This window comes from Cygnus atratus, chromosome 4 (assembly GCF_013377495.2).
Source record: "Cygnus atratus isolate AKBS03 ecotype Queensland, Australia chromosome 4, CAtr_DNAZoo_HiC_assembly, whole genome shotgun sequence".
Taxonomy (NCBI): Eukaryota; Metazoa; Chordata; class Aves; order Anseriformes; family Anatidae; genus Cygnus; species Cygnus atratus.
The window spans coordinates 77,497,278-77,632,527 of record NC_066365.1 but is presented as its reverse complement, the minus strand read 5'-3'; the positions used below and the strand labels follow the sequence as shown (position 1 = coordinate 77,632,527).

The 135,250-nt window shown below is 55.9% G+C and overlaps 9 protein-coding genes across 37 annotated transcripts in view; 6 read left to right on the top strand and 3 right to left on the bottom strand.

Moving 5' to 3' along the window:
• Positions 1-16,978: 16,978 nt before the first annotated feature.
• On the top strand, positions 16,979-37,935 carry M1AP (meiosis 1 associated protein; the record flags this gene model as incomplete). The annotated part of the gene is made up of 9 exons (XM_035570962.1): positions 16,979-17,257; positions 22,070-22,252; positions 24,875-25,052; positions 32,357-32,530; positions 34,137-34,287; positions 35,464-35,605; positions 36,159-36,365; positions 37,331-37,486; positions 37,795-37,935. Coding segments are annotated over 9 exons (1,611 nt in total), but the record flags the coding sequence as incomplete, so codon positions are not given.
• A 4,745-nt stretch (positions 37,936-42,680) lies between these two features.
• Positions 42,681-49,080, bottom strand: DOK1 (docking protein 1). The gene is made up of 5 exons (XM_035570975.2): positions 48,961-49,080; positions 48,433-48,732; positions 45,978-46,089; positions 45,653-45,825; positions 42,681-44,224 (listed from the first exon to the last, which is right to left on the bottom strand). Exons 1-5 carry the CDS (start codon positions 49,021-49,023, stop codon positions 43,130-43,132), a joined length of 1,743 nt encoding a protein of 580 aa, XP_035426868.1. The 5' UTR covers positions 49,024-49,080; the 3' UTR covers positions 42,681-43,129.
• Positions 49,081-52,831: 3,751 nt separating this feature from the next.
• Positions 52,832-68,162, top strand: LOC118260602 (protein O-GlcNAcase-like). 8 transcript variants are annotated; one of them, XM_035570978.2, is made up of 18 exons: positions 52,832-53,023; positions 56,181-56,232; positions 57,809-57,906; positions 58,330-58,456; positions 59,063-59,234; positions 59,393-59,480; positions 59,569-59,667; positions 59,817-60,101; positions 60,371-60,499; positions 61,457-62,415; positions 62,487-62,661; positions 62,964-63,020; positions 64,643-64,728; positions 64,971-65,075; positions 66,217-66,308; positions 66,684-66,876; positions 66,968-67,139; positions 67,435-68,162. In XM_035570978.2, the coding sequence occupies exons 1-18, from the start codon at positions 52,984-52,986 to the stop codon at positions 67,569-67,571; spliced, it is 3,066 nt and encodes a 1,021-aa protein (XP_035426871.1). In that variant the 5' UTR covers positions 52,832-52,983; the 3' UTR covers positions 67,572-68,162. The 8 variants fall into 8 exon arrangements, with proteins under 8 accessions (XP_035426871.1, XP_035426870.1, XP_035426869.1 ...); XM_035570977.2 differs by having other exon boundaries at positions 52,850-53,023; positions 58,330-58,460; positions 59,797-60,101; XM_035570976.2 differs by having other exon boundaries at positions 52,850-53,023; positions 59,393-59,667; positions 59,797-60,101.
• An 804-nt stretch (positions 68,163-68,966) lies between these two features.
• LOXL3 (lysyl oxidase like 3) lies at positions 68,967-88,220 on the top strand. 16 transcript variants are annotated; one of them, XM_035570986.2, is made up of 17 exons: positions 69,009-69,099; positions 74,787-74,963; positions 77,151-77,472; positions 78,041-78,204; positions 78,987-79,198; positions 79,673-79,726; positions 82,302-82,361; positions 82,613-82,832; positions 83,182-83,362; positions 83,603-83,757; positions 84,885-85,040; positions 85,265-85,427; positions 85,641-85,884; positions 86,336-86,451; positions 86,549-86,685; positions 87,234-87,345; positions 87,564-88,220. In XM_035570986.2, exons 3-17 carry the CDS (start codon positions 77,163-77,165, stop codon positions 87,635-87,637), a joined length of 2,358 nt encoding a protein of 785 aa, XP_035426879.1. In that variant the 5' UTR covers positions 69,009-69,099; positions 74,787-74,963; positions 77,151-77,162; the 3' UTR covers positions 87,638-88,220. The 16 variants fall into 16 exon arrangements, with proteins under 16 accessions (XP_035426881.1, XP_035426884.1, XP_035426880.1 ...); XM_050710390.1 differs by lacking the exon at positions 84,885-85,040 and adding an exon at positions 84,573-84,746 and having other exon boundaries at positions 69,014-69,099; XM_035570984.2 differs by lacking the exons at positions 74,787-74,963; positions 84,885-85,040 and adding an exon at positions 84,573-84,746 and having other exon boundaries at positions 68,995-69,099.
• A 1,854-nt stretch (positions 88,221-90,074) lies between these two features.
• Positions 90,075-99,676, bottom strand: HTRA2 (HtrA serine peptidase 2). Its single transcript, XM_035571001.1, has 7 exons — positions 99,348-99,676; positions 96,308-96,773; positions 96,028-96,060; positions 95,488-95,596; positions 94,623-94,692; positions 90,758-90,853; positions 90,075-90,448 (listed from the first exon to the last, which is right to left on the bottom strand). Exons 1-7 carry the CDS (start codon positions 99,674-99,676, stop codon positions 90,283-90,285), a joined length of 1,269 nt encoding a protein of 422 aa, XP_035426894.1. The 3' UTR covers positions 90,075-90,282.
• On the top strand, positions 97,549-111,902 carry AUP1 (AUP1 lipid droplet regulating VLDL assembly factor). 6 transcript variants are annotated; one of them, XM_035570994.2, is made up of 12 exons: positions 97,568-98,733; positions 100,615-100,752; positions 101,245-101,395; positions 102,329-102,516; positions 102,603-102,675; positions 105,649-105,722; positions 106,638-106,704; positions 107,292-107,397; positions 107,717-107,872; positions 108,051-108,211; positions 108,417-108,505; positions 111,708-111,902. In XM_035570994.2, the coding sequence occupies exons 1-12, from the start codon at positions 98,678-98,680 to the stop codon at positions 111,754-111,756; spliced, it is 1,308 nt and encodes a 435-aa protein (XP_035426887.1). In that variant the 5' UTR covers positions 97,568-98,677; the 3' UTR covers positions 111,757-111,902. The 6 variants fall into 6 exon arrangements, with proteins under 6 accessions (XP_035426892.1, XP_035426890.1, XP_035426887.1 ...); XM_035570995.2 differs by lacking the exon at positions 97,568-98,733 and adding an exon at positions 100,203-100,356; XM_035570997.2 differs by lacking the exon at positions 106,638-106,704 and having other exon boundaries at positions 97,550-98,733; positions 105,649-105,717.
• A 307-nt stretch (positions 111,903-112,209) lies between these two features.
• LOC118260607 (BCL2/adenovirus E1B 19 kDa protein-interacting protein 3-like) lies at positions 112,210-113,791 on the top strand. The gene is made up of 5 exons (XM_035571002.2): positions 112,210-112,301; positions 112,460-112,583; positions 112,653-112,886; positions 112,968-113,117; positions 113,395-113,791. The coding sequence occupies exons 1-5, from the start codon at positions 112,289-112,291 to the stop codon at positions 113,441-113,443; spliced, it is 570 nt and encodes a 189-aa protein (XP_035426895.1). The 5' UTR covers positions 112,210-112,288; the 3' UTR covers positions 113,444-113,791.
• Positions 113,792-114,606: 815 nt separating this feature from the next.
• The window catches only part of LOC118260608 (dedicator of cytokinesis protein 2-like), a 58,970-nt gene continuing 38,326 nt past the window's right edge, over positions 114,607-135,250 (bottom strand). Inside the window, exons 12-36 of the mRNA XM_050710595.1 lie at positions 125,577-125,675; positions 125,228-125,322; positions 124,528-124,606; positions 124,293-124,393; positions 124,032-124,090; positions 123,237-123,385; positions 122,213-122,298; positions 121,556-121,712; positions 121,231-121,271; positions 120,915-121,005; positions 120,707-120,826; positions 120,164-120,253; positions 119,919-120,023; positions 118,346-118,487; positions 118,103-118,184; positions 117,915-117,999; positions 117,600-117,686; positions 116,874-117,050; positions 116,659-116,742; positions 116,439-116,576; positions 116,051-116,136; positions 115,438-115,588; positions 115,142-115,238; positions 114,765-114,898; positions 114,607-114,696 (exon numbers count right to left, since the gene is read on the bottom strand). Of these exons, the coding sequence (XP_050566552.1) occupies positions 114,607-114,696; positions 114,765-114,898; positions 115,142-115,238; positions 115,438-115,588; positions 116,051-116,136; positions 116,439-116,576; positions 116,659-116,742; positions 116,874-117,050; positions 117,600-117,686; positions 117,915-117,999; positions 118,103-118,184; positions 118,346-118,487; positions 119,919-120,023; positions 120,164-120,253; positions 120,707-120,826; positions 120,915-121,005; positions 121,231-121,271; positions 121,556-121,712; positions 122,213-122,298; positions 123,237-123,385; positions 124,032-124,090; positions 124,293-124,393; positions 124,528-124,606; positions 125,228-125,322; positions 125,577-125,675 (2,625 nt within the window). The remainder of the gene's footprint in view (positions 114,697-114,764; positions 114,899-115,141; positions 115,239-115,437; positions 115,589-116,050; positions 116,137-116,438; positions 116,577-116,658; positions 116,743-116,873; positions 117,051-117,599; positions 117,687-117,914; positions 118,000-118,102; positions 118,185-118,345; positions 118,488-119,918; positions 120,024-120,163; positions 120,254-120,706; positions 120,827-120,914; positions 121,006-121,230; positions 121,272-121,555; positions 121,713-122,212; positions 122,299-123,236; positions 123,386-124,031; positions 124,091-124,292; positions 124,394-124,527; positions 124,607-125,227; positions 125,323-125,576; positions 125,676-135,250) is intronic.
• INSYN2B (inhibitory synaptic factor family member 2B) overlaps positions 129,243-135,250 on the top strand; it is a 17,673-nt gene continuing 11,665 nt past the window's right edge. Inside the window, exons 1-2 of one of the 2 annotated variants that reach the window (XM_035571004.2) lie at positions 129,243-129,301; positions 130,381-130,494. The gene's annotated coding sequence lies outside the window, so the exon portion shown is untranslated. The remainder of the gene's footprint in view (positions 129,302-130,380; positions 130,495-135,250) is intronic. The other variant, XM_035571006.2, reaches the window with a different exon arrangement.

Below are 135,250 nucleotides of genomic sequence, written 5' to 3'. Positions count from 1 at the left end.
AGACAAAACTTTTTTACGGTGAGGGTGACAGAGCACTGGAACAGGCTGCCCAGGGGGTTGTGGAGTCTCCTTCTCTGGAGACTTTCAAAACCCACCTGGATGTGTGTGACCTGATCTAGGTGTTCCTGCTCCGGCAGGGGGTTGGACTAGATGATCTTTCAAGGTCCCTTTCAATCCCTGATATTCCTTGATTCTGTGATAACTACAGCTGCAGAAGTCTGGTCCCAAAGAGACTCCGGTTCTACAGACGTTTTTGGTATGATTAACACACAAAACCTAACTTAGCCACAAAGCTCAGCTGAAGCTAAAAGAATATAAAACTTTGAAAGGCAGAGCCTGGCAAAGGAATCAGTCATGACTGCAGTATGGTTGGTCTGTTGAGCTGCCCTGTTTAACTAGGAGCAGGTCATACAGTTCCAAGATACTTGCAAGAACCTCTCCTACTAAAGCTACATGCCCTACATGTTGCGGCGATGGACTTCCCCTGCACAAGCCAAGAAACTTCTCAACCAGGTGAACACACACACAACCACGAAAGCTGTCTATACCACACAGTTATCAGCCAGGTCCAGTGTGCAAGCTGCTCCAGAAGAGGCTTTAACAACCCCCCCAGAGCAGAGGTGCACAACCCTTCATGCAAGGAGAATGCTGAAGGTACTGCACTCTCCATTTACAGCTACTTCAATCCAAGACGGTTGGTGTAGGGCCGGCTTGGGGAAGATGCCTCCACCGAGAGCAATGTGCAGCTTTGGATTTTCAGACAAAGCAGGTAATTCTTCAGAGCTCAACTTCACTGTCATGCCTGACACAAGACCCCCACCAGAGACACTGTGGAGACACTCTCACTGCCAAACCACAGGTACTGAGAAAGACAAACTCTTTATGTTGCCTATCTACTAGGAGTCCAGAAACTTCAAGAAGCCAGTGGTAAACACAGCCTTTGAGGCCAAAATTGCATGTAGGCAGACCCACCCAAATTTCATGGTGTCACAAGGAAGTCAGCAGCAAGTCCCACGTAGGCACCCTATGCAGACTAACACAGATTTTTTTCAAGATCACAGGCTGGAAACTATAAACACTGTCCTCTCGCCTGATCTCAGAGCACTCCTAAAGTGCACCACAGAATGTCCCCACAACCCGTGAGAACTGGCAGTGAAAAGTTACAGCTTGTCTATGTGTGAAAAGCAGCTAGGACTACCACAAATAAACTTGTCTCTAATACTCTCAAACAGGTTCCCATGTTCAAACTTATCCTGGAACAGCAACAAGGCTTGAAATTCACTTACCAACTAGTTCAGTACAGCTTTCTTGTGAAAACAAGCGCTTTCACACTAACACTACTGCTTCCTTGTGGAAACAAGCACTTTCACACTAATGCTACTGCCTCAAAAAGTAATCAAAAGAGCAGGACCAGGCAGAGGGTTTCAGTCCCATCTGTGCTTTCAATGCAGTGCCTCAACGCACATTCAAGGACCCAGGTCCTTGAACGTACACATCCTGGAGAGACACCAAGGGACCCCTGCAGAGCTAAGTAATTGCATCCCTACTGCACTTCAGGAAGCACCCTGGGAGCCCTTTGTACACCAGTCCTCACTGACAGGGAGCTGTGACCAGCAAGCAGCTTCCTTGCCAGAACTTCATGTAAAAGGAAAAACCACATATGCTCACTTCCCCAGCCTGTGCCTCATGTAGTGGCTGGTGTAAGTACAGAGAAAGATGATGTGGCAGCATGCAGAAATGTATGAAAAACAGAGATGGGGTGGGAAGGGCTTCATCAAGCAGATGGTTTGCCCTGCCACCCCTTTGAGGCCTTGCCACCCTGCTACACACTTCAGTGAACTCCTAAGGGAGAGGCAGTTGGCCTTGTCTCACTGGCAAAGCTGCTTTTCCTGTGTAGTAAAACTGATGCTTGGATTCCATGTGTCATTCTATAGGGTAACAACATACTGGTTGCTGGTAGCAAGTCACAACAGCTGTCTTACAGGAGTTCCAAAGATGATCTGTGAAAAACCTGTATTTCAGTTACAACCCAGCCATCCTTTTGAAGAGCATGAGCTGGAAATCTTTTATCCTGAAAGCAAGCAGAGGAGCTGGGCTTTCCTCAACTAAATTCTTCCCTTCAGAGATGTTTACTATAGGTAGACAAACCTGAGTGAGTTCACAGCTAGCTAGGTTTTACACATGTATCCACCTCAGTCTCATTCAGTATTGAATTGAATAATTTATGAAGGAAATTATAAATCTCAGACTAACAAAAATCATGAAGTTATTTTAAGAAATAATATTTAATTTAAAATAATTAAGGTGTAAATAGAATTATGTTGTGGTTTAACCCAGCTGGGAGCTAAGCACCACACAGCTGTTCGCTCACCCTCCCCCCTCCCTCTCTTGGATGGGGCAGGGAATTAGAAAGAAATGAAAGTCTGTGGGTTGAGATAGAGACAGTTTATTAGGACAGAAAATGAAGGAAAATAATAATAATAATAATAATGACAATATTACTACTAATAATAATGTGTACAAAATAAGTGATGCATAATACAATTGCTTACCACCCACTGACAAATGCCCAGCCTATCCCCAAGCAGCCGGCCCACCCCACCCCAGCTAGCCAGCCCATATAATTGTTCAGCATGACCTCATATGGTACAGAATACCCCTTTGGCCAGTTTGGGTCAGCTGTCCTGGGTCTGTCCCCTCCCAGCTCCTGCTGCACCCCTAGCCTGCCCGCTGGCAGGGCAGTGTGAGAAGCTGAAAAGTCCTTGGCTTAGTGCAAGCATTGCTCTGCAACAATTAAAACATCAGCGTGATATCAACATTATTCTCATCCTAAATCCCAAACACAGCACCATACCAGCTACTAGAAGGAAAATTAACTCTATACTAGCCAAAACCAGGACAAATTACTAATCATTTTTCATGGGGGTGACAAATCTGAAACTGCTCAGGAAATATTATAATTTTGTACCACAAAATTTGGTCTCAGTTGCCTTTTCTAAACAAATGTCATCCCATACATGCTTTCACTCTCCAAGATATCTAAGCATGTATTAAATCATTTGTGAGCAAAGATACACCTTGTTTTTTAGATTGGAATCCTTTGTATGCAAATAGTTTGAGAATATAGAAAGATAAATTGATTTCTATTAAATGCTGAAAGTTCTAAACTGCAGCCCATAACCTGCAATGTATCTATATAATGAAAATCAGTCTCCAATACTTCTAAAATTCACAGAGAACTATGCGGGGAGAGTGTGGAGTTACAAAACATGCAAGAATCTCTCCATAGAGCCAGTGAACCCCACAGGCTGGTAGGCTAAGGAACAGAGAGAATTTTTGCAACAGAAGTACAGGAGAAGCAGTCTTGCATCTTAGGTAGATGAATAATGTATTAAACAGCTGGAGCTCCTCTACAGTGTGAGGATCTAGGTGAAAGATTGATAAAAGGGAGGGTGGATTATGGACAACAAGCAGTGGACCTTTACTTTTGTAAGACAGGCTAATATCTACAAGTAAATTACAAGGCAAGTAACTTTAAGATTACTGAAAGATGCCACAGAGACAGGCTAAATGTCATTTCAGAACATGATACATGCTAAACACCCCTTCTAGTTTTCAAAAACTAGAACTGATAATTAAAACTACTCGCAAATAGTTCGTAAAAAAACTCCTATCATGCAAGCACTGTCAAGCATGGTGCTTTTTCTTATACTTTCTTTGTAATTCTGCAGAAAAAAAAAAGAAAAAGTGAAAGCTCCATGATGAAGTAGACAGGACAGCTAAATACGCAGTACTGGGTATGTTTCTCATTTTAACAGAATCCCTTCTTAGGTATTTGAATACAAACTATGGCTTCTTTTTGTCACCTTAGAAAGAGAAGGGGAGAGGAGGGGAGGGAGAGAGAATGAGGGAGAAGAAAAGGCAAATGTATTCTGAGACATTCAGAGAGTGAAGGCGATTGTATAGACCCTGTCCAAGTAGGCAGAGCAGTATGCCTATAATTCTGGCAAGGACGAAATACATTGAATTTAGCAAATGTGGTTTTGACAGGAAACCCCAGGAAAACCTGTTACATCACCCGAGTATATGAAAGCTAGTACAACAAGAATGGCACTCAAAGCTGTGGAAAATAACACCTTTATGACAAGGCAAGTGGAGGAGTCAAAGAAAATGTTTCCCTGGGCCAGCAAGTTCCTGCACAGCCTTGAAGAGAGACGGAGTTGCTTCATAGTTCTGGAGACCTACGGCCATGATGGGCTGTTACCCTATGCTGCTCAGAAAAATTTTTATTCAAGCCTATTCTAATCTATTACTCCTGCCTTCAGCCCATGGAACTACCATGACCTATGCAATAATTTCTGCACTAGCTTTTTATATATGATGGATCTTTTCTTTTTACCTGTCACAGGCACTGAAGTTACTCACCTTTCTTCTCTTTAAACTTTACTTTTTGTACTGTCCTCATTCCATCATAGCCTTGAGATCTCTGCCTCATATTCTTCCATTCTCCTAACTCACCGTTGCTCACAACTGCCATGTGTTTTAAGAATGTATGCTTGAAAAGCACCTTCTCACCCAGAAAGCTCATTCATTGCTAGTGCAGAAGTCACTTACATATTATTTACCATATTATCAGGTTCTATTTTAAGGTACATATGATGCTTTCCCAGCTACAGCTGGTAGGAGGAAATTGGGCTGGATCTGACAGTGGCGAGGCTGCCACATCTCCATGCCTCCAGGCCCAAACAGTTGTGGAGCTGAGCACGTTCCCAGCAGGCAAATACATGCAGAGCATGTGTACAGAACATGTATATATACATATACACAGCTGGCCACACAAATCACAGACATCCAGAGTGTTCACACCAACACAGACTGCACCAATGTCTCATCTGGCTCCCTGCTCTTGCAGTATGGAAGTCCGCTGGCAGAAATATATAAATATATGCACACACAGATATATCTATCTCCACATTTCCAGTGTAGATGCCTCCAGCAGCTGGGCTCAATGTAGCATCTGGGCATCTGAGCCCCCCAAGGCAGCAGCCTTGCTCCAGTGGCTGCACAGATCATTGTGTACACACACACATTATGTGCACACCCATGTAACACATGCACGCAGCTGACCAGTACTCCCCTTGTCCCTACAACAACCGGCTCCTTCTGCAGTCTTGCCCATTGAGATCCACACACCCCTTGCTCCCAGGCCATTTCCCCTGTTCACTGGCTTATCGAGCTTGCTCTTTCCTAACCACCATATGCTCATTTGCACACCCACACACACTTCAGTTGCTGCCCCCTGGACACAGAAGCCTCCAAGCCATGGTCTGGCTCCAGCTGCTGGTACTTAGCCCTCCATGCACACATGTGCACACAGCGTAGAGCCCTCACCAGGAGAGAGTTAGGATCCAGAATAATTTATGACAGTAAGCTATGGGCTGAGTGTATCATTTTCAACCATTATCATGATTCTTAAGAACCCAGGATTAATCATAGAATCACTGAATGGTTTAGTTTGGAAGGGACCTCAAAGCCCACCCAGTTCCAAACCCTCTGACATGGGCAGGGACACCTCCTACCAGACCAGGTTGCTCAAAGCCCCATCTCATCCCATTATTTTGGGAGAGCTTGGTCAGACTAAGGCCCTGTATGCCCAGTATGCTATTTTTGGCAGTGGTCAGGAAGAGATGTTGATAGCAGGAATGTAAGAACTGAGCACATACAGATGATAATTTCACTGAATCATCTTTCCAGTAATCTTCAGTTTATGAACTCTTTCTAGGACAAAGGTTTTATCTCCATCTTTCCATTTAACAGGCACTGAAGGTGTCTCATATCATGAGTTAATTGGATTAGATTTGGAACTAATTCATGGTTTTGGCCTCTACACCATCCATCCCCTGCCTATGAATTCCAGAATTTAAGTATGCCCTGTATAAGAAATTATTTCTTTTTGCTTGTTTTAAACTTTGGTCAGATCATTTTACTCAATGTCTTCTACCTCTTTTTAAATATAAATATGAATAAACTTTTGTTTGCTTTCTCAATGCCATTCATAATCTTACATGCTTCTATCATGTATGCCCTCAGCTGTTTCTTTCAGAAGCTGAGGAATCAGTCTATTTAATCAGTTCTTATGCAGAAACTGTGACACGTATTTCATAACCCTTGGTTTTCCCCAACTTTTTCCAGTCTTGCTTTACCTCTTGAAAGATGCAAGGACCAGAAAGGCATGAATTCTCTAAAAGTAGCTTTACAGTGGATTTATGCAATGCAAAATTGTTTTCTGCAATGCTGATCACTTGTATTCTCCTGTCTACAATCTCCTTTTTGTTCCATGTTTGAACAATGTTCAGTGTCATTAAGCCCTGCTAGACGACTGTAACATTGGTGATGTGATACAAATAAATAATATAAATATAAATAATAAGAATACACTATTATTACTAATAATAATCCAGGTTCAGAGACTCCGGCCAAATATTCCCTGAAAGAAAAAGAAAGAAACAGACAAAAAACATTCTAATGGTTATATAAATTTCTGGCTTCAGCTTCCAGTCATTGAATTTGTTCTTCTGATAAAAACTCTTCTGCAGTAGGATACAGAGACGATGCACTTCTGTACTTCTAATTTCAAAGTTCCTTATCTAGATAATCAAGGATAGCACTGCCTCTCTTAACGATTGTGTCAGTCTGAGATGTTCTATAATTTTCATACTGATCCCAAATTCTCTTCTGGCTTCCCACAGATATGCTACAACCTGCAAATAGGATTTACATGTTTCTATTCCAGCTGATCTGTATTTATCATTATGTACTGCTGTGGTCATTGTATTATCTATAATCTCCACCCACAATGACGATGAACATCTATACAAATGAATGATAAAGACATGGGAGGTAACAGATTCTTGTAGCATCTGATAAAAAATACAGCTGATGAGGTATCGGAATGTAATAGACATTTGAGACATTTATTCATTGAGGACATATGCATTTTAGTTTATTTTATAATTTTAAGATCGTTATAATTTTAAGATCTTTATTTAATAGGCATATTTAGTTTATAAATTCTAGTTTTCTGAAAGGATCATCACTGATCGTCCAGCAGGGCTAGGTCCTTTGTGGTCCATTGTGGCCAGCAGGGCTAGGGAAGTGATTGTCCCCCTTTACTCAGCTCTGGTGAGGCCGCACCTCGAGTACTGTGTTCAGTTTTGGGCCCCTTGCTACAAGAAGGACATCAAGGTGCTCGAGCGAGTCCAGAGAAGGGCAACGAAGCCGGTGAGGGGTCTGGAGAACAAGTCTTACAAGGAGCAGCTGAGGGAGCTGGGATTGTTCAGTCTGGAAAAGAGGAGGCTCAGGAGCGACCTTATCGCACTCTACAGGTACCTTAAAGGAGGCTGTAGCGAGGTGGGGGTTGGTCTATTCTCCCATGTGCCTGGTGACAGGACAAGAGGGAATGGGCTAAAGTTGCGCCAGGGGAGGTTTAGGTTGGATATTAGGAAGAACTTCTTTACTGAAAGGGTTGTTAGGCATTGGAATGGACTGCCCAGGGAAGTGGTTGAGTCGCCATCCCTGGAAGTCTTTAAAAGACGTTTAGAAGTTGAGCTTAGTGATATGGTTTAGTGGAGGACTTGTTAGTGTTAGGTCAGAGGTTGGACTAGGTGATCTTGGAGGTCTCTTCCAACCTAGATGATTCTGTGATTCTGTCGTTCTGTGATTTTAGCTTGAGATCTCTCATGTATTCTTAGACTAAAATACCTTCTGAAAATTTATATTTTCCTTTACACGTTCATTTCCTAATGGATGAAAGAAAAAGGGAACAGACAAAAAGCAGCTACTTGGATGCAGAAACGACTGTCAGTCCTTTCCTCTTCAGCCTTATAGGTCTACCTACATGGGTCTACATGGTCCTATGTTTGCCTGTGAATGCCCATGTGTGCACAAGCGTGCCTGTACCTGCCAATGCGTGCCTATGACCTTGTGTGCATGTCCAGGAGTGCCTTGAGCATGTGTGTGGTGCCTGCTGCGAGCAGTGGCATGTGTGCCGGTGGGCGTGTGCGGCATGGTCCTGGCCTGTGGGAGGAGAGCTCTGGCCCAGCATGGCTGCTCTGCTGAAGCCTACCTGAGCAGTGAGGGCCGGACAGCTCTGCCCGACTGGACTGCTGTGCAGGTAACCTCAGCGCCAGCTCTGCTGTGCTGGGCTCTGCTGTGCTGTGCTGTGCTAGGCTCTCCTCTTGCCCCAGGCGCAGCATGACTGCCCACGGAGGCCCCTCACAAGCCTAGGCTGGATGCTGCCCTGGGCATGTCCCGCAGTGCATGGCCCAGCCAGGCCCAGTGTCGCTCGATGGGCATGTCCCCCAGGGTAGGGTCCCCACAGTGGGGGGAAGCTCCCTCCTGGCCCTCCTCACAGTGTTTCTGGAGGATGAACAGCCCAGGCACTGTTTCATTTAATGCAATGTACCCATTTTCTATGAACCCTGCCATGTTAGATGCATGCCCTTGTTCTGTGGCCCCCACCACAGGGAAAACCACAGAGGATATACCATTACACCAGCACTGCAGCCTTACAGACGCAACTTGCAGTGGGGGATCTTGCCCAGTTTAGAGACCTGCAAATCTCTTTAGAGAGAACAACTGCCACAGCCTTTTCAGCACTTCCCTGTTTGCAATGTGGGACATGCAGTTAACGTGCAGATTTTATAATGTCTGTCTTGTGGACCAGAGGACAAGTGCAGCAGGCAGCTGGGGGTTGTATTCCCTCATTCCGAGTATCCAGTCACAGGACTTGTGAATGGGGTAGCATTGCTTTCTAAAGCTGTCCGCAAAATAGTACAGGAAATATAAACCTATGAGAAAAAAGTTATGGTGAGACTGCAGATTGAGTGACTCTGGGGTCACATCCAGCATACAAGGGGGTTGTGTTATAGCATGTGGTCTAAACACACAGCACTGCCTTTGTAAGCAGTAGGCATACATTAATATTGTAGGGATTTTATTCTTGATATTTAACACATGAATAGTGCTTTTTGCCACTTATATTCGGTAAAAAAATCCTAAAAAAATCCTAAGCTATATGTTATTGATAGTCATAGTGAAAAATGCATACACTAATGCATATTGAATACATATTGAGTACTACTTATACTTATGAGCTTTGGTTTATCATTTGAGCTTAGAGTATTCTGTACTCCCAACTGTCATATATGACAAATTCCATTCAATAGTAATAAGGAAGTATGAGTTCCATTAGAAATATGTGAGATGCCATCTGAAATGTTTTATATAGTGTGAATGAAATATGAACAGAAATGAAATAAATATGCACAGAAATGTTCAAAATGGAGTGGCTGCAGAAAAGAGTTACTAGGATAAGCAGGGGAAATACAGAAACTGTTTTATGAGCTATAACTAGAAAAGTTGAGCAGGGATATGGTTTTTGTCTATAAATATGTAAATTGTGCAAAAAGTGAGACAGGAGAAAAGAAAGAGAAAGATAATGCTGGCACAAGAACAACAGGGTAAAATGACCAGACACCACACATTTAGGATGGAAATTACTGGAAAGCTTCTTGTCACTCAAGCACTCAGGCTTAGGAAAAGTCTGTCTGTCAATAGTAACAGTGGGACAGGAAGCCCTACACTACTACGAGCTTGACCTTGGTTCCAGGGAAAGTTATGCAGCAGATCATCTTGGGTGAGATCACACGGCACTTGCGTGGCATCCAGGGGATCAGGCCGAGCCAGCACAGGTTCACGAAAGGCAGGTCGTGCTAGTCCAACCTCATCTCCTTCTATGACCGTGTGACCAGAATGGTAGATGAGGGAAGGGCTCTTGATGTAGTCTACTTAGACTTCAGCAAAGCTTTTGACACAGTCTCCCACAGTATTCTCCTGGGGAAACTGGCTGATTGTGGCCTGGACAGGTATACTCTTCTCTGGGTAAAGAACTGGCTGGAGGGCCATGTCCAGTGGGTTGTGGTTAATGAAGTTAAGTCCAGCTGGCATCCCATTACAAGTGGTGTCCCCCAGGGGTCAGTACTGGGGCCTATCTTGTTTAATATCTTCGTTGACAGCCTAGATGAGGGGATAGAGTGTACCCTCAGTAAGTTTGCAGATGACACCAAGTTGGGAGATGGTGTCGATCTGCCTGAGGGTAGAGTGGCCCTTCAGAGGGATCTGGATAGACTGGACTGCTGGGCTGAGGCGAATGGGATGAGGTTCAGCAAGGCCAAGTGCCGGGTCCTGCACTTTGGTCACAATAACCCCATGCAACGCTATAGGCTTGGGGCAGAGTGGCTGGAAGACTGTGAAGAGGAAAAGGATCTGGGAATGTTGATCAATGCTTGGCTGAACATGAGCCGGCAGTGTGCCCAGGTGGCCAAGAAGGCCAATGGCACCCTGGCCTGTATTAGAAATAGAGTAGCCAGCAGGAGCAGGGAGGTGATCGTCCCCCTGTACTCAGCCCTGGTGAGGCTGCACCTCGAGTACTGTGTTCAGTTCCAGGCCCCCCACTACAACAAAGACATCAAGGCCAAGTAGTGTGTCCGGTGAAGGGTCTGGAACACAAGTCCTGTGAGGAGTGGCTGAGGGAACTGGTGTTGTTTAGTCTGGAGAAGAGGAGGCTCAGGGGAGGCCTCATCGCACTCTACAACTTCCTGAAGGGAGGTTGTGATGAGGAGGGGGTCAGTTTCTTCTCTCAGGTAACTAATGATAGAACTTGAGGAAATGGCCACAAGTTGTACCAGGGGAGATTAAGATTAGATATCAGGAAAAACTTTTTCTCTCAAAGAGTGGTCAGGCACTGGAACAGCCTGCCCAGGGAGGTGCTGGAGTTACCGTCCCTGGTGGTATTCAGGAAGCGCCTGGACGAGGTGCTACGAGATATGATTTAATAGCTTAATGGGTAGTATTGGTGATAGGAGGACAGTTGGACTAGATGATCTTGTAGGTCCTTTCCAACCTTGTGTTTCTATGATTCTATGATACTTTGAGTTTTGATGAATTAATAATGGAACTGCATGACATACTAACTGTGGTAATAAGGAACGATTCACTGAGGAATCCTATATTGCTAATACAGTGTGAGGTTAGTGTCTTATATCCTATCATGAAACTGCTTCTAGAATAACCTGAAGTTGTATCACTGGAGATATATTGCAACTGGCCATTAATGCAGAGTGCAACCTTCAAAAGACTGTCAAGTGCTTTGGAGGTAGGAAGGAGTATAGAAACACAGCCCCCTGCTCTATGATTCTGTCCTGGAGCTGACAGAAACCCTGGTATGTTTACTTTGTTTCTTGCACTGATTTTTATGTGGTAGCGGAAAGGGTTTTGAAGAAGGAGAAATTGGAGCAGGAGACTGGCTGCTCTCCACAGCGTAGTCCCCTGCAAACTGCAGACTTCCTTTGTAAATCTAGCATGAGTTTTTCTGTGTGAAGCAGCATTAACTCATGCTAGGCCATCTGCATTATTGTGTGGCTGTTGGGCAGCTGACAGCGGAAGGGAGGCCGTAGCACTTGGGAACCGGTCTGCAACACAGGCCCGGGAGCAAACTGCTCCTGCAGATGCCAGCCTGGGAAGCTGTGAGGGCGTCTTCTGGCTCTCCTCTACCAGCTGCTGCCTCTGCACAGGGGAGGCTTGAGAGAAGCTGCCATCTGCAGTTTTCCAGCCCTACTTCCCAAAACCCTTCCTGCAGCAGATTTGGTCTAATTCATCATCCCACTGCTCGCAGTCCACCAGAATTTGGTGTTGATGCAGAAAGAGAAGACTAAGTTTTTAGGACTGTCATTCATAATAGCAGTGTCACATGTGGTTGCTCAGATGCAGGCCCTGTCCGGTCATGGCTGGGAAGATCCTGCATGGACCAAAGCAGAACCCATGCCACAGTGTTAGATTTCTGGGTCTCGCCCAGACCAAGGAATTACTTTTCCTGGCCAGCTGGAAGTACAAAAAGAACAGTGTTACCTTAAATCCTACCCTCTTTATGGTGTCCGTCCTCTGATCTGGGTTACAATGCAGCAGCTGCTTCCACTGAAGGCACACAAACCAGCATTTGCTCCTGGTGCCATGTAACTAAGTTGCTGCTTTAAAAAACAGGAAGAGATCACTCCTCTGTTGAAGCTGCCGTGGTTATTGCCACTCATCCTTTCATACACCAGATTAATGACTAGGAAAGACATCTAGAATGTGGGAGGTATGCATTCAAGGATGAATAGTTCACGGAAGATAACCCACCTCTCAGGAAGGTGCCCTAACCATTCGGTTAGAGGGTATTTGAAGGTGTGATGTAAGGGAAATGACTGTTCCCTCATGTTCAATCCTGCTTCATTGTGTTGAAAAGGATTCAAGATGCCTTGTGGCAGCGAGTAGGAGAAAGGAAGAAATAAAAATGAGCCTGTCTGTAAGGCATTACCATGGAGCATAATTTCAGTCTGCTCTGATATGTGCATGTATCTCACAGTGATTTCATATACACTTACTAAAACACCCTCAGTGATGTTTGCCTGTCTACAGTTATGTTCTGAGGCTTATGAATTATTCAGGTTTAATTCATTTAATGTGTATGTTGACTTCATATCATTCTAGTTTCTTAATCAATTTGCCAGGCAAGATAAAGCATCTGCCTTATGAAGTTTTATTAATCGTACATATAATCTCATCAAAAAGATATTACAATACCTAAAAAGTTTTAATTCTGAGAGTTCAAGCACATCACTCAAGCAGAAGTCCCTTATGATAACACAGTGTTCCTCAGAGCATTCTTGATGGGTTTTATGAGTCGGCTGGTTGTTCTATAGCAGCAATTGGGCATATGCATTATACATCAGCTTGTCCTTATCTGTCAAGACAGTGGTTGATAAGCATCCACAATCATTTGCTGCATTATTTGTAGCGATTCAGAATTAGACAATGGCTTTTTTTCTAAACTCCTATAACATCATAATTCCTTTCTGTTTAAGAAAAAAATAAATCTGCAAGGGTGATAATGACTGATTTTAATGTTGTGATAAAGTACCTATTCTTACTAAGAGTTGGTGATTTTATCTCAATAAAAACACAACCCCAAAGCCTTGTATTGGCTATTAACATTGATGTACAGAAAAACATGCAATGTCTGTTGTTATATAGGATCCTGAATAATTTCAGTAGCTTGATTATATGCTAACTTTGTTAGTTTGATTTTATTCTTCTGTTCATCCTGACTTTTTTAAATAAATGTCTTCCCATCTGGGCTTGGTAGATAAAAAGGTACACCAGAGGCTCTCCACAGTACTTAGACACTTCAATGTGTGTGTCTTCTATAAATTCTATACGGTAAATCTTTATGTATCTTCTGATCTCTACTTAATTAGAACTCAAGTGGAAAATTTTTGACTGAATAATCCTCATTTATATATATTATCTGCAATTTCTCCATTTACTGTCTCTTAATCTATTTATTGAGGAGTTACATTGCTTTTTATAGTGATATGGTGACTAAAAGCAAGTGTGTTTAAATTAAATGCCTCTTAGAGATCAAATTATACTCTGTTGAAACCCCTATGCCTGTGTATAATCCCACTAAAATCCACTGATCAATGAGATCTATTTTCCATACTTACGCTAATATTTTTAGGTTTGCTATTGACTATGCATCATATCACTGTTTCTATTAATTTGCCCGGTACATACATTATGACAAATGGGCTATTGCTATTTGAATCATGTTGCATGCTCTTTGTTTAAACAAGAACGTTATGGTTACTGTGGAGCTTGCACAGCTCTGAAATGAGCTAAAGGTTCAGAATGGTTCAATGAGCTCCAGGGCACAAAGATCCTCTTCCTAAAGTGTAAAACATGCAGACCTAGCAGCTGAACTTAATATCCACTCTAGTCACAAATGGAAATCAAAATAATTAGTCATCAGTGCTTTCTTTTAAATGCAGATCAAAATATTTATTGAACACCATTTCTGCTTGGTTAAAGAAAAAAATATCCATATAAATTAATAGCAGGTTTATACCACTTCTGGGCTGTCTTTTGTTCTTGATGTGTTTAAAGAGTAGCTTTTATGCTTTAATAGTTTAAAGAATAAGTTTTTATTGTCCTTAAGCCTGTTAACTGATACTGTTTGTTGGTGCCTTTTGTTCACCATTTTAAAAGCTTTTCCTCACCAATAGTTTGTATTCCTTATTATTGCATCTTGAGGTTTTCTTAGTTTATTTGTGTACTTCTCTGTAAATAGGCCACTGTCAAAGTAGGTCTGTGGGGCTTAGCTACCCAATATGGTATTCTTAAGTTAAACTCATTATTCACATTTATTGGTTTCGTGTTTTGTGTTTTTCTTTCTTTCTTTTGTTTTTTTCTTTTCACTCCCACTTAAATTGAGGTTGAATCCAAGTTTGCTGACTTATTTATTAGAAAGAAAATGGAAACTGTCCTCAGTATTTGTCTTCCTGCATTGAGCAAAATGTACATTACCGTTAGCAACTAGCTTTGACAGCTAATAAGTTCTGTTTTATTGAGCAGTAAGCTAATGTTATATGAGATGCTAGAAGAGTTTTCACTCATGCACACTGAATTATGGTGTAATCCCTTAGGCTAGGCTCTCTGTCAGTTCACTTGCTACTTAAATGAAGATGTGATTTTACCATAGCAACCAATTAGACTATTATACAGAATTCTTTGGTTAGACAACCTTTTCTTTATCAGCTGAAGGAATTTCATTTCTTCATAACTGTGGTCTGTCAATTAATCTCTGCTTAGCAGTATTCATATGATTTATGTGCAGCTCTCTGCACAATATTTAACATACAGAGTAAACTGCCCACCTCTCTTACAGCCTACATCAGTTACCCTTAGTCTAAGAACATAGCTGATGAGGGATCCGTTTTACTAGGGCACCTTAAAACAGGCACAGTTCTGTGAAGTGTCAAGAGTGAAGACTTCATTCAAATTCAGAAAAAGTGTATTTTTCAGTATCAAAGCTCAGTTTTCCATCTGAAACCAAGACAAACCAGAGCCAACTTTTCTAGACTTCTGACTGTAGGATAGATTTTGTTTCTTTGTTTGAGAAAGCATTAGGTGCTTGCAGAGATGAGTAGTACAAAGCCTCATCACACAAAAAAAAGATACAGACAATTCTTTTTTTCCAGATTCAGTGAAGTAATTTAGTAAACTTTACTGTATGTTGTACAGTTTCAAAAGAGACACTGATTAAAGTGTTATCTGTTTTTCACTTTCCAATAAAATTGTATCAGGTTACTAGTCAAAACAAAGCAAGATACACACACATGTACATGATATTTATAAAATATTTTCACCAGTTCTGAACTGTTAGCCTCAGTTTTGAAATTCAGTCTGTGATCACTCTGTTTTGACATCATTGACAGACATCCTAGAAATACATTTTTTTGTTGTCGGTGGTGGGTTTTTGTGTTCATTTTTGTTTTCCTGATGATACTTAAATTACATGGAAACGCATTTCTTGTTCTTTTCAAGGCCAAGTGAAGAGCAGATTCTGGGCAGCATCTCTGTTCACAATGGAGGAAGGAAAAGAATTTTTAGTAGGAAAATGCTGGCTTTAGTGCTTAAGATGTATGTACTGAAGGGAAGGTGCCGGGGGGGATGACACACAGAAGTCACATTCAAGGTCTGTGGAAAAGCATAGGTGAATACTTTGCCTCCAAACCTTTGAACCAAACTATGAGGTGTTCACGCTGGACTCAGGGCCGAATGGTTTCTCTGCCTCATACTCTGTAAGGCATGGGAAAGACACAAGACCTCTTTTACAGCATGATCCTTCTCTTTCTTGCTTCTGCTTATCATTTCTCAAAAACAGTCAAATTTTCTTAAATATTGTGGGGAAGTCTCTCAAAACAGCACCAGCCTTAACAGCACCTTATGCATGCAAAAGTGCAGTTGTGCTTCCAGATGAAAGGGTGGATATTTGAAAGAAAGCATACAAAAAGAGGTCCATGTGCTTTGTTCTTGTACCAGGTGATCTGTGGTTTCTCAGGGCACTGGAACAAGCACCACCTCTCTTCCCACACACACGGGATCCAAGAAATCAGGAGCCTTCTGCTTTGCTTTGCTTCCTTGTGCAAGCTGTTGTCTGCAATGCTGACAGCTCCATCAAGCTGTTCTGACAAATCTCTGCATCGTTTGGCACAGCTCTGTGACGCACATTAAGCACATCCACCTCCATACATAGTATTCCCAGTGTCTCTAGCCAGTTCTGGGAATCAAAGCTGGTGCTTGGCTGGAACATACTTTCTGTTGGCGTTTCTGACATTTCAGATTTTTACAGTTTGCTGTACTCCATGTGCTTGAACAGTATGAGATACTGCAGGCAACCTTAGTGCTATATTTATTGAGGCTTTTGTTAATGCAGAGAGCTAACTTTGTGTGTTAGAAACTCCAAAGAAAGGTTGGCTCTGCATGGTTCACAATGTAAAACTGATGTATATGCATTATTTTATTTCTGCATCGTGATGGCCTTTTTTGGATATGACAGCTACTTGTCTCATCAAGGAGTGGGGGCTGTGCTCTAATCAGGATACTGGGTATGATCGCTTGGCCACTGCAGAAGCAGGAGTACTAGTTCAGAGTCTTTTTATCCACCAGCTGTTGGAAATCACTGCTGTGCTGGAGATCGTTGCCACACACCTGAGTCATACTGGAGGACTGTATCACATAGCTCATCCATGGGCTAGGCGTGGCTGTGCTAGCAACATTAACTGCTCCAGTTATAGCTGCACAAGTATATTTGCTATGCATCTTTTTTGGTTGATCCATTTTGTTTTCCGACCTTATGCATTTTCCCTTATATTTGCATGGGTTTATCCTAAAGTATGGACAAATACTTTGGTGAAAGCTATTGAGGTCTAATTCACTGCTGTTTGCTATGTCTCACATTGCTTTCAAGTGAATTGGAAAAGGAGAGCCTCACTCATTGATATTTGTTAATTTTTCCAGCTTAGATGCAGAAGGGTAACTGGACGTCTACTACCTATGTTCAGAAGCCATGAATTCCAGAAAATTACTCTCAGAAACACGGAGAACATTTCCTGATACTAAAGCACACTGCCAGCAACCAGCACGGATTCTCATTGTGGATGTCACATCAGCTTCCTGGGCCAACACTTGTTCTGTACTCTCTGAAGCTCTGGAAAACACACTCTGTTTGGCATGCAGACTGACAGGTCCCTGCCGTGTTCCCCTTCTTAGCCTCTATGTGGTGCAGAACCAGCAGGAATGTTTGCTTCCCTTTGTGGTAAGTGTGAAATTATGTCTCTTGGGATGTAGCAAACATGAATACAATATGTTGTTGCAGTTCAGTAAAGAAAGTTATGATTTACTACAAATTTATATTTAAAAAAATAATCATTCTCAAAAAGCAAAGCCTGTTAGACTTCATGGAAGAAGTGAGTTTTATGAGAGAATGGTGTTTAAAAGGAGAAGGTTCATGTTTTTGATCTGTGAAGTTGTTCATGTGCATAAATTAGGTTTTGTGCTGTTCCTTTCTGTACCATCTGTTGCACTCTCCCACATGCTACTTCCTGCACTGCCTGTGCTGCTTCAAACTTACCAATCACATCTCTACAACTGCAATAATATGGATGGTGAAATTGCCTGTATACCAGTTGATTATACAAATATTACCACTCTGGGAGGTGTTCCAGATCTTTAAGGGGAAAGGATCAGAATTCAAAGTATTTTTGCCAAATTTGAGAAATATCCTGAAATATCCTGATCTAAGTCAATAAGAACAAGTACTTCATTCACATAGGGCTATGCAACAGAATAAACACAGACAGAGAATTAGTAGCAGCTCTACAATAAAAGTTTGGGTTTGGAAAGCATCATAAAGTTCATGGGAATCTATGAAGTCATCCTGCTGCGGTCATACTGAGCACTCTCATTTATGTAAGGTAGTATGAACACCCAGTATGAACCCTTCCACTTTATTCAGCCATGGTAAAAACATTCTGAAATATTTTGTCAAGTTTTCACATCTCAAGAGAGGCAGAGGCCAACTGGAAAAAATCAAAGGCCAACACTAACGATGAATTTAGAAAATGGGATCTGCAAGGAGACTGTATTAAATGGCATTGTTCATTTTGCAGAATGGGTTATAGAGAACATGACAGGATAACTAAGACGACACCAGAAGAACATTTACTGGGGAGACTGTGAAATCACTTTGATTAGGGTCTTTAAGAACAGGCACTTCTTAGGATGAATTTAGATATAATCCATTCTGGCATGGAAATATGGGATGGACTAGGCATTCTGTATCACAACTTGTTCCAGGCCTGTTTTCTGTGATTTTGCATTTTGTCCAAGTTAATTTCTAAGTGTTTAGGGCCAAACACCTGCTTTTTTATTTATTAGGAAAGTCCTGACACTGTTCCAACCTGTGCTGGCTGAAAACAAACTCAGATCTCATTCAGTAATCATGGATCACTAGAGTATGACTGACACAATCCCCCTGCTTGCCCTCACATGAATCATATGAATCTTCTGCCGCTTATGATAGATTCTCTTTTTATGTAAAAAACAACTCCTCATTCTGATAATCATAGTGTTTTTTTGTTGGTTTTGTTTTTTAAGACAGAGAAACCCTGCCTATTATATATTATATTTCACTAAAATAGCCATACTCCGTTAAAGCATTTTCTCCAGAAAGACATGAAGTTTTGATCTGAAGATATTACAAGATAGACAATAATCTACTTCTGTTGATAATTTCTTTCACTGGTTAATCATTGTCATTGCAAAACTTGCACCCAGTTTCTAATTTGCATTTATTGGCTTTAGCTTCCAGGGATTTGTTCATATATTTCCTCTTTTGGCTAGATTGAAAAACCTGCATATATCTTATTCTTTCTTCCTCTAGAGATAATCACGTTCCCCTGTAATCTTCTAGCTGGTAAATGAAAGAGAACAAAATATGAGTCTAACTGCAAGGCATTTTTACAGTCACTTAATAACTTCCAAGCCCTTCTCTGTATTCACTCTTCTGTCTTTTTCAAAGTTGATTCAAAATATGGTCACTGAGATTGGATGCTACATTCCAATACCAGTCTCAGCAATGCTGTAAAGAGAGCTAAAAAGTATCCCCTCCTTCTGTTTTCTTGACTGGTAATCACATCAACTCTTTTGCCATAATGTTGTGTTTTTCTGGGACTTGTCCAAGCCAGCAAAGTGTGCACCCAAGCGCATGCAGTTCTTACCCAAAGACTTGAGCCAGTACCGCACGCCATGTTGATAGGCACAGCCCTCCAGTTTTGCCTGGGTGTTCTGCCTACTAAGCCATCTCTATTTAAACATCTGCTGATGTACTGAGGGCTGTTTTTCAGAACTGTTCTTTCCCTTTTGGGGACAGTAAAGTATAGCAGGATGGCTATCTTTGAGGGACCTAATTTTGTTATAAATGATTTCTGGTCCTCTGCAGCTTCTCAGAACTGGACCAGTTTTATATCTCTGTCTGCTAAACATCTATTCCATTTCACCCTTCTCCAGAAATACTAGTGCTCCTTCACTTTTTCTGTACTTCTGAATGTACCCATTTGTGTCAATAATGCATGTTTATCACTTGAATTTTTTGATCTAGCTAGAGAATAACTTGATAGTTCTCAGTGAGGAACCAAGATAGATATATATTGGAGGTTGCTTATTAGACAAATCATATGAAGTCAGGAACCCCCCAGAGCTGAAAACAGAGGCTGGGAGAGTACATGAGGAAGTGTCATATATGGTTGCCCTTTTTTCATTCTTCCCCAGGCACATGTTTAGAGTCTGCGTTCCTATTGATCTCCCCTAATGGCCTAACTCTGAGATCTCCAAAAAGCTTCCCTGGAAAGGGAGAGGTGATGCCAAAAAAAGGGAAACTAGGAATAAAGTAAATAACCATGGAGGACAACAGGTGGTGACACGAGGGGAAGTGAACATTGAAGGGTCAGAAACTTTAAATGTGTAAGTGGGTAAGGACTGAGAGCACCTCCAACTGATGGGCAATTTTCACAGAATCATCTAGGTTGGAAGAGACCTCAAAGATCACCCAGTCCAACCTCTGACCTAACACTAACAAGTCCTCCACTAAACCATATCTTCCTACTGTTTTTCCCTGGGGATGGGCAGCAGGGATTTCTCAAGTACATTCCAGAGTTGAAACTGCAGCTTGCATAGACCAGCGTAAGTTAATATTTAAAGCAGCTGTATGCATGGAAGAGAAAGTGCAACTCTGCTGGTGCCAGTTCCAAGACACCCAGGTAGTTGACTGGGCTTTTAGCTGCCCTGTAGCACATGCTGAGCCCTGTTCTGCCACTCAGGAGCAATACTTGACCTGAGACAGACGGTTTACATCTCTGTGAGCTGCAACTGCCTCTCTGGATTGAGAGCAGGCATCTGAACTGTAGGGAGTTTTGCTATAGCACTCTGAAGAGCATCATGGCTCTGTGCATGTACAAAAGGTTCCCAGCCTCACAGGAGAACTGAGATAATGGGCCAGACATTTCTCACACTGTAGAGTACAGCCAGTATAAAGTGTGGTGACTTTCCTTAAAACTGCTCATCACCATTCTGATGAGGTTTGGGCTGTCCCATCTTTCTGCCTCACCTTGTTTGCAGAGCCATCTGAGCTGCCCGTGACAAGCCTCAGCCTACCTGGTTCATAACTCAATCACCATAAAAGGCTATGCTGTAAACCATGGCTGCTCAGGAGCTGTTTAATGAATCAGTGCCAAGTTTCTAAAGCAAATGAAGCATACGTTCAGCTGTTGCCTATTCTGTGAGGAAAGTGACTTCTGGCAGTAGTGTCTTATATTGCTTCAAACAGATTTACCATAGTTCATTGGTAGTTTTCCCTGTGGCCACAATTTGCCAGGTTGCTTGCTGGTTATTTGTCAACTTTGAGTTCTTGTTGAAGGCCAGGTGAGCTGACATCTGTGTAAATGCTAGCTATGCTCCACACACCTTTGGATCCTGGGTGCACTCTTGCTTTGTCACATCTATGCTAAAGCAAGGACATGGCTTGGTAATACCTACTAGGTAGCTTTAACTAATATGGCTTGGGGAAACAGAGTGTAAGGGGCCTACCAGGATCGTGGCCAGCCTGGTTCATTTTCAGACTGCTTTCTATAGATTTAGGTGATCATTATAAAATGATACCAGCTTCAAGGAAGTGGTGAGCCACATATGTGATATATGGGTTTGGTAGCCCTGGACTATAGGTAATCTAAATCACAATAGCAGACGGTGAGAATATGGCCCAATATCCTCCAGTACATGAGACTGACACAAAGAAGCATAGTGGAACTCATCAGGTTAATAAACTGTGCATTTGTAATGTTCATCTTGCTATAATAAGTCAGACCAGCTGTCCTTGGGGCAGCCATTATATAGTGGTAGTTGTTCCATGAAAGAATAAAATGTTTTCAAATGACAACTATAGAATAAGTTTTCTTTTCTAATACTTGCTCTGGTATCTCATTTTTGAAGCAGGACAGTCCACAGACCTTCCATCAGCATTTGTTCTGAGAATGATTACTGTGGTGCATGTTCTAAAAGAGCATTATAAGAGCGTAAGAAGTGCCTTTATGGGTCAGACCAGCAGCCCACCAGCTCACTCTCAAAAGGAGAGGCTGTTTTGGGGGAGTACGCCAGCCCAAGCACTTTCTGCTGTTCTTTCTCCTTGTGCTCCCCCAGTTCCACAGCTGCTGTATTAAGAATGATGAAGGATATGTTTGAAGCTATTCTCCTTGCTGTCGGATTATGGACCCATTACCCATGAGTCTGTGGACCCCCTTTTTGACCTGACAATGCAGTCTGACTCCAAGCCCTCCAGCGTGCAGGTCCCAGAGGTCCACAGCCCAATGAGTGATGGAGTATGGGTATAACAATGGTGATATGGCCTGGGGTCAATTCATATCAGTGTTCATGGCTTTATGACTAGTAAAAAGCTCCTGGGCCCTGTCTTATTCACTGCTGTGAATTCAAAGGCCTCATTCCAAATTATGGAAAAATATTTCATATTATGTTTGACATTCTCTGCGTTTCAATTTCATTGAATATTGTTTTTCAGCAACTGAAGGAAAGCTTTGCACGAGTTCAAGCCTGCATTTCAGAGCTCCGTTCACTACCAAGAGAAGGCTGTTACCCACAGGGGGGAGATGGAGTGGTACAGGCTGTGCAAGACGGATTGCAGCAGTTCAAGCAATACAGCAGACACACAGTAGCAGGAGGCTCAACAAATAGTTCTGTTGAGGTAAGAAAACATTGGGAAGATGGTACGAGCCATCTATCAGACTTGTGACTTTGCCACTTGTTGATGCATTAAGATGATAGTCTGTGTGGTATCTAAAGACCATGGGAGGGAAAGAGTAATTAAGACAATAAGCCCACCAAAATACCCATGTTGCAATCTCTGAATGCTCATGGATAAGAAACAAACTTGGGTTTGAGATACTTATGGAGAATGACTTACTTTACAATATAGAAAAATGAATTTATTTTCCAAGCATGGAAAATGGCTCAAGCAGAGAGAGCTCTGTCCTCTTTGCACCCTCACTTCAGGTAGTTATATACATTGATAAGACAAGCTGATGATGACTTCTTGGTACAGGGACTAAGGGAGCCTACTAGGAAAGGCACCCTCCAAGATTTGTTGCTTGTAAACTGAGAGGGTCTAGTGGGTAAAATGGTGATTGGCAGTCAAATTGGTCATAGTGCCCATGAAGTAGTTGAGTTTAAAATTTTTGGTGATAGGAGGAAGGCTACCACCAAAACTTCAACCCTGGATATGGGGAGAGCAGACTTCAGGCTGCTCAGGGAACTAGTTAGTAAAATCCCCCAGGCATCTGCTTTTGAAGACTTTTGGGTACACCAGTGGTGGTCACTTTTTAAATATCACCTCTTAAGAGCACAGGAACAGGCAATTCCAAAATGTCGGAAGTCAAGCAGGAGGGGTAGAAGGCCAGCTTGGCTGAGCAGGGATCTTCTTCTAAATCTTAGGCATAAAAAGAAAGTGTATAGTTGCTGGAAGCAAGGTCAGGTGACATGGGAGGACTGCAGGGATGCTGTTCACCTCTGTAAGGAGAAAATCCAAAACTTGTGCATGATTTGCTGCTCCAGCTGGATGTATATAAGTCTGCAGGGTCCGATGGGATTCACCAGAGTGCAGCCGGGCCAGGCTGCCTGTTGTGCTACACCAACCCCCTGCTGCCCTGTGGCCTGCTGCCTGTGGGAGAGGACAGGGGTATGGATAGAGAGAGACTGGTGATGCTGTATGTTTGCACGTGAACTCCTAGCAGAAAGGTGAGGTGCTTAAGGAGATGTTATGGTTATGTTAGAAGTATAGTTTCTTTAGTGTGAGACCATGATGGCCAGCATTTGTAGCACAAGAGCACCACTAGCAACTTGCTTGTGCAAATCAGATGCAGTCTTCAGGCACTGTGCCTTTTCCTAACAGTAAAATCATAAAGAGGCAAGAATATTTCTAGCTGGCTAGTAGGCATAGGAGGCAGACTTTGTTACAAACCATAGTCATACAAAACCCAAACATTTGATAAAAACTATTGAAAATGCTTACTCTTTGGAGTAATCCTCGCTTCAGAGGGACAAAAACAGCAGCATCAGTGGGGCCAAGTCTCAGCAGCAGCTATGAAACAGGGAACACAGCGAGCATGCATTAAGATGAATAGTACTTTTCAAGTCTCCAGCAGACCATTCTCTGGTCACAGTATCATAGAATATCCGAGTTGGAAGGGACCCACCGGAATCATCGAGTCCAACTCCTGGGTCCCCAAAGGACCACCCCTCCCCCCCCCCCCAAAAAAAAAAATAATAAATCAGACCATGTGTCTGAGAGCGTTGTCCAAATGCTTCTTGAACTCCAGCAGGCTTGGTGCCATGACCAGTTCCCCGGGGAACCTGTTGCAGTACCCGACCACCCTCTTGGTGAAAAGCCTTTTCCCAATGTCCAGTCTGGTCAGATTGGGAAGTATAATGGTATTCAGAGATTATATTGAGGATCTGTAGTAATAGGAAGATAAGTTACAGTAGCTATCTCAGCTTTTGTATGTAGTAATATATTTCTCCTGGTCTCCGACTGGCATGTGTTAATGTGAATCAGGTTGCGAAAAGGGTAAATGGGAGGTGATAAGCTACAGATGAGACACATCCATGCTTTTGACTAAATAATGGTGCATCAGTATAGCAAATGCTCTGTCTATATCTCCACAGGTGATTATAGTTTCTTGTAGAAAGTCCAGCACCCCCCACTTCAAGAACAGTCCTTGTTAACCTTTTTCAGTAATTCCTAAAAGGAGATCGTAATCCTTACTTCACTCTTAATACCTCACAGCCAACACCAGAGATACATTTAGATGGAGAAGTTATACTTTACTGTGGAAACACCTTTAGGATAGACTATATTCACACACACACATATATATATACATATATGTATATATTAATAATTCACATCCAGCCTTCAAGTGAGACAGCCAGATTTAATCTTGAACTATAACTGATGCAGGAGTGGGAAGTGGTGCTTTCCTTCAGAAGAACTCAGGCAGAAGCACTCCTTTACATATCTTGACTCACTGCCCTTAAGTGCAAAGTATGTTCTACAAAGCAGCTGTTGGTTGTTCCATATTCTTCCAACAGCAGCACAAAAACTGTTGATGTTCCTACAGCAAACCTCTGAATACACTATACTGGCTTACAAAAATCTAAGGCTCAAAAATCAATGCTTTTAAGTCTGCTTTTGAATAGATTATATATTTCTCTCCTTTCTCTGTGCTATTCAGAGAGCAGCTCAGCATCATTGCTGCAACAGAGGATTAGGGTCAGAGGCAGCTCTTGCAGTCTGTAATTTGTGTTTCAGATCATAATTATGACAAGCCAATCAGGAAAAGAAATGGTAAAGCATCTGGAAAAGAAGTTAAAGGATGTAGACCTTGTGAGTCTGCGAAGAATACAAGTCACTGAGATTTTGAAGAAAGGCTGTTTGGAGCCTGAGGATGTGGAACAGTGTATGCTAGCAGAAGAGCCCAGCAGCAATGGTGAGTATAAGACAAACAAGGGACTTGGAAAAATCATGGCTTTGGACAGCAGGACAACCACTACTTCTTGCTTTTGTCCAATATCTACAATTCTTTCTATCATTTAGTTTCACTCACTTAAGTGGGAACTACTGAAACTGAAAACAGCAAGATGCTTGTACTACAACACTTCCCTGGCAGCATTATCACATTTGGGCAGACTTAGCACATGACTTCACACACTATTTCATCTCTTGGTATTACCAAAAATTGATTTCATGTGCAATACAGTTTTATTGAGGAATTAAAGAGAATAAATGACTCCCCAGAGTTTGTGGGGATAACACACACACAGGCAGTCATAGTGATAAACACTAACCTTTGGTTTTGCCCCTAGACTACATATTCCTCTGCACTAGGAAGAGTTACTCTTCCAGACCAAGTTGTGTACTTACTCTCCCACTCTACTCTGTGCTGGTGCAGCCTCACCTCGAGTACTGTGTTTTGGGCAGTTTTGGGCACCACAGTACAAAAAAGGATGTGAAACTATTGGAGGGTGTCCAGAGAAGGGCTACAAAGATGCTGAAAGGCCTAGAGGGGAAGATGTATGAGGAGTGGCTGAGGTCACTTGGCCTGTTCAGCCTGGAAAAGAGGAGGCTGAGGGGAGACCTCATCATGGCCTACAGCTTCCTCACGAGGGAGAGCAGAGGGGCAGGCGCCAATCTATTCTCTCTGGTGACCAGTGATAGGACCCGAGGGAATAGTGTCAAGCTGTTACAGGGGAGGTTCAGGCTGGATATAAGGAAAAGGTTCTTCACCGAGAGGGTGGTCGCGCACTGGAACAGGCTCCCCAGGGAACTGGTCATGGCACCAAGCCTGTTGGAGTTTAAGAAGCCTTTGGACTGTGCTCTTAGTCATGTGGTCTGAATTTTGGGGTAGATCTGTGTGGAGCCAGGAGTTGGACTCAATGATCCTTGTGGGTCCCTTCCAGCTTGGGATATTCTATGATTCTATGATTCTGGGATTCTATGATTAGCTGTTTTTGTTGCTATTATTCTTGCTTGGCTGCTGCTGCTTTTCTTCTGTGCTTAGGTCGTCTTTTCCTGATCTCTTAAGGTTATACATCCTCAGTAACCAGTAAAAGTGCCTATCAGTAAGTTCCTTAAAGCCCTACAGTCTCCATTTTTCAATTTTTTTCTAATTTTTTTCAATGTTTTTCTCCATTTTAAAAACCTTTGCTGTTATCTCACACTCAAACTCCCCGCTAACAAGACACACCTGATACCAAGCCTCAGTTCACATGACAGGTTCTCACAACAAGTTTATAACAAGCTCGATAAACCTGAGTCACGATTCCTTACAAAGTTAGGATAAGGCCTGTTACTAGCAATGCTAGTATTTTTTTTTACAGAGTGACAGACAATATTGGATGTTGTCACCTCACCTGTCTCTAGCTCCTCTTCCTTTTTTTCCTGGTTGCAGTAGCAAATTTCTGGTCACTTGGCAGAGTAGGGGTTGAGACTGGTTTAGGTAGATCACAGATTCCTTTTGGTCCTGAGTAAGTACACCCCAGACCCTGAATGCTATTTTTCCTGGCCTTACCTCTGAAAAAACTCCTGCACCAATCCGTGTGCTTTCAGCAGTGAGAATTTAAGCTATAGTAATGAGAAATTCAAAAACAGGAATTCCTACTAGCTTCTGTTTTGAGCCTTTTTGTTTCTTAGCAAATGATTCTGAACAGTCTCTACATAAATCAGCCAGGTGGTGAACAGAAGTCCTATACCACAACAGTTTAGTGGCAGAAGCCCGTACTAAAACGTACTGTACTAAAGTACAATACTAAAGAAGCCTGTACTAAAGAAGCCTGTACTAAAACTAAACTGCTCTAACGGCAGCTTTCATTTCTGTATTTCATTTTACCTGACTTTCAAATCTGCTCAGTTATTTCAGCTCTTTCTGAAGGCTGATAAAGTGACTGCTAAATAGCAGGAGCTTGCACTGGTTTCGTCTCATCTGCAGCACAACACATACTGGTTGCATTTTGCCACAGGTGACAGTTGCTCCCCCTGCCACCTCGCCTCCTAGTAAGCTGCTGGCTGGGCTTAATCCAACTCTGAACTCTATAATCAAGCACTGAGAAGTATAGCAACCCTTTTACTACCTGCTGAAAGCTTCCTGCCCAGAAGGGACTGTCTCCCTCAGTAAGGCATAACTGGTTATTCTGGACTCTGCCTATTTTAAAACAGAGGCCTCAGGGAGAGTGCTCCTCCCTGCTGCCCTGAGGAGAAGGCTGCTTTTTTTCCTGAGCAGCACCGCTGTCACTGAATCATAAGGAAGAGGATCAAGGTTCTGTCACACTGACATGATTTTAGAATTAATTCAGGATGTCAGAGCACCAAGAGCACCTAAACTGCAAATTACAAAATGATTTTGGAAAGAGCTGTTGCCTACAGCTCTGAGGCTGAGGTGTTCTTTACAAACACTGATCTAGTCCATATGGGAAGAGGGCAGCATTTTAGGTAGCTGCAAATGCTGACTTCTCGGATGAGGAGGGTTATTATCAGGACTTTGCATTGTTCTGGTGCTGCACAGAACCCTGCAGGGAGGCTTTGGAAAGCTAGACACTACAAAACAGAAGATGCTGTGTGCCTCTTAGTCACAAAACTGCTTTAGAACATGCAAAACCCCACTCTATTGTCTAAAGTAAAGTTGTGTAGCCCTTTTGCCCAATAAATGGAGTGAAAAAAATAAATGGAGATACAGTACATTGAATTTCAGACTATGAAATTCTAATTCTCTGAGTCTTCTACTTATAAGAAGATTCAGGTGATGTATTCACAAAGATGATTAAGGGATTGGAGCATCTGTCTTATGAGGAAAGACTATAAGCAAGCTGGGCCTGTTTAGCCTAGGGAATCATAGAATCATAGAATATCCCGAGTTGGAAGGGACCCATAAGGATCATTGAATCCAACTCCTGGCACCACACAGGTCTACCCCAAAATTCAGACCATATAACTAACAGCACAGTCCAAATGCTTCTTAAACTGACAGGCTTGGCGCCATGACTATATCCCTGGGGAGCCTGTTCCAGTGCCTGACAACCCTCTCAGTGAAGAACCTCTTCCTGATATCCATCTTGAACCTCCCCTGTCACAGCTTGACACCATTCCCTCGGGTCCTATCACTGGTCACTAAAGAGAATAGATTGCTGCTTGCCCCTCCGCTCCCCCTTGTGAGGAAGCTGTAGGCCGTGATGAGGTCTCCCCTCAGCCTCTTTTTCCAGGCTGAGCAGACCAAGTGATCTCAGTCGCTCCTCATACATCTTCCCCTCTAGGCCTTTCACCATCTTTGTAGCCCTCTCATCTTTTTTCTTTAAAGAAATCCTGTAAGTCTGCAGACCATTTATGTAGTAACAAACCTATCCTGATATAAAATTATTGGAATTAAATACTTAGCTCTTCTCACTTTTCCTGCCCCAACCCTCTCAGGAGTTTTGGAAGTGAAATTCAAGGGCAGAAGACAAATTCTAATTAGTGAACATGAGAAAGAAACAGGGTTTGGGGCATGTTTGTGCCATTGTTCCCTGTTGCTATGAAACAGTTGTCTTTGGTGAATGCCAGGTGCACAGAAGCAGCCTCATTGAGCTGGGCTTGTCAAATATCTGGTCTAGGCTGGATTTTTTTAATGTATGCAATAAATAAATACATATAGTGTTGAATATGCTGCTGACTATCGTCATCAAGACAGACAATTACACTGGCGAAGGTGCAGACAGAAACTGGAAGTTTAGTCATTAAGGACATAACAGCTGTGACACCTGGCTGGACACTAGTGTATTATCTTGGATTTGTATACCATGGTTTCAAGATGCTTTTATGAACAATCCAGTGGGAAACTAGTATTTCCATGCTAGAGTCCCATGGAATATATGGTATTACCCTGCTTTCTTCTTTTGGCTCTTCTGTAGGGCTGTAAACTCTTCAAGACACATATCATCCTGTTGCCTTGATTGTACTGTGTATACTACAGTGAGATTCTAATCCACTGCAAGGGTTCCTACTGGGCCATTAGTGAATGTGGTCTGTGTTATTTTACTCTCACAAATTGCTTCTTCCAAATCCTAGAAGATTTGGAGAGGCTAAATCTGCATTGTGAGAAAGCACCTGATTTTTGAGCTTTTACTCTCAGCTAGAAATTTTCCTCTCTCATTTGCCCTAACAGGGAAAAAAGTAAAGCAACATGCAGTTACAATTTCCTATAGCACTGAAAGAAGAAAGGCAGGATGAGGATACCCACTTTCATAGGCTCATTTCGAGGTTAACGCAGGTAGAAAAGACCTATATTTTGGGGCCCTGTGGTTAGCAAGTCTTAGAATAGCTTTGAAGATGAAGAACAGCCTGTCTTGGATGAAAAATGCTTGCTGTTTTTCCTTTCCTTACAAGAGCAACCTCTCTGGGAGTGTGAATTTCTAGACTGAGACCATGTGACAAGCAGTAAGGATTGGTTTTTCAAACTGCAAAGCCACTCCTCTGTGGAATAGACTAAACCTATGGTGTTTCTTTAATGGGGAAACATTAGGGCTTGGCAGACTGCAGAGTGGAGTAGAGACCACGATATAAGTCCGATAAAGAGACCAATACATAAAGCTTTTGTGGAGGGAATAGTGTGTATTTGTAATCAATAGGATGCAGTAGACTGGCCTCTAATGGATTTCACAGTAATTATCACTATGTCTGTCTTGTCCCTACCCATTATGAACACTTAGAGTGTCTGGGTATTGCTAAACCATTTGCAAATGACGGTTAATATTGATGTCATATCGATGCTGGCCCTATCTGTCTTTTGGAAAAAGAAAAAAACACACATTGGAGTTGAAGCACTGATACATTTTTAATGAACATAATCCATCTTCTACAAGCCCAAGGGAACCTTTTTCTATATGTTCTGCAGACTGACAACCAATAAATGGCTTTGCATACCTGGTGTTCAGGGATTCCTAGAGCCATCACACAGTAGGCATCAGCATCCCAACCCAATCTTCCTTTGGACACCAGTGAATCCAATGAATTTCTTTTTACAATTGTCATGTATTGTGCTAACTTAAGATGTGTAAGTGGCTACATATCTATTAGAGAAAATTTAAAAATAGGAAAATATTTACTGAGGAAAGAACTAAAACATTTACCAGCCCCAAAACACAGCTAATTCCCCTTGTCACTTATGTATACAGCATTCGTCAAAGTAAATTACATGCATTTCCTGGTGCTTTGTCTTTTGAACTACTAATGCCATCTGCAGTGCATATCCCAGAGAGACGCTTACATCTAAAAATCTAGGGAGTTCATCACAGCTGAACTACAGCTGGCAAGGTCTCCAGGTGCATGGTGCATATTAGTGCATGCTGCATATTAGTGCATTCTGCAGGGGAACAAGAACAAGGATCCTAGCATCAGGACAAGAGCCTGACAACAGTAATAGTTCTGTTCATGAGGAGCTGTCTCCAGAGAAAAACAGGGAATTCCCTTTCACCAGAGTATTCTCCACCATTGCTCCAAGGGGGAGGAACTCGAATTCCCATAAGCATCAGAGAAGACTGGGATAAGGCATGATAATAGTCTTAAGCTATATTTGAAAAGAACTGCAATAAATAAATAAAAAAATAATGAATTCAATGTGCCTGAAACCAAGGACAGTCAGACCAGACTTTAAGAAGGAAAGGCTTTCAGTAGCAAGGACAGTGTAAGGCACCTCCATGGTAGGTAGGAGTTGATTCTACCTTGATGAAGAAGTACAGCCTACCTGAGCTCAATGCCTCTCAAGGCTGCAAGGAGAAACAATTGGTAGGCCATCCTACTCTGATGGCCAAACTACAAGTAGCAAGTTGCAGACCATTTGAAGAATTACAGTCTCTTTTAGATTATTTGCCATGTAGAGGGAGATTAATGAATTTCTCTCTCCCTTTCTTTTTTTTTTCTTTAATTTATTTTAATGTAGGAGAGGATGCGTAGTGTCATGTTTGCAACCTATAAATACTAAGGCATAAAGAAAAGATTTCTCATTGCAGATGAGTATAGCACTGCATTTTAGTCTCCAGCTGAACTGGTAAACACATTTGGGAAACCAACCAACCAAACAAAAAGGCTATTTCTGCTATGCATTCATTGTCAGTTGTATGGTGACCTAGTTTGTAATGCAAACACTCTGTTCCTCCTGTGTTTATAAACACCTGTATTACACATCTTATGCATTTTGCAAATTGTTCATCAAATTCTATTTTTTCCCACTTTCACCTATTTTATTTTTATCATTTTTAAAATTTATTTACTCTGCTAGACTGTATGCCAGCTTCTCATTTGGGTTATTACTTAGGGTGTTAAGGGTTTTATTTATTTATTTATTTATTTATTTATGAAGTTCCTGACTCTGCTGTCCAGCCTACATTTGCCCATTTCTAAATGTCGTGGACAGATCATATATATTATTTGCTCTGCACCTTCATCATGGTGGCTTAAATACTTGCTAGGTATTTTTAAATTCTTTTAATTTATTTTGAACAAATCTCATAATTTTATGCATTTCTCTTCTTTGAAATGAAATGTAACCATGGTGGATAGCTTTGACTGTTGTTTTATCTACATGGATGTTCTGCTGTATGATTGTTGTTACCAAGCAGTACTTCAATAGTAATGTATTGAACCATGTCTTCTGTGTTGTGCAGGTCCAGGTCAAGTTTTGCTTCTGTTCTTGTCATGTCTGTGAATAGCTGCTTCTTTAAGTATGCATTGAGGGTGTTTAGCAATTTTGTCATGGGTCCATATTGCAAAGTAACATTCATCTTCTGTATGAGTAGTACTTTTCCATCACTACTACAAAGTGCTCCATTACAATAGCATTTCTATGTTGCAGTTTCTCTGATTTCTCATAACATCATGCATCCAGTGTCCCTTGCTTGTTGAAAAGGAGAAAATGGTTTAAACTTTAGAGAAAAGTCCCTAAGGTCAGTGCTAAGATAACCACTTACACCAGCAGATCACCAGCAGAGAATGTGTCACATCTACTCCTCTGAAGATGGTAGTAGCTACTGCATTTGCCTCAGTGATGAAGACAGTTGTTGATTTGACCTGTGGAGCAGCTCAGCTTATAGCAAAGTTCTTCTAAGAGGGCAGGTGTCACAGTTCTGTGTTGTGATTTGCATGGTAATGGCTTCTGAAGCACCTCCTATGTGAAAGCATTTGAGGAACTAATGGGGTATAGTGTAGTGGAAAATGCAGAAGAATGTTCTTTTCTATGGCTGAAAATATTTTCACCATTTTTCCCTGCAGACATTGCAATCCTTGGAATGGACATTGATCTGCAAACCATAGAGGACAATGTCATCAGCTTGGAGATGCTGTTTAAAACATGGCTTCATGACTGTGGCTCAGAGAGAGAACACCTCCATCTCCTCCTTCCATCAGGAGGCTCCAGCTATGACACCGCACCCAAGACCACCCTAAGTATTTAATTTTCTCTCCCTCTCTACAGGGGACTCCTGACTCCCACAGCCTTAATGATTACCCAGGCCTGTCCTGGGCATGTTCCCCTACATATTGAGATTCAAGTAAGGCCTCTGGGTGACACTGAAAGCTGTCTGAAGTTTCTGTTGTCTGAGTCTGAGGGGCCGTCTCCTTAGAATGTGTCTAGGTTGTTGTGTACTGTGGCTGCTGATGCTATAGTCCTTTTCCATTCTGCAGCTAAGATGTGCTTTGAAGAGCATGTGACTTTATAGTCACTGGATCAAAGTAAAGGGGCCTGACATACTGAGAACCAGAGACCTTCTGGCTGTTACATAGCTCTAAAATTGTGTTTCTTGTGCTTGATGCTAAAAGGTCATTTAAGTAAAGGCTGTCTTACAAAGTGACTTGGCATGTATTTTTATCTATTGACTTAGAACTGAAACACGTAACATAGCTAGACCTGCCAACACTGGAATACTTTTAAGGAATATGTTGTTGTGGTTTTTTTTATTTAGTTTTGTTTTGTTTTTCCTTTTAAGAGCCTAACACCAAATTCCTAACCCACACTTGGGTAAGCACTGATAACACCAAGAGCTACAGGAGACAGAGGTGCTTCCCCTAAGTGGCTGTTAGCTGTATTGTTATAATTATGCTGCCATGGAAATCTGCACATGCAGTACCAGCACCCCCCTTTCCATGCTGCTCCAATATGGCTCTAATGTGCTATTTCACATTGCCTTGGCAGTCAAAGCACACTTGTTTTCTGCTAGTGGTCCACAGGCTAGCTCTAGACTGGAAGCAGAGCTCATAGAGCGGTCCATGCTGGTGGCTGGTGGAGATAGGTGTCACAGCAAACAGATCAGAAAGCTTGGTGTGATGTTTTACTTACATAGTAGCTACCATAACAGCCTCCAGATCAGTGCAGACAATTATGTTTTTATTCTTAAAGGTTGATTTTTCTTCATCATAACATTGAATTTCATATTCAATGTATTTTATTACTGTAGCTAGCAAGACAAACCAGGTTTCTCAGCAGTCAGGTTTTTTCACCTTCCCACACTCAAGAAGTCTTTAGAAAGCCAGGGAATGTGTATCTTGCTATATAACTTACTATACCAGAGCTGCTATCCTCAGTCTAGCAGATTTCTCCACAAACACGGCTAGAGAAGCTGGCAGGAAATAGCATGGCCCTGAACACTGTGTGGCATTGGGAAAGATGCTTCTGCTCCCTCTTCAGCTGGCCACACATCTCCAAAAGTGGAACTTGCCTGGGTGGTTTACCAACCAGTCATTGTTTCATTAATGTGCCAAGCATGTGGTAGCTCCTCTTGGGAGAAAACTTGTTGCCTTCTTTTGCCACAGGCTTTAACATTGTTCTTCCAGAGAGAGAGACATATGGCTTAATTTTTAGGCAGTCCTGTGTGGAGCCAAGTGTTGGGACTCAGAGATCCTTGTTGTGACCTTACAACTCAGGATATTCCATGACTATATGATTCCCTTAACAGTTGCTGTTGCTAGAAAACATTAAGTGTATGTAAGTGCTTTGAGCATGTCATGTGCTACACGTTGCCATTTCCAGTAGTCTAAACCATTTTCCTTCTCCTAGTATGCCTGAAGTGTGATTTGCAGGAAAGACTGCTTGATCCAGCTCTACTTTTTGGGACTGTTGATGGCACCATGAAAACGGCTGATTCAAATTCATCCTGCCAGATGACAGCCTGGCCAGCTACAGTGCTGTATAAACTCCAGGTTGTAAAGTAAGTGTTATGTTCTTTGTGCTTGGTAACTGGAAGGCTCGTATAGTAGTAACCTTCATTCTTTCTGTGCAATTTCAACTAGGAATCAGTAATATCAACGTAAAGTACTGGGGACTCAAAGAGCTTGTGAGCAAAATTCTACAGTAAGACACCCACATCCCCTGTACCTCTTAACGTTATGGATTAGCACATCCCACACATGCTGACAGGTGTGCAAAGTCAAAAAATATTGTTACCATGACACTAGCACTTTTGAGTGTAAAAACATAGGTGTTATTTATGTAAGTTGTTTCCTTCCAGTGTGAAGTCCTGTAGGTTGTAGCCATTGCCCCATATATAATATTGCTGTTGTCTCACTACCTAAATGCAAAAAAAGCAATGAAAGCTTCACAGTGCTGCATGACTTCAGGTAAGAATTTATTTGCTTTCCCATCAGCAAGCTCTGCTGGTAGGCACAGAGAATAACAAGAAGAGTGATACTCTCTAGTACCTTTTTAATAAAAACAAAGCTCAGAAAAAGGTTGTGTAATTTCTGAACTTCTTTTTGTACAATTTTTCTTAAAATGATTCTCAGCCTGTCAGTAGTTGAAGAGCACTCCGTAATTGTGCATAAATGGCCCACATCCAAAGCACTTCAGCTACTTAATATCTATCAGCTCTGTCACGAAGCATAAGTGCGCTACGGACAATTTTAAGTATTGTAAACTACGTGGTAGTGTTTGAGGTGGGATCCTGGCTGTGTGCAGGAGCAGAGCACAACATCTCCATTTAAGTGAAGGATAACCACAATATAGTAAAATCGCTTAGGAAGGGATGTAACTGCCTAAGTAAGCTATTGCCCAAGAGGCCAGATTACTGTTTTGTATTCAAAATGCATGAGGGTTGGACATGGTCCATGGCATGCTCTTGACAACACAGATACAAGGGAATCTGGCAGCATGCTGCAGGATGCTGAATTCCATGCTGATGATCGAGAAAGCCTTGGACGGCAGCTCTTTCCACTGCAACTGGACTTTTTTCCAGGGTTTCATAGTGGCAGGCCACAGTATTACAGACATTTGTAGCAGTATTGCAGCTGATACTGCCATAGCCATTTGAGCTACTCATTCCCCTGCAGTCTCGTCTTGGCAGTTTCATGCTGGCTGTGCTTCATTAACATAAGCTGTACATTTACAGAGCTCTGAAGTCTGAAGGGGTCTGTGAGTCTGTACTGTATGGACTGCCTTTCATTATCAAGTCCACGAGATGCTGGCAGCTAGACTGGGATGAACTGGAGTTAAATCAGCATAGCTTCCATGCTCTATGTCATAGTCTTCTGGTGAGTGTAAAATTGCAGTCTCGTGGGGAGGGATTGACACAGAAAGGAATCATTAGTGCACATCTAGTAAGATCTATCTAGCCTTCACCAAAAAACATGTTTCAAAATTTGCAGCTTCATCTCATGGGCCAGGGTTGGGCTTGTAAGTCCTTCCAGCCAATGCAATCACTGGAAAGAAGATACAACACATCAAATCTTAGAGGTGCTCTAGCCTATCAGAAATCCAGTGTTTGGAGTTATAAAGTGCAAAGTCAGGAATGGAGTTAGGCAAGCATTTTTAACTGTGAAAATAGTTAACCAAGGCTTGGGATGTGGAAGACTTTCCATTACTAACAAGTCTTAAATCAAACTTGGATGTTTTCTTAAGAACTGTCATGCATTCAATTAAAAAAAAACCTCAGGTTGTCCTCAACCACAGTGCAGAATAGTGTTCTTATTCTGATACGTATCAATGACACTCTGCTCCTGAGCCCAGCAACCCGTACAGCAAAAATGCTGATGGAAGAGGCTATTGCACCTTTTTTTCATGTTGATTTTGGTGTTTGCTATTTAGAAAAGGAAGTGGATGCTTTTGGCCAAACTCGATCCAGAGAACACTTGTCCAAGCTGGAACATTGTGGTGCATTCCTACTACATCATTGTCCCTTCTGACTCTGCCACTCTGCTTGTCAAAGCAGTCGCTGTAAGAGAGCTCCTGATGCCATCAGTCTTCCCAGCCCTCCTTGCTGAGCATCCTGAGAGAGTGCAGGGCCCTATAGAGGTAAGTCATTGATGGCCCTACACAAAAATATGTGGAAAAGATCCCAGCTATACAAGCAGGAATCTGAGTAATGATGAACCTTCACGCACAGGGAACGCGAATGCTACTGAGGTATATTTACCTCCCTTGCTCCTGGGGAACATAGAGCTCTTCAGACTGCAGACAGGTGCTTTAGGCATAAGATACATCAACACAAAAGCTCTCTTGGTGTCTTCCAGTAGCTTCAGGCTTCTGCACTTCCTCTTGTGCATCCATACGTTCTTCTCCTGAGTTTTCTGTGTCTGCTTCAGGTGATGCCAGAAAGGGCAGGGCTCTCGCTACAGGTCTTAGAAGATGAACAGAGGAGGAAACAGCTGTGAAAACATCCAGTGGTGACTGGAATATGATGAACTTCTCCAAAATTTCTTCCCAGCAGCCAATATGTCCTACAGTTTTCCTCACAGACAGAAAAATGCCTGTCCTTTGGAACAATGCTGCTATGTGGGAAGGCAACTTCTATCAGCTTCTGAGGCTGGGAGGGCAGCAGAGAAACGGCATTGGTTGTGAAGGAAAGGTGCAGCACCACATGGTGGAGTTGGTAGGGCAAGTGGAGGTATATCTACTGAAGGGCAATCTACTGAAGAATTATTGAGGGTAACAGCGTGTGGACAGGGTGCTACAGCTTGTTGTCTGATTTCAGGCATGGGGGAGGATAGGACTGTATCCTGCAAGGGAATGCTTAAATCCACTGAGACCTGGTTGCAGATGCCTGCTGCTCTATACACAGCTAAGAGCAGTCCTTGTGGGCTGCAGCACAACCAAAGAGCCCGTCTTCCTTCAGCGTGCCAAGAAGTGTCATCCATCTCTCCAAAAAAAAAAATATTCCCCCCTCCCCCCCAAAAAAAATGATGATAATGATAATAAAAGCCTGCAGCCTTTACCTGGCACATCTCATTGCCACCAGGTTCTTTCTTCTATCTGAGCAGAGTGCCCTGAACAGCTTGGAAGTGGAAGTTACTTATAACCCCTTGCACCTGAAAAGCAACCTCTACAAACACCTGAAGAGCATGTTGTACAGACCACTGCACAGGCAGCAGGCCCAGCCCAGGGACCAGCGACCAGAGCGGCACCAATCCAAGCAGGTATGACTCTTGCCTTTGACTAGCCTAGGTAGACCCTGTCTTGTCCTCCTGGTCTGCTTCCTGCTGAGGGGAAACGGGTAACCCCCTGATACCCTGACGGTACAGGGAAAGCAGCATAGGGCAGCAGCAACATTCACTTGCAGCTGGTAGAGCTGAGAGTTGGGTATAGCATACCCTTGTGCTATGGGGGAGATAGGTGCTGACCAGCTGGCACACGCAGACACAGTAAGACAGCATGTTGAGAGCTGTTGGAGAAGCCAGCCCCTCCTTCCACAGTGTGCATTCATATTTTTCTCCCTGCATTGCAGCATCAGAGCAGAGCCAAAGCCACAGTAGCACCCCTTCTGATGGCTCCTTCTCCTGCCCAATTGTTCAGACCAGCAGTGGTGAGGAGAGATTCCTCTGAGTACTCCTTTCTCCCCAAAGAGGACGATGAGTTCCTGCAGTGAAGATACCCCCTGGCACTGCTTACGCCTGCTCACGTGCAGTTACGGCTTGGCTTCTGCTTGGCTGCTAAGGCTTACTCACTGAGCCGGAAGCGGTCAGGCAAGACACTAAGCCTGGCCGTGGTCAGACAGGCACTTCCCATTGTTTGTTCCTCCTTGTTTTATGGTTTTGTTAGTCACTAAGTCAGTCTGCAGGAAGCTTGCTACTCTGGGGCTCCTTGTCCCCTTGCTATTCAGCCATCCCCTGCAACACCCTGTATTTCCCATTCTCATCAGCACACATCACCAACATGCCTCAAATTATGGTTTCTTAGAATAGGCTAGTGCAGCCCACAAACCACAGATTACTGTCAGCAAGTGCAGTAAAGCTGCAGACAATGTGGTGAGGAAGTCAGGCAGATAAATAAAAGTACAAAGCAATGTCAAACTGCCCTCATCCTGCAGGAGCAGCTTCACCAGGGTGTTTGAATAAGCATAAAATAGGGCTTGTGAATTTACTCCTAAAGCCCAGAATGCTGTCCTCCAGAGCAGCATCATCAGTGACAATGATGACTTGCCTGCTTCCACAGCAGTCTCACTGTCCAACTCCCCAGCTTGTAGATGGGTTTGTAGCAAGTGCCAAGCCAGCAGCAATGCCCTGGCTGGCTCCTGCACGAGAGCTCACTGCAGCTGGACCCCAAGCACTCTTCTCTCAGACAGCTGTTGCTTGGATGCCCTCCTTCCTGTGGCCTGTCCACACCTAAGGGGCCATTCTGCAAGCCAGCATGGCCAGTACATTCTGGACTCATTAAATGGGAGATATAGCCTGGAGCTTTCCAGAGAGCTTCTGCCCACTGCTAGCACAAGTGTGAGCCCCAGTTTTTTCAGTGCATCTGAAAAACAGCTGCTACTGCCAGAGCCGGAGCTGAGTACAGTGTGACTGAGCCAAGGTGGGGCAGTCTCACTTGGCTTCCTGGATACTGTACACCACCAGGCATTTGCATTCTACTTACTTTGTTCTGACATGCTGTTTCAAAATAAAGTTCTCCCATATAACATTACCTTACTGCCTGTGGTCTATAATGCATATGGTGTGCAGCAATCCTAGCACTGACCTGTACTTCCTGAGAAACAGCTGCGGTTGACCAATAGCATGGTGCAGGCAGCACACTCCCCGAGGGACTGCAACAGCAGGAGAGCAGAGCGAGCTGTTTCCTCCAGGATCTCAGCTCAGTAACAGGGTCTGATTGCCACCTATTGTCTACCTGTTCATGAGGCATGCACTAAGGTGGCAAAGCACCCAGCAGAAGAAAAGGTAATGATAGCACCTGTTTGCCTCTGACACTGGTAGTCTCATCTTGATCTTGAATCTTAACAGTACACTACCGAGCTGCAGAGGCTCCGATGAGGGCAGCAGTACCCCTCCCAGTGTTGAGGGCAGGGGAAGGAATCACACAGATGTTAATAAGTCTGAGAAGTACCACCTGCTTCCTCTGCGCCCCTGTGGGAGCTGTGCCTTGAACAACTGCCTGACTACACATCTGTACAGTTGCATGCAAAGCCTGGGTCCACCTTGCCACTGATTTCTCCTGCATGGACCTGTTCTTCCCATGCCCCAGGAGCACTCCATGCTTGGCAGGAGGTTGCATTGCAGGCAGCTGCTCAGGGCAAGATGTTAAGGGCAGGTACCTCAAGGACAAGGCAGACATCCCTGACAGCATGGGGATATGCATTTCCTGGGGTGTGCAGGTAAGTAGCAAGTCCTTACCTTTCTCTTAACAAGCTCAGGGAGTGAGGAACTGGGGACTGTCCAGTAACAAATGGCAGTAAGGCACATGCAAATCGTCCTACCTGGGGCATGCAAACCAGACGACATAAAAGTGCCAAAATCAGGAAGATAAAATAATCCACTCCCCCTCCTTTACTGATCTATTGACCCAAATGGAAATTACTTCAGCAACCCTATCAGTGGGAAAAAGTAAACAAACAGACTAGTGGTTTATTGTGACTGGAAGGAGGCTGCTAAAGGGGAAAGTTGTGAAGAGGGAAAAGGGACTATAAAGGGAAGCAAGTCAAAAAATTGGGGCTGTTGGGGAATTCCTTTTGAATAGCCCTCCACCTGATCACCACAGTGATCAGCTCCGACAGCCAGAGGGACCTTGGGTGCTTCCCCAAATACCAACATAGGAACAAATAACCTGGCAGAACAGCTGTCTCACACCTGCACCATACTAGGGCCCCAAATGGGAAGAGGAAGTGGTTATAAAAGAATGCATTTTTCACAATGGGAAACAGAAAAAGGCAATACAAAGGGGAAGAGGATGGCTGGACGCTGGCAGCTCCCAAGTCATTTTCTCCTGGTAAAAACTGCCACCTGGCCTACAGAGACCAAGACTACTACTTCATCCCAGCCGTGGCTGCTAGACGTGCTGTACTTGGGGGCATTTCTCAGCTAATCTGGGGTCTGGGGCTTTTCACGGAGAACAGGAAGGCACACAGGCTGTCCTCACATGAGGAAGTCAAATGACCATATCCAAATGACATTTCATGCTACACTGAGTCTGGCTCGTAGCACCTGGACAGGGCAGAAGCAAACAAAACTGCTTGTCCAGAACCATTTCTGCAGTGCAAGAAAACAGTGAGCCACCAAGACTGAGCTGTGTATCCCCAAACATCTCACCAAAGCCTTGACTCAGGACTGGCTGCCAGGATGCTGTTTCCCCAAGTATGCAGACTGCATTCAGCCATGGCACACAATCACTGTGATGTGCCAGGGTTGTCTTCACTCTGCACCTGATCATTTCACTGTTCAACACATGGAATTTAGTTGTAAGAAGACGGTGGAAGCAGGGCAAAAGGAAGGAAAGGACAGAAGAAACCCTAATCCAGACAAAATCTAGGAAAATCATCTCCTGCTCCTAAAGTTCATTGCAGACATGCTTTGGCTACAGGATGGCTGTGACAAGCCAAAGGCTCATTCTGTATTTGCCTTGTTTCTAATGCTTTCCCAAAGCATCTATGGCACCCTGAACTGCTGCAGAAAGGAGATAAAGTGGAGCACAGAGCAGCAGTTTGAGAAAGATGACAAGTTTGGTCCACAAGACTGGGACAGAAAAAAATGGACTGCTCTCCAGATCAGCAAGAGTCCTCCGGGCTGCATGCACTGCTGACACGTGGCGGAGCCCATAAATAGAACAGGCCACATGTAGGAATGTTCCTCCTGCCTTGTGTGGTTACCTCTTAGTTTTAAACCAGCTGTTACGAGAGAGGACGTCATTGCTGAAGCGAGAAGAACAAGTATCTTTTCATCCCACCCAGGAGGAGTGCAGTGCTGTGGTGAGAACAATGGTCCTGGCACAGATGCTGGAGCATTTTCCTTTTTCACTGCCACTCTCTTTAGTGAAAGCTGGGTCAGCTGCTTTGGAGCCAACACACCATCCTGAGACACAGTGGCAGCAGTGATGGAGACGCACAAATATCCACCACAGTATGGAAAGTAGAGCCCCAGAGCTCAGCTCCCGGAAGGCTGCTCATCATCATTTAGGTCTTGGAGCTTGACACTGGAGCCACAAGCAAGGATTATGGGCATGCACAGTACTCTTCCCTGGTGAGGCTGGGCAGACAGCTCTCAGGACATGAAGCACCTGCATAGGGCCACCCAGCAGGTAGGCGTGAGAAGACACATGCCTGTACTGGGCAGGAACAGCCTCACCTCAGCCTCCCTCAGGCTCCCAAAGCCACTTAGGCCTCCTCCCATCTCCTGCAGCAAAATCCCAGCAGAGAAGAGGACTAGCACAGGATAACAGCGACAAATTGGTCCAGGCTACACACATGCTTTACTGTTACAGGACTGAGGAATCCCCCCCTGCAATGCGGGCACCAAACACCTGCTCAGAGCTCGCTGCCTTGTTTCCATCTCCCCAGTCTCGGGGCATGAACCTGGCCCTCCAGACTTCCCCGCTGGTTTATGGCTCCCTGGGTCTGAGCTGGGGCTGGAGAATTCATGCTTAGCTCTCTGCACGGGTATAACAGACTGCTAGCTTGTCAGATCGCTGCTCTGCTGCTGTCTCCGTCAACAGGCTGGCAAACCTGCAGAAACCATCATTAGCCCCAGACTCAGAGACAGCCAACCCCAGGGTGCCTGGCACAGCCCTACACAGAAGGAACAGAAATTCTCTCATAAGCATTACCAACACGAAAAGGGAAACCTGTTTTCCCTTGCACAAGTTTCTGTCCAAGGATAGCCACATAGCACTCACAGCCAAACCCCCCACCTCAGACTACAGCCAGATCACAGCATTTGCCATTAAAGTTAATGGAACCCAGACTGGGCCTTCTGAAGGTGGGTGCAGGGAGGAAGGGAATCAACAGAAGGATGAGGCTGGGGAAGGAGGGAACCTGTGACCAATCAACAGTCACTGAGCTCCAGCACAGACCTGGAGCCTGGTTCTGCCCAGCCTTAAGCTTGGAAGAGACCTGCACTTGCTCAAGTCATCCCAGCATTTCATGTCTGGACCAGCACTGGTGTCCGTGAGTCTGACACATGTGCCTTAATGCGCTGGCATCGTGGCATCCTAGCCACTGCTGGACCTGGCACCCACTTTCTTTGCAGTTTCCCCTTAGCTCAGTAGCTCTGGCACAGATAGGCTGGCATGAGTGTGAGCACTGCTCAGCAGGGGCACCAGGCACCACAATGATGCGGTGATGCACCAGCATTTCCCCAGTCACGTGCCTGACAGTCTAGACATGCCACATGCAAACACTTTGTTCCGAGACATACAGATTTTAATATCAAAATACTTTTGTATAAAAATACTTCTGGAGACTGATGGCAAGCAGTCCTCCAGGCATTGCAGTAGGCATCTCAGCCCTGTGGCCTACCCAGAGAAGCCAGAGCAGAACCAAAGCCTCTGGAGTCACAGCAGCAGGCACAGTGCGACAGAGCCAACCCTCCTGCCACATCAGGAGGTGTCAGCGGAGCTGGCTTGAGCCAGGAAGTGCACCTACAGCAGCTGCAGCAACCTGGCTCCCAGGTGCGGGAAGGGACCCAGGGAGATGCAGTCCCTGGGTGCTCGTGAGCAGGAGGGGCTCTGCCCAGTCCCACACAGTCCCCAAACCCAAGCCACCCACAGGACCCATGGAGGACGGCAGCCTGCACCGCTCACAAGTGGGTCCAGGCCCCGCAGTCTCCCCCAGACAGGTACAGAGCAGCGGCATGTTATATCTCTCCTAAGTCCTCATAGACAGGCGACAAGCTGCACTCATCCACAGACTGCTCCTTCTTCTGCCTGTGCTGGGGCTTCACCACCTGGCTGTACAGCACCTCCACTTTGTTGTTGTTGTTGTTGCTGCTGCTGTTGAGGCTGAGTTTGACGACTGCCTTCTCAGGAGCAGGGTTCCCTCGCCGCCTGCCAGGGTCCCCACTTCTTTCGACACCTTTGGGGATAAATGCTGCTGGGGGCTTGGGGGCAGGCACTGGCTTAGGGCCCTTGGCCTTGGCCTGGAAGGCAGGAACCGAGTAGTCATCAGTGCTGGGGTTATAGGGATACTCGTAGCCACCCTTGCCATCGTGGCCCTGGGTACGCCAGGCCTCGCCTGTGGGCCGTGCTTCATCATAGATGCAGGCAGCAGAGGGTACTGCACGGGGAGCGCGGCCCTCGGGCTCGTCATAGATGTGCTCCTTCCGCCCAGGTGCCTGGCTGCGAGCCTCGGCCCGGACCTGCTCATAGGCGCCCGTGTACAGCGGTGCTGGCACCCGGAGCTTTGCCTCATCTGGGGCCCCAGTCGCAGCCTTGCTGTCGACGGGGTCCGAGTACAACGGGTCCAGCCAGGGCCGGAAGCCCTTCACCGAGTCCAGGGGCTCTGAGTACAGGCTGGAGGGGTCCTCAGCCAGTAGCGCAGCTCGTGGTGCCTTGGGCAGAGGGGAGCGTGGGGGCGTGCTGGGGATGGTGGGCTTGGCCTGCGGCACAGGGGGCTCTGGCAGAGTCCGGTTCTTCAGCAGAGACACTGTGTCTCTCTCCTCCGCTGCAGCAATGGACCTGGGTGCCAGTCCTGCTTTGGGTGCTGCAGTGTCATCCCCCTCCACAGGCAGCTCTAGGCTCAGAGAGTCAGCCAGGGCCTGGCGGATCAGGACCACACTGGGGCTGTCTGAATCCAGTGAATCACAGCTCTGCCGGTTCTCCTCCACCTGTGCTTTCTGCTCCCGGATGGAGTCTTCCACCAGGCGGAAGATCTCATTGCCCTGCTTGGTCTCAAAGGTGAAGTTCCCTGGGCCAGAGTCACAGCGCCTGCCAGCTTCGAAGGAGAACATCACCTGCAAGGGAAGCCAAGTGTCACATCATGTTCAGTACCTACCCTTCCAGAGCCTCACACAGCCTGTACTCTCTGCTGACACGCACTGGCTATGGTGCTGGTCCTACACATCTTGCAAGAGAGACTTCAGTGAGCTCTGAGGGAGCAGGGTGAGCAATAGCTCAGCAGGGGAAATCACTGTTGGCATCTTGGGTCAATCAGCATCAGTCAGGCAGAAGGGAAGCAATCCAGAAACAAGATCGAAGAGAGGAGAGCACAGCTCTTCACGAGAAAAAGGCCAGAAGCAACAGCTTGCCTACCAACAGTAAGCAAAGCATTTGCCTTACAAGCACTACTGTTAATGGCATAAAGTACTTCAAAGGAAAGTCTTGCACCAAGGCTGTGTTCCTTAGGCCTGAACACACTCAGGCATAGGTTCCCACCAGCAGAAGTCCAGACTCTTCTTGGACCTCCATTCCTGAATCCAGGTGAGATTTTTCTGTCTTACTGGTGTTGATATGCAGCAGCAGTCTCCTGCGTTACTGCAAAAGCCTCTGGGGCCAGACTTCCTTTGTGGGTCTGTGCTGCCAAACATAAGCACAGCCAACCTGTCACCACTGGCGACCTGAGTGTGCAGTCGCCTGCTCCTCACACAACTTGGTTCTCATCCTGCCCCGACATAGATCCTGTGGATGAGCCAGCTGCCTCCCCAAGATCAGCTTGTTGTCTACTTCTGTTTTGGTAAAGTACTGCAGAAAGTGCCACTAGCAGGCTGCAGCTGACACCATTGCTTCTATAAACAGCCCTGGGGAGACCACTTCCTCCGCCTCCAGCACAGCAGGTACATTTTGTGCTCAGTGTAGCAGCAGGACAGGTGGGGGAACTCACTGCTGCAGGACACTGGGGAGGCCTGCACAGGTCAGCTAGGCTCACAGCAGTGTGCCCCATACGGTGAACAACTCTAGAATATAACAGGTGTCTCGAACAACCCCTTCTGCTCTGGCCACTGTCCTACAGGAAGGATGGACGGCATCCAGGGAGTACTTGGAGCCAGGCCTGCAGAGAGCTGAGCTCCCTGGCAGGCATGGCATGAACAGACACACAGCTGGCAGCACGGGCTGGGAGTGGAGAATGGGGGTGGGCAGGAGCTGCAGTGGCCTCAATGGGAGTGTTCAAGAACCGCACAGAGAAATGCACTGCAGAGCCGGGTCCCTGGCAGGGATGGGAGCCCCACAATCCACACTCCTACATGGTGACACATGTGGGGAGCTGGGAACAGACCAAGGATCACAGATATCCCAGGGACCCCACTGTGGTCACCATGGTCTGTAGCAGCTCTGGCATTTGACAGGGCCCACAACACGGCTGCCACAAGCAGGTCTGGCACAGCAGTAAGGGACAGCCTGTGGGGGCATGGGCAGGCCCATGGCATGTATGGCTATACACCCACCTTGTCCCGGCCATATCTCCGAAGCAGCCGGTAGGGCCAGACATAGAGGGCCTCGTTTGTCCGTGGGTCCTTCAGGACAAGGCTGTCACGCTCAGCCTTGAGCACATATGCACCACGTAGCTCACATCGCTCTGCAGCCTCGGTCCGCTGCACCGTCACCCAGAATGCATTCACTGCAGGAATGGAGGTGCTCAGGGGAGGCAGAGAAACCAAATCCACTGCTCCCTGCAAGCCCCAGCACTGCCCACCAGAGCCTCTGCAAGGGGACAGCAGCAGGACAGCCCCAGGGAAGGGAGGCCCAAGGCCAGTGCAGGGCAGATCCCACCTTCGTCTCTCGAGTAGTAGATGGAGTTCACAGCCATCTCCAGGGCCGGCGCCTCCCCGTTGCCCTCTCTGCCACGCTGGGCTGCCACGCCAGCATTGCCGGGGCCATTCCCCTGACAAGGGAGAACAGATCAGTCCCAGCCCCTCCACCCACATCAGCCCCCTTCCCCAACCCCCTTGCAGCCACTGACCCCACATCCCCTGGGTCCTGCCACCCTCACCCACCTGGTCCCGCACAGCTCAGCTGCACCAAGCTCAGTGCACGGGGCAGGGTGCAGATGAAGCAGTCCCTCCAGACCCTCCCTCTGGCACAGTGTAAGCTACCACCAACATGGCCCCCAGGACCACATGTGCCCGCTCCACCACTGCTCCTTTGCAAGCTCCAGCTTGGGCTTGTCCATGCAGGTGCCTGGTGTGGAGACAATAAACGGCTTCACTTTCACATGGATGCGCTCCAGCGTGGGCAACTTTGGCACCCTAAGCATGGTGTGGGTCCAGGCACTCCCCCAGCCACACAAACTAGGGGGGAGCAGATGAGATGACCCAGTAACACAAGGGACTGTGTTCTTCTGAGCAGGCAGGCAGGAAGATGGTGCCAGTATTGGTGCTCAGACCGCAGAGGGAAGCGAGCACTTCTACTTTTAGCATATGCAGAACTGAAAGTGCAACGCACACACTCTGCCAGAGGCCACGTCCCCACAGCAGGGTCCCCTAAGGGCCCGTGTGGGGATGCACCCCCGGTGCCACCAGGGAAAAACATGGACCCTCCTCCAGGACAGCGCCACGCACACCAAAGGCTCACAGATGCCCAGCAAGAGCCATTCCAGCAGATTTTGTGCTCCTGCATGAGGGTCTGGCCTCAGACTGAGCCAGAAGCTGTTTCTCAGGGTCACGTGGGAGGGATGGGGTTGCAGCAGAGTGCACATCTTGCAGAAGTTTAAACAGTTTCGGTTTAAAAATGGTCACATGAGCTCCTCAACAAGAGGTGAGGCCCAAACAAGGCCATCAGGCCCCTCTCTGTGTCTCCTAAACAGAATGGGGAGTGCTAAAACCCGATGTCTGAGAGATGAGACCAGCAGCTCTCCTGTTCAGCTACAGCATCCAAAGCAGTAGAACTTCAGCCTGGGGTCAGGCAGCGAAGAACCCCTGAGGGCTGCTTGACTGCGCCTTCCCTCATCTTCAAAAGAAAAAGAAAGTCTGTTCTGAACTCAAATCATCTCCCCCGCCCCAGTTCCCAAGCTATCAGACCCTGCTCGCCTTCTGGGTGGCAACAAACACCACCATACAAAGTCATGCTCTCTAAGCAGATGAGCAGAAATTACAACCGAGGACCTTTAGCTTCTTGCCGAGAGACCACACGTTGCTCCTATGCCTCTTGCTCCAGTGCCATCCTCACAGCCCTTTGCCAACCTCTTCCTAAACTGTTAACTTGCTTCTGGACCTCAAGTACACAATGAGCAACTACCAAGCAAATTACGGCACAAACACAGCCCTGCTCTGAGCAAATGCTCCTTGCGTTTTTGCTGCCCCCGCCACGCTGAAGGCCCATGATTGGTTCCCAGCTAAGCCCCAAGAGCCCTTTCCAGGACAAAGGCTGCCAACACCATCTGTGTGAAACAGTGCCATGGAGTGACTCCCAGTGCCTCTTGGCTGGGCCAACCGGCCACTGGTGGCTGCAGGGAGATGCTAACAGGGACAAAAACGGGTTCGAGGCAAGTCACTTGAGTAACACCTGGGTCCTTGTGGGAGGACCCTGGGGCTGCCAGCTGTGCAGCAGCCATCCTACAGGGCAGGGCAGCCCTGCACCCACAACCTGCAACCGGCAAGCACAACCCAGGGCTGCACAGCCCCTCTCTCTCGGGAGGGAGCGTGGAGCATCTGTGGGGCCAGGCAGGCAGGCACTGTCCTTGTGCAGCAGTGCGGATGACAGTACCTGCAGACCACTGCTGTCCTGCACACCGCCTTCACAAGGAGGTGGCAGACAGGCTGACCACCAGTGCTGGGGAAGGCTGGGGGAGCCCAAGGGCTGTGCCGTGGGCCCAGCACCGGCAGCGCATCCCCAACACCAGGGAGCGACCCCTGGGCTGGGCAAGGTGCTGCCCCAGGAGTCAGGCACCCCAAGACGTGCTCGGGGCTCCGCTTCCACAGCAGGAAAGGCAGCGGCAGCTGGGCCAAGAGGAACCGCCACCCAGCCGACCCTGCCAGGTGCCTGGAGGGGACAAGCAGGGCTCCACGCAGCAGCAGCACGGGGGGCAAGCAGGAACCCCCGGGGGCCGGCGGGCTGAGGAACTGCTGCGAGGGGCCCGGCGTCCTCAGACCGCCCGCAGGCGCCTCGGCGTCTCCCCCGCGCGCCGCCGACCCCCGGCCGCGGGCAGGGAGGGGCACGGAGGGGCACACCGGGGCACGCCGCCCCCCACCCCGCCAGGACCCAGAGGCACCACCCCCGCCCCGCTCACCGGGAAGGCGATCTCGCACAGCTTCGCCACCCACTCCTCGCTCTGCTGCTTGTCGGCCGCCAAGAGGTAGCTCCTGCCGCTGGTCTCCAGGCGGAAGGCAGCGGTGCCTGCGCGGGGGCCGCTCTCGGCGGGCGCGGGGGCCACGCTGGTGCAGTCGGCCAGCCGCACCACCGTCTTGTCCAGCCGCCGGGTGCCCAGCCGCCCGGGGGGCCCCGCCGGCTCCTTGCAGTCGAAGAACTCCAGGCGGGCGACGCCGTGCTGGCTGGCCGGGAACAGCGCGAACCAGCCCCGCTTCCACCTCTGCAAGGCACCAGGGTCACCGCGGGGCCGCCCCGGCCCAACCCGGCGGAGACCGGCCGCCGCCGCCGCCGCCCGCCCCGCCCTGCCCTGCCCCCCACCGCCCGGTGCCGCCGCCGGCAAAGCCCCGGGCCGACTTCCCCAGGCGCCGGTGCCGGGGCGGACGGCGGCCCAGCCCAGACGGCTCAGACAGCGCCCGGCCCCGGCGCCCGTCCCGGTGGGGAGCCGAACCTTGGTGCCGAACTTGTGGCTGTGCTGCACGAAGAGCGGCCCCTCCTTGGCCGGCGGCTCCATCCCGCGCCCGCCGCTCCCCGCGCTTCCGCTGCCGCTCCCGCGCCGCGCGGAGCCCGAGGGGGCGGGGCCCGAGGGGGCGGGGCCCGAAGGGGGCGGGGGGGAAAGTGTCGGGGGCGCGCGTGTGGCCGTAGCCGGGCTCGCGTGGCCGTGCGCGTGAGCCTGAACGTACGTGGGCGCGTGCACGCCCGAGAGCGTGCCCGCGCGTCTGCGCGCCTAGGTGTGCGTGGGTGCTCGTGCACCCGTACCTACCGTGCCCGTCCCGCCGCCCCCCGGCCCCCGGGTGCCAGCAGCGCGGCTTCTCCGCGGGGGCAGCGGGCGGGCCCTCGGTCGCTCCGCCGTGGCTCCGGCCCGGGCACCCGGCCGCTGCGCCCCCCGGTCTGGCCCCGCCAGGAGCCCCCTCCGCGGCTGCCGCGGGGCTGGGGTGCGTGGGGCGCGCGGGGAGCGGGGTCGTCCCCTCCCCAGAGCCGGGCCGGCGCTGCGGGAGCGCAGCCGGCGGGTGACGGTGTCCGAAGGGCTGCAGCCTCTCGGGAGGGAGCCGGCCCTGCTCCGTCCCCTGCTGCGTCCCGCGGGAGAGCCCTCGGCTCCCAGACCTGCCGGGGCCGCGTCCTGCGCTCCGGGACGGTCAGGAGGAGATGGACAGCCCTGGCCCTGTCACACCTTCCCCAGGTGCGGGGGCAGTCCCACCCCGCAGGTTTTGCATCTGTGCTGGCAGCTCCTGGGCGAGGGTAAGCTCAGAGCAGACGCTGTGAGCCGCAGCCCCTGCCCGAAGCCCACGAGGTGCCTGGAGAGGTGGGCACTGGGTGTCAGCCCCGGAACCGGCAGGACCAGGCGCCTTAGTCCTTGCCCTGAGTACAGGTGTGTGAGTGCCAGAGGGCACAAACGGCTGCAGGGGGAGGGCTTTGTAGACACCTGAAATGCTAATCCAACTGCTGATCCGGGGCGTAACACATCCCGTAGGGTAAATGAGGACTGGCCTGTGAATTAGAGGGTGTAGCTCGTCAAGAAAAAACAAACACAGAAGAGGAAGATGTTGCTGGGCATGCACTGGATATGGGCTGGTTCTGCCTTCCAGACATCAGGACTCACCGCGTACGAACCTGGGAAAGAAGAGGGACAGAACTGCCCTGTCTGGGGCAGGACTGACCCTGTCCCCCTCCCCGAGGAGTCTCTTGCAGCTCCCCTGCAGCCTGGTGTCCCCAAGGACACGGCTGCCAGCACAGTGTGGGGCTTGGGCACCTCGGTGCTTTGGGTGCCAGGGCTGCTCCCCCAGACCTTACTCCAGGTAGCAGAGAGGAAGTACCTGGGAGTGTGAGAGTGGGGAGCAACCTCAAAATGCCTTTCAGAGACAATGTGATGAATTCAGGGAACTGGAGGTTAGGTCTAACAAAATGCAATCTGAAAACCTGGCAGGGCTTTAATGAAGCCACAGGGCATGATAGAAACTGCCACAGGGCATGATAGAAACCACCCCAGCACTGGGGGAAAGGGAGGGCTTGTAGTTCAGACAATGACCTGGCACTTCAGAAGGAAGTGCACAAAAGTAGAAACTAGGCCAAAAGCCTAGGATGAACGGAACAGCAAAAATCAGAAAAGCCAAAGTATGATATAAGATGTAACTAGCAAGAAACACAAAGGATCACAAGGAAACCTCCAAGAAAGAAGGTGTCAGCAAGAGGATGCTGAGCTGTCCATGTGGCCCATTGTCCTGCTGAGACAGAGGGACAGCAGGATGTGCCAGGACTCAAGTGCTCGATGTCTTCCTCCTCTCAGCCCACGCTGAGGAGAGTAGCTGCGATCACACGATTAACACTGTTAACATGAGCAGCAGAGGAATATGCTCAGGCTAGATAAGGGAAAATGTGACCAGGTCGGCTAGACTGAGATAATTAAGGGTGACACTCAGAGCTGGTAGAGGATGGATGAGTTTTCAGAGAACAGGAAAAAGGAGTGACATGGTACCATCTTTGAAAGAAAAAAAAAAAAAAGGAAGTGAGGAACTAGAGGCCACTTAGCTCAGCTTCAAAGTCCAAGAAAACCACGGAACAAATTGCCAGGTGCTCCCAGAGACATCAGGGAAGGGGAAGAATCACAGCCAATACACCCTGGTATATGCACAGTCCTGTCTGACTTCTCTGACAGTTGTGAATGGGAGATACCAGCCACAACTCTACCTTTAACATGCCATGACCCCAGCTACTGCAGGGGCACTGGTTTGCACCCAGTGCTGCCCATGCCATGCCTGGCTGCTCTGAAGTCTGCCCCAACAGCCTTCTCCAGAGGTCAGCCTCAAACTCGGCTTGTCCCAGCAGCAAAACTCAGCACAGGCTGGTGTAGAGGGTGAGGAAGGAGCAAGCACAAGCATGGCCGGTGCCCAGCCAGCCCCAGCAATTGCTCGCTGCACATGAATAACCCAGTCTGGCAGAGCTGAGCTGGCTTTTCTGCAGCAGCGGCATCTGCCCTGCTCCTTGCATGCAGTTTTTATTGACGTGTGTAAGTCTGGTTATGAGCAGTATAATGCCTGCCCAGGGGCTGAGGCTTTGAGTGCTCTGGATGCTCCTTGCAGTGTTCAGCCTTCTCTGTGCCACGTCACTGAGCTTCGAGCACACCGTAGCAGCCCACAGCACACACTGATCACCTCTTCCCTGTCTGGTTGCTGTTGGTCTGTCACCTGTGGGCTCCTTGGTCCCCAGATGGCCCAGACACCATCATTTAGCTTCCAGGCACTACATTTACCTGCAAGGGAATGAGGGAGCTGCCACAGATCCTGGCTTCCTAGGCCTCTGACACCCACTTCTCCTGTGCAACCCCATGCTTGTTGGCTAGATGAAAGTGCTGCGGGTGGCGACAGCTGCTGGGAAGGCACTCAGCAGTGCTTGCTGCAGGAGTGCACCAGTGCTTCTTCTGGCTCGATCGCTCACACATGCATGGACCATGGTAACAAAGCTGTGCACGTGCTCCCCACGTTAAAAAGCCACATAGCTGGGAGAGGCTGCAGGCATGCTTCAGAACAGAGGTCCGTCTTGCAATGAGTCTGACGAGCAGGAAAAGCGGTCAGAAAAAGAGCAGAGAAGCTCAGTGATGACAAACGTGAGGTCCTGCATGCAGGCAGGTACCAGAGGCTGCGCAGCTGCAGGACAGGGAACTACTGATGTGGCAGCACTTCTGCAAACCAGAACCTGTGGGATGGAGAGGATCACGAGCCAAGCATGTGTCAACAGCTCAGAACAGTGTGACAAAAAGCAAATAGCAGCCCGGCGTTTGCAAGCAGGTGAGTCACGTGCAAGACAAAACAGTCCTGAGCTCCACGGACGTGGCGAGTGGGAGACGCATCTCGGCCTGGTGCCGGCACAAGGGGCCCAGCGGGGAAGGTGCCGGAGCAGGGGCGAACACAAGGGGTGATGCGATGTGGGAGCTGCTCCGGGTCTGGAGGGGGCACACGGCAGCGGAAGGTACCGCAGAGGAGAAACCTCTGCCGGTGCGGCACAGTGCGGCGGGGGCTGCTGCGGGGCACCGGGCTGGGGGCCTCGGTGCCAGGAGCGGCGGCCGGAACCGGGCTGCGGCTCGGGACCAGGCGCTGCCCCCACCGGGCAAGGCGGCGGGGGCTCCAGCCCGGCGGGGCCGGACACAGGCCCGTCCCGTCCCGTCCCGTCCCCCGCCCTTCCCCTCGGGGACCCCCTCCGCGGCAGGGCTGCGGCCCTCGACCTTCGGCGGGGCGGCTCCGGCCGGGGGCTGCGCCTGGTCCCCGCCCCGCGCCCGGCCCCGCCGCGGCCCCACCCGCGGGGCCGCCCCCTGCGCTGCGGCGGGCGCGCTTCCGCGGGGGCGGGCAGGCGGTGGCGCGGCGCCTCCGTGCACCCCTCCAGCCCTCGGAGCGCCTCTGCATCCCTCCCTCCATCCTTGCCCGCACCCCTCCCTGCAGCCCTCCGCCCGCCCCAGCGCCAGCAGGGCCGTTCCTGCCCGGTCATGGCGGGGCGGCCGCGCTTCCTCTGCGGCGTGGTGGAAGGTAGGTCTTGCCGGGGCCGCGCCTGGGGCCCGTGCCCCGCCCGAGCATTGCAGGGGCTGGCCCGGCATACCCTGAGCGCACCGCGGTCGGGAAGGGCTGCCGGCACCCGAGCCCGCCGCGCCCGGGACACCGGGTATGGGAGAGGCAGCGCCCCGGGCCCCTTCACGACGCTCTGCTTTCGCCCAAGGGTTGCGAATCAGCACCCCCCGCTGAAGCTCCCCAGCTCACTTGCAGAGCACTGATGGGCCCCTCAGGCATCCCGGCACAGCCCGCTCCCAGCACCGCGTTGTGGCGCGGGGCCCCGCTGCCCTGCCTCCTGCGCTCTGCGGTGGCTTTTTCTCTGCCCTGGGCACGAGGCCGGCATCCCGGTGCGTGCCCTCCTGCCCCCTGCCCGCAGCATAGTGTTGGCCTGAGCTGCGCCTGCCAGGCCGCGAAGAGCTTGCTCTCGTGTGGCAGCTCTGCATGGCTCAGCCCCTGTCCTTCTGCCCCCCTCAGCTCCTGTTTCTGCAGCACGGCACGGCTGGAGCTGCATGAGGCCTGGCACCTGCTGGTCAAAAGCATCTCCACTTTTTCTGGCAGCACATCACCATGCTGCAGCCCACTGCCTGCTGCCTTGCCAGGCAGGGAGGAAGCAAAAACACCAAGCAAATACACACAAATCAAATAGAAAGTGCGGGAATGGGGAAGTTGATCGTAAGAAGGAATATGAGTCAGACTAGAATCATCGATATAGGAAAGCTGACCTGGGAAAGAGAAGGACAAAGATGCTGCCATCAAGAGCCACTCCAGGAGGAGGTTTCTAGAGAGCGAGGGAGGAAAGGCAACTCGTCCTGCTGTAACACAGGCCCAGAGATGAGACATCCCAGATGGCCCAAATGCTGGCAAATAATGGTGTTGACTGGATACTGGTGTGCTCTGGGCTGTGGGAGAGCCAAGGGGCAAATGCACTGCATCATTCATCAGTGCTCATCTATCTCTAAAAAAGCAAGGCACCTGCATCCCCCTCCTTTGGAGATGCTGCCACAAGTACAGTTAGGTTTTTGCTCATAGAGTTTAATCTATTTTTTCTGGGCGGAATATGCTAGGGTGGTGCTTTCAGCAGTGCTGCTCTTGGCAGGGCATGTGTCATTTCGCAGCAAAGTGTGAGTGAGGCTCTTGCAGGCAGATGCTGTGCAGGGACTCCTGAGATATCCTGAACTGTGAGCTAAGCAGGAGTTCCCTTAGGCTGGGGAACAGAAAGTCTGTTTCTCACAGAAATACCTTCTTTGGATGAAATGTTTGCTGGGATTCTTGAGTGGCTACAGATTTGGCCCTGTGCACAGTAGGACATGGCTAGCAAGGCAGATCTATATTGCTTCAAAGTAGATGGAAAAGACATGCAGTTGTTCAAGCAGGTTGAAAATCCATCTGCAGTGTGGTCCAGCACATCATTGCCCAAAGTTCATGCTGGGGGGCTGCAGAGCAGACTCCTGCCAAAAGGAGCCGGGCACGGAGTCCCCTCCAGGCAGAGCCATTCTGGTGCAGTCAGGTGCTGCAGGGCAGCACTGGCCTTGTGGCAGTCACTGAGAGCTGACCCTTTTTCTCAGACTAGAGGAGTTGTCGTGATCTGCCCTTGTGCACAGCACATTTCAGCAAATGCTTTCACTTCCCTCAGTCTCTGCTCCTGTTCTTGTCTGCTAGAAAGTGCTTGACTGATGTAAAAGTTGCCCATGATGTGGAGCCCTTCTGATGCTAGGAGCTGCCTTGAGGACTAATTACCGTCAATGTTCAAAATATAATGTATTTTCTGTGAGTCTTCATACCTGGGCAACATGCTCTAGGTGACCCTGCTTGAGCAGGGGGTTGGACCAGAGGTCCCTTCCAACCGCAACCATTCTGTGTTCCTGTGATTCCTTGACCTGACTGTGTGGCTGAAGAGCCTTTTCTTGCTAAATTTGAGATCTGTGTTTGAACACTTCCAGATTTCCCTAACCTCCTCTTTAAGAAGCTGTCAAATCTGCATCTCCCCAGAACCATTTTCCTGCCTGTTATCCCAATGTCCCCAGGTGAACTGGCTTGCTCTTCACTGAGTATTTTTAACTCACTGGCTTTACAGGCAGCTCTGCCCCTCTCGGGTGTTCCTACACAGAGAAATAGGAAGGCTACCTCCTAGACAGCAGTCCCAATGGGGAAATGGCACTGCATGGACACCATCAGTGCCCTGCTCACTCTACCCAGATGCGCTGGCTGGGCAGGACAGAGCAGGCACAGGAAGGACGTTGATCTGTTAGAACAGGTCCAGAAGAGGGCCACAAGGATGATCAGAGGGCTGGAGCACCTCTACTATGAAGAAAGGCTGAGAGGGCTGGAGCTGTTTAGGCTAAAGAAGAGAAAGCTTTGGGGTCACCTTATTGCAACTATTCAATACTTGAAGGGGGCTTATAAAAAAGACGGAGAGCAATTTTTTGCTCATTCAGGAAACGACAGGACAGGGGGGAATGGTTTTAAACTAAAGGAGGGGAGATTTAGATAAGAGGTTAGGAGGAAATTCTTCAGTCAGAGGGTGGTGAGGCACTGGCACACGTTGCCCAGAGAGGCTGTGGATGCCCCATCCCTGGAGGTGTTCAAGACCAGGTTGGATGGGACCCTGGGTGACCTGATCTAGTGGGTGGCATCCTTGCCCATGGCAGAGGGGTTGGAACTGTGTGATCTTTAAGGTCCCTTCCAACCCGAGCCATTCTATGATTCTATGACCCAGGAGAAGCACAGAGCCAGTCTCTGTAAAGGAGTATCCCCAAGAAGGAAACTCTAGGGTGGGTGTACGATAGCTCTGTGCTTTGGTGCACCCCAAATGCTCAAGCACCAGGCCTCAGCAGTCTCCTCTAGGCTTGGCTTTTACCACATAAATTTCCCCTCTCAGGATAAGTATTATCTTGTGCATTTTTTCCCAGCTGCCTCTTTCTGGGAAGAATGGCAGCATAGATATTATTATACCTGCTGGCTTGAATACCAATGCCCAGCAAGATCATAGCAGGCTAACAGGCATCTGAATCATCCTGAGGTGAACAAACCAATGGCTCTTGCAGTTTAAGAGCAGCCACTTAGGGACAGCACGTAGAGAGACTTTTAAGGGAGATACTGGCAACTGTATTTTGGTTTTTGCTTTTCCTCTTTACAGGTTTCTATGGGAGACCATGGTCTATGGAAGAGAGGAGACTGCTCTTTCGATGGCAAGTACCCCAAATTTTGCTCTCTAGACGCACTGACATGTAACAGGTTGATGAGGTGGAACTCAGCAGTGCATGCCAGCCCCCCTCCTGTGCTGCTCCCAGAGCTGGGGAAAGGGAAAAAGCCCCTGCCCTGCCCCGGCCTGACAGCGGCGGGCTGTGCTGCCCTGTGCCCGGCAGGTGGTGCTGGGGCTCTGCAGCCCGCTGCAGCCGGAGGCGGCCCGCTGGGGGCTTGGGCCGGGCTGGGGAAGCGGCCGGGGAGGGGCTGGCGCTGGGGCTGCTGCGGGGAGGGGGCGAGCTCTGGGGGGGCGTTGCTGGGTCCCACTGCCCACGATGTGGAAGGATGTGGGAAGGATCCGTCACCAGCTGGTTATGAGAATCGTGGAGCTGATCCCTACAGGAGAGAAAAAGCCGTCTCCTGGCACCTGATGCCCGTGCGCCGGCCCTTGGTGCAATGAGCTGCACTGACGGACCTGCCACGGACAGAGGGGCTCCCCGGGGTCTCGTGGTGCACCCAGCACAGCGGCGTGATGGTCGCAGCCCAGGCAGCACACCCGTCCCTGTGAGCAGTGCCCTAGTGATGGCAGCACACAGGATGTTGTGGGCAGGGTGCTGGTGACAGTGTGGGCAGGATGCTGGTTGCAGTGTGGGCAGCATGCTGGTGACAGGGTGCTAAAGACAATGTGGACAGCGTGTTCACGGCAGTGTGGGCAGCATGCTGGTGACAGCATGGGCGGAGTGCTATTGATGGCTGGGCCAGTGAGCCAGGAGCAGCAGGGGCTGTGTGCTGGTCACAATGTGCTGGTGACAACACCAGTGCTGTGCACAGTGTGGGAAGCGTTCTGGCCACAGTACAAGAGAGTGCCGATGATGGCGTAAGCAGTCACAAGTGCAAAGACTATAGTAGGGGAACCAGAGATGCAGACACAGAAAAACGTAACTTAGAAAATCTGGGAAAATGTGCCACTGAGACAAAGGAAAACAAGAGATGTTGTTTTAAAATATATTAAGAATGAGCAGGTCTAGTGACGGCCTAGTCTGGTAGCGGGTTGGAATGTTTGTGTGTTTGCACATGCGAGCAGCGTGTTTATCTGTGTTTTCCTTCTCTGGAAAGAAACAAGATGAGGCATTTGTGTCATGCAGTACATGACAGTCTGTTCATCATGGGAGAATGTAAAACGTCATCTACTAAGGAGGATAAATACAAATAAATTTATAAATCAGATGGCTTTCATACGGGAGTGGCAAAAGAGCTGTCTAAGGAAGTGTCTGCCCTATGGACTGCTCTGCAGATTCTGGAAAGAATTTGTGGTTTTGAGGCCAGAACGGGCCTTTTGATGGTGTAGTCCCATCTCCTGAAACAGCCAGACCCTGTTTTTGCTCAGACCTGTTTTCCTTCAGCTCCGCTTGCAGCGCAGCATCCGGAGAGCACGGCATGGCACAGCCCTATGAAAGAGAAGGAGTTGTGTGCTGAGCAGCATTTGTCGTCATGGGCTGGCATGCCTGCCTGGACGCCTCTTTGCAAAGAGTCCTCCAGTCCGTCTGGAGCCTTAGGTAACCTCTTGTCCTTGCTGCACAGGCTGGAACGCCGGGGGCTGAACTGCTACATGTACGCACCCAAGGACGAGCTGAAGCACCGGCTGCTCTGGCGAGAGCCCTACACAGAGCATGAGGCAGGTAGCGGTTCTGCTGGGCCCCACCATGGGTGGGCTGTGGCATCCCAGTCCTCACAGGTGAAGCATGGTCTGCATCTCAGCCAGGGGCAGGCTGGCTGCTACTGCTCCTCCTGCCAGAAGCCTGCCCAGCACAGGGAGCCCCCAGACCCTGTCCGTCACAAGGTGTCCCCTTGGACCCTACACCGCCCATGGAGCTCCCCCTGCAGGTCTTTGGCAATATGTTCCAGTGTGACAGGGCCTGCGGACCCTTGTGGAGGGTCCTCTGTGTTCCAGCAGCTTGGACACCATCTCCCCTGGGCCCTTCTCTTCAGTGTTCTTTTCTGACTCTGGGTATCCTTGGCTCTTTCCATTGGGCCGCAGTCATTCCCTCTCCACCTGTGCCTTGTCTCCCAGCACTCACAGCTCTCCTCTGCTTTGTCCCCAGCCCAGATGCAGTCTCTCATAGAAGCTGCCCAAGAGCATGGTGTGGAGTTCATTTTTGCCATTTCTGCTGGCCAGGACATGGTGTTTTCAAGTGCTGGGGATCGGCTCCTGCTGCAGCAAAAACTCAGGCAGGTACCGTGGGCCATTCCTTCATCCCATGGCTTCCAGGCAAGCTCCAGCAGGCAGTGCTGCAGGAGCTGCAGGAGAGGGACCGGCTGAGCCTGAGCCTGTGGGCAGCACCAGGGGGCTCCTGCAGGCTGGTGCTGAGGCCCTGCTGCCTGGGAAGGGCGAAGACCCTAGCACAGCCGCCATGCTCTGCAAGGCGACCGCTCCTCCCTGTGGCACGGCACAGCCAGACAGCAGCTGCCCGTCCGCCTCTCAGGCTGTCCCCGCAGCACCATGGTGTGAGAGGGGAACGGCCAGTGGTGTAGATGTGGCACGGTAGGGGGTCTGGGCCACTGCAGTGCCTGCCCTGGTTTCAGAGGGCTCCTGGCCCGCAACAAGCAGGGCTGTGCCAGGGTTTGGCGAGGAGGACTATGGTGGGGGGGCAGTCTGCATGGAGTGGCTGTGCGTGGTGCGCTGCATCCGCTGGATGTGGCAGCACGGGTGCAGGCATTGTCTGTCAGGCTGCTCCTGACTGCCACTGTCCCTGCAAGGAGTGAGGGGCTCGACCAGGGCTTGCCGCATCCTCCCTCTGCTGCCCAGGGGTCCTAGCGCCCATGCTGTGCCCACAGGTGGCCGCCATGGGGTGCCGTGCCTTCGCGCTGCTTTTTGACGACATCGACCCCTGCATGTGCCGAGCTGACAGAAACGTCTTCACCTCCCTGGCGGAGGCCCAAGCCTCTGTGGCCAACGAGGCATACCAGGAGCTGGGACAGCCCTCCGTCTTCCTCTTCTGCCCCACAGGTACTGCCTGCAGCTGCACAGCCCCCAGCTGCCCCTCCCCAGGACCGGGTGCTTGGCAAGCCCTGGTGCCCAGACCACGCGGCTGCCCTGTGGCTGCTGCTCCCAGACATGCACAGCACGTCTGCCTCCTGCAAGCTGACTGCCCCAATGTTCCGTAGCCTCCACCATGCCTTGGGGCAGCCCTGGAAGCTTCAGGACGAGGACAGGAACCGGCTGCGGAGGGGCCAATGCTGCTTTCCCTGCACGGTGCCTCTCCCCTGCCCCTGCCCACTGCACCTGGGCAGCCTCTCTGCCCCAGTCTCTGCCCTCATGGGATACTCTACTCTTTCCCCAGAGTACTGCAGCTCACTCTGCTCTCCAAGCCCTGGCCAGTCCCGCTACCTGCTGACCCTTGGACGGGAGCTGCTCCCAGCGATTGGGGTCATCTGGACAGGTGAGCACCCTGCCTGGCTCTGCGGGCGTGCACGCAACTTGTCCTCGGTCTGCACTCGGTGCCCAGGTGCATGCGCGCCCTGGATGTGCTGTGTGCGAGGGACCGTGCCACCCTTGTGTCCCATATGAGTCCGTGCCCTGATGCTCCAGGCCCAAAGGTGGTGTCACAGGAACTCTCAGCCATGCTGCTGGAGGAGGTGGAGGGCGTCCTGGGGCGCCGTCCCATCATCTGGGACAATCTGTTTGCCAATGACTACGACTGCAGACGTGTCTTCTTGGGCCCCTACACGGGACGTGCCCCTGGCCTCATGCCTCAGCTCTGTGGACTGCTCCTTAACCCGAACTGTGAGCTCCAGGCCAATTTCATCCCCATCCACACGCTGGGCAGCTGGTTTCGGAGCGAGCTGGAGAGCTGTGCCCACCCTGACCATGCAGGTACCAGGTCCCTGTGCCCCAGGCCACTCTGTACGTGGGGTCCCACAGCTGTGATGAGGTTGTGTGCCAGGGCAGGGCCCTGCCCATCTCTGTTTGGCTTTGCCTTGGCCCCACAGGCTCCCTGCTTGCCAGCCTGGCTCAGGTGGCACCCCCTGTCCTGGGCATGGGGTCCCTCCTGGGTGGTGGGCTGCCCTCCCTCAGAGTCGCGTGGGATAGCTTGGTAAAACAACAAGTGGGGCTATCCAGGCTGATGAGCTCCATTTCACTAGGGACAGAGACTGCAGCAACCCTGGGGGACAGCCAGGGCCCATGGGAGGGGAGCTACAGCCCCCAGGAGGCCTTGGAGCTGGCGCTGCTTGACTGGGTGGCTGAGATAAACCAGCACGCCTTGGAGACAGGTAGGTGAAGAGCTGGCACCATGCAGCATCCCTCAGCCCTCAAGCTCTGGACCAGCTCTGCTGGGAGCTCTGTGGGGTAGGAGAGCTGCCTCTTGGGATGGGATGCTGCAATGGGGTCCCCTGTGGTTGGGCTCAGCTGGAGGAGTCTCTGCCTGAGCAGAGCTGGGAAAAGGAGGGGACTTAAGCCAAGCAGGTGGGGTAGAACAGTTTGAAGCTTTGGCCTCACAGTTGGCTGGGCTTTGGGCTCGTCTTGCACCAGAAGTGAGTGAGCCCATGGGATGGAGGATCGGGTGGGCCAAGAGAGTGTTACCAGCAGACGTGTGCTGCCTTACCAGCCTGCCTTCCCAAGAGAGCACTTTGGCAAAACAGACATTGACAGAAGACAACCTGGGGGAGGAGATGACCGGTGGGGAATGTATGTGAGGTCCAGGAGAAGCACTGCCGGGTGACGACTTGACGAGGGCCAGCTGGGTGAGCTGGCTGCAGGGAGCGTGGATGAGGTCTGTGACCCCAGGGGGGGGTTCAGGAACTGCTTTGGAGTGGAAACAGGGTGAAGCAGCAACCTGAGCAGCTCTGGATGGCACCTAGCTGCCTGAAAGAGGATCGTGATGTGGCATTTGCTGCAAGGAAGGAGAGCAAAGCCTGCTCCTTGCTTCCGCATTCCTGTCCCTGAAACCATGGGCTCAGCAGGAGGTTAGGAAGCCTAGATCATGGTACAGCTCTGGAAGAGGGGGTTAAATGGTGCGAGCTTGTTTTGCACTGCTTGATTCTTGAAAGCCTGTGGCCTCCCCAGCCACAGTGGCCCAAGCGATGCAGAGCCCACAGTCCGGGCAGCTCCTGGTCCCTGCCAGCACAGAGCTGAGCTCCCTGGTACGGCTGCCCCAGGGCTGTCCTGCATCTGGGCAGCCATTCTGGTGCGGGTGCCAGAAGGGCTGTGCCTTCGCTCTGTCCTGCCAGGAGGAAGGGCTCTGTTGCACCCCAGCGCTGGCTGTGAGGGAGGAGCGGGGCTGCAGCCAGGCACAGCGGGATGGCAGGAGGCCACACCTGGCCCCCAGACCCATGATGCTGCTCCTCGTGGGGCAGACCAGCGTAGCCCTGAGACCTGCAGCATGACACCAGGGGAGGGAAGGAGGAAGGTGACCTTGGTGCCTAAGAAGGACAGTGGGAGCAGGACCCCCACCGGCAGTCAGCAGAGCCCCCCAGCGGATGGGGACCAGCTCGCCTCAGCTAGCGGAACAAGCTGCAAGCCCTCCTCTGCTCCACCCAGCACAGTGGGCAGTGCCCAGCCTGCTGGAGCCCCTGTAACTGGTGAGACCTTCTGCAGCCTGGAGACCCCAACGTGCTGCAGCAGTGGGGCCGACAACAGCCAGAGCCCCCTCCTTGACACCAGCAATGCCAGGGGAGGGGATGGCAACCTCCCCCAGCCCCCTGGCAGTCCCCAGCCTGGGGCTGACGCCAGCCCTGTCACCACAACACCGCTCACCGATGGGGCTGGTGCCAGCCCTGTCCCCACAGCACCACTCACCGATGGGACTAGTGACAGCCCTGTCCCCACAACACCGCTCACCGATGGGGTTGATGCTAGCTCTGACCCCATGGCATTGCTCACTGATGGGACCAGTGCCAGCCCTGGCCCCACTGCACCACTGACCCCAGAGGAGGCCACGTCCATCCACATGGCACCGCTGGCCCCAGAGGCGGCCAGGTCTGGCTACATGACACCGAGGTTTCTAGAGGAGGCTAGGTCCGACTCCAATGACCCACTGACCATGGAAGAGGTGCGAATGCTGGTGGAGCTCTTCTACCTGCCCTACCATCATGGGCCACAGGCACAACGTCTCCTGGAGCACCTTCAGTGGCTCCGGGCCAACAGTCCCAGCGTGGGGGTCCCGGCCACAGCACCCAATTCTTGTGAGGTAAGGCTGGTCTGGCTGCTGCTGCAGGAGGGTGCCCATTGCGGCTGCTCTAACGCCCGGTCTGTCTGCAGGGTGCCCGGTGGCGTGGCCGAGCACAGTCCTTCCAGCTGCTCTGTGCCCAGACATGCCACCTGCACAGCCGCTTCGTCTGCAGCGCAGGGCAGGCGCTGCTATATGACCTTCACCCCTACCTCTGGGACATCCGCAACATGCTGCTGGCTGCCAGTGCCTTCATCCTCTGGTTGGGTATGTGGATGAGGCCACCCTGAGAGCCAGGCTCTACCACCCTAGTCGTGTATCCGCACCCTGGCCAAATCCAACCCTGCTTCCTAAGGGGCAATGAAGCACAGGGTCCCTGGGCACCATGGCACCTGAAACTTCCTCTGTCCTTTCCCCTAAAGAAGTGGAGGTGTCTGGGAACACTCCCAGCAGGCTGGGGTCCTGGAGTCTGGCCAGGCTGCCAGAATCTCTGCTGGGAGTGCATCTCCCCTTGATGCCATCCCCATGCACTGCCTGTGCCTGCACTCACCACCACACCTCCCTTGCAGACGGCCACCTCCTCTGTGACCCTGACCCCACGGGCAACTGGAGAAGCTGCTTCGGCTGTAAGTATGGCGCCGCTCTCGCCCACCCGCCAGGGCTGATGCCCTCTGTAACTTCAGGCCCCACAGCTGGCGCTTGCCATGGGGCTGTCCTTCCCCTGTCAGTGGAGCTGGCATGGCTGCAGGAAGGCTGCACCCCTGCACACCCCGGCGTACCAAGGCAGGATGGGGACGGCTGCTGGGGCAGCAGGGCTCAGGGTACCACTTGTATGGGGCCTTGCTGGGCTCTGCTCCTCCAGCTAGCTGGGGGCAAAGGCTCTGCTCTAGGACCCAAGCGGGGACTGAAAGAACGTCTGCAAGGCAGTGAGGGCATTACCCCACAACATCCAGGCTCTCCAGCTCTGCTCCCAGGCACCCAGCAGTGTCCCAGCGCTGCACAGCTGCCCCACCAGCACAGGTGGCTGAGCTCCGGCTCTCCAGCTGTGTTGGGAGCACCCACGCTGGTCAGCATGGATCACTGGGCTCACGGAGCTCATCCAAGTACCCGTGCCTCTGAGAAGTGTGACACAGCAAGACACCAAGCTTAGTGTTTTGCAAGGAGCTGTCACCTCAGGAGCATCCTCCCTGCAAACGACTCCTAACCTGGCCAGGAGGGGCCAGGGGGGCAGATAGTGGAGGGGGAACTGAAGTGAAGCAGCCTGGAAGGGGGGCAGTGTCACGCGTCAGGGAGGTGACACTCATCAGAGCAGCACTTCCCTGTCTCTTGTGGTTTAAAGGGAATGCCTATTTCTGGGGCATGGATTCTTGGCCTTTTTAATCCCAGGACCTTTCTGGTAAAAGGGATACGTGGAAGAAATTCTTTACTATGAGTGTGGTGAGGCACTGGAGCAGGTTGCCCAGAGAAACTGTGGATGCCCCATCCCTGCAAGTGTTCAAGGCCAGGCTGGATGGGGCTTTGGGCAACCTGGTCTGGTGGGAGGTGTCCCTGCCCACGGCAGGGGGGTTGGAACTAGATGATCTCTAAGTCCCTTCCAACCCAAACCATTCTGTGATTCAGTCTATGATTCTCTGGGCTACTGGGAGCAGTAGTGTCCTGGGTGACAGAAGTGAGGCTGGATTTTGAATGTCTGTGCATCACTTTGGGAGACCCCATTCCTCTGGTTTAGATTTCCATGACCTTGTGAGTTTTTATAAACCAGGAGCTGTTACCAGATGACAACCTGAGAGGGGCTCCAGGTTTGGTGTGGAATGTGGTCATGTACCTTGAGCCACTTCTGTGGAGAAGCATCTGCGCATGGTGCGAGGGTGCCTGTGCCCAGCTGCCCTGCAAGCTCCCGCTGGCACTGCTGGCTGGACAGCAAAGCAGCACACTGGGCTCTGTTCCAGGCTGTAGCTTCTCGGTCGTGCCAGGAGCTGTGGTTTTTCCTTACACTTTTCATGGAGGCCAGATCAGTCATCTTCCCATTCCCCCACTTCAAGCTGTGTTGCGGGGGGCTTGCTGCCACCCCAGTGCTGGGCTGCCCAAGTCCACGGAGAGCTCCAGTACCTGGGCTGCATGCATGTGGGGTAGATCCTGAGCTGTGACAAGCACGGATCATGATGCTGCTGTGCAGGGGAGGCTGGTGTCCCCCTGTCCCAGCTGGTTGTTTTTCACCTCGTGTGTGTCTGTCTCCTGCTGCCTCCAGGGTGCCAGAGCATCACTGCCCCGCTCTTCCCCAGGGAAGATGCTGAGCCCTGGGCACACCGTGGGGGCCTCTTTGGAGAGCTGCAGGTGAGGTCGCACCCCTGGCTGCTGGGGACTGGAGGAGCCCTTGGGAAGCCAGGATTCCATCTGCTGCTCCTGCCATGCTGTTGGGTGGCTGCAGGCTCGGGGAAATGATGCTGCTCAGGCCTCTGCACCATGGCTGCTGCTCCCGGGGCTTAGGGGGGCCACAGAAGGACCCTCGTCCTGCCACCCCAAGGCAGGTTTGGAGCCAGGACAAGCTGCTCCATGATGGACTGTACCTCCTCCAGGCCCTGCTTCCCGTGGGGAACAGCTGTGACCTCTTTTATCACCCACCTCCACTCTTCCCGTCCCGCCAGCTGTACCTCCTGCGTCCGCTTCTGCCTCAGGACAAGGTGAGACTCATGGCCTGAACACACCACCCACGCTGCTCACCCTGTAGCTCACCCTGCATGGCCTTTGCTGAAAAAGTGCTAACAAGAAACGTGCATGTTGGCTGCTGCCCCCAGGGCTGAGCTGACAGCACAGGATGATGGCAGTGGGAAGGGGCCCTGAGGGTCAGGCAAGCCTGGGGCAGGTCGCTCCGTGCTGCGTCCAGCAGTGGTGGCAGTCCCCAGGGTGGAGCCCCCTTCATCAAATGCCATGCAGCCTGCAGCAATCACCCTGCTCTGTCTGCCCTGCTGCCCCTCCTGGCTAAAGGAAATGCTGGCACTGCAGATCCACCACCATGGACACATGTGCATCCCTGCTAAACACGGTACCCTGCAATGCACACCTGCATGGCTAACAGAGGTGGAGTTGCAAGAACGTGAGAGCAGATTATAATACCGGACTATGGCCGTCAGCGATTCCCATTGCAAGAGCTTGTTTTCAGTTGCTTGTTGTCAGATTACATCTGAACGTCTGTTTCCAGTGAAACTGTGAGAAAAACTCTTCTGAGCACTTGAGCCAGTTCTGGGAAGGCAGCTCAGAAGTGCCTTGCTCTGACCTTCTTGTTCAGTGATCAGGCAGCCTTCCCTTTGAGAAGCAGTGTTTTTACCAGGATGTTCTTTTTGCTGATCCTGTGAACAGCAGAAAGCTCAAATTTGACCAAGACAGGAATTTTTTGGGAGGTCCCACTTTGCATGTGCTCCATGGAGACCTGAATTTTGGTATTAATTTTGCTACTGTTCTGGCTGCTTTGAGCATGCTCTGGACTGGGGCTGATCAGCATTTTCTCAGCAGCTGCAGCTCTGGGGTGCCTGACTGGAATGGCAATGGCTCATTTTAAAGCAGGCTGTGCTGTGGCAGCAAGCCTCAGAGGCTAGCGGGACACAGTACACAACGGCTGTGCACATTGCTCTGCAGTAGCGCCCTGGGCAGGCTGCAGTACCTGCCTTCCCCTGACCAGCAGCACTGGAGGCTATGGCTCTGGTTGCGGTCCTTCTCTGGGGACAACGTGGCCACCTGTGGGTGCATCATGCTCTGGTGGAGTGGCAGGAGCCGAGGGGCAGCAGTGGGGCAGGGCCAAGGCTGAGGTGGTTTGGGCTCTTCCAGGGAGAGCTTTACCGAATGTGCCGGGAAGGTCTGGACTGTGACCCCAGCGTTGCAGACGTCCTCGTGGCCCACCCTGACCTGCTGGGTGACAGGTGAGACCTGGTCCCTCTGGGGCTCCCTCTGGATGTGTGCCAAGCCCGGGCGATGTGGCCTTGGCCAGCCAGGGCCCTCTCCTCCCACCCCCGCAGGGAGCAGCTGCGCACCGTGGCTGTGGTGGCCTCACGGTGTGGGATGGCGCAAGGGAGGGCACGTCCAGCTGGGTCATGAAAGCTGCCGTGGGGACAGACCTGCAGCCCAGCTGGTCCCTAAGGGGGCTGCAGTGGCTCCCCCAGCTGAAGTCATCTGTGGGGGGTCTCAACAGGACAGGGCGGGGGCGCTGGGTGCTGCAGGGGCAGAGGGTGGACGGCTGCTCCAAGCTCTCCTTGAGCTGGGCTCGGCCTCGGCTCAGCAGTGCCTCTGGCTGGCAGGTTGCTGGGCAGCTTCCTGCACCTGAGCCCCGAGTACACGTTCGTGCTGGAGGACGAGGGTGGCCCGTGTGGCTACGCAGCCGGAGCGCTCTGTGCTGAAGGCTTCCTGCGAGAGCGAGCCAGCAACTGGCTGCCGGCCATGCGGCACAAGTACCCCCGGGAGCTGGGTGTGGGCGGCCCAGCCCTGGGACAGGTGAGGGGCGCGTCCGCAGCGGTGGGGAGTGGGGAGGGAGGAGGGAGGAGGGAGGGCGGAGGGCTCCTTCACCTGTGCTTGTCACCTGCAGGATGCCCTGGAGGAAGCACTGCTCTTCTTCCACGCAGAGCCACCAGCCGTGCCCCTGCCCGTGCTGCGGCGCTTCCCCTCCCTGGTGCAGCTGGGCACGGCCCCTCGGGTGCTGGACGTGGGGGCCAGCTGCAGCCTGGCCGTCTGCCTGCTGAGTGCGCTCAGAGCCAATGGTGAGCTCCATTTCGGTGGGGCTGGGACTCCATCAATACAGTGCAACCCCATCGCGACCCCCTGCCCACCCCAGAGCTGGAGGCAGCCATCTCTGGGGCTCCCCTTCCTGCAGTCTGAACCCAGCTCCCCGGCACCATGACCTCCCCTTGCACCAGGGACAGGTGGACATGTGCCGCAGGGCCTTGCATGGTCACCCGCTACCACGGGCAGCCCTGGAGGGGGGCTCAGCTGCTGCCCTCAGCCCTGGGGTGAGGCTCCCAGAGCTGGGGGCCTGAGCACTTCTCTCCCTTGCAGGCTCGCGGGGAGTGTTTTGCCAGGTCAGTGCCACTGACCAGCAGCAACTGAGCTTCTACAGCAAGCTGGGTTTCGTCGCCCTGCCTGTGCCCTGGCCCAGCTCCCCTGGCGCTCGGCTCCTGGGACGCCTCCTCTGAGTGAGCATTGGGCACGAGCATGGGGAGACGGCACCACAGGACGGGAATTGGAAGCTTGTCTCAAGGGAGCAGAAGCAGAGGGGCACCTCGGGCAGGGCAGGTACATGGGGTATGTGGCCTGGGGGAGAGCAGGGTGCCCCAAGGATGTGCACAGGGCACCAGGCTGTGGGAGTACTTGGCAAGAGAGGGGCATTTCTGCTCCCTCAGGAGATTTGGCCATCCAGGCCCTTCACTCCTGCTTGCTGAGCACCCTCCACCTATGCCAGGGAACAAGCAGTGTCCCTGGGCTGCCTGCAAAGCACCTAGCCTGGCAGGTGGTGCACGGGCAGTATTTGGGGTAGTGGTCTTTGGGCATGGCGTGTTGGCACTGGGACAGTGTCCCTGTCCTCCCGATGGAGCTGCCCAGATCTCTCCATCCCCATTGTGGCCCCAGTCTGGACAGCTGGTGCCAGGGCTGGTTCTTGGCACCCAGGAGCTGCTTGTTGTATGGATGGAGCTGGCATGGGGCACAGTGAGGCAGCCCTAATCTCTGCTGCCCAGGGGCTGAGGGAAGTGCTGTCCTCAGTAATAAAGCATTTGCTGGTCTCTCACCATGGTTCGTCTCCTGGGGATGTTATTGGGATACCGGCATTTCCCTCCAACACCCCTGTGCCCGCCTTGCACAGACTGTGCTTACAGACAGTGCGGTGGAACCCGGGCAAAGCAGTGACTTTGTGGCTGCCTCTCCAACTGCTCACCAACCCTCGGCCTCCCCCGCACCACACTACGGGAATGAGCCCAGCCAGGCTCCCTGCAGCTCCGGGGCTCCCCTGCGGGATGGGGCTCCCCTGTGGCAATGGCTCCCTGGTGTGCCTGGGGGTCCCTGCCAGGACACGCAGGAATACCAAGGGGGGACGTCTGGCTGGCTGGCTTGCCTGGAAAGAGCTGGGAGGGAGGCATGGAGGGAGCAAACGCTCACTGGGTGCTTTACCTCTGTGCTTGCCAAAGCTGGCTGCCCCTTGGTCATGGGGCGAGGAGGAGGCTGGGTGGCAGAGGGACCGGGAGCAGAGGGGGGCTCGGGCAGCCCCTGGCCTTCCCCGTGCCTCACCGGGATCCATGCTGCATGCTCCATGCCCGGGAGCTGCTCTGCGAGGGTCTGCAGCCCGGTCCCCGTCCCCGGGTCCGCCGGGGGCTGTGCCGGGAGCGCGGTGCTCGCGGGGCGGGGGCGCAAGGCCGGGGACCCTGCAGGGAGAGGTCCGAGCTGGAGGCCCCGTGCCGGGGTCCGGTGCCGGCCCCGGAGCGGAGCCCCCCGGGGGAGCGGGGCCCCGCCGCGGCCGGATCCGTGCGGGGCGCCGGGCCGGGGCCGCTCCGTGCGGAGCCGGGGCGTCGGGGCGGCACGGGCCGGCCCCGGACACTGGGGCGCTGCGTGGGGCGGGCCGGGGCGGAGAGGGGCGGCTCGGCTCGGCTCGGCTCGGCACGGCCCCGCCGGCACTCGGCTGGACGCTCTCGCCCGGCGCCGCCGCAGCCGCGCAGCCCGTGGGGACGAGAGGTACGACCCGGGGCCCGGGGCCCGGGGCGGGCGGGCAGCGCGGCTCGGGACCGGCCCGGAGCGGCGGGGCTGGGCGCGCCGGGAGCGCGGGAGGCGGCGGGCGCGGCGCTGGGCGCGGGTACCGGGGGCGCCCCGCGCGGCCCCGGGGCTCGCGGCGAGGGGCCGCGCGTGGGAGGCTTCGCGGCGTGCGCGGGGATCCCGGCGCGGTGCGAGCGGCGGCGGGCCGGGGTCGCGAGGCGCGCTGCAGAGCCGAGCGGGGGGCGGCCGGGCGGCTGCCGGCGCGGGGGGTGAGCGGGGGCTGCGCGGGGCCGTGCCGCGCGAGGGCTGCGTGGCCGCGCGGGACGCGCAAGCTCCGTCCCCGGCCCCCGGTTCGCCGGCGCGGCTGCGCGGTGCTGCGCGGGCTGCCCCTGCCGGCGGCCGCGCGGAGGGTGCCCCGCGCCCGGTACAGAAAGCCTGCTTTGTGCGCGGTGCCGGCGGCGGGGGAGCTGTGTCGTGTTCGCCGTGCCGCGCGGCTGCGTCTGGCGGGGTGCAAGGGTTCGGGCAGGCTGCGGCGTGCGTTCCCCACGCGCTTGCTGGGAAGGGGAAGGGGAAGGGGAAGGGGAAGGGGAAGGGGTGCCCATCAGATCCAGCAGGTTAGCGGGCTGCTGCCTGGGGGCTGTGCAGCCATGCGTAGCCCTGAACGTGCTGAGCAGCGCCTGCCTTCAGGAGGCTCGTTTGCTGAGCTGTGGTTTACAAAGGGCGGTGGAGACTCAGGATTTCCATGAAGGTGGAATTTGCTTCTTCGCTGGAAGAGAGGAAGGACGAAGGGACGCGAGGCTTGAAGGCTGGGGGCCTGGGCACGTCCTGCATCCTCTCAGCTGCTCTCCAGAGGAGTTGGCAGGCAGCGGAGCAGGTCTCCTCTCTCCCAGTAGCTCTGAGATGGCTGGTTCCCTGCCCTGCGGTGCCTGGCCCCTCAAGACCCGTGGTTTGCCTCCCAGCCTGGCTGGGCTGTTGCGACTGTGGCCAACGGCTACAGCATCTGCACATTCCTTTGGGGTCTTCCCCTCCTGCCTGCCCCTGCAGAGCCCAGAGGAGCCAAGAGCAGAGCTGGCAGCTGTCTCCCTGCTGTGTCTCAGGGAAACCCAGTGGTGTTAGGAACTGCAAAGAGCTGCGCTGTGTGCTGCCCTGGCTTAGAGGCTGACAGCAGAACAGGGGACATCAGACAGTCCAAAGGGCTCAGGACTGCTTGAACCAGTGGGCTGGACCTGGTGAGTGCACTCAGGTGCTCTGTCCCCAGCTGGCACCCAGGACAGCCCCAGAGTCGGGGCGTGGTGTCTACAGCAGTGTCCCCATCACCGTCTGGGACAGGGACATGCAGTGGGACAGCGGGGACAGGCACACAGCCTTCTTTCTGGTCAGCCAAGGGCAGCGAGCCCCCAACGAGCCCCACCAGGAGGTGGTGGTGTGGGGAGGTGTCACCGAGCCTGCCAGTGTGGTGGGGCTGCCGGGGTGGCCCTGGGTTGTTCCTCGGTGCCACTGGGAGCAGTTGAGCTGGGAGCCCTGGGGACCCTGGACTTGGCTGTGCTTCTCCTGTGCCTCCTATCCTGTGGGGTCCCTGCTGGCGGGTCCAGCCGGTCCTGACCCAGCGAGGCAGGGCTGTCACAACCCTCGGCTCCAGCACCCCTGGGCTGCTGGGAAGCAGGAGAACGAAGGAGGCCAGTCCAGGCAGCCAAGATTGCGAAAGGGCCGGTGCGGGAAGCCAGGCTCTGGCCTGTGTGTGCTGGGGCCCCAGGGAGATGGGGAGGGAGTGGAGCCCAGTGCCTGAAACCATGGGACCCAACAGACCTTCTCCTGCCCCTGTGCTGGGGATGCAACCCTTTGCTCTCAGGGATGTCCCGGCGTGGGCCTCGGCAGAGTGTGATCCCATCACCTCTTGACCTTCCCAGTGATGGATAAACAGAGGGAGCTGCTTCCTCCTTCTCCTGGCAGGCTTCCCAGGTCGTCGGTCATTTGCTCTGCTCTTCTCTGAGTCCTCCCAGTCTGTCAGTGCCTGCTTTGCTGCATCTCCCTGTGCATGCCTCAGGCCTCCTGTGCAGCACTGCTGAGAGAGCCCACTCCTGCGGTGCCACCCCAGCCTGGCCCTTCCCTGCTGCTGCTGCCTGGGACCTTGTCCCCGTGCCACGGAGGTGACCTGCGCTTGGCTGCCGGCATGCATGAGGACCCAACACACCGACCTGCTCTATATCTGCTTCATCTGCTCCTTCCCAAGCCTGTTTACTATTCACTGAGGTTTTGCTGGGGTAGACCAAGGTCCGTCCCAGTGCCTGGTGGGTACTGAATGGCACAGCCTCGGAGCCAGCATCCCCGTGCTTGGGGTTTCCCTCGCTGTCACTGCTTGCCCCTGGTGGTACAGCTGAGCCCCTGGAGGGCATAGCCCCCGTGCTGGGGGAGCGCAGCCATGCTGAGGGCACTGGGGCTACCTGGCTAGGGAGTGCAGCTCCTGTGGGGCGCTGGAGCCCTTGTTTGCTGGGAAGGGCAGAGTGGTGGGGCTGGTTTGGGAGCAGGTCAAGCAGTGCCATGGTTCCTGCTGCCACATGGAGCTGCCCTCAGCACAGAGGGGACTCTGCAGCTGGGCTGGGGGTGTGGATCCTGTGGTCTCAGCTCTGTGGTGCACTCAGGTACCCACAACCAGCTCCATCCCTGCTGTATGCCAGGAAGGGGCTGGGGCCTGGCACATGCCTGGCTGGGACATTCCATGAGACAGCAATGCTCCCTTGTTGCCAAGAAGGCTGATGTTATCCTGGGGTGCATTACAATGAGTGTTGCCAGCAGGCCAAGGGAGGAGATCCTGCCCCTCTACTCAGCCCTGGTGAGGCCACAACTGGAGTATAGTGTCCAGTTCTGGGCTCCCCAGTACAAGAGGGAGATGGAGCTACTGGAGCGAGTCCAGTGGAGGGCTATGAAGACGATGAGGGGACTGGAGCATCTCTCATATGAGAAGAGACTGAGAGAGCTGGGCCTGGTTAACTTGGAGAAGAGAAGACCAAGAGAGGATCTTATCTATGTGTATAAATATCTGTCGGGAGGACAGGGCCAGACAAGAGGCAACGGCACAAACTGAAACATGTGAAGTTCCAGCTGAATATGAGAAAACATTTCTTTATTGGGAGGGTAACAGAGCACTGGCACAGGTTGCCCAGAGAGGCTGTGGAGTCTCCTTCTCTGGAGACATACAAAACCCACCTGGATGTGATGCTGCGCAACGTGCTCTGGGTGGTCCTGCTTGGCAGGGGGGTTGGACAAGGTGATCTCCAGAGGTCCCTTCCAACCTCAGCCATTCTGTTATTCTGCGATTCCTGAGGTTTTCTGGGCAGTCACAAGGACCTGGGCTGCTCTCCAGCATCTATGGCTGGTGCTTGCTGGGGGCCAGCCCATCCCCGCAGCTGGGTGCGTGTCCAAGCCCCATTCACCTGCCAGGGGGATGCAGGAGCACCTTGCACAAAACCCCTGTCAGAAAGGGGACTTTGTGGCTGCAGACAGAAGCCAGCAGTGGGGTGCCTGGGGCCCTGGGGCAGGCAAGTCTGGGCAGGATTGTGCCCAGCTCCTGGGTGACAGCAGCAGCCAGGGCACCCATCCCTGTCCCAGGCAATTCTTGGCCCCCGACCCTCCCACAGGTGTTGCCTGTCCATGCCCCCAGCTGTCTGCACATCTGCTCTCCAGTGGATGTGTGCGGTTCATGCTTATCTCTGGTCCTTAGGAGCAGAGCTAGCATCCTCTCTGACACCCCTTGTACTGCTGCTTGCATCAAGCATCCCCTGAGCCGGAGGGGTGGCAACCCCCCTTGCTCCCAGCAGGACCGAACAGCCTGTCCCCTCATGGCCTCCACCAGCCGCAAGGAGGCTGGACAAAGGGGTGCCCCTTCCTCTGGCCAGATGGAGAAGTGAGGGGGATGCCCCCTCAGGACTCTTGCTCAGGTAGATCAGCCCTTCCAGGGTGCAGGGGACCCCCGGCTTGTCTGTGCCTGCCAAAGAGCCCCCAGCCCTGGCACAGACCTCATGCCCACAGCAGATCCAGCCGGCAGGACTGTGGTCCTGTTGGACTGAGTCAGGGCTGGCCCTCTGGTTGCGGTGATCCAGAGACAGGAACTGCAGGGAAGGGCCCGAGCTTGAAACCAGGAGATGCTGAGTGCAGATCTGCCCCATTGGAAGCGTGTGGGACTGCGCAGCAGCTGCCTGGGGCAGGGCAGGCGGGGGACTCCCTGTTCCCACAGCAGCAGTTGGGTCCGAGAGCAAAGCTTGCAGTGAGCAAGGAAAAAAGGGCAGTGTCACCATGCTGGAGGAGCAAATACACTGCTGGCATTTAAGAAAGTGGAAAAAGTGATCTGGACAACGCCAGCCCTGTTAGCCCAATGTCTGTGATACTGAGCCTCAGCGAGGCATTGCGAGAGGGAGATGTTACAGAAATGGGAAAATGGCTCCTTTTTCCCCCAGGGAGTCCACGCTGCCAACCTAACCGCTCTCCTGGATGCACGTGGGAAGTGCTGCAGGCCTGTGCTGACCTCACCAGGGCAGGGGGGCAGGCGGCAGGGGCTGAGGACAGGCTGAGCTGAGGCAGGGGGAGCAAGTAGGGAGGGGGACGCTGGAGCCTCTGCAGAGGACAGCGGTGACCCAGGAGCACTGCAGACGGTGACTGCGGGACCCCTTCAGCGAGCTGCGGTTAATACAGAGAGGGATGGTAGGATTTAAGCAGGTTCAGAAGCAACTGAAGGACTGTGAGGAAGACAAATCCACAGCGAGCTTTTGAATGCAAAGACAGGGGTGGCTGAGCTGTGGGCACCACAACAGGGAAGCAACAGAACATCCCCGCCCTGTCCCAAGGCACTCCTGCTGCTTCTGTGGGCATCAGGGTCTGAGCTGAGGGACATTTGCTGTGGCCTGGCGCCGCCACATGGCTCTCGCCCTGACTGATGGCGTCAGGATGTGGAGGATCTCCCAGTGCCGGCCCCATTGGCAGCGCACAGTGCCCAGACAGCCTTGTGTGGGGCTTCCCCACAACCCCAAACACAGGGCTGGGGCTGAGACCTCGCATCCAGCCAATCTGGAGGCTGGCGGCTTCAGCAATCCTGTCAATAGCAAGTGTACCAGGTCCTGTGGTAGCACTGCTGCGACTCGGTGGCACTGGGTGCTTTCCATGGCACCAGTGCATGGTCCAGACAGACCGAGCACTTTCCTGTGTGCTGTGTTCTGGTCTCTGATGCTGCATGCTTTGTTCTTGAGTGCATGGCCTTACATTTCTTTCTAGCCAAGGGTATAGTCTATGTGATGCCATTTTGCCAGGCCGCCCAGGTCTGTCCCCATCTACACACTCTGCCCATTTCTGTCTTTGCAGACTGTACCAGGAGAGGACTTTTTTTCTCCTTCAGACATGGTTCTGCTTTTGAAAAGCATGTGATCCTCACCAGAGAGCCCACTGAATGGTGACTTTCCAGTTGTAACCACATTTTAGTTACAGCAGGTGTCCAGTTTTAATCCACTTAGCAGAAGGTGCACTGATTTTGTTGAGTGCTAATCTTTCATTAAAAGGTCGTGCAAGATGAATCGAATGCCTTCCAGTCTCAGCCTGTTGTATCAACACAGTTACTTCAATTAACCAAACTTGTGATCTCATAAAAGGTCACACCAGTTTTGTGACATGGACTATTTCTGCAGAACTGTGGAGATTGGCATTAATTGTGCTGCTGCCCTTTGGCGTTGTATTGGCCCCGTCACAAAGCAGCCTGGAGCTTGCCTGCAGTCAGCACCAGCAGAGATCGCCTGCCTCATTCAGTGCAAGTGTGGGGGAAGCTTTAGCTCCACGTGTGCTTGCAGATTCCACAGTCTCCCCAGGTGAGTTAAAATTAGCACTGAGAGGGCCCAGACTTGCTGGCAAGCACTTGTGTGTGACGTGTGGCGCAGCCTAGCTCTGTAGATTTACATTGCTTCACTTGGGAAGGACAGGATGTCCCCTCTGACTGATGCACAGAATAAGAAGTGTTTTATTACTGCTGTGAGATGTTAAACTGATCCCCTCGCTGCTTTCCAGGCAGAGCAGAAACACAGCTGGAGCACGCCTGCCCTGCCTGCCCCCGCTGGCAGGGCTGGGATGGCCCTTTGTGCCTGCCCTCCCCTTTCTCCTGCCTAACAGGCTGATTAAAAGGTTCAGCAAAGCATTTCCCTGCTGCCTGCCCACAAATATGCTTCCTGCTGGGCTTCTCTTTGTTCTTGCAATGCCAAAGCAGGCAGCCGAGGTACGGGTAGCCCAGAGCCAGCCACTGCAAACCCAAGGGCTCGTAGGGCGCATTCCTGACCCCCAGTGGCTCTTGCTGTCCCTGTCAGTGCTGCTGTGTCCCCCATGCCCCAGGATGTGACAGAGGAAAGAGCAGGGCCGGAGTTGATGCGATTGCCCCACAGGGGTCAGCATCTTCCTGCTGCAACGTCTGCGCTGGCCGTGGACCAGTGCTGTTGGTCCCCTTGCCCTCGCCCTCCCTCCTCACATGTCCCTGCAGGCACTGGGACTCGCTGGCACCCTGCTGGTGTCCCAGCCCGAAGGGGCAGGAGGCGGCAGGGGGCTGTGTCAGGGCAATGGGCACAGGGAAGGGTTTGTCTGCCTGTCCCTGCTTCATGTTCAGGAGTCACTGGAGGCTGGAGTGGTGACCTGGCCTCCGTAACCTGGCAAAGAGAAGCATGACAGAGCAGGAGCAGGGCCGATTCCCATAGAAAACCTATCCCATGGTTGGACACGGGGCTGTGGGGCCGTCCCTGAGCCCAGGCTCAGTGCTGGTGGCAAGGCCCAGGGCGATTGTCCCGGCGCAGCACAGGGATGTACCTCGCCCCAAGGAATGGGCTCTGACAGCTCTGTGGCTCCATCCAACCGGCACGCTGGAGCTGCGAGGGAGCAGGGGATGGGGTGCACAGGGCGGTGGCTGGCAGAGGAAGTGTGCCGGCACCATGGGGCTTGTCTGTGAGACGCACAGGCTGAGGAAGGAGCATGTGCAGGGCTTGCATTTGCTTTCCCTTCTGCGTAGCCCTGTAGCTAAACATCAGAGTCTGAAATCACCCCAGCTTTTAGGTGAGCACGCTCGACCTTATTCTCTTAATGTTGTCTAATGACAACCCGTGTGAGTGAGGCATGTGGGATGTGCTCCCAGTGGGTTTGGGTGCTGGGCCTGTCCCAGGAGGGGCTCCCAGGCAGAGGGGGCACTGTGCAACGGACCGGCTGGGGGCAGGCTGTGGGGCTGCAGCCCTGCGGCGGGAGGCTCGCCGTGCCTTGGTGCTGTGCTGCCAAACACGCCGCCAGCCCGGCCTGGAGCAGTGCTGGTGCTGCCTGCACAGGCATGCTGATCCCAGTCTGCGTGGCGCTGAGGGGGTTAAGGTGGTCCCTGGCGGCACACGTGGGAATAGGGTGAAGGCGGTTTACAGAGAAATGTTTTCACCATTGTTTGTCAACGAGGCTGATGCAGGAATACCGCATCTCCCGCAGGTATTCTCAGGGAGCCACAAATGTTATTGAAGAGCTGGAGAAAATGCCTCACAGGGAGAGATGTAAATGGCTCCAGTTGCGTCGCTCCTGACAGTGGGCAGGAGCGTGGCTTGGCAGCCCCTTGGTCAGCAGCTCCAGTCCTGGCTGCCGTGCGGCCGGTGGCGTACTGAGGTCCATGGCCAGCCCAGCCAGGCCACCCCATTCCCTGTCCCTGTCCCAGCACCTCTGCTCCAGCAGCCGGTGCCCCTTCCTTTCTGGAGGTGACGCGCGCCTTGGCACGCCTGCTGTTGTTCTCGGTGCGGGAGATGTGATCCAGCAGCACAGCACAGCGAGGGGCCGGGGGCGGTGGGCAGGGCTGTGGCTGGCAACGGGGCTGGGGGTGCAGGCGGGCGGTGGCCAGGGGCTGTCCCTGCCTGGGGACAGGACACACGGGCGTGCTGGCACCCGGCGGAGCTGCGCAGGAGCGGGGGGTTTCACCGCACGGCGCCGGGCTGAGCTGGTGTTGCGGCACGATGCGGTTCTCCCGCCTGCCCTGACGCTGTCTCCCCACACAGGACCACGCTGCCATGGGACACCACAGCACGTGGACGTGGCAGGAGCTGCTGGTGCTGCTGGGGGTGCTCTGGCTGTGGGGAGGCAGCGCCCAGCCCACCCCTCCGGGCCCCACGCGCAGCCCTGCGCCCCAGCTGAAGTTTCGCCTGGCTGGCTACCCACGTAAGCACAACGAGGGCCGTGTCGAGGTCTTCTACAACGATGAATGGGGCACCATCTGCGACGACGACTTCACGCTGGCCAACGCGCACGTGCTGTGCCGGCACCTTGGCTTCGTGGCTGCCACTGGCTGGGCCCACAGCGCCAAGTACGGCAAAGGCGTCGGTAAGAGGCGCAGCCGTGTGCTGCACTAGGCTGGTGTGGGGACCAGCAGGGCCCCGTGTCTGCAGAGTGCCTGGCAGCGTGACTGTCCTTGTGTGTGTGCACCTGCATGTGTGTGCATGTGCAAAGCAGACTGGGAAACTCCACGTGTGCATGTGCGTGTGTGTCCCCAGCACTTAGGGAGGATGTATGCATGCACTACAACAGCGGGCTGTGCATGCCCTGGGTGGTGCAGGTGGCTGCAGGGCTGTGCCGGTGAGGGCACGTGCAGAGGTGCAGCAGGCTGCGTGCAGGCAAGATGCCGTACAGGCCCCAGGATGTGTGCTACATGCAGGCACTGTGGAGACTCCCCACCAGCTGCTCCCACACTCAGGCTTTCCCTTGTTGCATGTCTGGCCCCAGCTTTGTGCCGAGGGAGGGCTGCCCCAGCCTCATGTCCAACCAGTGTCCTACCCTTGTGCCTGCTACATGCCTGCGTGGCCCTGGCCGTGCGCAGCGGGCACCCTCCCTGCTCCTGGGGGCTGCTGCGTGGGCTCGGTCCCCTCTCACCTCTGGCCCTGGCATGTGGCAGGGCGGATCTGGCTGGATAACGTGAATTGTGAGGGAGGTGAGAAGAGCATTGGGGACTGCAAACACCGGGGCTGGGGGAACAGTGACTGCAGCCATGAGGAAGATGCAGGTGTCATCTGCAAGGATGAGCGCATCCCAGGCTTCAAGGACTCCAACGTCATTGAGGTGAGGGTGCTGTGTCTGGGGCGGCCCTGCCTGGCTTTTGACCTCCCTACCTGGTCGGGGGCAGCTTCCTCACTGCAGCCCGGCAGGCGTCTGTGCCTGCCGGTGGGGAGGGGGGGCTGCGGTGCGCAGCCCTGCAGCAGGCAAATCCTGCCCCTGCCCCACGTGGAGTGCAGTACTGCCACAGCATCCCCTGGGCATCCTGAGCTGCTCCTTCCCTCGTGGCATCTGCAGGCCACGGGGGCTGTCCTGTGCCCCTGCAGACTGTATGCCCCTGTCTCCTGTCTGCCAGGGGCCCTGGTCCCAGACCTGCTCATGCACACTGCACTCTGCTGGCATGTGTGGCCGCTCCCCTCTAGCTCTCTTCCAGGCTGTTTCTCAGACCACACCTTGGGTGTGGGGGCATGGTGCAGCTCTGGGCATGCGCTGGCTGGGGTCCCACCAAGAGAGGGGTGCTGGAACCATGTCCTGCAGGCTGTGCCCAGCATCCAGCGCCCTGTGCTGCTATCCTGCCCTGGGAGGGTGCCTGGGCTGGGGTCTGGATACAAGGTTCCTGGGTGAAAGGATGGCAGCACTGGCTCTCCTGGCTGCAGTCCTGGACATAGACCTGAGGGACCAGGGACAGGGATAAGTACTTGCCTACCCTGGGCCGTTGGAGATGGGACCGTCCTGTCCCTGTTCCCCACATGGGTCTGGGGACCCCTCTCCTGCAGGGCATCCTCGGGCTGGCAGGGAGCGGGAGCCCAGGGGTGCCAAGCAAGCCTGGGGTGACCCATGCCCTGCAGACAGAGCAGAGCCACGTGGAGGAGGTTCGTCTGCGGCCGGTGGTGTCAGGGGCCCGGCGGCGGCTGCCGGTGACAGAGGGCATCGTGGAGGTGCGCTACAAGGATGGCTGGGCACAGATCTGCGATGAGGGCTGGGACACCAAGAACAGCCGTGTCATCTGTGGCATGATGGGCTTCCCTGCAGAGAAGAAGGTGAACAGGAACTTCTACAAGTGAGTGGGGCTGGCAAGGAGTCCCATGTGGCTGGGGTGTTGGAGCAGCACTGGGGGATGCCAGGAGCAGTGCTGGGGGGACAGTCGGGAGCATGCTGTTGGGCATTGAGGCTCCCCAGCATCCCTCCTGTCCCTGCAGTTCACCCAGCCCTAGCTCCATGGGCCATTTGGGCACTTGCTAGCCAAGCTGGGGGTCTGTGGCACGTCTGGGGGCCACCAGTCTCCCCATGCACCACTGCAGAGCCTGACCAAGAGGGCAAGTTTTGCTGCCCAACAGTGGTGCACCTCCATATTTCCCTCTCGTAGGGAGTGCGGGGGTCCCTGTGCCCGGGGCGGTTTGTCGTGAGCCAGGCAGGGATGCTGCCACAGCACCGTGGCTCAAGGGAGGGGCCTGGGTGTGGGTGCGCCGCCCGCGATGCAGTGTCCAGCACTGTGCGCACCCCTCACCGCACAGCCAGGGTGTTGCTCCTGCAGGCGGTTGAAGCGCGCAGCCAGGACGAAGGGACAGAGCCCAAGGCCGGGCAGCAGGTAAGGGGCTGGGGCACCCTGTCTGCTGAGCCCTGGGCAGCACCGGGCTGCCCTGTCCTGCCAGTCTCTGCAGTCCAAGTGGATCCTGGCATGAGTGGATCTGGACAGAGCAAACTGAGGGCCTGTGGTGTGTTGGGCAGGAAGAGCCCACTCCAGTGGGACCTGTCTGGGCGCACTGGGGTCCCCTGTCCCCCATGAGAGATGCTCTTTCTCCTAGGCTGCTGGTGACCCAGGCAGAGCAGCCTTGTCCTGCACAATGGGCAGGGTCTGTGTCTGCAGGGCAGTCCCGTTGTGGGCAGGGTCCTGGTGGAAGGCATGGGGAGGGCTGCGGTGCTCTGGGCTGCAGCCCTGCGGGGACAGGGAGGCCTCGGAAAGGAGCTCTCTCTCCTGGTGGATAGGGAGGGTGGGCTGCAGGAATGGGCTGCTTTCTGCAGAAAGCAGCAGTGGGGAAGCTGGAAAGGCTGCGCACTTCCCTGTTCCCCATTGGGTGGGATGGCACGGGCATTAAAGTGCTTGCTCAGCCATGCTGGTAGTGCTGGGCACCAGGGCAGTGGGCATGGCGGTGCTGGTAGTGCTGGGCACTGGGCTGACGGTCATGGTTTGGTAGGTCTTGTCCCAGGTGCTGCACCTGCCCGGGATCTCTTGCACCGTCTGCCCACTCGCTCTTGCTGCCATTCTGCCTGACCCCAGGGACAGTCTGGCTGCCCTTTCCCTCTGGCCCTGCACTGCTGCTGACAGATTTGGTAGTGGGTGCAGAGGCCCAAGCTACATCCAAAGCCATCCAAAGCCCATCCTCCCTGGGCTGTTGCATGGTACCTCTCGCTTGAGCCCATCATGTGGAGAAGCTGCTCTGCCCCTGCCCCGCTTCAGCTCGGTACCACCATCCCCCTGGTGCTGAAGGTGCCCCATGTGCTCTTGACCCATCCCGAGTCCTTCACTGTGACTTCCCAGCACTGTGTCATCGATGGGCACCCTCCCCAGCTCCTGTAGCTCTGCCTGTGCTGGTGGTGGGAATCCAGATGGGGTCAGCCTGTGAGGGTCTCCTCAAAGCCGCACTCACACGTCCGTCTTGCTGCAACTTGCTGTTGCTGCTTTGTCTGGTTGATGCCCACTACCTCTTTTCCACTGAGCGGACATTATCCACGTGGCACTGGGCGAAGTGCTGCGCCACGTCTGTAAGCAGCGATCCGCTCCCTTTCCTCTGCCTGCCACAGGAGCCAAGCTCTGGTTTGCCTGGGCTGAGCTGTTCAGGCTGCACGTCTGCAGCCTGTGTGGGGTGACGGCTGGAAGGGACCTCGGGGTTCTGGTCCAACCTCTCCTGCAGCGCTGTGGGCTGGCTCAGAGCTTCATCCAGCTGGCTTTTGAAAGACAACAAGGACAGAGATCCCACAGCCGTGTGGACTCTGCTCTGATGCTGAACGGCCCTCATGGGGAAAAAGTTTTCCTTACATCTAGTATGACCCTCTTCTTGCAAATTTTGCCTGCTTTCCCTTGTGCACCTGTCTTTGGCAGCTGTGAAGAGCCTGGCTCCGGCTCCCTGACAGCCCTTTGTGGGTGCAAGTTGGGGGCTGCCTGAGCCCCTGGAGCCAAATCATCCCCAGGTTGCAGAAGCCCAGCTTCCCATTTCTTCGCCAGTCCCTGGCTGTCCCAGTGCTGTCTGCAGGGCTCGCTCCACTTTGCTGATATCTTTCTTGTATCAGGAGACCCAGAACTGGGCGCAGGATCTACCTGTGGTCTCAGGAGTGCTGATGGGTGCTGATGTCCTCTGGACATTTGTGTGAACCCTTGTCCTGACTGTCCCGTGCTGTGTCACAGGGCTCACTGGGCTGCGTGGGCTGACACTGATGTGCTGCGGGCTGGCAGGACAGCTGCCAGGCTTGGTTTTGCCTTATCCCTAGTTTCTGGGGGGCTTGCAGTCCCCTGCCATGTTTTGTCACTCTTTTCTCCTTGTGGTCCCTGGGGATTTGGCCATGCTCAGCGTCCTCCTCCCCACCAAGCAAAACAAAGCATTTCTGGGGGTGTGGGGGTTACAAACAACATACCAGCATCCTATGGTTTTCTCTGCACTGCTCAGTGTGAACCCAGGGTACTCCCCACGCTGAAGGTGGGTGCGGTGAGCTCGCAGAGTGTCTCACCATCCCCGTGGCTTCGGGGAGAGCACTGTCCACATGCACCGCTAGCTCGGCGCCATGCTTGCTAGGTGTCCTGCTCCCCTTGGAGCAAAGCACAGTGATGTTGTCTGGTGTCTGGATGAGGACAGGGGCATACCTCACTTGCACCTGACAGATCAAATCATTGCCACTGGTGTTTGATCTTCTGCTGTGTGTAAAAAGCAGCACGGGATGTTGCTGCATCTGTCACAGTTTCCTGGCGGGATGTGGGCAGGAAACTGCATCACTGCTGTGGAGGGCAGTTGTGTCATATTGCTGGCAGCAGATGATGCCATTGCACCCACGCATGACATGAAGTGGACGTGCATGAGGCTCACCAGGGGCACGCATGCCAAGCTCAGTCTCCAGGGAGAGGTGACAGCCTGGGGCCCCAGGCTCCTTGATGGTTGTTTTCTGTTTTCCAGGCTGGCCTCCAAATCTCAGCCTAAACAAAAGCGCAGGGAGGACGTAGGGTCCAGGAAGAGGTAAATGGCTCCAGTGGGGAGCCTGAGTGCCTGGAGCCCTGCTCAGCGCTGCTGGAGCCACGCGTGTCCGCGTGCTGCTGGGACAGGGGCAGGGCCGGCGAGGGTTGGGCGCCCCAGGGGCACAGCGCATCCCACCGGGGATGGAGCCAGGGGATGGAGCGAGGGGCAGGGATGGTGCAGCCGCAGGTGGGGCGGCCGCCAACACCTCCACTCCTGGTGGCTGTGCCGCAGGCTGTCCTCTCTCCTTGCAGGCTGTTTGCGGAGCGGCAGCAGCTCAACTACCGCCTGCACTCCGTGTCCTGCACAGGGACGGAGGTGCACCTCTCCATGTGCACCTTCCAGTTCTACCAGGGCAACACCTCCACAGCCTGCGGGGCCGGCATGCCCGCCGTTGTCAGCTGCCTGCCTGGGCCCCTCTTCACCTCTGGCAGCACCCACAAGAAGAAGCAGCGCCAGCAGCAGCAGGGCCAGGTGAGCCCTGCAGGGTGGATGTGCGGTGCTGTGCTGGCCCACAACGGCCACTGCCCTGTTGCAGGGCTCTGAGCCCCTGGCTGGGCCAAGAGCAGGCGTGCAGTGTCCCTGGGTGACTGATCCGTAGGATCGGCAGGAGGTGGGGACAACGTTCTGTCCCTGCACGTCACAGCCACCTCTGTGCTGCACTGTGCTGTGCCATGCCACACTGTGCTGCGCCACGTTGTGCCGCACCGTGCCTGCCGTGCTGTGCCGCACCGTGCCACACCACGGTGTCCCCTGCCGTGCTGTGCCGCACCGTGCCACACCACGGTGTCCCCCGCCGCGCCCTTACCCCACTCCCCCGCAGCTGCGGATCCGGCTGAAGGGAGGTGCGAAGGCCGGGGAGGGCCGTGTCGAGGTGCTCAAGAGCAGCGAGTGGGGCACAGTCTGCGATGACCGCTGGAACCTGCTGTCAGCCAGCGTGGTGTGCCGCGAGCTGGGTTTTGGCAGCGCCAAGGAAGCCCTCACTGGGGCACGCATGGGCCAAGGTGAGGGTCCTGGGCCAGGCATTGCCTTCAGATGGCCGCGCTGGGCGAGCCACAGCCAGGCCTGTCCCTGCGGCTGTGGGCAGCATGTGGTGCAGGGCTTGCCCTGAGCATCCCGGGGGACTGCAGCTGCTTGGTCCTTTGGGGAGGGCAGGGCTGTGCTGGGAGGGGGGCAAGGGCAGCTGCAGGGAGGGGATGGTGTCCCCGTGCAGCTGGGCGCTGAGCCCCGCTGTTCCTCTGCAGGGACAGGGCCTATCCACCTGAACGAGGTGCAGTGCCTGGGCACCGAGAAGTCCCTCTGGAGCTGCCCCTTCAAGAACATCACGCAGGAGGACTGCAAGCACACGGAGGATGCAGCCGTCCGCTGCAACATCCCCTACATGGGCTACGAGAACCTGGTGTGTGTTGTGGTGGGGGCTGCACATCTGTGGGGTTCCTGGCAGCGGGGCCCTGGAGTGGGGGGCTGAGGGACCACAGCGGTGTCTGTGTCACCTGCTGAGCCTGGGGAGCCCATGGGACCTGACATAGGATGTCCCCTCGTCTGTCCTGTACTGCACCCCGTTGCAGCCGTTGTTTCCCCCAGTCTGGGGAAAGGGCTGCCCTGGGGGGGTTGGGGATTTCTGGGGACTGGAGTCCCGAACTGCCCCTGTGAGTAGGGGGGTGGAAGGGAGGCCCCTGGGGGCTCTGAGGGCTCTGTGGTGCCCCCTGCTCAATGGTGTGGGGCAGCTGCTCCCTGCTGAAGCACCTGAAAAAAAATCGCTGTGGGCCAAGCAAGAGAGATTTTTTTTTTAACTGATGATGAAATGAGCAAATGGAGCAGCACCATCCTCTTTGACCTAGAGTCTCATTTCATCCACTTTGGGCTTTTTAACCATTTTAACACTCTCACGCCTGTCATTTCTGAAATGAGAATGCATTTTGAAATGAATCGCTTTCCCTGCTTTGGTACACACTTCCCAAACCCACAAAGTCTTGGCCCCAAAACTGCCATTTTTGGCGAGTTCCCAGCTCACCAAAAGTTGTGCCTGGCTCTGCTCAGCTCCTGGCTGCCTCCTCCTTCTTGCCCTGCCACCCTGGCCCCGGGGCCCATCCAGGTGCTGCCGTGCGGCCCCGGCTGCCTGGGTGCCTGGGCAGGATGCGCTGTGGGACACGGCCCCAGCAGCAGGAGCATCGCTTGTGATGCCGATGACACTGCCACTGCCTTTCTCTGCAGATTCGGCTGAGCGGGGGTCGGAGCCGCTTCGAGGGGCGGGTCGAGGTGGCGGTGGGGGCTGGTGACGGGGACGAGCTCCACTGGGGTCTGGTCTGCGGCGAAGGCTGGGGTACGCTGGAGGCGATGGTGGTCTGTCGCCAGCTGGGTCTGGGATTCGCTAACCACGGCTTACAAGTAGGTGCTGGTGCCAGCTTGGCCAGGGCAGCGAGCCACCACCACCACTGCTCCGCGGGGACGGGGACAGGGACGGGGACGTGGCGGGGGGCGGTGCAGTGCGGGGTGCATGCTCACGGCCCCAGGACTTCCCCACAGATCCGCCTAGCCGGCGGGAGGACGGCGTTCGAGGGCCGCGTGGAGGTGAAGCGCGGCAGTAAGTGGGGCACAGTGTGCAGCGATGGCTGGACCACCAAAGAGGCCATGGTGGCCTGCCGCCAGCTTGGCCTGGGCTACTCCCTGCACGCGGTGACGGTAGGTGCTGGCAGGGAGGCGCCTGGTGATGCCCTGGCAAGCACAGACACCGGCGCTTCCCTGATGGCCCCGGGGCTGAGAGGGGTGATGGGATGTGGCCCCTCTGTGCCATGCGATAGGACTTGTGGGGGCAGCCTGGGCGGGCGGGCAGGGTGTACCAGGGCAGGGTGCGTCTGAGCCAGGGCACCCACAGCATTTGGCCCAGCCTGTCTCACCCACCCCAGGAGACGTGGTACTGGGATGCCAGCAACGTGACGGAGATGGTGCTGAGCGGTGTGAAGTGTGCTGGCCACGAGATGTCCCTGAGCCACTGCCAGCACCACGGCAGCAGCCTGAACTGCAGGAACACAGGCACGCGCTTCGCCGCAGGCGTCATCTGCTCGGAGAGTGAGTGCTTATGGGGACTGTGGGCAACGGGGCCGGGGGGCCAGGGGCTGCAGAGGAAGAAGCTGTGGGCAAGGGGCTCTGCAGGTGGTGGGGGCTGTGGGGTCGGCCTGTGCCGGCTGATGGGGTGGGTACACATTCACCTGGCTGGCTCAGCCCTGCTTGCGCTGAGCAGCGGTGTGTCCGGCCCTCCCTGAGCCACTGCCTGCTCCCCAGCCGCCTCCGACCTGCTGCTGCATGCGCCGCTGGTGCAGGAGACGGCGTACATCGAGGACCGGCCGCTGCACATGCTGTACTGTGCCGCCGAGGAGAACTGCCTCTCCAGCTCGGCCCGCCTGGCCAACTGGCCCTATGGGCACCGCCGCCTGCTCCGCTTCTCCTCCCAGATCCACAACAACGGCCGTGCCGACTTCCGCCCCAAGGCTGGCCGCCACTCCTGGGTCTGGCACGAGTGCCACCGGTGCGTGCGTGGCGCGGGCAGGGAACGGCCTGGGCTGGGGCTGCAAGCAGCAGGAGGGCGGTGGTGCTGCTGGTGGGCAGGGGGAGGGTGGTGTCGGGACCTGTGCTGCCAGCGGTCATTTTCCCCAGTTTGGCTCAGGGCTGACCCTGAATAGCGGTGTTGGGGCTGGGGGTGTCGGGGGGCAAGGACGGGGCTGCAGGCCGTGCAGGGGCTGAGCCTCCCCTTGCTGGGGCCACCTGGCTGGGGACAGCCGTGTCCCATCCCAGGGCAAGGCTGAGCTCTGCCCTAGCCTCGCAGTGCTCGCAGTGGGGACCTTCCCAAGCACTGAGGAACAGGCAGGTGGGGGACCTGTCTCCTGCTTGCTCTGTGGGTTTCCTCAGCTGCCCCCTCCACCTCTGGCCCTCCCCGAGGGTTGCACTGGTGCAGAAGAGCGCTGTGGGCTCTCTCACAGGCACTATCACAGCATGGACATTTTCACCCACTACGACATCCTGACTCCCAATGGCACCAAGGTGGCAGAGGGCCACAAGGCCAGCTTCTGCCTTGAGGACACAGAGTGTGAAGAAGGTGGGCACTGCAAGGCTGTGGGGCACTGTCCCTGCCGTGTCCCCCTCTGTGCAGGGGGCTGCAGCAGGGATGAGCCGTGTTCTCTTCTTGCCTGCAGATGTGGCCAAGCGGTACGAGTGTGCCAACTTCGGGGAGCAGGGCATCACGGTGGGCTGCTGGGACCTGTACCGGCACGACATCGACTGCCAGTGGATCGACATCACTGATGTCAAGCCTGGCAACTACATCCTGCAGGTGCTGCAGCTGTGCCCCCCGCCCCCTCACACCCCCTGAGCAGTACTGCATGGGACATGCTGAAGAGACCACCCAGCATGGGCTGTGCCGTGGGGCTAGGAGGGCTCTGGAGCTTGCCTCTGCCCCGTGGTCCTCAGCACGCTGCTGGCCCTTCTGTGGATAGGGTGCCTGGCCCCAGCAGCCATGGCACAGAGGGACTGTGCCTATCCCAGGGCCTGGAGTCGTGCAGGGCTCGTGTGGAACCCACTCAGGCTTGCTGCAGCCTGAAAGCCATTTCCTGCCCAAAGGACTGTTGCTCTTGGGGACATGGGGCGCAGTGACAGGGCCACCAGCTCCTCAGAGCCCTCCAGCACATCCCACTGTGGCCAGGGAGACGAGTCCTGCTGGGGCTGGGGGGACAGGGCCGTGCCGGGGCCGTACCCCGGGCCGTACCCCGGACCATACCCCGGGCAGCAGCTACGTCGGGCTGGGAGGGCCAAGCTGATGCGGTGCGGGGCTGCAGGGCGTGGGGCAGGGGCCCGCAGCACCTCACTGTCAGTGCCCCACAGGTCGTGATTAACCCCAACTTCGAGGTGGCAGAGAGTGACTTCACCAACAATGCCATGAAATGCAACTGCAAGTACGATGGGCACCGTATCTGGGTGCACAGCTGCCACATCGGTAACGGCCCAGGGATGCGGCATGGGCTGGGGCGAGGGCACGGTGGGGCTGGGGGTGTCCTGGGGGGGACCGAGACAGGGGCAGCAAGGGCTGGGGGCAGGCTGCGGGGCACGGGCAGGTGTGGAGGGCAGGGGCTGGGGCGCTGGGGGTGGCTGGGGAAGGGCGGAGGCACTGGCAGGACAGCACTGGAGCTGACAGCTCTTGTCCTCTGCCGCCAGGCGACGCGCTCAGCGAGGAGGCCAGCAAGCGGTTTGAGCAGTACCCGGGCCAGCTGAACAACCAGATCTCGTAGGGCCCAGACACAGGAGCCCCGGGGAGATGGGCATCTCCCTCCTCCGCCCCACACGTGCAGGAGGAAGCTGCTGCGGGGCCAGTGGGGGGCTTGCCCCCAACACCTCTGAGCCCTGCACCACTCTGGGGGCTGCCCAGGACTCACCGCCGGGGAGCCAGGGCTGGAGGCACCGGCGGCCTGGGGCACTGCCCCAAACACTGGCCGGACGCTGCACCCCCTTCCTGGGCTGCAGCACCATGGCACGGTCAGGGGAGGCCCCACGCCCCCTCCTGCCGCACCATGCTCCCCCCGCTCCCTGTCCCCACCACCCCACTGCACCCCCTCCTGCTCCCCCAGCCCAGTTCCTCTCGCCCTGAGCTGCCTTCTCTGGGGCTCTGCCCTCTGCTGGCACCAGGATCCCCTGCCCACCTGGGGACCCCCCCGATCAGGGCCAGCCTCTGTCATGCCCCAGGAGCCCCTTGTTCCCTAGGACGCTGTGGCCGCCCTGCACTGGCAGTGCTGCCTCTGGCTGCCCAGCAGCAGCTCCCACACTCATTCCTTAGTTGTAATTTTATTTTCTTGATAAAGTTGTCTGTTCTATTTCCCCAAGGGGTGCTGGCTCCTCTCTGGGGTGGGAAGAAGAGCTTGGTAAGTCAGGGGTAAAGCGTGGCCAGGCTGCCTGGCATGGTGTGTGGGAGCTGCCCCCACACAGGGGGGAGGAAGGGGCTGCCGGAGCCTGCAGCAGCAGCACTGGCCCCACGCAGCCCCACAGAGCTGCTGGAGGCCTGCACCAGTGGGAGCAGATGGGGCCACCCTGGCGCAGCATGGATGTGGTGAAGCGCTGTTTCCCCCGTGCCAGATGCAACGCAGATGTCATGTAACAGGAATCCCAAGCAGCACGACCTTCCACCAGCCCCACAGGCCTGTGAACCGCAGGGAGTGCAAGCTCACGGCAGAGCTGGGCTGCCTCAATGGGCAGCAGCCCCACAGGGACTGACGTGTGGAGCAGAGCCCCACTGAGTCAGGGGGATTTTGGGCACACCTAGGGACACGAGACCCATGTAAGGGGGAAAGACACCTCAGTTGCTGCAGCTCTTGTCCTTCAGCCAGAGGCTCTGGCCCTGCCTGCGTCTGAGCGGTGCAGAGGAGCAGCTCCAGCCTCTGCTGGGGGCAGACCAGGGGAGGAGAGGGGCAGCTGGCACGGGGCAGGCCCTGGCTCCAGCCCTGGAAAGCGCTGCGGTCAGCGCTGCCGGAACAGCTATGCAAGAAACGTCTGTGCTATTTCCCCTGCGAGTGGCCGCCCCTCCCCGTGGCTGGGGCTTGCCGGGGAACAAATTCCACTGGTGAGGCCAGGGCCAGCCTGAAAGGAGGCCTGTTCTCCGCATGGGAGGCACGGGCATGCAGGGAGCAGTGCTTTGAGCCACCCTCTGCCACAGCACCCCTAAGGAACTGTGCTTCCTGCATCTCCTAAAAATAACGGGTGCGCGAGGGCCCGGGAGCCCCTCCCCAGGCATGGCCTGGCAGGACGCTTGTGCTCCTGATGCTGGAGCAGGGCCCTGGCGCAGCCCCTCCGGCCCCCCAGGACCCCCCAGCTGCAGCAGCTCCCTGCCTCCCACAGCTGCTGGCAGGGGCGCTGGGGCTGGAGCGGAGCAGGGCTCTTCCAGGAAGGCGAGCACAGCCTGAGCTGCTCCTTCCCAGCGCAGACAGGCTCTTGGCCGCCAGCTGCAAAGGACAGGGAGGGAGGGAGCGTGGCCAGGCAACAGAGGGCCCGTCGGGTCCCCAGGGGCCGCTGCGTGCGTGGGAGCGCAGCGCTCTGGCGCAGAGAGATGCCGGCCAGGGAGGGAGGGAGGGAGGAGGGACGGCGCCCAGAAGGCGCACGCAGCCCTCTCACGGGCTCTCCCGAACCTCGGGGCTGGCGATGTGCTACTCCTGCCAGATCGTAAGCTGGCTTGGCTGTGACATTGAAGACCCTTTCACTGCGATCCAGAGAGCTGTGTCCAAGGAGTAGATGCGGCCGCTGACACTGGAGCATTTTGCAATGCTCCACGTGGGAGTGATTTGACCTGGAAAACATCAGCCCACTCCCCGAGGCCTTGTGGCAGCAGCCCCGTCAGCGAGCTCTGCCCCGGCCCGTCTCAGCCTGCACGCGAGGGAGGTGGTGACAGCCATCCACTGCAAAGCCCTGCCCTGCAACAGCTCCAGGGCCACTCTCACCAGCAGAGAAGGTGGCCTCAGGAGCCACAGCCTGATGCAAACCCGTGCGTTACGGAGTCCGACCACAACCCATGCAGGTGCTGAGGGGGTGTTATGACACTTCTCCCCCAGCACGGGGGAGGTTGCTGGTCCTCCCACCACTGCGGACTGACAGGAGGGACAGAGTCCCACACGGCCCACCCCTCCCAGGCTATATGCAGGACACCCTGCGCCACAGGAAGGAGGCCATGCAGCACCGAGGGGCTCCCTAGAAAAGCGCTTTATTTGAGCAGGGAGGGGAGTGGTTGCACACTTGAGTCCATCCCAGTGCCGTGCCCCCTGCCTGGCCCCTCAGTCCATCGCAAGCTCTCAGTCTCTCCCCAGCAGGCACACAGATGTGTCTCAGTCCTGTGTCCTCGGCTCTCGGCCAGCACCGCCAGCCAGCGCCCACGGCAGTTTGCGCTGCAGCACGGCTACTCCGTGACCTCGGGGATGACGCTCACCAGCAAAGTGTCATAACCACGGCGCACCAGCAAGGCCAGGCTCTGCTGTGTCCGCACTGCCTCGTAGACATCCTCTGCGCGGCGCGTTGCCTGCCCGTTGATCTCCAGCACAACATCGCCTGCCTTCATCCCTGCCCTGGAGGGAGAAGGAAGTCAGGAGTGCACAGCAGGCGAAGCAGATGCTTCCATCCTCCGGGAAGGAAGGAGAGCCAGGCACTACAGGAAGCTGGGGCTATTGTGCCAGGCATTCCTCCAGCTCCACAGTTAGCTTGGCCAAAGGGATGTTAAGCCCAGGCAAGAGCCACCAGTCAGCTTCTGCTGCAACCTGAGTGGTCTGCATGGCCCAACCCCTGCTGCTCTGGGGCAAAACACTCGGAGCTAAATACATCCCACCCTGTGTACCTGCTCTCCTAAGCCAACCCCCAAGGCACAGGTCAGCACTTACTGATGGGCTGGGGAGCCGATGATCACCTTGTGGATCAGCACTCCATAGGAAACATCGGGAAAGCTGGGGTCACGTAGCTTCAGCTCAGCTAGGATGCTGTAGAGTGAAAATCAGCATCGTCGTAAGGAGCTGGGAAGCAGAGCAGGGTTCCTGCCCAGCTACGACTGCGCAGGCTTGAAGAATGTGGTGCAGAACCTCTCCTTCTGTGCTGCTGCAGAAGTGACCAGCTGCAAACCCTGGGGGCACCCAAACACCACCATATTTCTGTCAAAAGCTAGAGAGGATGTAAGTCCTGGACACGCCAGGGAGACCTGGAAACTACCAGAGCTGCTGCCAGCTGGCTCCCAGCGTCTGGTGATCCACTCCCCCTGCCTGAGCAGCCCCACGTCAGACAGCTTTTCCTGGTATCAGATCTGCACCTCCCCTACCGCAGTCTCACTTCTCTCTCCTGCAGATAGGTCACAGGAGAAAAGCTATACCCCCTCCTTTTGCCAGACGTGTCAAGCAGGGGTATGTCTACATCTCTTCCCTGGAGTCTAGACTAAACAATACCAGTTCCTCCAGATCAGGTTTTCTAACCCTAGTTCTAAATTCTGCACCTCTCTGGATGCTACCTGCTCCTGAAAGCAGCGGACACAGCACTCTAGCTGGATCTCTCAACTGCATCATGTGAACTGCCCTCTTCTCTCAAATACTGCAGCAGCTCTGATGCACTGTAACCCCAGAAAATCCTGCACGCAGCTCCTTGCTCCCCACCAGGTACCCGTTTCATCAGCTACGACTCCCCACTTTACGCTGGTTCTTGCTGAGCCACTGTTCACAGCGCTTTCTCACCGATCACTGTGAGTTGCTATCCCTTCTCGATTTCGCAGTATCACAGCACGGATGAGGTTAGAAGGGTGCTCCAGAGGCCACCTGGTCCAACACCCTGCTCAAGCAGGGGCAGCCAGAATGGGCTGCTCAGAACTGCATCCGGTCCGGTGTTGGATGTCTCCCAGAAGGGAAACTCCACACACCCCTAGTCAGCCTGCACCAGGGTTTGAACACCATCAACAGTTAAAAAAAAAAAAAAAAAAGTGATTTATTGCGTTCAGCTGGAATCTGACGTGTTTCAGTTTGTGCCCCTCGTCCTGTCAGCGGGATGACCGATGTGATGTGAGCTGCGTATTTACCACAACCAGTCTGCTTCACCTCAGTCACTAACACAGAACCACGCGTGCCCTTAGGCAGGTCTCTCCACAAACATAACAAAACCACGGTTTTGGGCCTTCATGCCAAGAGCGGCCGTACCAGGCTGCGGTGGGGTGTCAGCCCCTGCCAGCAGGTGAGCCCCCACCCGGGCGCTCAGTCACTCCCCCCGGTGGGGGACGGAATCAGAAGGGCAAAAGCGAGAAAACTTGTGAGTTGAGATCAAGACAAGTTAGTAAGCGAAGAAAGAAGGAAGCAAACAAAACCACAAGGGATGCAGAGGTATCACCGCCTCCCACCTGCAGACTGGCGCCCAGCTAGCCCCTGAGCAGCTCCCCCAGTTTTACTGCTGGGCACAGCGCCGTGTGGCCTGCACCGTCCCTTCGGTCAGCTGGGGCCAGGTGGCCCCGCTGTGTCCCCTCCCAGCGGGAAGCAGTGTGAGGAACAGAGAAGGCCGTGGTACTGTGTATTCACTGCTCATAGCTGAAACACTGGTGTTACCAACACTGCTTTGGTCACGAATCCAAAACACAGCCTCATACAAGATTCTGTGAAGAAAATCACCTCCTGCCAGCCAGCCCCAGCACACAGCACGGTCACATCAAGGGCCTGCCTGCACCGCCACCCATCTCCCACACCGCCTGCTGCAGATGATTTAGCTCCCTCCCCAGGTGCCTGTGGCCCCCAGCTGCCTGCTCTGGAAGCTCCTGAGCTGTAATGCTGCATCTGAGCATTTGATAGCCAGTAAGATTTTGCTTCTGTAAGGGTTGCTCTTTTAAATCCTACAACATCAGCAAGTTCTACTACACGCAGCACGAAAAACCAACCCATGTTTTAACATCTCTCTAGTAACGTCCTCCAGCAGCTCCTGTTTCACGTAGAACCTGTTCCCAACAGTCAGCAGCTATTTCCTTTGCTGTTTCCAAAGTCCTTTGCTCAGCCCTCACTTACTCCGTGCTGTAAGGCAGAACAGCAGGAGCTCAGGCCCTCGCCAGCTCTATGCTAGACATTATTTGAGAAGACACTTCCCCAGCTGTATTTTTCTCTCCTCTCTAAAGAACCACGTGAATCTCAGCAGTGACTTTTCATGGGAAAAAACAGGGAGCCCATACGGGCTCTGCTCTCTGATCAGAGCCCCACCTTTGGCTGGCGGTATGAACCCTTACCGCAGTCTGTTCCACATGGTGTCCCCTTCCGCAGCAAGCTGCCCCACCTGCTCCTCAGGCACCAGCTGCAGCTCTAGTGCTGAGCACCAGCACCATCTGCTGGGCACGCCAGTGGTGCTGACAATGTTCCCTGCCCACCCTGCTGCCCCAAAATTCAAGAGGTGCTGCGCATCTCCTCCTCTGCTTGTGTGCCAACGCAAGTCACCCAAGGAACCAAGACCGCTCGTGGCATCCAGTCCACAATCCCAACCAACCACACAGGTGCCACCAGAGCTGTAGCAAGGGCAGAAGCACAGCCCTCAAACACGTTTCTGCCAAGCACGTGGCAAGCACCAACCCCACTAACATGCTGAGCCCCAGGAGTCTCTTGAAAGGTGGCTACAACAGCCAAGAAAGTAAAGCAGGCACTCTGCCTTTGAAAAGGAAAATCGCTCGGGGATGAGAGTGAAGATCCAGTGCTCTCCTGACAGCTGCATCCAGGAGGCCACAGGCAGGCGATCAGACAGAGCTGCAGCAGTTCCCTCCCAGGGCCTGCAGCACCGAGCAACGCTCCGTGCAGGGCCGCCCAGTGCTCAGCACGGTGCAGCTGCCACTGCCTGCGGAGCATCTGCCCCAGGGTGCTTGGTTTGGCTCGTATGATTTGGGGACCAGCAGAAGCAAGGGCAGCAGGTGATCCTCACATCAGACCCGCGCAGGTTGTCTGTCTGCAGTCCTCTTTGCTGACCAGAGCATTTCTTGAGATGCATCTCAAGATGGAAAGGAAACACAGCGTCCTTCCCAAGCCACAGACGCGAGGGTGAGGAGTCTCAGACTTGCAAGTCACCTTCTTCCCACTTGCCAGTGCCATACTGGTTAGGACCATGATTTCTGTCTAGAGGCAGCACCCAGCTTCGTCCTGACACGCCAGACCCTCGCTCCGCCCTCCAGGAGACAGCCATGCTGTGTGTGCCAGCTCAGCCTGCTCTCCTACCCTCCCCTACCCTCCCCAAACACTCAACTCTACTGCAGGCAAACTTGCCGTTTCTTGTTCTGGAAGTCCCCTATCCTAGAACTGCTCCTGCACCACTGCAATCCACCTGCCAGATCACTCCTCGCACAGAGCACAACCTGCCCAACATTTTCATCACAACTTTCAGTTGGCACGAGTTGGCACAATGAACACCTACTAACTACACGTTTCTGGTGGCTGCTCATTCAGGCAAGGGCGTTGCAAGGGCTCTCTACAGAACTCCTCCTAATGACAATTAAGACACCGACGTGGTAGACTTAGGGACTTTTTATCTGCTTGCACACTCTGTCACAGGCATAGAAATTTGCAGGCTTCTAATTTACCCGACACACAACTTACAGTCTAAACACAACACCAGCAAAGAGATTTTAGAATTTAAATGCTTGAGCTGCGAAGACAATCCTCCCAAAAACCAGCACTGCCAGTTAGTTTGGAAGATCCCCTCACAGTCACCATACCCCAACAAGACCGGCCTGTTGGCGCCTGATCTCAGAACACATACCTGGGCGTAAGAGTCAGCATCATCACTCCGATGTAACGGCGCTTTGTCTCCGCGTTACCGAACCAAGAGCCTGCCGATGGAAGGGACATCAAATGGCAGGGCTGCAAACAGACACGCTCAAAGCAGCACCGGGCTGAGCCAGGCGAATCACAAAGCACACACACCTCCAGGCAGACATTGCACAGAGCGGTTCTGATCCCCTACCAACAGAAAACGTCAGTTCCATTTAGCAGCTTTACAGGCACTGCGCACTTTGCTTTCTTGGTTTCAGTTGTCATTGTTTTGCCTGAGAGCACCACTCCACAACATTAACACAAGAATCAGATAACAAGAATCTGCATTAAACAAGTTATCAAAAACACTAGGGAACAAAACCAGGCACTGTTCTACAGGACTAAATTAACCACTTGTCACTTATGATACAGTTGACTTCTGTACTTGCGTTTCCGTTATGTACCTTGGCAGTACCCACAGGGCTAAGTGGCCTCCAGGTTCCGGGTCATCCTTCCCCTTTTTGAGTATCAAGAAACGGTGCACTCACCTACTCCTTGGGGACTTCACTGCAAGCTACTTGGGACACTGACAGTCTTTACCTGCAGCAGAAGCAGGCCAGCATCCTCCTTGGGGCCAGTTACTTTCATGCTCTGCGGCCACAGAAGTGGCACACAGCTTTCCCCTGGTGAAAGTGCTCACTGCTTCACGCCAGGCGGAGTAATCTTACCCCCACACAACGCTTCCTCCTGCTACGTGTGCCCTTCTCTCTGAAGAACTGCTGAGAGTCCAGCTAGGCCAGTGCTTCCCGCTTCCACCCTCCTCCTCCTGCCCTCCTTCCCCCAACGCCAGAACAGGGAGGCACCCCACTCACTTCTGCGCTGTTCCTCCTTCTGCAGGAACTTCCGCAGCCGGTCTGAGGGGATGGCAAAGGAGATGCCTGACGTCACCTTCATAGTGTTCACTCCAATCACTTCGCCATCCTGCAGGGAAAAGGGCACGATGTTCTCCAGCCCTCACCTTTATGGAGAGGAGGGGAAGCAGCACGCAAACCCGGAGCCCTGCCTGTGCCCCCATCCGTCTCCAGCCTGCCCGAGGCTGGGCAGGGACGGGCCCCACAGGCCGCAGCCACACAACCCTCCCCATGCCCTGAGAACATCAGCCGTGCTGGCCTCACCACGGTGGGGTTTGGCTCTGCCATGCAAGTTCCATCGGTGTGGGCTCCCCAGAGCAGCTGCTGAACAGGACCAAGCAGGGCTCCCACCCTAGGCTCATTCCCTGCTCCCTCCTCAGGGAGCCTGGAGCATGTACAATCCCTCCTTCCCGACAGCTCTGAGCACCCGCACAGCGCTCGCACCGAGAGCGCCCAGCCCCAGGAGGCAGAGTCCACCAGTGCACGTGTGGGAGAACTTACCAAGTTGACGAGGGGACCCCCGGAGTTCCCAAACTGCAGCAGGAGAGAGAGCAGTGAACAGGCCATGAAAGAGACACCCTCAAACAGCCCAACCCTCAGCAAGGAGGCAGAGCCCAGGGAACAGGGATCGGGCCAAGAAACAGCCAGGTCGCCAGCCAGAAACCCCCTTCTCCCAGCCCTCCATGCCCAGCTTCCTCAGACCTCACAACACCCAGAGCCCTTCCCAGGGAGGGCAGCGGGAAGGGGTGCCAGCCGCCGCGCCCCCCCCCAGCTCCCTTACGTCGATAGCAGCATCGGTCTGGATGTACTCCATGTCAGAGGTGGCCAGGCCCAGCTCCCGGCTGCCGCGCTGCGCGGAGCTGACGATGCCGGAGGTGATGGTGTTCTGCAGGGCGAAGGGGCTGCCCATGGCCACCACAAACTCTCCCTGGCGCACCTCGGAGGAGCGGCCAAGGGGCAGGGTGGGCAGCGGGCGCTGGAAGAGAGGAAGAGGGTGAGCGGAGAGTTGCCCAGGGAGCACCTCCGCAGCAATAACACGCACCTTGGGCTTGATCTTGATGGTAGCGATGTCTGCCACCTGGTCCACATCCTGCACCACCGCGTCATACTGCTCCCCGCTGGCCAGCTTCACCCGCACGCGCCGCCGGTTTGCCACCACGTGTGCGTTGGTCACAATGAGCCCATCCGGGGACACCAGGAAACCCGAGCCATTGGAGATGGGCACGTCGCGGCCCGAAAACGGGTGCCTGCAAGGCGGGCAGAGGTCACGGGGGCTGGCGGGGACCCGGAGGGGACCTGGGGCAGCAGGCGGAGGCCGGGCAGGCTGGGTGGCCCAGGCTGGTAGGCCTGGAGAGCAGCAGGGGACGGCGAGGAGGTGCCTGGGCAGCAGCACAACGCGGGGGCTCCTTCAGGTCCTCCTGACAGGCGCCCATCTCAGGAGTTTGCCCAGACGTGCACGCAGTGGGGGAACAAGCAGGAGGAACCACAACTGCACACACAATAGCAAAGGCGTAACCCCACGAGATCCACAGAGACGCAGTGGGAAGCACGCCTGACCGGAGAGCTGCACGGGACAGTGCAGGTTCTGGAGGAAAAACAGGCACGGACTTCGGGAAAGAAGTAACCTGAACATAGAGCTTTGCCTCGGAGCAGGTAAGAACCACCTAGGAGGGGACGGGTATATCCTCTTCAGACAGCTGAGGGAAGATTCACAATCACATGCCTTGGTACTTGGGGGGGACATGCACAACCCTCAGTCTGCTGCAGAGACAACAGCAAAGTACGGGCTTGGCGTAGGGTGAGGGACCCAGGGGCAGGAGACCCAGAAAGGTCTGAAGAGTTCAGTGCTTTTTTTGCCTTGTTTCTTGGGAATCCCGAATTCCTGTGCCAGCAGGCAGTACCTGTGGGAATGCAGTGTGACACAAAAGCTCAGGTGGGGACCACTGAAGCCAACTAGACATGGACAAGCCCGTGGGACCAGACAGGGTGCGGTGGGCTGATCATAGAGTCATCGAGGTTGGAAAAGACCTCCAAGATCACCCCTCTACCACCATCACCCATTAAATTGTGAGGAACAAAGCTGTGTTTTTGCAGCAGAAATGACCCCTCAGTGTCCCTCAGCACCACGTCCAACCTTTCCTTAAACACCCCAGGGACAGTGATGCTACCATGTCCCTGGGCAACCCATTCCAACGCCTGACTGCTCTTTCTGAGAAGAAACGTCTCCTCATTTCCAACCTGAACCTCCCCTGGCGCAACTTGAGGCCATTCTCTCTTGTCCTATTGCTAGTTATCCGCGAGAAGAGGCCAACCCCCAGCTCCCCACAACTGTAGTTGTAGAGTGCGATGAGGCCTCCCCTGAGCCTCCTCTTCTCCAGACTAAACAACACCAGTTCCCTCAGCCACTCCTCACAGGACTTGTGTTCCAGACCCTTCACCGGACACACTACTTGGCCTTGATGTCTTTGTTGTAGTGGGGGGCCTGGAACTGAACACAGTACTCGAGGTGCAGCCTCACCAGGGCTGAGTACAGGGGGACGATCACCTCCCTGCTCCTGCTGGCTACTCTATTTCTAATACAGGCCAGGGTGCCATTGGCCTTCTTGGCCACCTGGGCACACTGCCGGCTCATGTTCAGCCAAGCATTGATCAACATTCCCAGATCCTTTTCCTCTTCACAGTCTTCCAGCCACTCTGCCCCAAGCCTGTAGCGCTGCATGGGGTTATTGTGGCCAAAGTGCAGGACCCGGCACTTGGCCTTGCTGAACCTCATCCCATTCGCCTCTGCCCATCGACCCATCCTGTCCAGGCCCCTCTGCGGGGCCTCCCTACCCTCCGGCAGATCGACACTTCCCCCCAGCTTGGTGTGCCTGCAAGTCTGCTATCGGTGCTCTCCAAAAAGTCCCAGTGTCTAAGAAAGGCTCCCAATGCCTGGGAAGAGGGAAATATCACAACAGCCTTCAAGAACACCACGACCAAAACGCAGGCCAGCCAACTTCACCCCTGTCCTTGGGAAGGCTGCAGGGCAAGTGCTCCTGGAAACCACCTCCAGGCACGTGATAGGCAAGAAGGGGGCTGAGAGCAGCAGAGCAGACTTGAAGTCAAACCACGTGGCCGGCCTGACCGGCCTCCGTGACACGCGGCCGCGTGGATGAGGGGACAGCAGCGGACACTGACTGTCTTAACGTTAAGGAGGCCGTCAGCAAGGTACCTGCACAGGAGGCGTTCGGGCTGACGACTGGTTATTACGGACGGCAAAGCGGCTGGACTGCCGAGTCCAAGGCCCAGCCGGCGGCGGGGTGCTAACACCGCCTCCAGGACCCGACAGAGGGGCCGACGCCATTTATCGCCTCTGCTCGCGGGCAGGAGGACGGCGGCACCCCGCAGCCAGCCGGGGCACGGCAGGCAGCGGTCGGTCGGCGGGCCGCGGGGCAGAGCAGAGCGGCCGCCGGAGGGGCCTCGCGAGGCAGGAACCGCCGAGAGCTCGGCGCCGGCCGAGGCAGAGCCCTGCGCAGCGGGGGCCGTGCTGAGACGTGCTGGGGGCCGGGCCGGGCCGGGCCCCGCGGGAGCCGCGGCAGCCCCAGAGCGACAGAGCCACCGGGTCACGGCCGCCCGGCTGGGAAGGGGCCCCCGAGCCGCCCCGGCCCCGCCGCCGGCCCAACGCCACCGGCCCTGCACCGAGCCGCACCGCCGGGCTCCGCTCCCGGACGCCGCTCAGAGCCCTCCCGGCGCCGTGCCTGAGCCGCCCCCGCCCCGGTGCCCGCAGCCGCCCCGGTGACGAGGTCGCCCCGCGCCCAGCCCGTCCCGGCGGGGGCCGGTACCTGCCCACGATCTCCACGTAGACCAGGGCCGGCGCCGTCTTCTCCACCACGTCGGCAATGAAGTTGAAGGCGGCCCGGGGCGAGGCGGGCGGGGCGGGCACGGCGGCGCGCAGCGCGGGGGGGCGGCCCTCGGCCTGCCGGGCCCACAGCACCACCAGCGCCGCCGCCCCGGCGCCCAGCGCCGCCGCCAGCGCCTGGCGCCCGCCGGGGGGAGGCGGCGGCGGCGGGGGGGGCGGCGGCGGGGTCCCGGCGGCCCCGCACAGCGCCCGGCCCCAGCGCGCCGCGCCCGCCCACGGCCCGGCCCGCGCCCACCGCGCCAGCGCCGCCATGCTGCCAGCCGCGGGGCGCGCTGGGAGCTGTAGTTCTCAGCCCGGCAGGCCTGCCGGGAGGGGTAGGCCCGGCGCAGGGCGCGCTGGGAGCTGTAGTTCTCAGCCCGGCAGGCCTGCCGGGAGGGGTAGGCCCGGCGCGGGGCGCGCTGGGAGCTGTAGTTCTCAGCCCGGCAGGCCTGCCGGGAGGGGTAGGCCCGGCGCGGGGCGCGCTGGGAGCTGTAGTTCTCAGCCCGGCAGGCCTGCCGGGAGGGGTAGGCCCGGCGCGGGGCGCGCTGGGAGCTGTAGTTCTCAGCCCGGCAGGCCTGCCGGGAGGGGTAGGCCCGGCGCGGGGCGCGCTGGGAGCTGTAGTTCTCAGCCCGGCAGGCCTGCCGGGACGGGTAGGCCCGGCGCGGGGCGGGGCGGGCCGGGCCGTGCGGCGCAGCAGCAGCTCTCCAGGCCTGCCCGACGCGCAGCCTCCTCCCCGCACCCGCGGGCGCCGGGGCCCCGGCAAAGCGGGGGAGCGGCGGCGCGGTGCACGCCGGGACAGCGCCGCCCCTCCCAGGGTGCCCCGCGCGGGCTGGGCGGGCGGCGGCGGAAGATGGCGGCGGGCGGCGGGAGGCGCTGAGGCCCCGAGGCTCCGAGCGCGTGGGGATGGAGCCGGGCGCGGCGCCGGGCCCCGAGCGGCTCTTCGACTCGCACCGGTGAGCGCTGAGGGTGCCGGGTGCCGCTGGGGCTCCGCTGCGGGAACTGTGGGGCGCCCCCGGGGCCGCCCGGCGGGAAGGGGCGTCCCGGGGGCCGGGCCGGGGCCGGGGCCGGGGCCCTCGCCGGGCCCCGCGGGGTGGGCCCCGTACGGCGTGGGGGCGGCTGGGGGTGCAGCTGGGGGTGCCGCCGTGTGACCCGGCCGTGCCGCGGGCCGCCCCGCCGCCCTCCGGCTATGGGCGCTGCGCTGTGCCCCGCAGGTTGCCGACCGACGGGTTCCTGCTGCTGGCGCTGCTGCTCTACGCGCCCGTGGGGCTCTGCCTGCTCGTCCTCCGCCTCTTCATCGGCCTGCACGTCTTCCTGGTCAGCTGCATCCTGCCCGACAGCGTCGTGCGGCGGTGCGTGAGCCCGGCTCGCCCCGGGGTGGGGGTGGGGGGGCGGTGCGGGGCACCCGGTGGGGCTGGGGGGCGCCCGGTCTGGGGGCCTGAGCTGCGGAGGCTGGGCTTGGGCGGAGGTTTACAGGGAGGTGGAGATTTAAGAACATTTTGTCCCAGGGACCCATAAAGGCGCTTTCTCTGCCAAGATCAAAGCTGGCAATTGCCTCTTGTGTGCTCAAGGTTCGATCAGAAGCACGTGGATCGCTGGATGTCCTGCTAGGAGACTGCGTGGTTTGCTGCCCTGTGTTGCGTGCTGTAGCTCTGCAGGCAGCTTTTGGCTCCAGCTGCAGCCCCCTAACAACTCTTGTCCCATACATTTGCCACATCGTTACCGTTTTGTACCAGTATATTTTTCTAAATCACATAAGTTCCTAGGTTCTTGTTTGAAGGGTATTTTGAGACAGCTGTTGCTCAGACTGTAGGACTTGAGGAAACCCTTTTTCTCACCTGTAGGTTTATTGTACGTGTGATGTGCTCAGTGCTGGGATTGTTTGTGCAGCAAAACGATCCCCAGCTTCGCGACGTCAGTGTGCAGGTGTACATTGCCAACCACGTGACACAATTCGACCACAATGTCATCAACCTCCTGACCTCATGTAATACGGTGAGTAACGCAGAGCCAAGGCTTGGTGGGCCTGGAAACATCTCTCTGCATGAGAAGCGTGCAGAGAGCTGTTTCAGAACTCAGGTATTGCCCTGAGCCTTTTCCGTTCTTGTGGGTTAATCTAGGACTGTTCAAGCCACGACTCTTTGCTTCCTGTGGCTCGGTTTCGTGCTTGCATGAAAAACTGAAACAAGGCGAGGGGCAACAGGAATTGGTGAGGGTTACAGTGGGGAGGGATTTTATTGGGAGTGGGCCTTTTCCAGCATCTGTATCTTTTTGTGGCCCTTGGGGTAGGTGATGTCAGAAGCAGGGTTGGCCGTGGGCTTTTCTCACAGCGCTGGGTGCTGCATCTGGGTGCTGGCTGCCCTGCACAGGCAGCGCTGAGAGAAGGTGCGCCCAAGCAGAACAGCGTGCTCGGGTTGTTGTGGTGGGCTGGCAGCTGTGTAACTTTCCCTGCATTCTCATGAAGTTTCCTGTGCATGGAGTTCCTGAATCCATAGGCTCCAAATGTGTCTGGGAGTTAACTGCTATAATATGTCCTGAATGGCAGTAGATTTGGTCCTTACCTGGAGAAAAGTAACTCTTGGAAGCAGTATATCCTTCACCAAGCATCCTGGGAGCTCCTAGAGAAAACGTGGGGAATGTGGCTGTCACCCGAGGCGGGGAGCAGTTTGTTTCTTGGATGGATGGGATACGATCTAAACTGAGGATCAGGAATCGAATTCCCAGGAAGCTGGGGCCCGAGCCGCCACTGAAGCCTGGCGGTAGCTTGTTCTCTGCTGCTAGCAGTGTTAGCATATAGGTTGCTCCCTCAGCCCCCAGAGGCATTCCTGCTAATAAGCAGGAGCTTTGTCTCCCATTAGCACCTGAGAAAGTAGGCCGTGAAGGGAGGACAGGGTGTCATTTCTTCCCTGTTCTTGTCCTTTCCTGCAGCCTGCGTTGAATGGTGCTCCTGGCTTCATCTGCTGGTCACGGGGGTTCATGGAGTTGGGAGTGACAGGCAGCCGAGCAGAGCTGGTGGATTCCCTGAAGGCGTATTCATCGCACAGAGAGAACCCGCCGCTGCTGCTCTTCCCAGAGGAGGCTGCCACCAACGGCCGGGCTGGCTTGCTCCGCTTCAGGTGCTAGGAACGAGCGATCCTGCAGCACCTGTCTTCGGGGTTTTTCAGCTTTGGGGTTCACTGGCAGCTGTCCTCTTCCTTTTCAGCTCTTGGCCGTTCTCGATCTTGGATGTGGTGCAGCCAGTTGCCCTACAGGTTCAGAGGCCTTTGATCACCGTGGTGAGTCTGGTGGTGCTGGGCCAGGAGGAGTTCTGGAGGCTGTGTGAGGGCGTCTGTGGTGTCGCTGACTTTGCTTCTGCTTTGAAGGCTGTGGGTAGTGCAGCCTGGCCTGGTTCCCTGTCATCCTGGGATGAGCTTCTCGTGTTTGCAGTTTGCTTTTCAGCTGCCTTTTCTGGAGAACTTGAGCTAACTAAATCAATATTCTTTTAGTTACGCTCAGTTTTGATAGACATTCTTAGTGGCTTGGCTGTCTAACGATACGCCATCTGGCTTCCATGACTATCAGCGCCTTACACCCTCTTGGTTAGTTCCCTTCTATTAAAAAGTTCTGAAAGAACTGCAGCCCCCCTGGAGACTGAATGACGTACTGGAAGTTTTGCAAGGCTCTCCAAATCAGGTTCTTGAATTCATGCCTCCTAAGTGCAGATGTGTAATGTGATGCAACGTTAGCTTCAGAAAAATGGCAAAGTTCATGACGGGTATACTAGTGCTGCTAAACAGACTGCAGTAAAACTGCTCTCATCTTATTTACAGTGAGGTTGTGTTGAATTTCTTACTTCTTGATGCGGCTTATGGGCTTACTTGTTTAAAACACCTGTTTTGTGTTGGTCAGACGCTTCACTGGGTTTTCCGTTTTCATCTTTTTAAGGTGGCAGGATGCACCAAACAGGTTTAAAGCCACTTGCCAGCAGGTCACAAAACATCACTGCCCGTAGTAGAACCTCAGCAGGCAGGTATTTTTCAAGTGAGTTTCTGTTAGCAATTAGTTCTTTGTCACGTGCTATTTAGTGCTCCTGTCCATGTTGTAGACCACGATATTGAGATTCTTGCTGGTGCAATTTGGGTTAGTGGATAACGAACAAGCTGGGTTACTGAGGCGATCCCGTTGTTCCTCACAAGTCTAACACGGCCTGTGGATGCACAACAAGAGGAGTAGCTGGTATAGCAAGGAAATGGTGTTAGCTGCACACGTGCAATGGTGACAACTGCTGCCTCAGTAGTCTGCGAAGCTCTGGTAACCCTGCTGCCAAGAAAGTGGGACTACTAGAGAGAGCTCAGGAAGGCTGTAAGCATGGTGCAGAATCCACGGACCAGGATTTGAAGGCATTCAGCTTAATCAGCTTATCGGAGATAAGGCAGAGAGGTTGAGGATAGCTGCTTGCACAGTGGAGAAGTGGCTGAAGAGTGAGAATTTTATTCAATTTTTTTGACAAAACACAGCAGCAATCTTTGCAGGTGCTGAAACTAGATACTGTTAGTACACAAGTTCAATTTGGGATTAAGAGGTAGTTTTCTAACAGTGATGATACTTTAAATTTTTGTATGGCTACTTCAGTGAGGTGGGACAGATGCCCTGTCCTGGGTTGTTTGCGATGAATGTGTTATCTTGTTATGGTTTTGATTCCTCTGAGAAATTCTGTGAAATGTGACACGTTGTAGGGAAATCTTCAGATTTGTCTGTCCGTCTTTTTCCTTCATGAATGTTAGGGAGAACAACGTGCACGTAACTGCTTATTTGGTGACGATGCTGGTTATAGTAATTTCTTGGCTCAGATTTTTACCTTCAGAAGCTAAGTAGGATTTTTTGCCCTTCGTACAAATTGGCTAAGTAAATCCCAGTGGATTTCTTACGTCATTTTAAATCATCAGAAATTTCTCGGGACTGGAGATGGGATGCTTTGGATGGTTCGATCAGTGCTTTACAGAACGCTTGCTTAGATACTCATCTGATACATATATAGAGACACAGACACCAGTCTGAGCAAACCCCCAAAGCAGGGTTTAGGAAACAATTTTCTCTAGCTGCAGTTGGCTGGAACCTTGAAGGGAAGGTGTCGCTCTGTGGCACATGGCAGTGTTACTTTGAAGACTGGCTCTTGGGATCACTATAAGGCTTTTGATTTCAGGCTTCTTAGGATCTCAAATCTGTTTATTCAGGAGATGAGTTATTTATTTTACCCTTGGTGGCTGTGGTTTCTGAGCTTCTCTCATTTATAGCACCTTTTCCGGGCTGTTGAATAAACCAGGTGCAAGGCCTGTCTTGGAGCTATGATGCTTTGGTAGAGGATGAAGTCACAGGCAGAAGAAGCCAAGGGAGCTACGTTACTGGCTGTAGACTTTGAGATGTTTCCACCAGCTTGTGGAAAGTCTGGTTACCTGCGGGATAAAAGTAACCAACTACAGAGATCCTAGAAACAGTGTCCATTTGATAGCAAATTCATTAGAATCATTGAAAAGTTTAGGTTGGAAGGATTCTCTGGGGCTCTTCAGTTTGGCTGTGTGCTCACGGTCAGACCAGCTCCTGAGTCTGAGCAGGCTGTGTCCAGCTGAGAAGGGTGGAGAGCCCTCCGCTTCCGTGCACCTGCGACACTGCCCAGCCACTGTCTTCTGGCAGGCATCGCAGTCCTCCTTAGGGAAAAGGTTATTTACTAATTTTCGGAAATAGGAAGACGGTAATGAATTACAGCTTGTCTTTGATGATTTATCTTCAAAGAGAAGAGTCGTTCTTAAAACTTCACAATGCAAATTGCAAATGGAGAGAGAGAGCTTGTGGGAGCTGAGACATTACGCGGGCTGTTCCCATCAGCATGTGATTCCCATTGTGATTCTCAGGGAGCGTTAATAGGTCTTAAAGCATTTTCAGTCCTTTCTAAGGGCACGGTCCTTCAGAGAATGTGGGGATATTGAGGGAAAATCTTGCTGTCCTAGTGGGAGGAAAAGATGACTTGGAGCAGTGAACATTGACTCTCTTGCTCTGTCTGGCGAGGGCTAATGAAGGTGAATCTGCCCTGGGGCTTGCCCTCACTGTGCTCTGGGTTTGTCCTTCTCTCTTGCCCACTCATCTGCATCTCTGCCCACGTATCCGTCCCCCACTGCCAGGCCTTAGCTCTGCTCTGCCCGCCTGCTTCCCCGAGGGAGACCTGAGTAGCTCATGTTTTTTGGGCCATAACCTCATTGTGCTCTTTTCCCCAGAGTGTGGCTGACTCCTCCTGGATTACAGAGCTGCTCTGGACCTTCTTTGTTCCCTTCACAGTTTATCAAGTAAGGTACTATCTCTCTCTCTCTCTTGCATTTGGGGCAGGGTTTAGGGTGGGCAGAGAGCCTGACTTTTTGCGACCATAGTAAGAGGTCTTCTGGTATGCACTAACGTGCACCCTCGTTGTGGTATCACAGCATGGCTTTGTTCAGCATTATTGTTCTGTGCCAGGTCCTTTCAGCCAGCTTCTGAAGTGGAGAGGGCTCTCAATTCCTGCTCTCAGTTGGTGAAGGAGATGAATCTCACGGGGCTTTTATTTCAAGTTTGCTGGGTATATTTTTGAAGTTAGATCCTCTGCTGTAATTCACCCCCGGGCTGCTCAGGGTGTCCCATGGGTGACGCCCTGCAAGCAGCTCAGTCCTCTAGCATCTGTCTCTTCCCTGCAATGCCTTGTGAATTGCAGAGGTGGTTCAGACACAGTCCAGGCTCGCCTGGGCCCCAGACAGGTCTGATTAGCTTTGGTGTAATAAGGGTCTGGAGGCAGCTGAAGGGGCTTGGAGATGAATTCTTTCCAGTGTGCACTTAGGGGCTGGGGTATTTCGGTAAAGAAAAGTCTTTAACGTTTCTTCAGTAAAGAAAAGCCAGCTGCATCGGGCTCGTGTCTTGCTGACGTGTTTTCTACTCCCATGTAAATGGCAGCATCTCCTCATTTGGGGCCCCTCTGGGATCTTTATTAGGAGATACCTTGCATGTTACGCTTGAGTGTTAATAAAGATTAGATGAGCCGCTTTTGTCCTCTGGGTCATGCCTTGCCCCTAATGTGTATGCTAGTGGTAAGGTTTGACACTCGTCTCGTGGGAAGAGAGGTGGGGTGAGCAGGGAGAGCTGAGGTGGGGATCACACCGTTGCACTGTTGATCCCGGATGGGGCTGGCTCCCCCAGCACCCCTTGAAGCAGTCAGCCCAGTGCTGTTGTCCCCATTCAGGTGGATGCCGTCTGTCCCCAGACGAGCTGAAGAACTGAGTGAGGATTTTGCGCTCCGAGTTCAGGAGGTAGGAGGGTGATGTGGGAGAGGGATGTGTAGGACTACTGCGATTTGGGATGGTCGTAGAGGAGAGTGGGGTGTAAGGAGAGTTGCAAAGGGCATTTCTGGATGGGTGTTTATTGGTGTGATGGGAACTCCGGCCTGTATTTATCGCCCCTTATAATTATTCAGTTTTTCCATGGCCTACTTGCCATCCCCCATTTATCCTTCCTGCCAGTTATCAAGGGTCTCCCTATGTAGCTCAAACCTCTCATGCTAAGAGCTCCCCTTTCATAATATCACAAATAAACAGTGGTTGTTTCTCCACCTTTCCCTTTAGTGCTGGGTACATCATAGCTCCTGTACCAAAGATCTTGAATCTCCGTGTCAGCCTGTTTTGGCAGGATGATACTGCATACTCCTGGTCCTTCATGTGCTCCGTGCAACACTGAAATGCATCACTGAGGCCCTGGAGAAATCAATTCCCTGTCCTCTCCCCCCTCAGTGTGGCTCCAAGCAGACCTGTACATCTGACACACTCCTTGCAAGATGAGAGTGCCTGGGTCATGCATGTTGTGTGTCGTGTACATGTGACCCTTCTCTACATTTCTGCAGCTCTTGGCCATGGAGCTGGGTGTGGTATCCACACGGCTCACTGCAGCAGATAAAGCTGAACACATGAAGAGGCTGAGACACACGTCGCTTCTCCGCTTTGCCCCAGGTAGGTGTCCGGGCTGTGGAATGGCTGCTTAGGCTCTGCCTTTGGGGAAGCCTCAGTCTGCTCTTGGTTACTTACACGTGGTGGGAGAGGAGAAGAGGTGTGACATCCTCCAAGGGACGGGGGTACCTGCGTGCTCTAGGTCGTGGGTGTTGCTAGCTGTAAGGGGAGGATCGCCACTCCTCAGCACAGATGCGATGGTGGTGTGCAGGAGGTCCTGCTTTCTTATCACCCCTGTTCACAGAGGAAGTGGAGCTGGTGCAGCTTGACGGCCGTGTACCTATAGGACGCCTTCTTGTGCCCACTCTTCTTTCTCTTGCAGCCTCGAGCCAGCCTTTGGCAGCCAGGCCCACGTTGCCTTCCAGCCTGCCTGGTGTAGGGTCCTTTGCTCCTGAGGATGTGCGGATCACAGCAATGGCTCAGCGGGTCAAGGAGGTGCTGCCTCATGTGCCTCTGGAGGTCATCAGGACAGACCTGGGTAAGCATAGGCCTAGGGTATTAGCAGGAACACAAGATTGCCTTCCATGCCACGTCTGTGTGATACCTGAAAGCAGAAACCCTTGTCCCTGCCGCACTGTGGAGCGTGATGGCAGCAAGAACATGCTACAGTCCGGAAACTCAACTTCCTATCTGACACATCCTCTGTGTTCCTACAGCCCAAACAAACTGCGTGGACACCACCATTGCCAACTTGCTGGAGGGGAGAGTGCCCTTCTTCCCTGAAAGTGAGGCTGGTGCTGACCTGCCTGCCCCGTCTACCTCCCAGGCTGCAGCTGCTTCTGGCATCCAGGGCTCCGTAGCAGTGCCTTCTCCCAAGGTACTTTTGGTGGTTGTAACGCTTCCCCTGCTCTGATGGTTTGCAGCCAGAGCACAACGGCCTGTGTTTGGAACTAGCCATGATGTCAGGGGAACCGAGCATTTTAAATTGGAGACCAAATTGGCATGCTGGGTGCTTACAGGGCCAATAAGGAGGTTTCCTGGCTTTGACTGTCTCCTGATGACTCTTGTGTTTTCTGTTCCAGCCAGCTACAAAGCAATTCGCAAAGTCCCCGGTGGAGCGGCATCTGTCCTTGCAGGAGCGGAAACGAGCGCTGTACGATTATGCCAGGAGGTGAGCATCGACCCCCTACCCACCCTGTCCCCAGGAGGGTATGCCCCAAGCGAGGCTCAGCCTTTGTTGTGCCAAGGGACCTGTTCTTCTCTGGATCGAGGTGGGGTGGGGCTGGGGCAGTGAACCATGCTGAAGGAGAGAGGAGGCCGGTGTTTGCCTGCTTCACCTCTTCCAAGCGTGTAGCCTGTCGTTGTTCCTGGGAAACGCCGGATCTCCTGGACTGTCACCGGGCTTCTGGTTGTGGGGACTGGGTGGGATAGAAGCTGGCTGCCAGAAACACAGTTTCTGAGGAATGAGGCTTAGCCAAAAAAAAAAAGGGGGGGGGGGATTTTGTTCTTTGGTGTAACAGATTTGACGGATAGAAGTCATTGTGAGACTATAGGTTTTGTTGTAAATAGTATTGATGCTGCGGAATGCTCGTTTTAGAAAAGAAGCTTGCTGTTTGGCAACAGGGATAGTGTAATTAATCTTCCTCAGTGTAGCTGGAGAATACTAACAGAGAACAGGGAGTGAGTCTGACCTCTGTGCGTGGTCTGGATGAGGCAAGTATTGGGATGAGTGTCCAATTCTGACGTGTGGTACTTTTTTTAGAAAAGATACTGAAAACTCAGGATGAGTTTGGAGAGGAGCCACAAAATAATACGAGGGGAAGTGAAGTCTGTTAAATTTACTGTAAATGAGATGGCTCACTGTATGTAATTATCTTTCTGGGTGAAGGAATCAGGCTCTTTAATCTGGCAGAGAAAAGCAGAATAGTAACTAATGCCTAGAAGTTGTAGGCTTATTTCTGAGAAGGAAATCTATTAATCAGCGGAATAAGCTTCCAGCAGAACCAATGGTTTCTTGGTGTAGGTGTCTCCAGGTGAGCCTGGCTGACTCCTTAGAAGATGGTAGAGATAACAGAGCCTTTGGTTCAGGCCAGAGTGATAAAAGGCCAACTGCTACAAGGTGAGGTCCCTGATCAGTAGGGTCTTGCAGTAAAGGGGAGATTCCGTCTGGTGCCGAGCTCAGGTGTAGCACTGAGCTTTGCTCCAGAGTGCTCATGAGAAGGTTCTGAAGACTCAGGGAGCAGTTTAACCTTGGAGATCCTATGGCTTTACGACATTGCATCAGTTGCTCCCTACTAGAGATAGCTTAGGAAATTCCCGTGACTGGATGTTGAAGCTAGGCAAATTCCAAGTGCCCTTATTTAAAGGGCTGGTCCTACTTAACTGCAGGTAGCTCATGGTCACCAAGAATTCAAAGAGGTCTGTTTTTCTGAAAGATCACTTTAATTTAGGGGAATTATATCTTAGAGTAGCCCTGTGGCTACTCTAAGAGAATGTTAGCTATTCTAATAGAATTCTAATTCTAATAGAACGTGGCTATTCTAGAGCGTGTTAGACTCCATCTTCAGAGTTAGGGAATTACAGAATGGTTTGGGTTGGCAGGGACCTCTGGAGGTCATCTGTTCCAATTGCCTGCTCAGGCAGCGTCGCCTAGAGCCATTGTCCAGGACCACGTCCAGGTGGCTTTTAAGATCTCCAGGGAGGAGACCACACAACCTCCGGGCAGCCTGTGCCAGGGCTCTGTTACGCACGCAGCACAGAAGTGCCTCCTGATGTTCAGAGGGAACCTCACATTCTGGTTTGTGCCCATTGCCTCTCATCCTGGCACTGCGCAGCACTGCAGAGCCTGGTGCCATCCTCTGTGCACCCTCCCCGCAGGTATTTATGGATATCAGTGAGGTCTCCCTTCAGCACTTCCCCAGGCTGAACAGTCCCAGCTCTCTCAGCCTCTCCTCACAGGAGGAAGGCTCCAGTCCCTTCATCACCGTTGTTGCCCCGTGTTGGGCTCTTCCCAGCACATCCTGTTCTCTCCTGCTCTGGGGGGCCCCGCACTGGACCCCATGCTCCAGGCGCAGCCCCCCTGGTGCTGAGCAGAGGGGCAGGATCCCCTCCCTCCACCTGCGGGCGATGCTCTGCCTGATGCAGCCCAAGGCACCGTGAGCCTTCTTTGCAGGAGGGCCCATCGCCGGCTCGGGTTCAGCCCGGTGCCCGCCAGCACCCCTGGCTCCTTTTCTCAGAGCTGCCTCCAGCTGGGTGCCCCCTGCCTGGCCTGCAGTTCCCTGGGGTCTCCTTCGTGCCCTTCCTCCAGCGCCTCTTTGGGCGCTTCTCCCAGTTGATGTGATCAGGCAAAGCCTATTGAGCGTGGCCTCGCAGTCACATCTGCCGTCTCCCTCGGCACTCGTGGGTGCCTCCCATCAGGGCCCGCGGCCTGACTTGTGTCCTGTTGGCTTAAGGAGTAGTCCCTGGCCTGATCCTCTTCCATCGGGGGCACGTCTTCCTTGGCCCAGCCATTCAGCCTGGCCTCTGGGACCCAGGATTCCTGGAGGCCCTTCTTCTAGCGAAAACTGAGGCAAGGAAGGCACGCGGAAGCTTTACCTCTTCCCCGTCCTGTGTAGCCAGGTCCCCCTTCTCACTCAGCAAAGGGCCCGAGTTTTCCCCGGTCTCTTCCTGCTGTCAGTGCACAACAAGGAGCACACCTCGTCCCCTCAGCCCCCGTAACCCGAGCGCAGCGAGGGCTGAGGGCTCCCGCCGCATCCCGTGGCCGCGACCCGTCCGGCAGAGGCAGGCCCGGGAAGCCCGTCCCGCGGAGGCCCCGCTTGGCTTTGCGCCGCTCTCCCGCGCGCGTCTTCCGCGTCCGCGCCCGAGGCTCCTCCGGCTCCTGCCTCGCAGCGCCCGAGGCTCCTGGGTGCCGCGGCGGCCCTGCTCGCTCGGAGGTCCCGGCCAGCCTCGGCCGCTCCGGGCTTCGAGAGGAAGGGGGGGCGCAGCGGGAGCTGGGCGGGCAGCCGCGCCCCTCGGCGGCCTGACCGCGGAGGGGGCCGAACCTGCGGCTGGGGGCTCTGCCGCGCAGCCCTGCCGGGGCCCCGAGGGCTCTGGGGCCGGCCCGAGGCGTTACTTAGCCGCGGCCGGCCGGGCGCTGCCGAGCCCGGGGCCGGCCGCTGGCGGGGGGCGCTGCCCGCCTTTGTGCGGGGCTCCCGCGGCGCGACCCGCCCTGCCCCGGGGCCGCCCCCGGCCCCGCACCGGTTGCCGTGCGGAGCCTCCCGGCGGCGGGGGGCTCCGCACCGGTTGCCGTGCGGAGCCTCCCGGCGGCGGGGGGCTGCGGGCCGGGCCGGGGCGCCGCCGGTCTCAGCGGGTCCCTGACCGCGCTTTCCCCGCAGGAGGTTCGCCGAGAAGCACGGCGCGGCGCGGGCCGGCGGCAGCCCCTGAGCGGAGCGGAGCGGACGGGACCGGACCGGACCAGACCGGGACCGGCGGCGGCGCGGGGCTGGGGGGCGCGGCCCGGCCCGGGAGTGCCCGAGCCCGGCGCGGCGGGGCCGGGCGGCGGCGGCGGCAATAAAACGGCGGTGGAAGCAAACGGCGGCGTGCGGGAGCGGGACGGCACGGGGGGGGCGCCGGGGGGGGCACCGGGGGGGGCGGGGCACCGGGGGGGGGCGGGGCACCGGGGCTCCGTGCAGCTCTGCACGCGCCGCGGCAGCCGCCCGCCCGCCCGCCGCACGTAGGCGCCGCTTAAAGGGGCGATGCGGAGCGCGCGGCGCCGCCCGCGGCCGGTGAGGGGCTGGCGGCGGCTGCTCTCAGCGCGGGCCCAGCGGGCGGAGCCGGCGCCCTTTTAACGCGCGGGGCCCGGTGCCGGCGGCTTTATTTACGGGGGGGGGGGGGGGGCGCTGTGGGCGTCACGTGACCGGCGGAGCCGCGGTGCCGGTGGCGGCGGGGGCTGAGCGCGGCGGCGGCTCGCGGGGCCATGGCAGGCGGCGGTGCGCGGGGGGCGGCGGCGCGCGGGGGGTGGCCGGGGGGGGCGGCCCGGGGGGCACCGGGGGGCGCGGCCGGGCCGGAGGGGCGCGGGGGGCCCCCGGGAGCGGGCCGGGGCGGGCCGGGGGGTTCCGTGCGGCGCGGCGCTGACGGCTGCCCGCAGGCTCCTGGGTGCAGCTGCGGAGCGGCCCGGGCCCGGGGGGCGCCGACCCCGCGCCCTCCTCCTGCCACGCCGACGTGGAGCGGCTGCTGCTGGAGGCGCAGCTGGAGCCCGACGGCGCCGACGGGTGAGTGCCGGGCGGGCGGCGGGGCCGGGGCCGGCGGGGGCCCGGTGACCGGCGGGGCTGCGTCCGCAGGGCCCTGCTGGCGCCGAGCCCCCCGGCCCGCGGCGAGGAAGGAGCCGGGCAGGCGAGCGAGCGGCCCCCTCCCCGCGGCAGCGCCCCCCCGGGCCGCCCGCAGCCCCTGCCGGGGGGGGAGCCGGCCGCCTGCACCCAGCGGGACGCGCCGGAGGACGCCGAGCGGACGGGGCGACGCCTGCCGGCAGCCCTCGCCCGGGGCTGTGCCCGCCGCCCTGAGCACCTGCCCGCGAAGTAAGGCCCGGCTGTGCCCCGCCGCCCTCCCGCTGCGCCTGCCCCCTCCCTCCGCAGCCCCTAACGGCACGCTCTTCCCAGGGACTTTGCCTTCGCGTGCGCCCCGCAGCCGGTGCTGTGGAGCCTGCCGGGAGGGGCGGTGGGCAGGAAGAAGAGGCTTTTCAGTTCAGAGCTGCTGCTGCTCTTCATCCCTTCGCTGCTGCTCAGCCACGTGCTGACGCTGGGACTGGGGTGAGTCTCTGCCAGGGCCAGAACCGACCCCTGGGTGCCAGCGGGGCGCAGCCCCGCTTTGCTGTGCGTGTCTGCGCTCCCCGGCGCTGTGCGGGGGCCTCTGGCTGCCCTGGCAGGAGGCTGTCTCCCTGGGGAGGGGAGGAACTCTTCTGCTCGTTCTTGGGAGCTCTCACACCGCTTTTCCCAGCAGCTGCAGTCATCTTTGCGGCTGCTGCCTTTGCACCTCGCAGCCGGGCCCTCCCCAGGCAGGTTCCTTACGGTCTCTGTCTCCCATCAGGATCTACATTGGGAAGCGGCTGGCAGCCTCCTCAGCAAACCCGCTGTGAGGAGCCGAGCTCGGCGAGGGACAGGCGGCTCTGCCACTCTGTTCAGCACGGAGGGAGCCCAGGCACCGGTGCAGCCACTCTGCTCACAGACATCGCGTTGGTGGCACGAGGCGCCGTCTCTCCGTGTTCCTTCTTTACCCCAGCCTGGGGAGCCAGTCCGTGCCCTCCTTCGTAGCCAGGAACCCGCCGATGGCAGCTTCCTGCTGTAGGCAGCCCCGGCCCTCCCCTCCCCTGGGTGTGGGTCTGGGTTCCTGCTGTTTAATACCGAAGACTGTAAATGTGGCTCCTGAGCCTGCAACGCCACGGGGAAATAAAAAGCCCAGCGCAGCCCCGCAGGCAGAGTGGCGAGCTGGTTGTCCCTGTGTGAGACCTGGCGCAGGCCGGCCGCTGAGAACGGGAGCCCCAGCACCTGGGGCTGCCTTGGGCTCTCCTCGCCGCGAGGCCCCGCTCTGGAGCACGACGCGGTGCTGGGGCAGTGGCTGGATGTGGAGGGGGCCCTGTGGTGCAGGGACGAGTGCTGCGGCGTGCGCTGGGTTTTGATGAACACTGCAGGGCGCCTGGCTGACAAGTGGGCCCTTTATTAGTCAGCTCATGGCTGCAGCCTGCTTGCGGCAGGGAGGCGGGGGCCATGCCGCTGGCCGCAGTGGTGCTAGCTCAGCACAGGTGGGGTTGCGAGGCTGGATACCAGCAGGAGGGATGGCACTGCACGAGGTACGGCGGTGCCCAGGCTGTGCTCACGGACCTGGCTGGCTCCTGCACGATCACAGCCAGGGCCAGAAGCGTTCGTCCCAGTGCTGCGGGATGGGGGGGCAGCCGAGGGAGGGTGTGGGGGGCTCAGCTCAGCCTGGCAGGGAGTTTTCTGGCCTGCCCTGTGCCAGGATGGTCACGATGGTGGGATGGCAGGTCCTTTTGGTGGCCTGCAGGCATGGCGCTGGGGGGGCTGCGTGGGGGGTGAGAGGGGCAGTGGGGCTGGGCCAGGTCTGAAGCAGAGCAGTGGTCGGGGGTCCCAGCTGGGGGCACAGCTTGAGGGCAGCAGCACCTCGGGGTGCACGGGGCGTCCAGGAGCCACGCGGGGTGCTTCTGGTGCAAGCGCTGTGGGAGAGGCAGGGGGGCGGCTGTCTGGGGCAGGGCCCCCTGCTCCGGCCCCCACGGGCAGGGATGGCTCAGAGCTGAGACAGCCGCTTGGACTTCGGTGGCGGTGGTGGGGGTGACTTCAGCCCCCTGCTTCCATCCGCTGTCGGCGATGGCAACGCCTGCAAGCAGAGGGGATGGTTACAGGGGGCAGGGGCCGCGCAGGGGCCGGGGCAGGGCCGGGCGGTACCTTCCCCCCGCTGGCAGCATCGCTCTGCTCCAGGAAGGCCTCGTACACGGTGGGGCTGATCCTGCGGGGCAGTGGCGGGGCCTTGCTGGCGCTCTTCACGCGGCCGCCGAAGCCCGTGGGAGATGGGGACAGCGCTGCGGAGGAAGGCAGGCTGGGCAGCGCGTCTGGCACGGCGCCGGGGGGGCCCGGGCCTGCTCTGGGTGCCCCAGGCTGCCCGTGGCCACCCTCGGGAGCGAGGGCCCAGTGCTGAGGGGCTGGGGCTGCAGCCCTGCTCTCAGGGGCACGGGCTGGACGCCACCAGCGCTGTGGTGCTGGGGAGGCGCCCCCCGGTTCTGCTGAGGCTGCTGGGGGCAGGAAGGCTCCAGAGCTGGGGGTACCTGCGGTGCTGGGCTCGCGGCTCGGCGGGGGCTGTTTCCCATCGCAGCTGCCCAGGCTGCTCTCGCTCATGTTGCGGGACAGTCTCCGTTTGTCATCCTGGGGCACAGAGAGGGGGCTCGGTGCCTGGGGGGCAGGACCACGGCCCAGGAGCGCAGGAGCCTCTGGCAGGGCACGATGCTCTCCAGCACCCTGTCTGCAGGGCTCTGAGCCCTGCGTGCCTCCAGCTCTGCCCCTGCTCCCCTCCACCAGCCTGGAGCAAGCAGGGAGGCTCCAGGGCTGTGCTGGGCACCATCACCTTTGGCTCTGGCAGCTCCGGGACAGACAGGCGCGTCTCCTGCCGCCGGTACCCAAAGAAGGTGCTGGAGCGGTTCTCCTTGCGCTCACTCCTGCGGTCCTCGCTCTCGGCAGTGCGTGGGGCAGGCTTTGGGGTCGGGGGTGCCTCCGTGCTGCAGAGAGACTGGGGCTGGTGAGGGGCCGGTGCAGGGGAAAGGGAGCGGGGCTGTGCTGTGCACCAGCCAGGCCACAACCAGGTGTGGCCACTCTGAGCCAGGCACCAGCACCGACCCTGGCAGAGCTCAGCAGCGGGTGCTTGGGGCAGGACCCAGAAGGAGGGGCATGGATGGCTCAGGGACAGCGGTGCCCAGGTGAGCCGGGGGGGCTGCAAGTGGTGTGTCTGCTCTGTGTCCTCCCGATGGGATGGGGCTATCGTGGTGGCATGGCAGGATGGGCCCCAAGATGTGGCTTGGCATAAAGCACCAGGGAGGGAAGCTGGGTGGGCATTGCGCTGGGCAGGAGGGAGAGAAGCGTGTGGGGCCCCGGGGAATGGGAGCAAAGCACTGCTCAGGGGCGTGGGGATGGCAGGGGGGTAAGGCAGGGCCGCCAGTGTGCCTCCCCAACACTGCACTCGCCTGTCTCCAGCATGGCTCAGCCGGTCCCAGTCTGGTCCCCAGGCTGCGGACCGGGGTCGCCCACTTCGCCGGTCCTCGAAGGAGATCTGAGAGCGCAGGGGGACCAAGAGCCAGGAGGGGTGAGGCACAGAGCCTCTCCTCTGCTGCCTCCCCTCGTGCTCAGCCAAGGCCAGAAGTGCCCTTCTCGCCCCTTCTGGTTGCAGTGCTACCCAGTGGCAGTTGTCCCTGCTCCCAGGGCAGGCAGAGACCCTGTGCTCCTGCCGCACGCTGCCCCCAGCCCTGCTGCTGCTGCAGCTGTGGCCCTGTCGGGCCCAATCCACTGCCCCGAGACATGGGGCATCTTCTGCAGCAACGCCCTGGGGGTGCCACACGCTGCCCTGGCACTCACCATCTCCCGCACGCCGTACTGGCTCTCCACCTTGGCCCGCAGCTGCACAAAGCACTGCTCCATGCGCTCGTGGAAGGGCCGCAAGTCCTCCGTCACCTTCCGCCTGTGGATCCGGATCCCCTCTGCCAACAGCGGGGTCTGCAGGAGAAGGCGGCACAGGTCTGGCTGGGTTGTGGGGCTCCCTGGGCCAGGGCTGATGGAGGGGTGCCACAGGCGCTACCTGCCAGGCGATCAGGTCCTTCAGCTTGTCGATGTTCCCCTGGTCCTCGGGGTGCTCCTTCAGGTATGACTCCTGGAAGAAGGCCTGCAGCGAGCCCCGCTCAGTCCCGCCGGTGGCTGGCACGGGTGCAGCGGGCGCGGAGTGGTGCTGGTGCCCTGTGCTCTGTCCCCTGCACCAAGAGCACCAGCCCCGGTGCAGCACTCGCACGTCCTCACCGTCTCATACTTGGCGAAGCCGCCCATGACGGCAGGGTCCACGATGCCGTTGAGCAGCATGGAAAGTGGGTTGACAGGCAGGCTGGGGTCGCTCTGGTGCCGGTTGATCTCGCTTAGAATTTTCTCGTTTGTTTTCATCATGGTCTCGATGGCGTTCTCCAGCGGGGAGATGATGTTCTGTGCCCAGGGAGGGAGGGTCAGCAGCTGCTTGACCCGCAGCCCTGCCCTCCCCAGCCCCGGGGCTGCACATCTCGCCCTGGGGGCCCCAAGAAGCCCCTCGAGCCTCTGGCACTGAGCTGGTGGCCTGCGGGGATGCGCTGTGTGGGTCCCTGACTCCGGGCTGCCTGCAGGGTTCTCACTGCAGGCGAGAGGCTGCAGCCCAGGTGGCAGCGTGGCAGGGCCAGCTCAGTGGGGAGCTTATGGAAACCCGGGTAAACGTCATCGGCACTGTGGGGGCAGCTGTACAACAGCAGTGAGCACCCCAGGGACATGACGTGGCAGCACTTGTGCTGTCATACGGGGGCTCTGCAGCAGAGCTGTGCCACAGCCCAGACTTGTGTGTCACCTGCCTTCACTGCTGCAGCACCCAAACCCTCTGGGCTTTGCCCCCCCCCCCCTCTGACCGAGGGGTACAAGCCACGTGCAGAGCTGCTGGCTGGGCAGGGGGGCAGCCCAGGAAAGGGGTGCCTGGGGATGGCCCCGCTCCCCTCACAGCCCCCTCCTCACCGTGGTAGTGGTGGTCACCACGAACCAGCGCAGGATGCCAGGCAGGGGGTAGGCTGTCACGAAGGTCGTCCGCTCAATCCACATGGTCTGCAGGCAGGGCAGCAGTCAGTGCACTGCCCCGCTTGCTGTCGCCCCAGGATGCCCTCAGCTGCCCCACGGGGCAGGGGGCTCCCACACGGGGCTGCCGCCTTCTCCATCCGAGGACCAGAGCCCCCCGTCTCTCTGCATCCCCTTGAGACCTGGCTCTTCATAGGGCCCCTGCAGCTCTGTCTTTCCCCCCGTCCTGGGGTCCCGGCAGCCCCTGGAAGCACTCACTGCAAATTCGTTGTCTGGATCCTTTGGGCCTTTCTTGAAGGGCCGTGAGTAGCTGAACTTCTGGACGTGGTTGGCTTTGTAGAAGCTGCAGAGGAGGGAAGGGGCAGAGCACGGAGATGTGTGGAGGGGAAGACATCCCCGTGGTGTCCCACACCAGGTGGTGCACCCATCCCTGCCGGGGGACTCACTTGGTGATCTGCTCCGGGATGCTCCGGTCCTTGAACCGGACCTTGGCTTCCTCCACCGGCTGCACGGTGAAGCACTGGATGTCTGTGGGAGTGAAGGAGCCACAGGCAAGCACCGCACAGCTGAGGGGCTGGGGCTGCAGGGGAGAGGGGATGTGGGGGTGTGCAGGAGGTGCTGTGGGACCCGTGTGGGGACGAAGGCCCAGGGAACCACCCGCCCTGCCCATCCCCGCGCTGCCAGGATACACTGCCCCGGGGAGCCAGTGATGTCGGGGCCGGGCGGAGATGTGGTCTTCAGCTTCTCGGCATTGGGGAAGGGGCTCAGCAGCCGCATCTCAAAGTCCTCCCGGCGCTCGTACTCCTTGCCTCGGTAAATGAAGACCTTGTTCTGTGGGAGGAAGGACAGTCGGTCCCAGCACGCTGTGAGTGGGGCCAGGGGCCTCCCTGTGCTCGGGCTGCAGTGAGCACCGATGTGCACGGGCGGGTGCATGCACCGGCAAGGCTGAGCCTCCAACCGAGTGCGAAACCCCTTCTTGGAAAAAAAAGTCCCCTAACCCAACAGCTGGAGGAAAACAGAATTAAAGGGTAGCTGGCTCTGGCAGCTGGGGCTCTGGAGAGAAGCTCTTTGCTCAGGTGCACAGTGACCAGGTCTGCAGTCAGTGGATACAGAAACCCACCCAGGAGGCAGCAAGACCTTGAAAATGGGTTTGACCGTGGGAAAAATGATGCAGCTCTTGCTGTGGCTGGAACAGCAGAGTAGCAAAATAAGCACCAACACTTCAGATGGAAGAAGCGCACCAAGCATGCAAACTGATGCCCAAGCAGACTAAAAAATGTAAGAAAAGTAAAAGGAGTGAATGGGGCTGAAACGCTGCTTTTGTCTGAATAGATGAGCCTTGCTCTCACTGGTGGACACTGGATGCCTGTTTGCCAGCACAGGGAAAGGGAAGGGTGCTCAGCAGACAGCTGCCCAAAGGCCTCCCATTCTCCCTAAACCTGTGCTGCTGGCAGGGACGTGGAGAGGGGCGGTGGGGATGCTCCAGGAGGTACCTGAATGCATTCACAGGTAGCACAGACATATCTCTGCAGCACAGACAGGATACAGCACAAATCTGTCTCTGTGCCCCAGACAACATGGTGCAGACACAACTTCCCTGCGCGCTGCAGCCATGAGATAGTGCAGGTACAGCTGCTACAGGTGCAGCGCCAGTACCAGCGCTCTGGGCAGAGATGGGCCAGCAAGAGGTACTGCATTCCTGCGTGCCAAGGACACTGTCCAGGGCCCTCTCTGTCATGTGCTATTGAGAACTGCAGCTTTTCATACCATGTGTTTATTTTGCAAATGCTGCTCCCCAAAACAAGCTGGGGTGAGCTCCAAGGAGCTCCCACTAGCCTCATCCCTCAGGACCATGTCTCCATCCTCGTCCCCATCCCCATCCCCGTGTGCTGCCAGACCTCCACTAGATCACAGAATTGTAGGGGTTGGAAGGGACCTCAAGAGACCATCGGGTCCATCCCCCCTGCCAAAGCAGGTTCCCTAGAGCAGGTTGCCCAGGTAGGCGTCCAGACGGGCCTTGAATATCTCCAGAGAAGGAGACTCCACAACCTCCCTGGGCAGCCTGATCTCCCCACCAGGGCCAGGCCACAGGGACCAGTTTGTTGCTGCCATCCTGGTGAGGAGCAGGGACAGCTTTGGGGCTCTGCTCGCAGGGACAATGCCCTGAAATGGCCATAGCTGCTGGGCAGAGCTGGCCGTGGGCAGGGCGCAGTACATCGCTGCAGAGCAGCCCAGGCTGAGCGCAGCAGCCAGGAGACTTACCCGGAGGAAGGTGGGGAAGCCTTGCCCATAGTAACCCACAGCAAAGTAGTCTGGGCTGGGCCGCAGCACCTTCAGGATCTTCTCATAGAACTTGGCTTCCCGCTGCTGCAAGGGGAGATGGCGCTGGAGGGGTGCAGGAGCCCTGCAGCCTGCCCTGCCCTGCCCCACGGCTCATGGCCCGCTGGCACAGTGCCCCCAGCCCAGACCCTGCTCCGGTCCATTGTCCAGCCCAGCTGGGCACTCACCAGGATCTCACTCAGCATCTCGTAGTCAAAGATTTCGCTCTCATACTGCTCCGCCAGCTCCTTGCAGATGTGGATGGCCTCCTCCCACATCTGCAGCAGAGGGGCCAGGGTGTGGGGTAAGCTGAGGTGGGAAGGGGACTGGGTGCTTCCAGAGCACCCAGCCCCTTCTGCAGGGTAACTGCAGCTCTGCTCCTGCACGAGGAGCGGGATGGGTCCCCGGCGTGGTGCAGCAGGGCTCACCTCCTGCCATCGTCAGCCACGGTGCCCCCTGCCAGGCCAGCCCCCTGTGGGGTGCCAAAACTCCCCACATCTCCCCAGGGCCAGGGCTGAGGCTCGTACAGGATGGGGGAATCAAGAGCTGGGGGGCTGCAGGGAGGAGCCGTCCGGCCCGAGCTCACCGCCTTCTGCCTGGCGCAGGGCAGCTCCAGCCCCATCCTGGCAATGGCGCAGGGAGACCCTGCCCACGGGGGGGCTCGGAGCAGGGCGGCGATGGCGGGGAGCTGGGGTGGCCCAGGGGCTGCAGCTGCCCCGCACTGTGCTCACCTTGCCCTGGTCGAAGTAGTTGATGATCTGGTTGTAGAGAGCCTCCTTCAGCTGGCGCTGGGTGTGCAGGCTGGGGCTGTGCAAGCCCTGCATGGGCGCCGTGTTCGCCTCATCCGACCACTGTGCGGGGCAGCGGGAGCCTGTCACGCAGAGCCCTGGGGACCCCGAGGCGTGTGGCAGCCCCTGGCCCCCGCCCACCGTGCCGCACCTTGAGGAGCCGCGCGTGCAGCAGCAGCGTGTAGGCTCCCTCCGTGTAGTTCTCGTAGCTGATGTGCAGGTCCTTCAGCTTGTACAGGTACCTGAGAGCAGGGCGCCACGTGCCGGGCACGATGCCGGGGGGGACAGCCCCGGCACCCTGCCCTCCGGCTGCTCTGCCTTCCTCCCCCCATGCAGGGGCCGGGGCAGGCGGGGTGGGGGCAGCTCAAGGCTGGGGACCCCCCGGCCGATGCTGGGCACCTTCCTGTGCTAGCCAGCTCCACTGGAGCACTGGCCGGTGCTGGGGGTCTCCCTGGGGCAGCGCTCACCTGATGTACATGGCCTGGCGGTCGATCTCCTTGTAGAAGTTCTGGGGAAGAGCAGGCATTAGAGCAGCCCCAGGGGGCTCCCAGCACAGCCCCCGTGCTCCCCAGCTCCGGGTCATGCTGCCACCAGGACCCAGCACAGCAGACACTGGGCTACCCTTGGCAGTGCAGGGCTGCATGGTGCTGCCCAGCCGGGGGCACCAGCCTGGCACCCTGTACACCACAGCTCTGCTGTGCTGGGGCTGCTGCAGACCCCACGGATGTTCAGGGGGACGTGGGGCTGAGCACAGCCAGCCCCGGGAGCTGGGGGCATGGGGCAGGCACCCACCAGGAGGTTGACGGTGCAGCTCATGCTGTAGGTTTTGTTCTCATCGTTCATAACCGCCCGGTAGTCGAGGAGCCGCTCCAGGAGCCCCGTCACCAATGCCACAAAGTTCTCTCCGGGCTTGGCCAGCTCAGGGTGACCCCGGCAGCAGCTGAGCAGGCTGGGGAGCAGAGGAGGCGATGGGTCTGGCTGCGTGCTCAGCTCTGCAATGCCCCAGCTTAGCTGCACCCGAGGTGTGGGTGCCAGGCCCCCCCAGCAAGGGACAAAAAAGCACCACCGGGTCAGCAGCCAGCCAGCAGCCGTGCTGCCCCCAGCAGGCACACCAGGTACGGGGGGGGAGACCCGACTGCCCCAACTGCCCTGCACACCGGGCTGAGATGGGTGCATGGGGCAGGAGCAGGGCACCGGGGCAGGAGCAGGGCACCAGGGCAGAGCGGGGGCCCGGGGGGCTGGCTGGAGCTGCTGTGGTGCACGAGGGCACACGTTGCTCCCTGGGCACAGCCTCTTCCCTCTCAGATCCAGCGCCCCGGGAGGTGTGCTCTGGGTCACAGCACAGCACGGAGGAGTGGGATGGACGAGAGTCAGCTGGTGCAGGGGCACAGAGCATAGCAAAGGGTTGTTCGCAGAGGGAAGGGCATGGTGGTGGTGCTGCATACTCACATGCTCTCAAAAAGCTGCTTGTACTGCTCATCGCCCCGGCCACCCTCCACCTCGCTGTCCAGCTTGCGCAGGATCTCATCCTCAAACTGCAAAGATACAAACGTGAGCGCGTCCAAGGAACCGAGGATGTGCTGAGCTCAGCCCCAGGCTGCCACGGCCGCAGCTCTGCGGGGCACAAGGTAGCAAGTGCCGGGAGAAGGTGGTTGCGGGGCTGGAGCCAGCTTGGGCCACGCAAGCAGCCCTGGGCTCAGCTGCTGCAGGTGGCTCTCCCATGGCTGCCCAGCCCAGTCCCACTCCCCAGCTCCCAATGGCCCCCAGTTGCTCCCCAGGTCCTGCTCCTTCCTCATTGCCACCTCCCAGCAGCCTGGGCTGCTCCTGCAGCGTGGGGCATCCCAGCGCTGTGGGAGGGGATGGTGCCCTGGGGATCTCTGGACTGTGCCCCGTGCCCCCTAAAGCCACTGCCTGCCCTGCTGGGGGGACAGGGCTCTGCCTGCCTGGGTCCCCCACCCCCCAGCTGAAGCTTAGCCTTTGGGTTTGTGCTGCAGCTGCTTCAGGTGGACTCTCAAGCCAGCACGTACATGGCATGGGACATGGGAGAGCATGGCTCTGGGGGGGTCCCAGCCCTTTTTTCACAGGATGTCCCACAGGCAGATAGGCTTCCAGCTCAGAAAAGACCGATGCCACCCGATCACAAACTGGAAAAACCTTTTGCACATAGAAAACTCACAGCAGCTCAGGAAGAGTGTGGCAATACGGGAGGTCTATACAGACCTCTCCCCAGCTACCGTGCTCGTTTCCAGCCAGTGCTGGGACACGCTGAGTGCAGACAACCTGGCCTGTCCCTGCTGGTCGCTGGGAAATGCTCAGCACCACCCTGAGGTGGGAGGCCCTGTCCCCATCCCCTCCCTGCTGCAGCTGCACGTCCCAGGAGCCCCCACCCATGCCACAGGGATGGTCAGCCCGGGCGAGAGGCAGGATCCAGCCGCGTCGGCCTCCCCAGCCCAGCCTGGCCCTGGGCACTCACCCGGCTGAAGCTCGCGGTCAGCTGGTACTCGCAGAGCATCATGTCGAAGAAGATGGGGATAGTGGACTTGCGCAGCTCCAGCTCCGGCACAAGCGTCATCTCCAGGATGGGGCCGACCATGCCCGGGATGAACTCGATCTTACGATGGCCTGGGGAGGGCATGGAAGGCTGGCCTGCCTAGGCACTTGCAGCTTGTGCCCAGGAACAGGCAGCTGTGTGTGGACGAGGCCGGGGAGCGGCAGTAGGAGAGGTCTGCACGCCCAGTGCAGGTGGCTACAGCAGAGCCAGGCAGCTCTCCTGGGCAGCCGCAGTACCAGGGAGGTCACGCTGTGTGGCCAGGACAGCACGACCAACACTTGGCTACGGGACCATCAGCTCGGGCTGTGCTGGTGTCCCAGAGGCACTGCACAGGCAAACAACCCACACAGGAGTCTGTGGGCACCAGGCACTGCTCCGTGGTTCCACGGGCAGGAGGAGACATCATCCCAACACAGCCTCAGCAGCCCCTTCCCCAGGCCGTGCCTGACGCTGCGCTCTGGCTGCCCCGTGCCCCCCGGCACAGAGCCACGGGCAGACGCCAGCCCTGGCGCGGGGATGCTGCTGGCTGGGAGAGTGACCTCAGGACCACGGGCTGGCACATCCCACAGCATCCCACGGGGCACACGCCTGCAGCCTCCCATGCCCCACACTTGTAATATTCCACTCCCCGGCACCCGTTTCTGGGGACAGTGGTGATCAACAGCAGCCTGCAGAGACTCTCCAAGCCTCCTCATTGCTGGCAACACCACAGCTCACCTAGGTTGTACCACATGTCCCGAATGGCAGCTCCAATCTTGGCTCTCATGTCCCCGTACCTGCCAGGATGGGTGGTGGTTAGCATCGCTCCGCAGCTGGGCACGGCCTATGGCATGTCAGCTTCCAGGCCAGGAAGCCAAGCACAGCCTGAGCGGCTCATCCCCAAATCTCTGCCTGCACAGCACAGCACAGCAGCAGGCTGGGGCTGGAGCCTCGAACCGAGCGGCAGAGCTCGGGCAGGCAGAGGCAGGAGTAACTCACTTGGCCAGGATGCTGGTGCGCTTGGCCTGGGAGAAGTTCTCCAGCTGCAGGGAGTCCTGGGTGAGGAAAGCCACGGCCAGGTGGAAATAGTTGTTCCAAAGCTGCAGTGAAAATGGGGACAAGTGCCAGCTGGGGTGGCACAGGGGGAGCTGGGGCTGGATGCAGCAGCCCCACAGGCTGGGCATGTCCCCTGCAGCCCCTGTCGGGGGGGCGGGGGGGGGCGGTGTCCCCTTACCTGCAGCTCGAAGCTGCTGCTGCTCAGGAACATCTCTGTCAACGTTGTGGCAAACTGGTTGATGGCGCGCAGGAACTCCCTGCAGGAGCACCCGCAGCATGGGTGCTGAGCGGGGGGTGGCCGCACTGCCGGACCCCCTTCCCACCAGCAGCAGGGGAGCAGGGCTGGCGGCCCCAGGCCACGGGAGGTGAGAAACAGGGGCAGGTGGGGGCAGCCTGGGGCACCGCCAGCTTCCCCCAGGGGCTGGGGCTCGCAGCGTGCTCCTGCCCACGTCCCCATGGCAGCGCACCCCTTCTGCCCGCCGTGGTGCAGCCCGGTGCTGCACGGGTGCACCCGCCCGGAGGTGCGAACAGACACATCCCTGGCATCCCGACTTGCAACCCCAGCACAGCTGCCGTGTGCAGACACCCAGGGAAGGAGGGATGGGGTGTCTGCAGCAGCTCCCCCCTCCCCATGGGCCCCACAGCGCGCCTGTGGGGATGGAGAGAGCAGCTCCTCCGTGGGCTCCCAGGGTCCGGGCTGTCCCAGCAGGGAGCAGCCAGAGCTGCCCTGAGCCAGCCCAGGCACTGCCCCAGGGCTGCTCGAGACAGATGTGGGGGGCCAGGGCAGCCTCAGGCAGTGTCTGCGTGCCCCAGCAAGGTGCCCCAGTCATCACACCCAGCCCCAGCACTGGGGTCCCTCCCAGCCCAGGGGTCCTCACCGGTTCTGCACCATGTTCATCACCATCCAGTCGGAGGGGTACACCGTCTTGCCGATCAGGTCCTTGAAGAGGATGAAAGTCTCCATGAGGAAGTCCTGCCGAAGAGAGGAGATGTCAGGGGCTGGGGCTCAGCCATGATGCTGTGCTGAGTGCCAGGGCCAGGAGCGAAGGGCCACCCAGCAGTGGGGATGTGAGCAGTGCTGGTGGCCGGGGTGGTGACACCAGTGCCAGGTGCCCTGCTGCGGGCGGGGTGGTGGGGCCGGCGGGATGTCCCTTTTGGGAGTCAGAGTGGAGAGTGCCCCATGCCCCCTGCCACGGCCCTGGTCTCGCTGCGTGGGGCAGCACTCACCATCAGCTCGGCCCGGGAGGGGAACGCCTGGATGTAGGAGCTGTAGTGGTCCTTGTCCATCTGGCTCAGGATGGCGGCCATGCAGGCCACGTAGTGACTCTGAGGAGGGAGCAGCTGGGTCAAGCACTGCTGTGGCCAGAGTCGAGGGGGCCCCGTGAGCCTACTCACGCTCCTTCAGCCATCCCCACCCCGAGGCCCCACTCCCTGGCTCTCCAGCCCTCTCCTTGTGCCCCACTCAGCCCTGGCTCCCTCATCCCTTTGTCTCCGGTCCCTGCACACCCCGGTCCCAGGGTGGGACAGCCCTGTCACCTACCACGGTGCTGCAGAGGAGGTGGACATAACTATAACGTATTTGTGGTAGCATAAAATCTGTGGGTTTAAAGTCAATTCAAGGTAATATGTAAGTGCATTTTTAGAATGGCAAGCAGCTTCTTTCTGGAAGCTGTTATGTCTAGACTGCCTTTAGTGAATGGTCCCAAACTGAGCTGTTAGCTGTGCTCCCGCTCTGGGAGCTCACAGGTTTGTTATGACACGAGCAGGGCAGCTGTAGCAAAGGCTGACCACGATTTCCATTCTGCACAGTGAGAAAGGCTGTGCTTTATCTTGGACTTGTGCTCTGTTGCATTGTTCGTGAAACAAGAGAGGAGCAGGTGGCAGAGAGCAATGCCCCACCTGCTGCTCACCAAAGCCTTTCATCTTCCCTTTAGTCTATTAATGCAACATGTTCTTGATGATGCTTCTAACGTAAAATCTGAGTCTGCAGTAGACTTTAAAGCACTTTGAATACTGACTTGTTAAGAGGCGCTTTGGTCTTGGGACAAAGCTAGTGGAAACTCCCTGATGGATGCTCAGTGTCTAAAGCCCAAGAGCTGATGGGGTTGCAGCTCCTGATCACTGAATGAGAAAGTGTTGCTTGATCTCCAGGATCTTCTTGAGCTCTGGTCATTCAGCTGCCGGCCAGCACGTAGTACCAGGCCCAGAGAGGTACTTGAAAGCATTTCTTTCCAAAGGCTGCCTGCCACCAGGCACAAAGGACTGCTCCCTGCTGGGGCGGTCTGCAAGAGGATGCCACCGAGCCCGCACCCTGGGTGCGTGCCAACAGCTCGAGGAGCTTGGGAGCCGCCCCGTGCCCAGCAGCACCGGGGACACACCAGCCCTGCCCCGGCCCCACAACACGCAGCAGCACAGCCAGCGTGCTGGAAAGCTGGCTGCTCTGAGCACCAGCTGCAGCCACAAGGGTGCCACAAAGAGAGAAATGTGTTCCTGGGGAAAATACAAACCAGCCTGGCTGCCCTGGGAAGTACCATCGTGGGCAGGGGCCATGCACAGCCCAGGGCAACTCAGGTCACTTCAGCGCAATGGAGAGCCCTGCATGGCTGGTGCTGAGCGAGGGCAAACACTTGGCCATGCAGCTGCATGACACCTCCTGGGTTTCGGCAGCATCCAGCATGGCCCATGCTTGGCTATTCAGCCAGAAAGCTCTCCCTGCCCTGGCAGCTGGGAAAAGGCAGCTCTTTCTGAGGAGGATGCATCACTTGTCAGGCTCAGAATGAGTGAAGGTGCCCTAGTGTCATTGGCAGGGCTCGTGGGTGGTTTCAGGCGTAGCCTTTCTTCGGGGGCTGCCGGGCTGCCCTGCCTGGGGTGCCCCGTGCACCACCGGGCACTGAGGGCACCAGAGCCTTGTCCCCACGAGCAGGAGCCACCTCTGGCAGCACGGTGCATGGGGCATGCCTGCAGCTCCCAGCCCTGTCGCCAGGCTTAGCCCCTGCTGAAGTCTCCCTCAGCTCCTTTCGCTGCCCTCCCAGCAGCAGGGAACGAGCCCCAGGCCAGCTCCTGCCAGTGCCTGGGGGAGCCAGCAAGGTGGGTGCTGCCAGGCTCGCAGGGGACAGCCAGCCCATGCCACGCAGCTGCCACCCGCGGCCAAGAGCCCCTGCTCACCCCTGCTGGCCCCAGGCAGCCCCACGGAGGGGTAGGAGCCAGGCTTGCGGGAGCGTGGCCTGGGGAGGGGGTGGCCCAGCGCAGGGCATCGCTGTGGGGAAGCACTGGGTGCTGCACCAGGCCCAGCTGGAGTCAGGGATGGAGGCGGGTTTGCAGGGAATTATCTTGTGAGAAGCAAACGAATGACAATGCAATGAATCCCTATCCTTTTTTAGCATCAAAGTGAAGCTACAGACCTGAAGTGTCCCTGCTGAAAGCTGGCACACAGCAGGGTCAGCAGCACCTGCACATGGGGCAGCCTTGCAGGTGCGTGGCAGCAGTGCTGCAGAGACACTCCGGTCACCAGCTGCCCGCGTGGCCGAGCGGGCACAGCTCGCCTGCAGAGCCGGGATCAAGCCTCTGCTCGCCGTGCACGGCTGCTGCCTCAGCCCCAGCCAGGCCCACTCCCAGACCAAGCGGTGCCAAAGCCAGGGCTACCACAAGCCCACCCACATCTCCAAGTGTCGCCGTTTGTAGTGCCACGGAGCCCGTCTGGGCAGGCACACTGCTCACAGGGGGCAGGAGCAGCTCGTTCCTTCTCGGGGCCCTGGGGGGCCATTTTACACGCACCAGCCGCAGTGGATGTCACCCACCATCGCTGCAGGGCTGCATGAGCCTCGCACCTCATTGCCTCGGGGTAAGGCCGGCAGTGCCCCAGGGGCACTTTGGTGCAAGGCAGGAAGGATGGGAGGAAACTTTCGTATGAGCCGGTCTATGCTAGGGATCTGATGAGATTAGTTCAGTCATCCGAAAGCGGCTGTTCTGGTGGCTGCTGGCATTAGATCCAGGTGAACTCCCTGCACCACTGCTACACTTTGTTCGAGGGAAGCTGTATTTACATTTAAATTACATTACCGGGGAGCCGTACAGCCAGACCCTGCTCCACGTACGGGTGTGATTTGTGTGGTGGATGGCACGTGCACGTGGAACAGACCCAGGGGCAGCCCAGCACAGCACATGGTCCCTCACGCAAATCCACCGGTGGATGCGGACAGGAAGGACCCTGCTCGCTGACAGCGCCCGGCCGGGCCACAGCCCCACCACGGGGCCGCAGCCCCGCCACGGGCCCAGCAGCACCCGGAGCCGCTGCACGGTCCCGGCGCTGCCCCAGCACCACGGGAACCTGGGCACACACGAGAGCCGCGGGGACGGGCTCGCAGCCAGCGCAGCGGTTCCGCGGTGCCCGGGGGATGCCGACCAACCGCCCGGGGCCCGGCGCAGCCCCTGCCCACCGCTGCAGCCGCCGCCTCCCGGTACCCCCGCCCGGCGCTCCCCCCGCGCCTGCGCCCCGCTGGTCCCCTCCCGGCGGGCAGGGCCCTTCCCAGCCCCGCTCCAGCCGCGCCGGGGCCCCGCGCTGCGGGCTCGGGGGCAGCGCCCCGGGCAGGGCCGGGCTGGGGGCAGCGGAGGCTCCGGGGCGCCCCGCGGCTCGGCAAAGCCCGGCGGCCGGCGGGGGCTGCACGGGGCCGGGGCCACGCCCCGCTGGGCGCTGCCCGGCACCGCAGGCGGCCGCGGGGGAGCGGCGGGGGGCGCAGCGGGCTCCATCCCCGCCGCCCGAGGGCGCCGCCCGGGGCTCCCGCCCGGCCCCGCCGCCACGGGGCTGCCCCGGCCCCGCCCCGCCCGCCGGCTCCGCCCCGCCCGCCGGCTCCGCCTCCCGGTACCGGCGAGCCCGCGCGGCTCCGCCCCGGCCGTGCCCCGCGCACGCCGCCCCGCGCCGCTGCCGCCCCGCGCCCGCCGCCGCCGAGCAGCAGGTACCGGGCGGGGAGCGGGGCGCCGGGGAGGGGGGCGGCGGGGCCGGGCCGGGCCGAGCCCTGCGGGCATCGGCCCTGCAGCGCCCGCTCGCTGCGCCGGGGCCGGGAGCCGGGGCGGAACGGGGAGCCCCGGGGCCGGGAGCCCCGGGGCGGTACGGGCAGCCTAGGGCCGGCACCGGGACCCCGGGGCAGCACGGGGACCCGCGGCCGGGAGCCGGGCGCAGCAGCCCACGGGATGCGCGGGGGCCGGGGGGGTGGAGGGGCCGGGGGCGCGGTGCCGGCTTGCCCGGCAGGGAGCCGCGGTGCCCGGGCGGCCGTGTCCGTTCCTCCTCGCCGCCGGAGTGCGGAGCCCGGCCCCGGGCAGCCCCGGTTTCCCGTGCCGCGGGGGTCGCAGCACCCCCGGGGCTCGTCTCGCCTCTGCCCCGCTGGCTGGGGAATGACGGGGGGCACGGTGCCCGCGGCACCCACACCCCGCGCAGAGGTGGCCGGTGGCACCCGCACCGAGCACCCTGCTGAGGCCATGCTGGGGTCCCTGGGGACACGTGGCCGTGCTGGGGGCTGTGGCCGAGGGGACAAATCTGGTGCTGGGCGCTGCCGCGTTAGAAGGGCTGAAGACCCCCAGGGTCTGGTCCCTGCACCGCAGCCCTCCTGCCCTGCCACCCCCCAGCTTGTGGCACCTCCGCTCGCAGACCGACTCCTGCGGGAGACGTGGGCATGGAGCCGGGCTCCAGCAGCAGCCTGCCTGGCTCACTGCTGTCCCTGGGTTGGAGACACGTCCGTCAGCCAGAGCCGTGTTTGTGTTTGACACGCGCACACACATGATCCCAGGGATGTCACTTTCGGTACTGCACGCTGCGCTGATGCCGGCCGCGGGTACGGCTGCTGGCGCTGGAGAGATTCAGCCCACGTTGCTGCCGGCAGCTCCCAGTGCCATGTCCTGCACACAAGGCCTTTGTGTCTGCCGGCAGGGCTTCAGCAGCTGGGGCAGTGGGAGTGGGGCCAGGGCAGCCGTAGCTGCTGCCCGTGAAATACGAAGGCACAGCTCTTGGGGATTGCTTGAGTCCCTCTCCTCCCCGCAGGAGTGCACGCGGAACTGAGTCGGAGCTGCAGCTCCTCGCAGAGGCACACAGGGAGTCAGGAGAAGGGGTCTCCACGGAGCCGTTTTTTCTGATCAGAGCACGAGGTGGACACGTGTGAGTAATCGCTGAGACCCGGCTTTGTGGCTGTGTGTCTGGAGAGGGACGGTGAGTGTCCGTGTGCCCGTGGCGGGGCAGGGTACTGCTTGCCAGCCTGCAGCTGCCGGCGCCTCCCAGGGCACAGGAACAAGCCCTCTGGGACAGCCGGGGATGCCAGGGTCTGCTGGCTGTCCCCCCTCACTGGCGGCCTGCCTGAGAAGGGGACCAGGAGCTGCCCAAGTCCCTCCTGGGCTTGGAAGCAGCTCCAGGCAAGAGCTGGCTCAGGCTGGCGGCCCTGGTCTTGTCCTGGCAGGTTTCACATCTGCTGGGAAGTGCTCAAAATCCTTCCCGTGCGCTTGGAGGAGCAGAATGGATTTAAACACAGAAGCTCCTTTAGACTGAGGTTATCTTCTTAACAAATTATAGTTATTATAATTATTTAATAGTATGGTACTGTTCAGAGGCCACAAATAATTAGTGGGTTCATCTGCATCTGTAGTAACAATACTTCAGTCGTAACCAGTGCTTTTGGACAGTGTCTGTCTCGTGTGCTTACAGTGGCAGTCCGTACCACCCCGGCTGCTTTGTGGGTTGGGAAACCGAGGCACGCAGCAAAGACACTTGCTAATTCCTAAATTCCCCTGGTAGCAAGTGTCGTCTAAGGCGCATAAAGATAAAGGGGGGCCGGCTGCTAGATGGCATTGGAAATCCACTTAAAGGCAGGAATTTGTATTCTGAGATGACGTTCTCCGCACTGGTGCTGGGAAGCTGCAGCTGCAGAGGCCTCCTGCTCCCGCTGCCCGCACGGCAGCGCCGCTGCCAGGGCTGCAGCCTGCAGACGGTGCGGCAGCGGGACGCGGGCACCGGTCCCCGTGGGGATGTGGGCTTGGAGCTGCAGGGGCAGCAGGGCTGTGTGCCCCCCTGTGGGACTGCGCCAGGCTCCCTGGGGCAGGTGCACGCGAGGCGGGGCATTGTGGCCGTCTGCCCGTGAACTGATGGGCAGCAAAACCTTTCTAGCTTTTTCCAGAAATGTGCTTTGTGGACAGCTTGTGGCTTTCTAATAAGATTCCTGGCATGTGAAGGAGCACATCCAGTCCCCGTCTGCTGGGGCTCCCCAGCCCGCAGGCTGCTGGCTGGCGGCGTGGCTCCAGATGGAGAGCGGAGCCCGGTTCTGCAAGGGGTGACATGCTTCTCCCCGGGAAAGTGCGGAGCTATGGGATGTCTTGTGATGAGCTGTGTCTCCTGTGACCACGAGCCTTTAGGCCATGTCCTATTTTGTTTGTCCTGTAATTACTCTGGGGACAGCCTCTGCCGGAGGAAGCACCGTCCGAGCCTGCCTGCTCTCGAGGCCAGGTCTCCGTGTCAGGTGTTTTCCCCATGTCCATGCACCTTCATGAGGTGTCTCTGAGACTCAGAAGAATGCGATGTGCCCACACCACATTTGCTGGGAAGGAAGCAGACAAAGGGGGTGCCTTCTTCTTCCCAAGGTGGTCTCTTCTGTAGCTTCTAGGAAAGTCAGCCAAGTAGTGCTGCGCAGCCCAGGAGCTGCAGGCTGCATGGGAGATGCTCACGCCTCCCACTGAGCAGGTTAAGGAAAGCCTCGGGACGTAAAACAAACTCCTAACCTCCTCCTGCTCTGTACAGGCTGTCTGCATGGTCTGCCTGTGTTCCCCTGGGCAGGTCACTCTGCCTCTTCATGTCTCATTTGAAAATGGTGACAGTAGCGCTCCTCTGCATTGCAAAGAGGTGGGAACGAAAGCAAGTCACAGCAAGAACACAGCCACTACTGCCACGACAGCCATATTAGCATCCATGGGAGACAGAGGAATAATTTGGCTTGCACAGGCTTCTAAAGGCTTTCTCCAAAGGCTCTGCATCTTGCTGCATCTCCTGGCCACATCGCTTCCACCTGACAGCACCAGCGTATCTGCAGTTGAAAGAGGAAAGCATGATGTAACGGTGAGACGACGGCCTCTGGGTGCTGGGAGGGCGTTGTTGCTTCTTCATGGGTTTTGGTGTCCTTTTTGCCAGGCACTGGCTGTGGGACCCATGCAGGGGCTGCAGAAGCCTCGGGAAGCCCTGGAGAGGTGTTGGGGCCTCAGGAAGCACCCGGGCTGGGCTGGGGGCTCCTGCCTTCTCCCGGGCCCTGGGGCTGGGAGAGTGACTCATTTTCCTGCAGAGCTCTTCAGCCAGTGACCTAAATAAAGATGCGTGCAGATCCCTTGGCTTGTGCGAGCTGCCACTTCCACCAGGCACCTGCTGTCACAGAAAAGGGACCTTTGTGCCAGCAATGCTCCTCTGGGGCACCCAAGTGGCGTCTGCAGTGAGTGTGCGTGGTGGTGTGAGTCTTTCAGGGCGCTGCCCCAGCTCAGGGAATTTGCTGTCCTCAGATGGAATTGTCTGGGTGTTTCCAGTAGAGCCACGGAGGTGCTGGAGCAGAGCATGAGACCTTGCCTTGGATGCAGCGGGGGGAGAGGTGTTCAGCCCCCATGGGAATGGGTGAAGCTGTGGGGATGACGGGAGGAACGGGGAGCTGGCCTCGAGGGCGTGGGCAGGGCTGCCCCTGCTCACCGCCGCCAACCTGTGCCATGGAAGGGGCCTGCGTCCTCACGGCAAAGCACACGGGCTCCAAGCTGAGGAGGGAGAAGAGCTGTTCAAGCAAAGCACGGTACTGGCACAAGCACAAACGGATATAAACTGGCCGTAATTAAGTGCCTGCAGGAAATTAGGAGGTCTGCATGCCTCCAAACAGCCCAGTGCTGGAAGAGCCTCCAAGAGCAGCTGCGAGGGCAGGGCATGCGCTGGCTTCGTGCTGGTGCTGCTCCTGCGAGGAGCTGGGGTTTGGCATTGCTGGCTGCTGAGGAGACGCTCTCAGTCCTCCACCCCCACGTCCCGTGGATGCTCCATGCCGAGTACAAACGTGCCGAGTCCTCTTGGAGCCAAAATGGGATTAAGTCCTGCTTAAGGCTGATGTATCGAGAACCTGGCTCCTGCCTGGTCGTCGGCTGTGCGCAAATGCCTCATCCTCTGTTTCCTCCTGTGCTTGCCGTAGCACCTCATCCCCTTTCAGAGATCGGGGACAGCAAAGGTTTTGTCCCAAGAGGAACCGTTGTACCCAGTAGTGGAGCTGGGTAATTAGCTGTTCTCTTCTGCAGCTCCAGAAGAATATGACTTCCTCTCTCATAAATCTAATCTCCCAGCTTCCTGCGTCTTGAGGAGAAGATTTATGTGTCTGCTCTGGTTTTCCTTCTTCCACAGACGTTGCCAGGAGGAGGAGGAGGTGGAGGATGGGTGGAGAACGGGCTGGGGCCAGGCAGGATCGCTGCTGGGCACGGGGGCGGCTGGGACCCCGTGGTGGTGCCTGCAGCCCTGGGTCCGGTGGCCAGGGTCTGCCCAGCGGTGTTGGGCTGGTCTCTGCACAGGGCGCCAATGTCGTGGCGTCAGGAGGAAGAGCTGGGCAGGGCTGTGCCATCCCAGTGTGGGGAGACAAGAGTGGGCAGGCAGCTGGAGGCTGTGCCTCCGCTCTGCAGCATCTGTGGTGGTCAGAGGAGCAGGTGTGAAGCAGGGCTTTGTTCCTCTGAGGCCAACCCTGCAGCCCATCTATCAAGATACAGCATGGGAAGATTTGCTGCCTCTCTTACAAGATTCACCAGCCCATTAATCAGGACCGGCCGGAGCAGCGTCACTGTCGCAGGCCCTCGCTCTCCGGGAGGGACGCGCAGGCCCTGGGCTGCGGGCAGGAGCTGATAGCGCTGGCAAGGTGCAGGGCAGCGATGCACCGCCGGGCTCGGGACCCCAGCACCCGGAGCAGAGCAGCAGGTTCGTGGGCTTCAGGACGCCAGGCTGATTCGTGAGTCGGAGCTGGCCATGAATCCCAGACGTTTGGAGAAAGACTTGATGCGTGTGGGGGCAAGGGCAGCCTGAGTGCTGGGGGCATCGGCACTGCAGTTTGGTGGTGCCGGTGGCCGGGCAGCGGGGAAGCAGCCCGTGTCACTTCCACGGCTCCTGGGTCTCGTTCAGCTGATGGGACATCTGCTCCCAGCTGCACTGAGCATCCAGCTCATCTGGCGAGCCCATCACTGAAGTCCTCATGTCATCTATTGCATTACAGTGGCGTCATCTGATTTTATCGATAAATCATCTGATATGACTTGCTGCTTGTAATTCCCATGTGAACAAGAGGAGAAAAACACTCAGACCTTAAGCAATTGCCAAGATGGAGGATCCACCACCATCTAAATCCTTTCCAAGTTGCTCTAACACTGGATGACCTCACCTTTCAAGAAAGTCATTCCCCGTCTGAACGTGCCGACCGCCAATTTCCGGGCACTGTTTTGTTGCACTTTACCTGCAAGGCTGCAGAGGAGTGCCATTCCCCACAGCAGAGACCCCTCTTTGCAGTGCCTGTTCCTTGCTTCTTGCATGGCACTGTATTTGCTGTTCTCATTCCTTATCCTTCTTTCAGTCTTTGTATAATCTGCAAATTTTATCGGTGCTGACTTTTCTTCTTTGAGGTCACTAATAGCCAGTGTTAGTGTAGGGCCCCGGCCGCCCCTCCACAGGACCTGAGCAGAAGCACGGCTAATTGGTGATGATCGCTGGATGATTATGTCTTGAGACATGCTGGTTAGCCAGTTTTTAATCCATTTAATGTGTGCCACATTGCTTTCGTATCATTCTGCTTTCTTCGTCAAAATGTCAAATGCCTTACAGTAATCTAAGTCTGTTCCATCGAGGCTTTTACCTTCGTCGACCAAACTGGGAATCTCATCAA

Bases quoted from the DNA above. Each gene is read 5' to 3' on its own strand.
- HTRA2 (XM_035571001.1), bottom strand. From the start codon at position 99,676: ATGGCGGCGCTGGCGCGGTGGGCGCGGGCCGGGCCGTGGGCGGGCGCG. The intron at 95,597-96,027 runs GTAAGTTCTCCC...TTTTCCCTGCAG, and splicing joins GGGGTCCCCTCGTCAACTTG to GATGGCGAAGTGATTGGAGT. The intron at 90,854-94,622 runs GTATGTGTTCTG...TTCACTCTACAG, and splicing joins ATGCTGACTCTTACGCCCAG to CATCCTAGCTGAGCTGAAGC.
- LOXL3 (XM_035570984.2), top strand. From the start codon at position 77,163: ATGGGACACCACAGCACGTGGACGTGGCAGGAGCTGCTGGTGCTGCTG. The intron at 86,686-87,233 runs GTGCTGCAGCTG...AGTGCCCCACAG, and splicing joins CTGGCAACTACATCCTGCAG to GTCGTGATTAACCCCAACTT. The intron at 87,346-87,563 runs GTAACGGCCCAG...CTCTGCCGCCAG, and splicing joins GGTGCACAGCTGCCACATCG to GCGACGCGCTCAGCGAGGAG.
- LOC118260607 (XM_035571002.2), top strand. The intron at 112,584-112,652 runs GTGAGTGCCGGG...CTGCGTCCGCAG, and splicing joins GAGCCCGACGGCGCCGACGG to GGCCCTGCTGGCGCCGAGCC. The intron at 112,887-112,967 runs GTAAGGCCCGGC...CGCTCTTCCCAG, and splicing joins CCTGAGCACCTGCCCGCGAA to GGACTTTGCCTTCGCGTGCG.
- LOC118260602 (XM_035570976.2), top strand. From the start codon at position 52,984: ATGGCGGGGCGGCCGCGCTTCCTCTGCGGCGTGGTGGAAG. The intron at 60,102-60,370 runs GTACCAGGTCCC...CCATTTCACTAG, and splicing joins TGCCCACCCTGACCATGCAG to GGACAGAGACTGCAGCAACC. The intron at 66,309-66,683 runs GTGAGACCTGGT...TCTGGCTGGCAG, and splicing joins CCTGACCTGCTGGGTGACAG to GTTGCTGGGCAGCTTCCTGC.
- AUP1 (XM_035570994.2), top strand. From the start codon at position 98,678: ATGAGGGGACAGCAGCGGACACTGACTGTCTTAACGTTAAGGAGGCCG. The intron at 101,396-102,328 runs GTGAGTAACGCA...CCTTTCCTGCAG, and splicing joins TCCTGACCTCATGTAATACG to CCTGCGTTGAATGGTGCTCC. The intron at 108,506-111,707 runs GTGAGCATCGAC...CTTTCCCCGCAG, and splicing joins CTGTACGATTATGCCAGGAG to GAGGTTCGCCGAGAAGCACG.
- DOK1 (XM_035570975.2), bottom strand. From the start codon at position 49,023: ATGGAGCCGCCGGCCAAGGAGGGGCCGCTCTTCGTGCAGCACAGCCAC. The intron at 48,733-48,960 runs GTTCGGCTCCCC...GGTGCCTTGCAG, and splicing joins GCCACAAGTTCGGCACCAAG to AGGTGGAAGCGGGGCTGGTT. The intron at 45,826-45,977 runs GTGGGATCTGCC...CCATTCCTGCAG, and splicing joins CTACTACTCGAGAGACGAAG to TGAATGCATTCTGGGTGACG.